Source organism: Ixodes scapularis, unplaced genomic scaffold (assembly GCF_016920785.2).
Source record: "Ixodes scapularis isolate PalLabHiFi unplaced genomic scaffold, ASM1692078v2 PGA_scaffold11__112_contigs__length_91849675, whole genome shotgun sequence".
Taxonomy (NCBI): domain Eukaryota; kingdom Metazoa; phylum Arthropoda; class Arachnida; order Ixodida; family Ixodidae; genus Ixodes; species Ixodes scapularis.
In genome coordinates, this window is record NW_024609837.1 from 49,743,330 (window position 1) to 49,887,508 (window position 144,179).

Genomic DNA, 144,179 nt, shown 5'->3' on the forward strand with positions numbered 1-144,179 from the left:
TTCTGTTGTCATCTCGTTGTTTTCCGAGGCAGCGGTGACTCTCGCCAGTGAAAAAGCAGTAAATCTCCGACAGACGCAAGAAAGGTAAAGCAGCCATCGCTTTGACTAGCAGACGTAGAGCAGCCGTTAACTGCGCCAACCCGCAAACGCCGTTAAAGAGTGAGGAGTCTCGCCGTACACGAAAGGAGGGAGAAAGTATTTGGGAGGGAACTTGCGGACACTAACCACCCTCACTCTCGGTTCTTAGCAAACAAACCTCGGCGCCTCGGGACACCTCGCCAGTGAGTCCTTTGACTTCTCTCCTTGATGCGCGTCTGCTAGTTGTTAGACAAAAACAACGTACCACTCGAGTTATTTCGTCTGCCCTCTCTGAAAGGCGAAGTCGAGCTCGCTCGTAAAAACCTGCACTTCCGAAAGTCGCAGGAAGGGCAAGACAGACGCAGACGACGTTGCGAGCAGACGACGTTGCAAAGGAGCAGACGACGCTGAGATAGGGGTTCGCGATCAACCAATCAGGGCTCGGCGTTCTGACGTCACCGCTACTTCCTTTCTCATGCGCAGAAGACGCAAATGAGCTCACTTGCGTATTGATCAGCTCGCTATCTTGCGAAATGCTTGGAAACATGACGTCTGTTGGGAGTTTACACGGACAATTTGTGAAACAGGTTGCTTCTCGAACTGCTTTTAAACATTGTCACATAAAACGGCAAGGATAGTATACTGAGGTCGTAGACGGAGAGACTGTCCACGTGAGCGGTCGCCTGGCTTCCCGGAGTCTTCCCCCATCTTCGAATTCTCCGACGCATGCGGGAAGTTTTTTCAGCACCTCGCTCGGCGGTTCCCTTCCCCTCACGTTCCCCTCCCGAGCTCAGTGGGGGAACGCGTGTAGCCCCCAGTTCTTGACTGCCTTGCCGGAGGCTCGGGTTACTCCCGAGGCAATGGGCCGCAGACAGCCGCGTCTGTGGTAGCCACAGGCATAAATATTACCAGGCACGCTTTCTCATAACTCTGCCCAAAAACAAACCAAAGACAGCTATATAACCTGAGGTCATTGAACCTAGCGAAGGTGTGTCACTTTAAACGGCAGGGAATGTTTGGCCTTAGAGGGAAGACTTTTCATGGCCAAAGGGCAGATCCCCAGGGCAATGACCGTCTGGGAGAGGGGAATTTCCACGCTTGGTGCGCAAACCTAGGTTTGAGTGCGAGAAACAAAGGGTAGTGCGAGAAGAAACTTGGAGGCGAACGGACGCATCGCGTCGTCGAGCGGAGCGACGAGACCACTGTTGACGGCCCCAGGCCAAGTACAGGACGGAGTGCGCTGTGTGTGAGCGTGCCAGCTGAAGAAGCGGGTGCGAGGCCGGGGGGCCCCAACCATAGTGAGCCAGCCGACCGCCGGAACTTCTCCATCATGGACGGACCACGCAGGGAGACGTCGTCAACCATCGACTCGTCAGATGAGACTTTCCGCACACGCTGTTACTTCTTGAATTAGCATCTTTTGGATTGGGTTAATCGTAGCATCTTCATTAGGGACTGTATAAGCCTCCGTAAACCCAGATTCGTAGACCCTGTTTTTGTAAGCGTTCTTCCCATTATTACAGGAGCTAGTCATGCAGAGTGTATGTATCGTAATTAGCTTTCGTCCTACCACTAAATAAAAGTTTCTCTGTGTTCTCGTCCTACGTCTCTGTCTCCCTTCATTGGTCAGACTCTCTACCAGAGCGTGGACGTATCGCTCGGTCAGTGGTCCACCCTTCACTAACGTCACACCCGGAGAACTCTCCCTCGATATTTTTTTTTTTGCTTGTGACTAACACGAACATCAATATAGAAAGGACTGATTGCTTTTGAATTGCGATAGTGATACCTTGGTTAACTCCGTGATCACACGGTTGAAGTTTGAAGCTCGTATGAACAACAAGACTACGTATTACGTCTTGCTTTCCGTTTATTCTTGAATGAATGGCTCTGCATTTGTGCCAGGTAGTGAACCGCGAAACAAACCTAATTGACATTTGCGTTCGTGAAACAACACAACTAAGGCTAAACATTGGTGTTCTTTATATATTTTTTGACCTACGCTGAGCGTTGCGTTGCACACTTTTGAAAAGTTGGGGATAATTCACTGGTTACACACTCCGTGAGAAGATCGATTCATGAATGCATAGGAACGGCAGGCACTTTCAATGGTTTCACGATGTCACCAAGGACCGAAGCTGCCAGTAGCGAAGACGTTTTAACGGTAAGAGCACTTTTATCAAGACAGGGGTGGCATGGTTGTCTCGTTAGTCAAGCTCACAGCGAAACAAGCGATTACGAAACCGCCAAACAGAAAACGAAAGGGTCATTGCAGGCTTTTCAGTCGAAGACGTCGACGGCGTAGAAGCAGCCTAAAAAACTCGCTTTTGCGAAAGCATTCACCCTGCAAAAATGGCTTGTAGCGGCTGCGTAATGGCTGTAGTAGCCACGTCCAACATTTTGTTTTCTTTGAATGGTCTAAATGTAGGTCCCAGCTGAGACCCAGCGCGCCATGCAGGTTGAGCCGCTTGCTCGAAACGAAATCAGAACGGTCTTGTCCAAGTCAGGACTTGAGTTCGGTAACTGCAACGGGGTGAGCAGTGCCTCAAGAGGAGATCTGATGAAAACGGAGAAAAACGAAGAATGCGGACGTGGAAGTGACACGTGTCGTCTGCTTCTGCTACGCTGCGGTCGCTTTGGGCAGCGACAAACGACGACAGTCTCATAACTGCGTCATGTATTTGGTTTACACCTGGGTATCTGTGAAAGAGTGACAGCAAGCCACGGTTCTAGGTGTGTCGTCTGTCACCTCCATCGTCGATGTTGAGCGAGTACGCCGAATAAAGGTTTCCACAGAAATGTATGTTCGTACCAAAAGGAATTTTTAGGAAAAGGAATAGCACTGTACGTCACTGGTCTATCACGAATCTCTTCCAACGTAAAGCAGAATGTAATTTCGTGCAAAGATGAAAAGTTTTAATTGGTGTACGAAATGGAGAAACGAAAACGTATAATTAGAGAGATATTTAAAAAGGTTACAAAAGTCGCTTAAACGAAAGCATGGCAGGAGATCGCATTTGTAAAGAACTCGCGGCATCCATCAACGCTACACATAGTGCCACAAATTAAAAAAAAAGAAAAAGGTGACAGAACACGAAACCTTGCAGCTGCAGAGATGACGCTTTCTACGAAAGCACACTCTACGACCGGTGAGATATATTGCATTTGTCACTACTGCACATAAAAATGAGGCTCACATTTTACGTGCTTGAGGAATTTTGCTCACTTTTCATTTTTCCGGCTAAATTATAGAAGTAGTCAAGAGTTCTGTATTCAAACCTTTGATTGCAATCAAATCAAAACAATGACTGCATTTGCTGCAATCAGACAAAATCCAATGTCCCAACAAAATACAAAAAGAAACGTCTTCCCCAGCCCCAGGGTGAAACGACCACCAACTCACACCGCTGGCTGAAGCTGTGTACAAGCCCCAAACTTTCGGGCATAGAAGGGGGGAAGGGGGAGGGAGGGGGGGGGGGGGGGTTATCGACACCGACCAGTGAGCTGTCTGTCATGTTACTGCTGTTTCTACGGTTATACTAGAATGCACTCTGTGCCATTTGATGCATTCAAGCCTAGTCTTTCGATGTTGACACGATTGGATGTTCTACTAGCAAAGCTAACATTGCGTTTATAATCATATCTTAAGTAGGCAAGTACTAAATACTGTTTTCACTCGAGGAAACACACTGGCGTGTTATATCCATAGCAAGAAGGTTCCGTGTCCATCCAAGAATTCACTGAATCTTTGAGCCATGTTACTTCAGTTTAAGTCAAGGTCGGCATTCCAATGAAAGAGCACTGCCCTAATCGATATCAGACTCAGTCTGGTACACAGCTGAAACGGTAGAAGGTACATTTTCGAAATGAATTAAATAGATAGCGACACCCTCAAAATGTTTTTTTTTTTTTTTTTTGCCAACAATTAATTACTGTGTCGGAAGACTGCCCATTACATATTTTGCTAGAGCGTCACGTCTAATTTTCATAAAGTAAAAAAACGCAAGTGTTCGAAACCGAAGCTGGACTGGGGAGGAAAAAAAATGTAGGGGAAGAGAGAGTTGGCGGAAGTCACGTGACTGTGCAACTTTTTGTCTCCCAATCAACGTATCTGCAGCTTCTTAGAAGCCACAACCATGGGTGTCGGCAGGGGGTGCAAAAGCAAAACTGCAAAAGCAAAAAAAAAAAAGCAATTATTGGTTAAGTGCGTGAAAGAAACTGCAGAAACTTTGCCACGCCGACGCGATGCAGGTTCCAGTGCTCCTCCGGGTCTGTGTCAATAAGCTTCTGTCAATACTCGTCCAAAACGCCGCGATAATTCTCAACGTCCAATCTGCCTATCATTGAGCAAGACCTTTCTTGTGGCTGTGGTGTGTTTGTGTTGTGCACGAGCGCGGAGTGCGTGAAGATATCTCCAATCGCTTCTCTGCGAGTCCAGAACTTCGTCGCTTCTACACCGAAGCCCTCTCCAGCAGGACCATGCCTGCGTCATTGTCATGCCTTGGGTTCGTAAAGCGAGTGGCGCTTCGCACGCAGCCTATCGGGGTGTTCTGTATCGATATGTGCGTAACAGCTGCGTGCAGTTCTTTATTGCGATAGCAAACATCGATCTCTCTTTTGGACAACGACCACGACGCGGTGTTGGAGTTTCGCGGCATTGTGGGGTGGCGAACAGGTACGGTCCATCATCACTGACGTCTGCTCATCTTCTTCCTCGTGTGGATGCGCATGGGAGACTGACAAACCGCGGACATGTTGTCACGTGATCAATCCATTCACCGATCCGTCCATCGTGTGTGAATCGGTTATAAAGGGTGACAAGCACCACAGGGCCGACGCAGACCGGCACCCCCTCCTCCACGACAAGTCTGGAGGCCCAGCACACCGCTTGCAGGATCGGCATCTGGCACACGGGCTGCAGACGGGCAGTATTATAAAGACCTGCTCTCGCAACCGGCAGAGACATGCAACTCAAGCGGCAATTCATCCTTGCTTGGTAAAATACAGCCCTTGAGGAGCTCAGAACAGCACAGGCAGTGACCAAAGCAACAACAAAAAAAAAAAACCGCAGAATTCTGCCTTTTTTATTAAAGAGCCGTGCAGATGTCTTTGCCCTGCTTGGGAATAAACATTTTTTTTTTTGTTAGTCCCTCTTCAATGTCTCCCCCTTTAGTTTGTAGCCCATGCACAGACCTTCAACTCTATTATTATGTTTGGCAGCATGCAAACCTAAACAAATTATGGCGTCATAAAAAGGATGCAACAACTATTAGACACTCGGCCAATTAAAAGGGAACGTCATTACCACAGAAACACCTGCCTTGGCCGCACTTGAAACAATGTTGGCCTTTGCATTACAACATTTGTACAAGTCTTTTGCGACATCATCGCCGGCGTGGCATGCATTCAGCGTCAGTGCTATTAGTGTTTGCGTCATTTTTACCGGCAGTCTCGGGGTTTATGTCATGTTCTATCTAAACCAGCTCGTTTGCGCCCTTACATTTGCTTCATCAATGCTTTTCTTCTCTTTGGACTCCTTACAATATTCCTCCTTCTTGCTGCCTTTTGTCGAAGTTGCTTGAACCCAGTTCGAGCCAAAACCCCCCCACATTTGTCTTCTTTTTTTATTGCAAAAAGAGAACAAAAGCATTCACCATTTGCTGCCGTCAAAGCTGGGTGAGAGGGAAAATGAAAAAAAGTACAAAATGCGAGTGCAATATAGCAGTGCAGCGGCATAAATGCCCATACACACAGTTACGTTTCAGTGCGTTTAACCGCATTCTATCAAGAAATAGCCACGAGTCGCCGAGCTGTCTGTGTTTCATTTAAAAAAAATGGTTTCCAGCAGCTGCAACCCAGTTTATTGCAATTGTCTGTATGGGCCTTTATATGAGACTGCCACTTAGGAATGTGCTTGCACAGAACAAGTGATACTGCAAGAAAGTCATGTTTTGGGATAGAGATTGCGATTCAGCTTGCACATGTACGGCTGTCCAGGTTAGTTGAAACACTTCTGATTTTTCCCGGTTCGAAATGGAGGTGTATCAGGCCAGTGAAATCGATTGGGGGTACAGTAAGTGTTAGATGCGCAAATGTAGTATATATAGTATATATATACGGGCATGGCGGCGGGAGGCCGAAGGCGTGGGTATATAACTGGGAAGAAAAAAACCCTTGGCGAAAACAGCAACAACGGAATAAATCGTCCGCTGTTGCTGTTTTCACCAAGGTTTTCTTTCTTCCCAGATATATACCATATATATATATATTTATATATAGATATATATATATGTGTATATATACCGGGTGTTTTTACGAAGACTTTCAAAGATCCTAAAAATTATGACGTTTGAAAAAAATAAAGAAACTGTTTTCGGGGACAAGCTACACTCCGCGACAACTTTTCTTGGCAATGCAGTGGAAGGTATGTCCCGCGTCCCCTCTCCCATTTTGAGTGTACGCAGGCTCTCCTCCTCTCCCCGGAAATGGGGGAGGAGGAGAGCCTGCGTACACTCAAAATGGGAGAGGGAACGCGGGCCTGTACCTTCCACTGCATTGCCAAGAAAAGTTGTCGCGGAGTATAGCAGCCACGGCGGACGTCAGGAAGTGCCAAAAACATACTAATTAGGCAGCTAATTAATTAAAATGTGTTAACTAACTTTTTAATGAGTCGAAATAGACATATTTTTCCAATTAGAAAGTTGCTGAGCGTTATTGAAAGCCACTAAATCAGTCATTTTCAGAAAGACCTTGAGCGCATGAGAAGAGTAGTAGAGCACTAAAGTTACCACTCGTGTCGCAGGCACAAGGCTAGCGGTTGCGTTAAGGCGCCCCGCACCACGTGCCGGTTTCCGAGCCTGCGGGTGGTGAGCAGGGCCTCCAGACTGGTCGTGGACGAGGTGGTCACTGCCGGCGCCGGTCCAGTGGTGCATGCCGGTCGCCATTCAGCAGCAGCTGCTACCTGAGGCGGTCCCTCTTCCGTCGGCGGAGGCCCCTCTGTCATTGGCCGAGGCCCCTCCCGACGCAGCAGATCAGCTGCTGTACCAGGCTTCAGGGGTGCCTCATCCTCGTCCAGCAGCCAATCCGGAGGCTTGTCGTCTTGCGTTTCATCTGACTCCGGCACCTCGAGAGAGGTGACCCCGGGGGCCACCTCAACCTCATAGGTGAGGGCCCGACCCTCTCGCGCCACCTCGTCGGTTGTTGGCTGGACGCTGACTGGTGCTGGCTGGCCCTGAGGAAAATACATAAGCATGTCTTTCATGTCACCCTTGTACATAGTTTTAGAATATTCTTATATGCACTTCATTCGTGCTTTTTGGGTGCATATGGATCAAGCTCGATTTCTCAGTTCTGGACCATTGCTGCTATTAGTTCTGAAGCTAGGTGGGCTCGAGGAGAACCAGTCTACAGTGTGCAAGTCAAGCCCGATCTTAGCTGTCGCGGCTATTAGCTGTGAAAGCAGCTGACTTCAAGTGGAGTCAGTTTGCAGTTTTGATGCCGGCCACACATATTTCAGGTTGCTTGTCCCTACAATTATTTTCAATGTCAAAAAGACTACCACGTTAGGTAGCGGATATGCTCAGGGTGATTCCAAGTGTAGTGGCAATGTCTACTGATCGGTGATTAATAAATTTTACTCACACGACACCATACTTGAACTAAGTGTTCAGGATAACTTCTTGTTTTTTGTTTTTGTTTTGTTTTTTAATACCGTTCATCCTTTCAGGGTGGTTGTATTCCAGTAAAGACATTCCTCATGATGAGAAATGTGCATGTTGGAAGTATTGCGGAAGCTTGCCTTGAGCGTGTGCTCAGCAGCAGCGAGCTCAGCTGCGCCAGTGAATACTACCGATAGAATGAGTGAGAATTGAGAGCACTATTCTCGCTCAAATCTATTTATGTTGTAGACTGTTTCAGCTTTCTGCCTTCATTAAACTGACTCGCCATCTTACTGAAAAGGACCCGAAGAGAGTGAGGTCCAAGCGTAGTTTTCCTGACATTTGAGTTCACGTAGCTGCAGAGTTTTCGACATAAAACAAAAATATGTTTTGTTGCTTGTCATAGTTCGGTTCGACTTTACAAACTTAGAGCATGTGTATGGTAGTCTTGCGATAATTCAAACCCGGATAGTATGCTTCTGGTTATTTCAGACAAGTTTCATAGGTTTGGTTGTCGCGCTATGTTTTAGTGCATTTATAAGGCACTTAAAGGGGCGGTGCAACAATTTGCGGACTTTGGCTAATTAATTGCGGGAATTGGTCCCGGTCACATATAAAACAAAGGACCGAAAACTATTCTTTCCTGCTTGCCCTAGTTTTCATTAAAAAAAATAAAAGAAATTGGTATCTCCGGCACCCCTCAACTCAACATTGAAGCGGCACCAGCTTCGCCTGTGACGTCATTCGGAGTTGCGTTGGTTTCCGGTTGGGTTCTTTTGGCTTCCGTTTCCCCAGCGCTCGCCGGCTCGCCAGGCTCGCCGCTCGCCCGCTCTCCCGTCGATTTCCGACCAACACGGCGGCGCGTCGGAAGTCGAAGTCAAAGTCGAGGTCGAGACACCAGGAACAATAACGATACCACGATACTACGGACCACGACCAACGCACTCCGTCGAGCGAGGGAAAGACAAAACATCCGGGTTGCTCGTGTAGCCGCCGTAGGCGACCCGGGAGTCGACGGATGACGGCGACGGCAGGTTTTGTTGACTTGCGGTAGATGGCGCCACAAATAATTCATACCTTTTAGCGGCAATATTAGGCTTTTGAAGCGTTTCTGCATGCCTAAACAACAAGATTTTTTAAACTTAACCTTAAATCAAGCTTACGATTGCCTTACACTATCACTTACAAAAACCACTCCGAATGACGTCAAACCACAGGTTCAATTTGCGGCCACCATGTGGCCACAGGTTGGGAAAAAAAAGGTTTTTTATTTCGCCATTACTCAGCGAAATATAGGTATTTTGGGGTATGGTGGCACTTTTTCTCTTACTTATGCCGAAGTAAACAATATAAAAAATACAAGCTGCAAATTCGTTCAGTGTCAAAATCATTGCACCGCCCCTTTAAACCGAACGGCGTTTTCCTGCAATTCATATTTTTTGTACCCACAGCTCTGTTGAGTGTGCTTCATTCCGAGCACCGGTGCGCTGCAGAAGCAACACCCCTGTAGCCGTTGTTTCTCCGCAATGCAACGGTGCTCGGCAATAAGCGCACTCAACGGAGCTCAAGTAGGACACTATGAGTTTTGAGAACAGGCGCCAAGCGGAAATTTCTATAGACCAACTCAACTCTCTGACGTCACGTCGCCGCGGTGGCGCTGCTGTCGGCACTGGGCCTGCGCAGGTGATTCACCTAGGCCGAATCTGGTATCTGCGCGCGCGCAGTGCCCTCGCCCGGTGGGCAAACGCGGGCCTGTTTGTAAACAATGTGTTGGTCGATAGCAACTTGCAGGTACGCTGTGACGTGGCATAGGCCAACGTCACAGCGTCCGCACAGGCTGCTATGAAAACTTTGGCACGGTTCCCGTTTTCATCGCTCATGTGTCCCCTGTTTAATAATTCACACTGGACAACTTCTTCGTCTTATGAACAAACTGGATTTTGTTTTGACTTGTCATGTGCTGTTTCAACAGCCCACAAGAAACAACATTTTTAGGGATAAATAAACTTATATTACACATTTCACAATTATTTCACGTGTACCATACCTGCTTGTGATCAGTAGGCCTACGTAAAGGAGAGCATCAAATATCCGCTTCGTATGTGTAGCCATTTAGATGGCAAATCATCATTTTATCTTACCTTATATTTATAGATAAGTTTCTGATAATTCAAACAAAATTCATGGCTTCCTGGAGTTTCAAATAATAAGAGTCTGATATATTTTTAGTGGTGGTGTAGTAGAAACACAATCACCATTGCCTTGTTAGCATTGCATGGCACCTTTTTGAAATATACTTTCAAACATTTCAGCAGTGTACCAGCCTAAGTCTGCTATCACTTCCCTTCCCCGAACCATCAAGCCTCGACCAACAGTGCTTGCGATGTTGAGAAGACTCCCTCGTCCTTCCCCTGTACATTTTGGCTCATAATCACCATCACTTTAATCTTGCATCTAACGAAAGTAGGTCGTCATCTTACATCATCACATAATCACCATAACTACATGTGACACCGCGGGTGTACATTGTACGGGCCGTTTCCTTTGTGCAGTGCCTTGGCTCTCCTGATTCAATCAAGATTATTATTATTAATAATGTTGTTATTATTATTATTATTAATATTATCATCATCATCATAATCATCATCATCATCATCGAGAAGTGCAGTGGCCTTTCATTGAAATGCGTACATTGACATTAGCCTCAAGAAACATATGGCTCAAAGTTTCAGAGTTTTTGGATGTACACGGTTCCTTCTTGCTCTGGAGAGAACACACTACACACTAGAATGTTTCTTTGAGTAGGACCAGTATTTAGTACTTGAGTACCCAAGATGTGAATATGAACATATTGCTACCTTTGCTTCTAAAACCCCCAGTCGTATATAGCTCAAAAGACAAGACTTGTCAGTATCAAATGACACATCATGCATTCTAGTATGATCGTAGAAACAGCAGTAACATGACAGCTCACTGGTCGGTGTCGATGCCTCCTTGCTTGCCCAGAAGATTGGGGCTCATGGTACCGGCGACCGCCAGCACAGCTTCAGACAGCGGTGTGAGTTGGTGGCTGTTGCGCCCTGCGCCTGTGCAAGACAATGCTCTTTTTATAATTTTTCGGCATTGGATTTTACCTGATTGCAGCAAATGCATTCATTCTTTTGATTCTATTGTATTAATAGGTTGAAATCCAGAACTCTTGATTACATCTTTCATTTAACAAAAAAAGAAAAGTCAGTCAAATTCCTTCAGCACGCAGAATGTGTGCTTCAATTTTATGTGCAGTAAAAACACATGTATAGTAAACTCATCGGTCGTAGAGTGGGCCTTTTTGGAAAGCGTCAATTCTGCGTGGCTGCGAGCTTTTAAGTTCTGCCACTTTTTCTTTATCCGTGGTACTATCCGTAGCGTCGATGGATGCCGCGAGTCCAGCACGGATTCGATATTTTGCCATCCTTTTTCTTTAGCAACTTTTGTAATCTTGGTACGAAATTTAATCTTAATTACGAGTTTGAGTTTCTCGATTTTGTTCACCAATTGAGACTTTTCATCATCGGACCAAATTGCATTCTTTGCCCTGGAAGGGATCCGCGATGGACCGGCGACATTCATGTCTGCGTGCAGCCAAAGTAGACTGTCGTCTGTGATCGAAAAATAATTATCAACATTTATCGCAAATGGTTCCGGGAGGAAAATACACCCATTGCAATTTTCAATCTTTACGAATTAGCCATCTAAGGACGCGCAGGCATTTCTGTAGAGACCTTTATTCGGCGTACGCGCTGGACGTCAACGACGGTGGTGACAGTGGATCGCGATAGGAAGCGTTATGGCAGCGTTGGTGCGCACTAAACGCCACCTAATACCGCGGATCGCTGTCTCTTCTTTCTTTTTTCTTTTTCTTCGTTCTCTTTTTTGCATGGAACCACGGTATGAATGAGACATGTGCCGCAGTTTTGAGACTGTCGTCGTTTCTTTTTGGCCAAACCAATCGCAGCGTAACAGAAGCAGACAATCTGTCGCTTGCCGCCTCGCGTCGCCGGCCGCTCGTTATTCTCTTTCTTATTGGACAGGAGGTCGCAAATCGTCTCTTCTACGTCCGCATTCATTGGCCGTGTTCCAAAATTTACTCAGTCTCACTCTGCGGTAAAGGTTTTGTACCTTGGCGTTCAAAACCCTACCCGTGTCCAGCATTACTCTATTTGTGCTGTCACGTGACATGATCCGCCAGGGAAACTCGGATCCATTCGAGTAGATTTTAAACGCTCCCTTTGTTTTTTCCGGTATTTGTTCAGTTTTCCCTAGATCCCCTTTCTAAGCCCTGCTCACTCCGTTCTTGTTAGTCTTGGTTCCGGACTCAAGTGTTTTCGCCCGACACGTCTTGGTCTCAGCCACGGTCTCAGCCGAGACTTCTCGGCGCCTGAGTCATGATTTGAGTCAAGACTGCGCAGCGTTCCTTCTAGCAAGCGGCCCGAGGTTCGCTCGAATGGAAGCATCTGCGCATGCGCAGATCTCTACTGCAGCGCCGCCGCAGCAAAGTGACGTCACAGCCTCGCGTTGGTGTATCCGTAGCCGAGGCTACAAGCTGACGAGACCAATCAGACAGCCTCAAAATCGCACCATCGTGATGCCTCGTCGAGTTCCATACCTATTCTATGAGGGTGGCCCGAGAAGTACTTAGCCTACAAAAGAAAAACAAAAATTTTGGAGAAGTGACGATTTATTTTCAATATAGTCTCCTTTTAGTTCGTCACACTTGACCCAGCGATGCTCGAACTTTTTTAACCCATCTGACAAATACGTTTTCTCGAGGTCTGCAAAGTAGGCTTCCGTGGCAGCGATGACCTTTTCATTCGACTCAAATTTCTGCCCGTCGACTGACTTTTTCAAGTTTGGAAACAATCAGAAGTCGCACGGGGCCAAATATGGAGAACGCGGTGGATAGGGCAGCAGTTCGTAGCCCAATTCGACCAGTTTGGCCGTGGCGAGGGCGGAGGTGTGAGCCGGTGCGTTGTCATGGTGAAAGAGCACTTTTTTCTTCGCAAAATGGGGCCGTTTTTTTGCAGTTCGGTGTGAATCGGCCCAATAATTCAGCATAGTACAGCCCTGTGACCATTTTGTCCTTCTCAAGGTAGTCGATGTAGATCACACCTTGTGAATCCCAGAAAACGGTGGCCATCACTTTTCCGGCCGATAGGACAGTCTTCGCCTTCTTCGCAGCACGTTCGCCGGGTGAAGTCCACTGTTTCCACTGTTCCTTGGTCTCTGGTGTGTACCAGTGTATCCATGTTTCGTCGGCGGGCACGAAACGCCGCAACAGCTTCTTCGGATTGCGCTTAAAGAGCGTCAAACACTGCTCTGAAGTGGTCTCACGGTTGCGCTTGTTGTCCGGAGTGAGCAAACGCGGCACCCATCGCGCCGACAGCTTTCTCATGCCCAAAATTTCATGCAGGATATGACCCACGCGGTTTTTTGAGATGCCTACTGTCTCAGCTATCTCGCGCACTATCAATCGGCGGTCTGCCATTGCGAGATCGTAGAATTTTATCACATTATCCTCCGTGGTAGCTGTTTTCGGGGCACCTGGGCGTGACTCATCAAAAACCGATGTGCGACCACGTTGAAACTCGTTAAACCAATTTTTGACGGTCGCCATTAAAGGAAAAAAGTCACCGTACACTGCATCCAAACGCTCTTTTATTTCACTGCTCGATTCAACTTCCAAAAACAGGAATCGAATCACCGACCGATATTGCTCTTTTTTCATTTTTCTAAAATTCGTGGACACGCCCGCTTCCACATGCGCTCAAAACAAAACTACGAGTCCAATTCGGTTGAAATTTCGATAGTAGCCGTCTACTAGAATGTACTACACGATAGTAAATTTTTCTTGCGATAGTGGCGCCGTCGGGCGGTGAGGCTAAGTACTTATCGGACCGTCCTCGTATCGTCGCCGAACCAATCGTAAACCAAAAAAAAGGCCTAGTGGTTCGCGCTTTTAGAGCTGCCTGGTTGGTCCCATCACCGCTAGCGTCGGCTGCGTCTAGACTTAAGCTGAAACCAAGTATAGAAACCCCCCAATCTAGATTATGAATCACCTGAGTCAGACCGTGGCCGACTCTACAATCGATAGGGAAACTCAAGCGTCGTCGAAAGTGCATCGTCAGGGCGCTGAGTTGTCTTTGAGCGTTTGTTTCAAGCCAGAAAACGCAGCCAGGGAGTGCAAGATCACTGCGCACTCACTGTGCGTAATTGGTTTAGTCGACTGTAGCAAACGCGCGAAGACGACGAACGCCGCTATGACGACGCACTTTTTGGGGCTGCCTGACTGACACCATTTGGATGGTAGCAACGACAGCGGCCTCAGTGAAACGCACTGCATAGTTCGAGGGAAAACTAAATGCGTAGACGCTTTTATTTCTCGTTATGATGGACCGCCATCTTTTAAAGGGGGTCCACAAACACACCCACTCGAAAATGACAAGTGAAACGGGCCACAGGGCATCTATAGAGCTTCACAGCTATCAGCTTTCTCGTTGGAGAACTTTAAACGAAGATAAAAGTGCTCAGTTTTTCTGAGTGTTCGGGTGAAATTAGTCACTCGCAACCGCCCCCCTACCCCTCCCCCCCCCCCCCCCCCCCTTATTGCTATCCACTGGCGGGGATGACAAACTCGAACAATATTAGCTCTCGGTCTTTGCACCGATTATCGGCTGGGTGAAAGACGCTGAGTCACTAAACTGCAGTGTCTGATATGCCGAACAACGGAGCTACAGCGCATGCTCTGAAGGCGTTACGCAGCCGAGCAGATGGTAGCGCGCAGGAGACCATTTTTCTCACCGTAACTTGGCAGATACGAGGCGCGACACTTCCCTTTCTGCCCGCTCCTCACACTCTCTCTATATATATTACTTGTTTTTTTACCCTGATTTATGAACGACTCACATTATGGAAGATTGTTCTGGGCAACAGAACTTGTGCAATTTAGTGAGGGATTATCTTAAACAGCAGGAGTGCGGAATTCGCATCGCAAACGTGGGCAGGTCTATAGTGATGGCTGCAGTAACAAGTGGACGACAGCACTGACAACAACGACAGCAGCGACACCAACGTCCTGATGATAACGAGGAACACTCCCGCTGATTCATTCACACCTTGGCGGCAGCGGCAGACGGTCGGACCCCACCCCGGCAGCATTTTCTGACGAATTTTTGAAGGTTGGTGAGTTTATTTTTCGTACTAATCTGTTTTCCCTGCAGAGCTGCCGCTCCTGTTACCTACAGTTGTTATGATAATTAAATTTATTTATGGACGATCTTCCTTATTCGTTGTTCGGTGATATTTATTGATTTATTGAATACCCGCAAGGTCCCCTCAAGAAAGGCAGTACATACGGGCGGCAACAAAGATTGTGAAGCTGAAAAATGACTAGAAGAGGTACGGAAATGAAATGACTTGAGCGTGAGCTTCCTACCACCAGTTTCAAAGACAGCCAGTGAGAAACGCAATGCGTATTGCGATCGTCACGTCAATAGTTCATGCACGATCAAGGGTACGGTAGTTGCGAGCCTTGCCTCTTGGTTGCGTCAACCCGTGATAATCTCTCCTAGTAGTAATGCCCAAGGGTTCTACGCCCTATGGCCTTTATATATTTTGTCCGTTACATCATTTACGGCCATGCAGGTATTTAATGTGCCACGAGCGTTCGCCCCGTGTTAGTTTCGCACCACAGAAGTAGTGAGTTGAGGGAATCATAAGCATAAATAACCGTCAGTACCCAGCAATGGCGTATGGTTGGCCCGACAGAGGTCCCCGCGTCCTCGGATCAGGTGGAGTAACTGTATATGCCCCGCTTGCGGAGCAGAGCACCTCAACAGTGCTCCCAGAGCGGCCATGCTGGATCCAAGGCCACACAGCGGGAAGCGACCGTCGCTTCTGCAAGAACCGCGTATATGGCGTGGCTGTGAGGCGCCGTGGGGAGCAGAGAAGATATAGTGCGGCGACACGCCGTGCGTGCGCCCTCGACCCGTCATTTGCCACGTGTTCCTCGGTATGCTTTCGGTAGAATGCAGTAGCCGACGAAAACGTCGTCCCTCCGCAAGCCATAGCTATGCGTCGTTGTCTGGCCCGAAGTGCCCGGATGTGCCACTGGCGTATATCGCTGCGCGAGCGCCCCAGACGCGAGCTAGGCGGTCCTGCTCCGTGTCGTTTTCGTCCCAGACTTGGAAGACATGTTTTAAAACAATGCTCGTGTTATGAAACAACGCGATTATACTGTATACAGTGGATACGCATTACAGGGACTTTTCGTAGATCGTTTTCGTCGTCCCGCAACGCCCTCCGCAACCCGCTGCGATACCCAGAACTCTAGAGCCAGGAATAAGCAGTATTTCAAAAACAAGTATTTGAAATACGTATTTCAAGTACTTCGTGTATTTTGCATTTCTATTTAACTAAAAATTGGGTAATGTATTTGACATGTGTATTTAAATACTAAAACGTGGGTATTTCAAATACGATTGTAATTAAATACATTTTTGTGGGCGAAAATACATCCATCAAATTTATTGTCACTGTTCAGAGCAGTAAGAAAACTACGCTCTGCACCGAATGCAGTGTCTCTCAATCAAGCACAAGCGTTTAGTGACTTTGTGATTACGGTGCTAGTCCAGGGCAAGAATAGTGACGAAATCGACGTTCACAGGCACACTGGCTAAATAAGTACCTGTGACAACTTGTGATGCTTTCTAGCCTGATTTCATCCATGTTTTTGACTGGAACATTCTAAATGCCCGGGTCGTCCAAATTTTAGTAACTGATGCGAGTTGCAACAATAAAAAATTCTCTAGCTAGTGCTGCGCGTCTTGGTCGTCTCGGTTCTTTGTTGGTCTATACCAAAATGTAATCGACAAAAAAAAAAAAAAGCTGCTTGAAGCTCTGTACTTTTTTCACCTATTACATCCAAGTTGATTAAATTTTTTTTGTGATTATATTTCTATTACATTACCAGAGTCTTGCACACTAACTCCAGAGTGTGCGATGCAAAATTAAAATGAGATGCCCAGAAACCCGTTGCAGGTGCCCTGAAGTCGCTGACGCAAATTTTGAGGAATGTATTTGGAAAAGTATTTGGAGGGAGACCAAATACATTTGGTTGTATTTGTATTTTGTATTTAAATGCTTTTTTTGGAAATGAAATGAGATTTGTCATTAAATACATTTTTGACGAAGTATTTTGTATTTGTATTTCGATACATATTTGCATGTATTTTGCCCATCCCTGTCTAGAGCCGAGGCGATTGGCACGCAGGCGCAGTAGCGACTTCGTTGCGGAGGGCTTAGCGGAGGGGGAAACGCGGTCTACGAAAACTCCCTTTTGTTGAATGGTCAAGGAAAGTTCCAGTTCGTTTTATATTAGCGTAGGATATACCCAGTTTTTTTGCGAAAACTTTCAAAAACCCTAATAATTAGGGCGTTTAAAAAACAAAAGGAACTGTCTTCGGGAGCAAACTACCAGCCACGGCGGACGTCAGGAATTTGGGAAAAATATACTAATTAGCCAGCTGATTAATTAAAATTTGTTAATTAACCTTTTAATTACTAGAAATAGGCATATGGTTCTAATTAGAAAGTTGCTAAGCGTTATTAAAGAACCACTAAATCTATCATTTTCAGAAAGATTTTGAGCGCGTGAGAAGAGTAGTAGCGCACTAAAGTTACCACTTGTGGAGCAGGTACAAGGCTAGTGGTTGCGGTAAGGCGCTCGAGCGATTTCTCCGCCTCTTATCTAGCCCCAGCCTCGTACCTGCTCCACGAGTGGTAACTTTAGCGCGCTACTACTCATCTCACGCTCAAAAAGTCTTTCCGAAAATTACAGATTTAGTTGTTTTCGATAACGGTCAGCAACTACCTAATTGAAACCATCTCTATTTCCACTAATTAAAAAGTTAATTAACAAATTTTAAATAATCAGCTGGCGAATTAGTATGTTTTTGAAAATTCCTGACGTCCGCGGTGGCTAATATTTTGTTCCCGAAAACAGTTTTTTTTTTTCAAACGCCCAAATTTTTTAGGATATTTGAAAGTGTTCGCAAAAACACCCGGTGTATTTCGCGAACGCAAAGCGAGAAACATTATCCGACTGAAATCCGGCGCCCGCAAGGTCGTTTTCTCGCACGAAGTTCGGATCCAGCTCGGTTCACGTGACCGCTTCTCTGCCCATACCGAGTTCGCGGCGAAAGGAAGCGCTATACTCTGGCTCTGCAAACGGAGCCTATGCAGTTACTCTAGGATCAAGCTTCTACCTAACGTCTGCAAAGAACAGCGATCTCGATGGTGGGGAATGCACGTTGCTGAAGCACTGTGGAGCTCATTCTGCATGCAGCTAAGTCCACAACCACGAGAGCTCGAGGTCGCTGCTTTGAAGCGTTATTCCGCAGAACCGCATCGAGCCCTCGCGTTAGAAAAGCATGTCTCAAAGCCTGGAGGGCTGGCTAGCTCTCGCTTGTAGCTTTCGTTCCGGTTTCGGCATCTAGCTCCAAATGTACTCGGGGTTTCGTGTATCTAGAGCTGTCGTATTAGGATATATTTGAAGCACTAGCTGCCTCCACCTCTCGTGGTGTGGTTTGATGCTGCACCTTGTTGATTCCTTTCGCTCGGATGTTTAGCGCGTCGAACCAATCCCTTCCCAAGGGGCTGCAGCCAGGGCCCGTTTGCTCGAAGCGCTAACCGCGGCTGAAGTTAGCCGCAGTACCTAGGAGAGGGATTTTGAGATCACGTGACTGACTCGGTAGGGATGCGGGGAAACATGGCGGTGCCCCAGTGAGTGAGCACCGCTCGCTTTGGAACTAATACGTCGTTGTAGCATGCAATATCGGGCGCGTTAGTCAGCAACGAATAATTCTGGAGGCTTTCGCTTTGCATTACCTCACTTAAACCGCAAAGCATGGGCAATGACATCGCCGCATTTTTAGATAGTGTTTGGATTCTGGGCATTCGTAAGCCTAAATGAACGCGATAATTGTCGGCATGGCAACGTCTTTGGAAAGCGGATTGTTGATAGCACACAAAAGCAGACTATGTTACCCCGCATCCCTACCGAGCCAGTCACGTGATCTGAAAATCCCTCTCCTAGGTACTGCGGCTAACTTTAGCCGCGGTTAGTGCTTCGAGCAAACGGGCCCAGATCCTTTCACCACTAGAAGCGGCAGGAGGTAATCTTTCGACATGAAACGTACCCGTGCTTAAGCAACCCAAGAGGTTTTAGGCCTTCACCGCTCCAAGTGCAGAGCTCCAAGTCGTCTTCCGTGAGCTTGGGTGGATTGTTGGGCCAGGTTGAGCGAAATGTTTCTTCGCTGATCAACGAACATGCAGCGCCAGAGTACATTTTGAACAGAAGTGGCTTACCCTGCATCCAAAGGGAATCGTGGAACTTCGGAACGTCCCCTGGCGTGTGTAGCTTGTTCAGTTCGTAGCAGGAACATCTAGAAAAGCACATTGGCTGGCTCACCACTTCAGTCACTGCTACATTATGGTTAGCTTTCCTGTAACCTGGTTTGTCTTGTTGCTTTTTCTTCGCAACGCGTGCTTTTTCGATTTGTACAAGCTTTTTGCAGTAGCGACACTTTGTATTTTTCAATCGGCATCCCTGTGGGTCATGCTGACCTGCGAATCGATAGCACTGTCGATTGTTGCGCGGAGCAGCATCTTTGTTTGCTGCCCCAGTCTTGTTGATCTGGAGGTCTTTTTTCTTCATGCTTTGTTGTTGTTTCGAGGCACTCTCTGCTCGAATGGCAATATCTAAGGCGCTTGAGAACGTTAAATTTTTTTCTGCGAACAGGCGTTGCTGCAGAAGCTCGTCACGGATGCCGCAGACAAACATGTCACGCAACATCACGTCCAACGGCAGTTTGGTGTTCCGTTGTGGCGTTGCTGGTTGTCCATCCGTAGCCGCTACACCGGATGCCTGTTGTGACGTTGCTTGCTGCGATGCCGATTGTTGCGCCATCGTCGATTTCGAAATAAATAGCGCGAAGGTCAAGAACAAACTGACGGTACAAGCGCTATTTATTTCGAAATATGCATATCCAACTAGCCCACCTTAATATTTTAGCCATCGTCGATGTCACACGCGTAGTTGCGAAAGCCAGGATGCCAAAATTAGTCACCAGCCTTGAGTGCCGCAACGCAGCTGTTGATGAACTCATCCGGTAGTTGGTCTCGCTGCTAAAACTTGTACTGGCTATAAAGTTCTGATAGTTGAGGAACGGAGTGGGCACCGAGGATTTTCATAAGGTCTTCGAACTCACGTCCCCGGGTCCTCTGGGTGCCACCAAAGTTTCGGGACCGCACAGCGTGAGTAGGAGTGGTCGCTTCTTGTCCATGGCGCTGATGCCATTCGCTATGAAGTAGAAACGCAGACGTTCAATCCACGATGCCCATGACTTGCCCGAAAATGATTCCATTTTGGCTTGAGTAGACATGGCTCGTGGTCGAAGGTTCCAGGCGCCGTAGGCTCTTGAATTCTCGTCGCCAGCGTCGTATCCGCGTAGTAAGAAGACACTACAGCCCGAATACTCTTAAGTCGCTATGAGTTGGCGCGCTCAAAGATCACGCGCCCCTCCGTAGGCAAAACGATCTTCTTCTGTATTACGCGAGTCACGCCACGCTAGACATCGCATGTACAAAAGACACTTCAGCATGGACACAAAGGGGCAGTCCACCCTTTAAGGATGCCCAATTTTAGGTGTTTTTTTTTTTTGAAGATGCGTGGGCGTCAAGCTAGATCCTATTTGGTCCGGAGCCACCTCGGTGGCTCCGAGACGAGAGCGCCGGCCTACGAATCCCCAGGTGGTGAGTTCGAATCCCGACCGAGGTGCCCGCAATATGACGGAGGCTTATTGCGGAGAAGGCGCCGTGTAACCGAGCTTTCGGTTGCACGTCACAAGATCCCCAGGTTGTCCAAGTTAATCCTCAGTCCTCGGCTGGGGCGTGCCAGATGCCCGTCGTAGGTTTGGCACTTAAAACCCCCATATTTGACTTTGACCTATTTGGTCCGGAGAGCTACCGTGACCTAGATTCAGCTCTGGAGACGCCGCTTTTGTATTCATTCTGGCTTATCTTGTGCTCCCAAGTTATTTCTCCTTCCTACATGCGTCACTTATTTCCATCGACCTGCCCACATTTTCATAGAGGAGACACCTCTCCCGAAGAAAAGACACTAAAGTCAACTCAAGGTATCAAGCACAATTTGATGTCATCCGATAACGCGTGCTACACCGGATCTGACAAAGAAGTTTTTTTTTTTTTTTCCAGAAACATGGAAGTTTTTTAAAGCACAATGAGCCATAACAAAATATAGCATATTTAGAAAGAATGAATGATCCTCACAAGTTCGAAGCGCAGGAGCAGCCATGTTTCCGTTGCTATCCTAGTTTGACATCGCGCTCCTGACACTGCCCATGTCGAATGACGCCATGGAGAAAGTATTCAGTCTCGTGTTCCTCACAAAGTTAGACCTAAGAAACAGATTGTCCCTTCCAACTCTTTAAAACATCCTCTATATAATGTTTGCTTTCCTTGAGAGGAACGAGTGCTTTAAAGACGTCAACCCTAGTGAAGAATGCTTTGCCTGTTTTAACATGGATACCATGTATGAGGCGGGTCAGCTGAGCACGAACGAGTGTTGCATGACTATATGAGCGTAAAAACACGTGTAAAATTTCTTTTGTCATTTTCTTATTTGAAATAAAATGTTTTCGATACTTTTTAAAATGTCATAGATCTTGAAGCTGCTGCTAAACCCTATAGATGCAGGCTCAGGGCCTTCGCCCTGAGTTCGTACGTTTTGGGATTCTGGAGATATCTTAAGTATGACCAGTCTTGTACACGTTACTAAAAAAAAGTAATCGATTACAATTACTATTACTCTTGGCTAAAAAGTATTCGATTAGATTACTTGATTACTCGACGGCAAAAGTAATTGGACATTACTTAAAGAAGTAATCGTTACTTTTCCGATTACTTTATTGTGTGAAGACACATCTTTAGAGCTCATAACAATTAACTACTTCCAGCCTATATTTCACATCTGCACAAGTATTGAAGAAGAAAAACTGGCTCCCTCTTCGTGGTCGTTGCACTTTCACAATGCGGACACACGCATAGAATTCGTTTGAAGACGTTTAATGATTTGGGCGTTCGCCAGTGTGTGTCTGTGTGTGTGGGGGGGGGGGGGGGGGGGGGCGGGGGGAGCGGAGGGGGTTTTACATCTTGTTAAGCTTGAGGGTTGTCGCCCAAAGTTTGCGTCGCTCATTTTATTATTCACATGTGGATGAGCTCGCATGTTATACAAAAGGGCAGCAGCTCCAGGATTTGAAACGGATCATGTGTAGTATCCATTAGCGGAAGAGATCGCCCCGACCCCTTCTCAACTCGAAACATTGCTTGTCACAAATACCACGTGGGGGAAATGGGGAAATATTTCAACTGCCTTTGTTAAATCATCCGCTTTAGGCATTCTTCGGTTCTGGTTCTCCTACGGGCTGCGAGTAGGTACCCTAAGCACGATTTTTTTACTTTTTTTATTTCTGTGTGTGTCTGTGTGGGGGGGCTAGTTTGAACGAAGGACTCACACAGCTACATTCTGCTTCCTCAAACTTCACCCTGAATGTCCTTTGTCACGCACTGTGGCTTCCCTGGGGCTTCCCACTCCCAGTCCCAGCTCGAAAAAAAACAAAACGGACATCCCACAGAAACTGTACATAGAAAGAGATTGACCTCGTTTCCTACAGCTCCGCAACAATCTTTCTTTTTTCTGTTCGAAAAAAAAAATTATTTTTGTCATTTCATAAAAAAAAGGCCGGGGGGGGGGGGGGGGACAAATTGTAACAGTTACAAGTAATTTTATTACTTGAAAAAGTAATCAGAGTACTCTTGCGATTACTGCCTAATAAAACTAATCGACTGATTACAAAATTACTCCAAAAAGTAATCGATTACAAGTAATTTGATTACTTGTAATGCGTACGGTACAAGTCTGAGTATGACTACTTTTGGGCTATATAAATATCTTGCATTTGGCTTCGTTTCGGCTACGCCGTGTGGTATTTAGCGGTTTGAGCTAGAAGCTACGTGGCAAATATTTTTTAGGGTTGGTGTCGTTTTTACCTCCAACCTCGGAGTTTGTCATGTTTTTTAAACCAGCTCGTTTGTGCATCGTTACATTCACTTCATTCTTGAGCGCAGCTCTTAGGCTCCCGTTTTCCGGTTGAGCGGCGTCGCCCTCGCCATCGACGTCAACCCGACCGCGCGTTGTATTATGGGACGCTTTCCATAATGACGTCACACGTGACGTCAACGTGTGACATCACACGTTGACATCAACGTGTGGCGTCGCGTGGATGAATGTGACGTCACCCGAAATTTAGCAGAAAAATGTTTTCCGCTACATTTAACGGAAAAATGTCCCTGCTAAATATAGTGCGAAAATCGAGGTCATGTGACCTCAACACAAATTCCGTTTTCCCCGCTAAATTTAGCAGAAAAATTCTCGCTAACTTTCCCGCTAAATTTAGCACAAAAATTCTCGCTAACTTTCCTGCTAATTTTAGCGGGAAAATATTGGTAAATAGAAAGTTTTCGTAGACCGCGTTCCCCCCTTCACTAAGCCCTCCGCAACGAAGAAGCCACTACTGCGGCTGCGCGCCGATGGCCTTGGCTGTAGAGTTCCGGGTATGTAGCGGGTTGTGGAGCGTTGCGGCTACGACGAAAGCGATCTACGAAAACTCCTTAATTTCTCGCTAAATGTGAGGGAGCATGAGAAGAGGAGGGGATGGTACGGAGAGGGAGGAGGGGCATACACGCCCCCCCCCCCCCTCCGTACCCTCCCCTCGTCCTCCTCAAGAGCTGCGCTCCGATTCGGCGTTACAGAGAATTGTGAACGTCTCCATTTTTTTAATCCATTTATTTGTTTCCAGGGCCTACAGATTATTCTGTACTGCTTGCTTCCCCGAGACAAGTGAAGTACAGCTCCTCCTCCTCCACAATGCTTGAGACTGTGGCTCGAGAAATGTTGGTGAGTTGGTTCAACTTCATCATAAGCGGAACAACAACATATCTGTTAAAGACGTCAACTATTTTGCGCTACACTGTTAAGACTAGCTTAGCCTCCCACTCGGATTCCTCGCCCCTTTCAGACTGACATAGAACGCTCTCCTGCACAGCGTCGTGTATATATTCTGAAAATAAAGGCGGACGTTTGCTTCCAGGTTCGGTTGGCTCTGCAGGCTCATATACTTACTCGTGGAGTACATCACCTTGGAGCGCAGCCTAGCCATGTTCGTAGGGCACTGACTGACTGTCAGAAATTATATCCTGGTTTGTGAGTGGACACGTCGGCTTTTGTGCACAAACCTTCTGGTTCATACCGCTCGGCCGGTTCACCAATCTCTCGGAGAGTCGGACCACATTTGCCTTTCGCTTTCTGCTATTCGGCGTAGTCGCCCAGTGCCTCACAAACCAGACCCAGAATTTTGAGCCTGACGTTCAACCAATTTTAAAGGGAAATAATTGTCACTATTGTTATGTCAAATATTTCTCTAGAAAGTGCGTCTTACCCATGAAGATCCAATGGTTTTGGGGCCGATAAGTTTGGCGTAGTAGGAATGGGTTGACTCGCACTGCCTCGGGGTTTTCGCTTTTGAATTAGGGGGGTGTCTGCTGCCATCTATCGCCGTGGAAACCCATCGAGACAGCGGAGACGGCCGTCTCTGCTGTTCTGGCGAATCCGGTATCTCGGTGCGTCAGCGGAAGCCCTCTTCGTCGGCGCATACCGAAAGCGCCGCCGAGTGGTAAAAGTGATGTGCAGGCGTTCTTTTCGACGCGGTGTGTCCTCGCCGCTACAGGGAGTATTCACTAGACGCCATATTTGTGGGTGCTGTTTAGAGCGCATGCTCAGAACGAGCTTACATCAATAGGCTGCTAAGACCGGCACTTTTAATGGTGCGGAATGCAAGTCGCAAAAGAGCTGTGAAAGCTCGCCATCAGCACGCGCTCAGCATTCGCGCACACAGCTATGGCCGCCAGAGAATACTCCCTACTGGAGGATTTGGAGCTATAGGCGCACTGCGTAAAACTGTCGAGAATGGTTCTACCGAAGTCAACAGGAATTGGAAATCACTTCGCTATATCCGCTATTTCGTTATAACCGACTTCGTTTATAACGAAGTGCACAGTGGAATGGAAAATCGTGGTCGCTTCGCTGTAGCCGCTGTTTCGTTATAAGCGACTTCGGTAATAACAAAGTGCAAAAGGGAATTTTATATAGTGATCATTTCGCTATATCCGCTATTTCGTTATAAGCGACTTCGGTTATAACGAAGTGCGAAAGGGAATGGGAAATCGTGGTCGCTTCGCTGTAGCCGCTATTTCGTTATAACCGACTTCGGTTATAACGGGGTGCAAAAGGGAATGGGAAATAGTGATCACTTTGCTATAACCGCTGTTTCGTTGTAACCAACTTCGGTTATAACGAGGTGCAAAAGAGAATGGGAAACCGTGATTGCTTCCCTGTAGCCGCTATTTGTTATAATCAACTTCGTTATAAATCGTTTCGACAGTGCATATGAATTTTGTAGAATGCATTCTTCCAGTAAAGTATTTGGGTATACGTGGCGTTCTCATCTTTCTGCGCGCATACGCGAACCGCGGAAAGGGGCATTCACGGAATGTGCCGCAGTCTTGAGGCCCGTTCACACACTTGCGATCTTTTAGAACCGGGTGCCTTGGAACCTCGTAAAATCTCTTGCAACGAGAGGACACACTGGCGCCATCTATTGGGTAGCAGTGTAAACTTGGCAGCCCGGCATTATTTCCATTTCTCTCGCGCATTAGCCTCTCTTTCTTGGCGCTAAAAACTTTTGTCAATGTTATAAACGAGCCTTCGTATAGGTATTCCGCACATTTGACCTCGGAAATTCCGCAAACCCTTCGCACTTGTGAAATGCAGTTCCAGGGTCCCCGCATAGATGGCGCCAGAGCACCAGCGTGTTCTCTCGTCCTAAGATATTTTAAGAGGTTTCAACGAGTTTCGTCTTTTTCGGTCCTACTCGGTTGTAAGAGTGTTCACGGGACTTTAGTAATGCCTCGCAGGAGGAAGGAGTGAACTAAAACTGAACAGAAGTGGCGATGTGTCGAGTATGTTCGTCTTTATTAAACGAAAATTTACTGGAATTTTGTGTATAGTGACTCGCTATAGAATTCGTCGCACTTTAATAACCAAAATATGGTCTTCGTAAAACACAAATTCCTTTCGCATTTCGACGAATAGTCAGCAGCCAAGCACCGCAGTGACGCAGATTGATATTTTTACGCAACAGTATATTATCGGCCAAAATAAAAGCTGTAAGCATCGCTTTGCCTAGAAGATAAAATAGTAAACGGGTTATTTTTCGCGGGCTGAATATTTCGCGATATGGGTCAAAGCTGAAGTTTTGGAATAATTCGCTGCTATCTGATTTTTGCGAGGCGGTGACATCTGAATATAGATTACAATATGCTTACATTATACGGGAATTGTTCGCGGAACCTATTTTTCGCGAATTGTAGGTGATCCGCTAAATTCGCGAAAATTAGGTACTCGCGAAGAGTGAATAAGTTTACAGTAAAGTACATAGGCGCCTTATTATTGCGTATAATTGTTCATATGAAATGCAAAAAAAAAAATAAAAACCAGGTACGTGCGCAATGACGTTTTGAGAAAGATTGTTTGATTTTTAAACATCAAACCGAGTCGTGTAATTGGCAGGAAAAAATGGTTGGTTTGATACATTTGCACAACAATTCATCCGAAATGACAAGAGACGGAGTAATAAGATAGTATCCATCACCGTAACAATCAGGTAGGCATCGCTAATGCATGTAATGACTAAAATAATTTTTTTTAGATACTTGTGACGGCTTGAAGTTTAACTAGTTGGTTCATGCTTGTTAAAATGCCTGCTGAACATTTTAGGGACACGCAGAGAGAGACGAACAGAAAGCAGAAAGCTGGTATTTTAACAAGCATGCATCAAATGGATCAGCTTCAACCCGTTGCAATTTTTCATTGTAGTTCTCTAATTGGACCTTGTATATGTTTTCTCTAATTGGACCCGCAGGCCCTAAGCCTTCTAATTGCAAGCAACATCTGTAGAGCACGGCCAGCGGTGTGCCTGCCTTTCTGTTTGTCTGTGTGTGTGTGTCTTCAAAACGTTTAGCTGGCAATTTAACAAGCATTTAAGTATTTTTATTATTTATTGCTTCATGAAACTCCTGCAGCGCCGATGCGAAATAATTACAGATGGCGAGCAATAATAAAAAAAAAAAATAATCCTGGCGTTTGCAGCATAAATCGGCGTTCCATCTAACGTATTCGTGTCCTTGACTGCCCCGATAAAAAAAAAAAAAATTTTGGTACAGCTCTGCCCTATTGCCATCTTCTCGCATTCTGTGAACGTAATTTATTAATGTTAAAAATAAGGCAAGGTTAAATTGTAAAATAATATATTATTACGAATCAAGTTACCGAAGAAAATTACAAAAAGATTTTAAATTCGTATTTTCTTGCCGAATTTCCAACGGACACCTGGTTTGTATTTCTTTTTGTTGATAATATTAATGACACTTAAATATCTGTCGTATTGGCCCGGGGCCAAGCGTGGGCCAGCATTATGTCCTTTTTCGAAAGCATCAGTTTGACAATAAAAAAAAGTCTTCGACACAGTAGAAGCATATTCTGCAATAGGCCATAATTAGGCAAGGTAATCGAGTTATTTTCTTTCCCATGTGAGTCTTTGTTGAACAAAGCCAAGTACTCGAACCCTCTTTCTAAGCACCTCGCGTGCAGTCGGATGATAAAGTAGTGCAAGATATCTTATTTTAGTCTTATTCAACACTACTTCCACGTGGAAATAAAACTGTTCGAACCTACTTTCATGAAGAAAAAAAAGTTCTGAGAAAGACTTGTTTTAACGAAGAGACTTTTCCTAACAACTACCTAGCACTCGAACATTAGCTTTACAATCAGAATTTTTTTTTCGTTAAAGATTATGTGAATTATGTGATGTATAAAGAACCCGAGGAGTCTTCGGCAGTATTACCTACAAAAAAGGTAATTTAATTTTGAGTAATGTATTTCGGTTAATATGACAGTTTACATTATATGTCGGATAAAAACCAACAACTACTTAAAGATGAAAGCGAAAAAATACACACAAAAAGACTCCACCGAGATGGAGAATTAATTCTATAATAAAAAAGCGGTGCTTCGAGACGGAGTGTGCACTACTCCATTTTGTTTCTTTTTAAATCTGTTCCCAGTCTCGTTTTTTTTTTTCTTTTTCTTAATGATAGAGCAACTCAATCACGAGAAACAACCACCTTTACATCGTGCTTTCCCTAATTGTAATAAACAATCTTCCCGTTTATCTTTCAGTCAACGCTTTTGAACGAAATTCGAATTATGTACCGGGACAAATGTCATTTTTGACATTCGAACTGAAGTCAGATGTTTCCTACGTGCCCATCATGACAATACTTCCAAGTTGGTGTTTAGAACAACGGCTAGAAATCTCTAAATCATCGCAACAGCGGGAGCGAGGGTTTTTAATGGGCAAAATTGCGTCGTAATTTCTCGTACGCGTTGGCAGTGACATCTTCCCTTCTTCGGCGTCTTGACACCCTTTTCAAGTTTCAGAAACACTCAGAAGACTGCAGACAAACAAAAATCGCCTGGCTTAGTCAACCCGTCAAATGGCTTCCGCGCATGACAAAGACAATTGATGAGGCGGCAAATAACTGAAGGAACTAAACGTTTCATGGAGCGAATTTGTGCCAAAAACAAAATAAAAAGGTTAGCATTCGAGGCTTCGATGTCGGTGAAACAGCAGGATCGAGCGCTGGAGCGAGACTGACTCCGGCTTTCCACGCGGCGCTCCTTACGTACTATCACGACCAATACGAGTGCGAACACCGCTCCGCGTGGCCCGCGTAGGATAACTGTCGCAAGCCGGAGTCAGTCTCGCTCCTGCGCTCGATCCTGCTGTTTCGCCGACATCGAAGCCTCGAATGCTAACTTTTTTTTATTTATTTTTTTTTTTTTGGCACGATTTTGGCTTATTAAACATTTAGTTCGTTTTGTAAATTTGCCGCCTCATCATTTGTCGTCGTCATGCGCGAAAACCATTTGACGGGATGACTAAGCTCTGCTTGCAGGGCCAGAGTATAAGCGTTCCTTTTCCTTGCGGCCGCCAACTTCGTATTGGCGGAGAAGCGGTCACCTGGGCCGAACTGGATGTAAATTTCATGAGGGAAAACAACCTTGCAGGCGCCGAGTTTCAGGCGGAGCATGTTTCTCGCTTTGCGTTTGCGAAAAACACATCCTACACTAAAATAGAACGAACTGGAAGGTTCCTTGACCATCGAACATTATGTGTATCCAGTCGGCACAGTATAATCGCGTTGTTTTATAACGCGAGAGATGTTTTAAAACATGTTACGAAAGTCTGGGATGCAGATGACATGGAGGACGATAGCGTGGCTGTGTCGGCATAATCCCCCCCCCCCCCCCCCCCCCCCCCCCCCCCCCCCAATATTTGAATGCAGCGCAGCGCATAGTTGGAACCCGAGCATTACGTGAGCCAGCACTCGACTTCAACTCGTGATGATCAATCGCTAGAGACAAGCCTTCGGGTAGTGGATCGTGTCTAATCCCTGCAATGACGACCATAGTCGAATCCTAACAATGTCTGGAACTCAACACGAGTTCTGTGCTAAGCCAACTCGAGCGCGTGGCTATCACGTTTCTGCTTGTTCTGGCTGCGAGATAAGGGGGCCTAGGGTGCTTGTTTTTTGGTGCTTTTTTTCCCGCGACTACGATCCCAAGTGGGGAGAAAAAGAAACGCACTTCTCACATGTAATGAGTATCATTAATTTATTCTAAGCGGTATTCACGCAAAGTACAAAAATTGTTGTAACGCCCCTTTAAGCATGCATAAGGCCCACACCGATAAACAAATAACGACCATAGTGTGTACGCCATACTGTGTACACGCACCTTGATCGTGCCTCAAAGACGAGTGCGGTTTCGGCGTTAGGCGCGTACTCGGGTAGTAATCCATTCGACAGACGCACTACGGAAGTCTTTTGGAGTGATCTTAGATTCAGTCATACATGGTTCGCGCAGGAAGTTAAGTCCAGAATATGGCGGCCTCCAGTGTTCCCCGATGAACTTTTAAAAAAAAAAAAAAAAAAAGTTCAGCCTTTTCACTTTGGTGAGGAAGGAAGAGCAGCGGAGCTGTAGCTTCTCTTCTCGGCGGCGACTTTCGAGGCGAGCGATCTGCTCTTCTTTCGCAAGGGAATCCGAAGCGCTCGACGCAGTGGAACTTAAGCCGATAGCGGCTTCATGGCGGTTGCGGAACCATTCGCGCTGCTCCACACATCGCCGCTCGTTCCGCTCCCGCTCTTTTTCCTCCGAAGAGACGTTGCCGCCATCTATGAGCGACGGCGGCAACCAGTTGTCTGGTAGCCGCCGTCGCTCATAGATGGCGGTAGCTGCCCAAAGTTTCGTGTCATCATTTCTAGTCCGGCGGACACGATTTCGGGGAAACTAGCCCTCAACAGCTCTCCTGTGAAAAGTGTTTATGGTTCTTACTCTGCAGGGTGCAGCTACCAGGCATCTGACAGGATACCTGGTCACGCTTTTCTTGACGTCGTGCCTGCTGCTCTGCATTCGCACGTGTTGGCGATGGGGCAACAAGAAAGGGGGCGCGACCCTGCCCCCGGGACCTAGGGGGATTCCGTTGCTGGGGAACCTGGCTATACTGAGGAAGGATTTCCATCGCAAGCAGGGCATCGAATGGGCCAAGAAGTACGGGCCCGTATTCCGGTGAGTGGCAAAGAAAGCGCAGAGTCGATGGTCCCCATCCTGGCGACGGGATATCTGACGAACACCTGTGTCAGTGAGGGCCGGCTCACAGAGGCACGATTTGCTGTTAAACTGCAGGAAATAAACCTTCCGTTGCGAGACCGCGTTTGTCTTGTATCGCTTATTTCGTTCCCTTCGTCCGTGTTCTTGTCGCTGTTAAAACCAAATCATCGGTATTGAACAAATCAAGAAACTAGCGTAGATATAAAACCAATGGTAAACAAGCGAATCAATAATTAAAAACAATATAAATGAATCGGTGAATAAATTCGCGAATCAGTAAGATTAATAAGATGAGAGAATACATACATGAATAGGTCAGACAATAGACCATTTCCGAAATTCAGTGCCATCTGGTGGTTTGTATAGTAGTTTAAATTTTGCCATAGCAATGGCGGAATTGAACTTGTATTTTATCGGGCGATGTCACCATCGCAAGTCAACGGCGCGCGAGAAAACGTTCAATGTGTATTCTTTCTCGGTCACTTTCAGTTCGATGGTGACCAAGAACATGCAGTGAGAACAAAGCTCCAACCCGCATAGACGCCTCGATAAATTTCTATACACCAAAAGGCTTTAAAGCAGATTGTGTGTCACCCACAGATTGACCGAACCTGAGCTAGAAATGAACGCTTACGTAGCTCCTCTGTTCCATTCCTACGTGACGTCGTACTAATCCTCCGAACGTACAGGCGTCGCATCAACCGCTAAGGAGCATCTTCAACGTATTCCTTTATCAGTCACTAGAAGGCCACCATTGTTACGGCACATATGCCGTTCCACAGATGATAATAGTGATCAAAGTGACCAGGCGGAGTTTTAGAAAGGGCCTAATATTAAAGGAAATATTGAATGAAACTTGTTGGTTTTTGGAGACCAGTTGCGTTGCCGGCTTACGTCATTTGCCACGGGAATTTTCCCGAATTGTGGGCTGTTGTGTTCACGCGTCCACGGTGATCATACACTCCGGTCATATTCTTCCAGGATCAGAATTGGCGTGCGAAACATCGTCCTGGTGAGCGACTTTGAATTGATTAAAGAGATCCTGTGCAAGAAAGAGTGCCTCTTCCGTCCGCAGAGATGGGTGTTCAAGCACATTGGAGGTTCGTCGTCCTTTTGTTTCTTCATTGACGTACCGAGCGAGTCAGATCGATCGTTGGATGGTCGAAAAAACCGTGCAAATCGGTGTCGGAGCATATATCAGTACGGTTCGCCTAAAAGTTGTCTCAAGCTTGGAAACCTTGTGTATGGGAATTTCAGAGAAAAATACTTACCCAAGTGAAAAGCTGCAACTAAAAACTTTGAAATTTCTACCCACGGCGTCCGTCTGCTAATGGTAGTTTCCCGATTGCCGAAACAGCCGATAGATGGCGTAAATACTTCAAGAGTCAACACATGTATTTCTTTTCTCACATTATTTTAGTTTTTCATGTCTTTTGTTAAACATGCCAAGAACCATTCACAAAACTAAAGAGCGGATCACTACTGGTTTTGCGAATGGTCTGCTATTGCAGCAATCGAGCGAAGCGCCCGTTTTAGCCGCCTCCAATCTTACGTGTCGCCATCTGTTAGCTGTTAAGCCAGTCAGACGCCATTCGCTAGCAAAGGGACACGGTAAGTAGGGATTTCAAATTCTTGATTTGTATACATTTATTGAAGTAACATTTTTATGTGAATTTGTGATGCACAAAGTTCAGCCTCTTTCGGCACCCTTGTAGTAAATCCTAGCGCGATACGTTCAAAAATGTCTACCGTCTCTTTAAACAGCCAACAATCCCTTTCCACTGGTATACAGTAGATATCGGTTGATCTAAGCTCAGGTCATTGCATCTTATTTCCCCAGAAGGCTGAGCAGCTAAAAAATGGGGCGTGCTTTTAGGTTTTCCTCTACAACTCTACCTTTTCAGTGGTAGGTTGCCAACGAAATGCCATAAATGGCGCATACCGCATTTCCCGCACCATGTGTATCGTCCGCTGGGCGAATTCGGTTTCATGAGTAAATGGTTTTGCTTAGATGCGGAGGGAAAATTCGTCTGCTCCTTTCGCAGGGATTGTGGTTATGTCAGAACTCCGAGCCCTGATTGGCTCTGGTCGAAAGCATAGTTGGTAGACCTCAAAGCAAGCTGCCTTGAGGTCTACCCACTATTCTTTCAATTGGAGCCATTCAGAGCCCGGCGTTCTGACGTCATAACAACCCCTGCAAAAGAAGCAGACAAACTTTCGCTCCGCTTAATGCGCACGCAATGACTAGATCGCACATAGTGCCTAATCCAGATGTAAGAAAGGATCACCCACAGCCTATATTGACAAACGCCTGCTGCATTAGCTCACAAAGAAGCTGTGTCGTAGGCAACTAAACAATAATATACTTTGTTATTCGTAAACTTTTTCACCTCTTATCACGGTGAACGACCACAGGAGCCGGCTTGTTATGCTGTGGTATGTCACGATCCTGGCGTTTGGTCTTAAAAGTACCGGTGAAAGGAACGAGCGAACGCGATTATCGCGGTCGTCGCGGCGTCCCAATTCGTGCCTGACGAAGCTTCCGTGGTCTGTCAAGCTGATGAGCGACCTGCACCAGAACAGGCGTCCACCACATCCGCCACCGCTGTTGAGACACCGCCAGGATCGCGGCCGGCGACAGCGTGACACTATGACGTCATAAGGTCCAAAAGGGCTGTGTTCCAAATCTTACCCAAATGAATCCGAGTTACTCCGGCGGGTCGTGTCACGTGACAAGGCCGATTGAAAAAAGGTGTACGCGGGTATTTCATAGAACGCCAAGGTACAAAACCCTTACCCTGGAGTAAGATCGAGTAAATTTTGGAACACGGTCGTAGAGGGACCAGTTCGTAGGACGCGGTAAAGACGCCAGTCGGAGACGCTTTTCTGCCACCATACTAAGTAGGCCTGAAATCGCAGTTATTAATTTTGTTACGGGAGAGTCTTTAACATAAAAATGGGCGGAATTTTTTTTTTCGCCACGCTCCTAGTTAAAGGTATGATCAAAGTAGTGTAAAAATCACTTCAAAAATATTTTTTTTTTTTATTTTCCTTTACCCCGAGAAGGCAGGCAGAGAAAGAAGTCACCTGGGCGTGGCTTGACAAGGGGCCTCTGCCTCCTCCGCCGCAGAAGGGAAATAACGTGAATATGCACCGTATGAAATATAATAAATAACGAGAATGAGCACCGAAATATGAAGTAATGGGCAGCTGAAAGCAGTCCAGGATTTTGGCATTTACAACGAAGGACACCAGTCAGCGAACCCATGCGCATCATGAAAATACAGCTGCACTACAATAAATGCCAAGCTGAGAAGAGAAGGATTGTGTCTGTATAGGTGGGTTGTACGGCAAGGACGTACAGAATGCAGCGACTAATTGTCTAAGAGTAATTGTCGCAGAAGACGGATAATCAACTAAAATCTGTTAACTTCTGAGTTGGTAAAATTAACACACGGCTTTAAATAAGCAACTTACTGAACGTCATCAAAGGCAACTAAATCGGTCAACTTTAGAGGCACTGGCACCGTGTGGGAAGCGTCGGGGTGCTCCAAAGCTATCACTCCTGCAACAGGCGCAAAGCTGTCGCTGCGAAAACGTGGATATTAAGAAACGAAAAAAAAAAACCGCCTGAGCGCGTCGTATTTTGAAGCATTTCCAATCACCCACCTCCCCCCCCCCCCCCCCCCCCCCCCCAAAAAAAAAAAAAAAATACAAGAAACAGCAACCACAAGAAACAAGAGGAACAATATAGCGTTTCAAATTAAACAATTGACTCATTGGTGATTTTCAGTACCGCCCGGATAGTTTTTAAAGTAAACCAGCAACCAGTAAAATGTATCATCTCTTAGTTTTGTCAATAATTTGGGCGGATTAGCCGCGTATTCGCGACTTGAATTATAGGTGGCGCCACTCGTTTTCCAAAATGGCGGTTTTAGTGAGGGTCAGGAATATGTGCCGGTATACCAGTTGCTAAGCCTGTCTACTCCGCTGAGCGACATAGCTTATACCTGCTTATACGAGGAAGCCAGGGTGTTACGGCCGCAGGTCGCCTGTTTATCCTGAGAACAAAAACTGTGTTTAGCGTAATATTTATTATTAGGCGTGGGGGCGTGTCTATTGTAGACTTTAATTTCAAAGAGAGTGCGCCACAAAATACATACATACACATACGTACATACAAATATCCAAGGAAGGGGTGGTCGAACGAGCTCGTAGATTGAGTTATGACCATCAAACGAGGATTTAAAACTCACTTCAGTTCCTTTTAAAGGTACCCTTCTCGCCTTTGATTTTTACCTCTCCAGCGTCAAGCGGGGCACCTTGTATAATGATTTTGCTCACTTCCTAGGCAAGGCGCGTTTTTTTCTAGTTTTTTTTTGTTAACTTCCACATGTTTTTTTTATATAACATTTACGCCGGCGTTAACATTTTTGTTTTTAGGGGTCGGCTCCCTCAACGGTAAAGCCTGGCAGGAAAACCGCCGCTACTGCGTGAAGTCACTACGAGAACTGAGCTCTGGGAAGAAATCTATGTTGGAACATGTTAGGGTAAGTGCTCTTCCAGCTTAGTTCCCTAAAGCGCGAGGCACATGGACGGCAGAATCGTCCGATCCGACGTCCGATCCAACAGTCCGAACGCCGCTCGAATCGCCGTACGCGACAGTTTGAGACACACACTTCCGACCTTGCATGCGACACGACGATCCGTTCGGCTCCTCCCAGGAGATCCAAGCACTTTAGCGGAAGTCCGCGTTCATAGATCTCTGGTCCCAGATTGACGGTTTAGCTCGCACGATTGAAGTTAGGAGCTTGTTCTCGCTAGCGCGTGCATTCTTTGCTCGGGCCATCTTTCTCGAATGGGTCAGCGGGATTCACGCGTCCGGCTTCCCCTCGCCCGTCCCGTTATCGCGTTCGCTTCGTCCCGCCAGACCCAGTACGTCACCATGACGTTTGCGCCAGCTGTGCTGTCATTGGCTGGACGCATCCGACAATCCGTCCGCCGTGCGAAACTATCTGGAGCGTTGGACGCACGTCGGATCGCCGATCCGGCGTCTGAAGCGACCAAATTTTTCGGATCAGGCAGTCGCACTGTCGGATCGGACGTCGGATCGGATGGATTTTTCGCGCATGTGTCTCGCGCTTAAAACCTTTCCGGAAAATCCCAGTAGGTTCCTTGTCGACCCAACACTGCATCGCGTGGCGCGGGGAACTGTGGGGCCAATTCGATGCTTCGTACATCCTCAAAGTGGCGCAATTTATTCTTCCTTACCACTCAGATTTAAAAACAAAATGAAGACAGCACTTTCAGAAGAAAAAAAGGTGTATTCTTACACCCCTTGTCCCTTATAAGACACCCCACAATTTCAGTTAGACTTACAGCGAAGTGACGTCAAACCGACGGTACCAACTTTCATGAGAAGCTTTATAGCCTTTTGGTACAACTTAATAAAGCAGCTAATGTACGTGTTACTGACTACAAAAAAAACGGGGTTTTCTTGGCTCTACTGCAAAACCTCGTTGTTTTCTTTCTGTGCGGTTTGATACGTACTTTAGCGGTTTAATAAGTTATATCCCACCGTTATCAATTTGCCTCGTAAAATGGGGGCCGTCTTTTCGACTACAATATGCTGTACGTCGAACTGAAGTTTTGGGGTGCAATATGTAGGACAAAAGGGTGTAAAACGACACCCTTTATTTTTATAGTGAGAGAAAACATATCACAAGGCCGATAGGTACTCTGTTTTGTTATCACCTCTCCTTCTTTACATTTTGAAATGGCAAAATGATAAGATAGCATGAGCCACTCCTTCTATTCAGGGGTACTCTTTCGCACGTTATACATCAGATTGCCGTTGTGTGTCTCAAAAGGAGGTGCTGCGCATATTCGAATTGATGTATAGTCTATCTGTGGTAGCGGAGGGATTCGCCCATATTAAAGCGACGCATTGCGGAAAGGAAATCGCCTTCCGGCCGTCATTGCCATAATCAAAGCCGCAATTTGTGGCAGATGTTGTTGGCGCTTATCTGCGCCGTGGTGGGCTAAAAAGAAGCAGATTAGTAATGTACCTAGCTCGCTTAAATAAAGTTATTTCGTATCTAACGTTAAACGGGGACAGCGAAAAACAAATGTTGGTCGCCGGTCGACATCGACGAACTCAGATGCATTCGATTTTCCCGAGCGACCAGCTCCTGACAGATGACCGCGCATCCTTTTGGTAGCTAGCCTTTACGTCAATACCTCACAAGTTTGCCATCGAAGGGAAGGACGACGTCTAGATATCGCAATATGCGCACGTTCAAAATCGAGGCGCACTTTAAAAAGCCCGGTCATAACATAATGGTTTTCTTTTATTTTCATTGATCCAAAACAGACGTTCTACTCTTGTGCATTGAAGGAAATGGTCAGGAACATGTCAAATGTTTGTTTGCCTTGGCTGTGCTGTTCTTCTGTTAACGAACTCTTAAATTCGGAGAACGATCGCTCCACTTCCACGGAGACAAGCGGCAAAAACCTGCGAGCGACCTGCGAAGTTTGTCTTTCGCAGAGCGAGCCAACAGCCACGCGCCAGCGGAGCGCGCACGGAAACGGCGGCGCGTGGCCGGAAGCCATGGCAGACCAACAGAACGATTTCACTAAGCGTACGACGCATTTGCGACGCCGCTATATCTTTAGTTGGCAAGAGGCTGACGGCCATGCATGTGAGGGCTCGTGCAGTCTCGTGCTAAAAACGCGCAGAGCTCCCGCGGGGCTGTCATACGTACAGAAAGACTGAAGGTCCTTCGATGCATTGCGACAGCGGTCGAGTCAAACTGGATGGTAGGATCAGCCACGGCCTCGTCTGTACTGACAAAGACTGGAAGATCATCCCCTGACGCGACCGCCGAAAGTGAAAAGGTAGAGCGGCGGACAAGAGGCATGTAAAGGGCGCCCCGCTGCGGCGAGACGCCGAAACACACTTGTCCCGAGGGATGGACTGTCCGCTCGTGCTTCTCGCGTTCCTCGGTCTACCGCTTCTTTTCTCGTCGGGGCTGGAAAACCATGTTTCGGGTCCTCCCGCTGCAAAAAATGTGCGCTGAATACTAGACCCCCCGAGAAATGCTCTGCGCTGCCAAATCCTGGCACTCCAAATCTGCGACCAGGCACTCTATGTCTCAGTCACCGAACTGCCAGACTTTGTGAGTATAGAGGGGCTATGGATCAGCCTATTAGAGAGCGCGCGTCTCCTTTTAGGGCAGACTCGTTGACAGCAAGCGTGTGCTGCACTATCGGTTGGTGGCGTCTCATATCCAGCAGTATCCAACATAGTTATTACAATAAACGCTAGAGGCTCAGCTGGCGCTAGTGTGCTGTTGCATTTTGAAGCAGACAGCAAGCACTTAGAAATTGACTTTCGGTAATGCATTTCTATGTGAAAAAGTGAGTGCCTTTTCTTTCTGCGCTCGGTTATAAGAGCTAATATCACGAATAATTTGTACGTAGTAGGCACGTTGGAACATTTCTCAGTCACGCAGACAAAATAATTGGTCAGTTACAGCATTTTTATTTGAAATTCGTGACATGCAAAACGGTGTTAAAACCGCTTTGTACGTGTATTTATGTGCACTGTCGGACACTGTTAGCACGAACACGGCGTCGACGCTTTCCAGCATGGGAGATATACGTGCCAAACGAACGAAGGACATGTGGAAAACCTAGATAGACGGCAAGAACTACGCAGTAACACTGGATAACTAACTCCCTGTGCACGCAGACGATCAAAATAAAATGAAAGCCACGTAATATAGTTAGATTTGGAATAAATAAGTACAGTACTGCTTTATTATTTCTGCTCATGAATATGTGCGACGCTGCTTGTTCTAGGTTCAAATCATCACCCGCACGCTCCAAATCTTTGAATCTTTCAGAGAGCAGGTGCCCGATAAAAACTGCCCGACATAGGAAATAATAAAAAGACACACCTTTCGTAGCTCACGTGCTTTATTTTTTTGCGCTCGAATGTTTCTTTAAGGCTGCGGTCCCACGGCAGCCATCTTGAACAAGGCGTTAGTTCAACCAATAGATGGCGACACGCACCCGTGGGGTGGCCGAAACATTGGTTCACAGTGGGATGGCTCGAGCACCATCACGTTCCCCTCGTGACCTTGCTCGCGCCGCTGCCAGCTGTGCTCAGCTAGCTCAAGTAGCTTGGCCCATCAAACGGATGTATGCGAGAATGTCAGGCTGGGTATAAATTGTTCTCTGATATAGGGACATACGGTTCGGCGGTTGTAACGGGCTTTCGCAATAAATCTTACCAAGAAGGAATCAAATGTCGATTGACGTATCAATATTCTATCAATGAAAATTTCCTCTGCAGGAATGCACGCTTAGCAGACTCAACCACTGGAAGCGGACGTCAAGTAAACTGCTTCGCGATTTACGGTACTTACCTCACCATTTTAATGACGACTAAAATAACGTCACGAAATATTGTGTTTTACGGGGTGCGGAAAGTGTTGTAAAGGTTGTTACATTATAGTTCCCGGAAAACAAACGCCGTTGCAATATTTTCGGAAGTACCGACACACATAATGTTGTAAGTACAGCTTAGGAAAACCATCAGAAGAAATAGGAAGACGTTTATTTGCAATGAAGACGCTATGAATGAACGGCGTCTAGCGACGGCAAGTTATGAGCGTTCGGGAATTTATAAGTTGAAGTGATTGCTAACTATGGACATGCGAACAATGAAGACCAGTTTTGTCGGGAGGTGGTATTGCGGTGATGACCTGATATCGGACGACTCATGGCAGACGAACAAGCAAGTTTCTTCTCAGCGAATGGTAAGTGTCCGGTGTCAAGCACAACACGTGGCTGCCGTCGTTGTCGACGTTTCGAACACTTACCGCTTTCGACAAAAGTCCTGGCACGTGGGCTAACTTTCTGGAAAGACTTGAGAGAGAGAAAAAACTTTATTTGTCAGTAAGATGGTGATGTGGAAAGACTCGAAGTCTTCCTTGAGTCCAACGCCATCATGAACAGTAACTGAAAACGATCCACTATTCAGTCGGTGGGTGGCGAAACGTATCCGCATCTACGGAGTCATGGGCGATGCGTGCTCTAAGTGGCTGGAAGTTTACACGATGCCTGCCACGACGTCCAAACACGTCATTGAGGTTCTACGGTCTTTTTTACCTACTTTTGCCCTACCGAAAATACTTTTCTCTAATAACGCGCAAAATTTTGCTTCAAATAAAATAAACAAGTTTTTGAAGAAAAAAAAAACCGGCATGGAGGCATCACATATAGTGCACCATACCATCCTGCAACTAAAGGGCAAGCAGAACAGATGATGTGCGAAACGAAAAAAAAAAAGCCCTTTTGAAGCTTACGGAAGAAGCAGTTCAGTGAAGAATCGCCAGGTTCTTGTTCCGGCAGCACGCGACGGTCTGCATCTTACACAAAAAAAAAACCCGCCGAAGCAATATTCGGCGGACGAAATGCCACACCCCTCGATTTCATAATACTGTGGCCTACGAACAAAAATCGAGAGATTCCCAGATAGAGAGTAATGGCAGTTTAATCGGTCAAACAACTCGTCTACGTGAGGAATTTCAGCGGAAGTGGGGCCTTCCATGTAAAACTTGAGTAGAAAAGGCTCTATGTTGGTTGACCAGGAGGTGTCATCTCTCTGAATACGTTGGATATCAATGCCATTCAGTGTAAATATAACTAAATCACAAAACTCTTTTTGTGTATTGTGTAACTGCCCTTGTATTTGACAGTAGAAGCTATGGTGGGTGATTTGGACCTTTCACACCAGGCTCCTTTTTCTTATTTTTCGCCTCATACTCCTTTGCGGTTTAAGTATGCTTCAAGAATCTTTTGGAACGGGGACACTTTACGTCAACGAGGCCATTTGTTCCAAGTAGTCAATCAGGGAATGCTGCTAGAAATCCGTCCCTCATATTAACGAATAAGCCCACACTTCTGCACAGTGCAGTTTTCCTGTTCAACGTACAGTTGTAAAGCAGCATCCTCATTGATTCTACCTTATACTGTTGCGGGTGAAGAAAGTCTTTGGGTACACGATACTTGAAACAAGTCTGGTACTGTACGTTGTGGTTCGACACCCACTAATGTCGTCGTCCTTATGGAGCCTTATCAATTAATAATTACTTCGTCACCTCATATTGCTCTTCATCAACAGTAAGTACAATAGGCTACCGCCATATTACAATCCAAGAATCGAAAAATTTAGTCGTTCAGACTTTCAACAAGTTTATTATTTATTTATACATTGTTATTACGTTACATTACCTCGAGACGATTGACGTCCATCGTCGATCTTCAAATACTTATACCTGTATATAAATTAGACGCACAAGGGGGGGGGGGGGGGGGGGGGGGGGGCGGTCGGTGGCCGAGTGCATGGCCTAGCGCACACCAGCTCGGAGCACTTGGAGCGAAAGCTCGAGCTGCAGAAGCCACCCCGCCCCTGCCCGTTTCAATCTGGAAGAGCATCGTACCGGTGTGCGGTCGTGTATCACTACTGCGTGGTGCACGTTAAAGGCCCCAGGTTTGCGGGTGTACCGCACTGGCTAAATTGTTCATTTAGAGCTGAGACACCAGACGCCCACTAAGGCAGACTAACTTCCGGCTGTATAAACATACAACAATTTGCAATTAGACGCATAATAACAAAGAACACAGCGTGCCGCATCTTTTCTTTTGATGCCTTTTTTTTTTTTTTTTAAACCAGCGCAAGCTCGTGCGTTTTTTCTTTTGAGACGATTATAACGGTCGCACATAAAACCCGCGTTTCTCCTACCCGCCCGCTTCCTTCTCTCATTATGTGTATTTTGTTATAACTAAATAAGGTATACTAATGGTGTATTATTCATATTTACTTTCAGTTTCAGTCAGGGAAAATGAGTTTCGCGGGAACTAGAGCCAATCAATGAGCTGCGCTTAGAGTATCGGCACTCTCTTCCCCGACGGTGTTGTGAACGCCGCCATTTTGTTGCTTGTGCAGAGCAGGCGCAACTGCCGATTGTCATGATTCAAAAGTGCGACATCCTCAGAATTAGATTCGGTGTTAGGAAGCTCATGTAATGTTGCTTTGCTTTGTCGAAAACTGTCTGAAGTGGAGGACGGAAAAGCGTTTCTTGTGATTTCAGATAAAGCTTCAAATAACTGGCAACCATGATTTTAAGCCACATTAAGGCCAAGTGTCTCTACTCTGAAGCGTAGCTTATTTAGTAGAGAGTTTTAGTAGATCGTTCCCATGACTCCGATAACGATATCCCGATACTTCGCCGCCGCCTCCCTTGTGCATGCATAGTATCGTTATCGGGGCTATCGGAGGTATCGGAACAATCTACTAAAACTCCCTAATGACACTATTCATGCTCTTGTTCAAGAGGCTTGTAATACCTGGAGGGGCCATGACGTAAGCCCCGTGGATTCCACAAGCCACTACCTTTTGATATCTGCCTCTTCTTCATTGTTCCCGCTCGTGCCAGTAAATTAGCTGCAGTTCCGAGTAACGACACTTGGCTTAAAATGTGGCTTAAAATCATGGTTGCCAGTTATATGGAGCTTTATCTAAAATCACAGGAAACGCTTTTCCGTCCCTCACAAATGTTTAAACAACCCGCGACAGAGCATTTCAATATTGCATCAGCTTCCTAGCACCGCATCTAATGCTGAGGAAGTCGTACTTTTGGATCATGATGATCGGCAGTTGCGTTTGCTCTGAACAAGACCCAAAATGGCGGCGCCCAAACCAATTTTGGGGAACTGAGTGCCGATACTTTAAAGCTCATGTAGTGACTCTAGGCACAAAGAGAACTCGGGTGTATTATTTTCCCCTTCGTCATTATTGTTTATTGATTTCAATCATATCGAATAATGAACGCATTATATCACGCTACGCTTGTGTAATTATTTGTCTTGGATTTATTAGCCTGACCCAGTACTTAAACCGTTCATTTATCGATAGTAAATCTTCCAATATATTTTTTAAATGTTATGGTAAAAAGACACGGAGATTGATGATGATACAGACGCCAACGCCGCCCTCGGAAATTTTTTGAACACTAAAAATCAGCAGTTTGTCTGCCATCCGCCAGGTAACGCAACAAAACACCCAAACAGTTTTTAATTGTTTTAAAATTAGCTAAGCTCTACACCTATTAAGAAAGCAAAGCAAGATCATTGTGAAAATTTAATACATCGCAATGTATATCTATTCCAAACAATAAATGTTATTAAATGCCAATAAATCTGTTTGATGTCCAAAACAGATATGCGTCAAAAACAGGTAAGTTTGAAGGGCTCCTGGAGCGTTATGACTTTGAAAATGAAAAAAAGCCATCGTCCACCTCTTGGGCAACCATTGTAGCTCTAAATGTTATAAAAGATTTTATCATAGTTTAATTATTTCTTCAGCGGCATTTGAACTACCATGACTCGAAGCACAAAAAAGTGCTATGTTTGATATAAAATATCTAAACAAAAAATTTTTACACAACATTAAATTTTTTTCTGCGTATTACCAATTATAAGCACTACATCTGTAGCTAATTTTATTGCCCTAGCGCTTGTCATTAAAAACATATTTGTGCTGAAAAATGTCAATTTTAGGGCAATATTTGGAGGGATGAAAAAAACAAAGTAGTGCAAATACCAAAAAAGTGTATCGTTAGATTCTGCTCCGACGTCATCTTAACAAAACTGCTATATTGGAACCGTGCTATCTTTAATGGATCGTTCTTAAAACATGAACTAGCGGAGCAAGTGAGGGTCCACGCCATCATATTCGCAACGCTACAAATGCGCATCAACAGTAAAAACCAACACATACATAATATCAAATGAAAGAGGATTGCATTGCCTTTCGAATGACATCAATCCCACAAAACAGTATTTAAAAGGAGATGAGTAATGACCTGCCAAAAAGTACCTAAACTGCCACATTCAGTGGGACCGTTTAAAGGGGCCATGAAACGAATTTCGGGTTGGGATGAATGATTTTAAATTGGGACTTTACTAATCGCATATCGTTTAGTTGGCCAAAAGAAAGAGGCTAGAAAGTCAAAAGCCAGCTTTTCGGTACGAACATTTGAAAATATAGCGGACTCTTTTGTACCTTCTTGCCTTTGAAAGCTCTCCGCCTTTTCACTATGATACATCCGCGGTTCCAAGAGCGCGTCACCGGCGCCAAACTGACGTCAGCAGAGCCCAGCTCACGCATTGGACACGAGAACTGCGTCACTCGGACGTATGCGCTCGTCAACAATCAATCCGTCGACGAATATTTGGATTCGCATTCGTGGTCAATGAGTGCCCTGACGGAACTTATTGTCACTGGGGAATGACAAGTTCTATGGTGTGCATAAAAAGCAGGGTGGAAGCTAGGAGTCATCGCAACGGTGCCGAAGGAATGTCACGACCACGTGATTTCAATATTCACATTTGAGTTGAGGATTAAAGCTAAAGAGGAAGAAGTAGGAAAATCGTCTCGTGACCCCTTTAACCGATCGTAAAGATGCACGACGGAGTCATTTTCATCAACTGACAGGACGGGCATATTAGCAATATATAAGCACCACCGAAATGCTAGCGAAACTTGAACACATTCTACATTCCTTTCGATCGCTAGTTTGCTTAGAATCGTCGCTCGTTTTCACATACCTTCCTTGAAACAGAGGTTTGGGCCTGAGATAGAGCGAAGATTAACATCGTTCAGTGGTAAAGAAAAATGCTGTAACTAAAGCAGTTACACTTTCACAATACCAATAAAGGTACATACTATCCGGTACAACCGAAACGACAAAAGTTATTCATGTTATTTTCCGGCGAAAAGACAAAATTGACGCGCGTTTTCCCATAGGAATACACAGGGAGGCTGGAAATGTAGACTGCTTGCTGTCTGCTTCAATTTGCAACCGGAAGTTCCGTAGACACTAGCGCCAGCTGAGCCTCTAGCGTTTATTGTAATAACTCTATGGTATCCAATGCTCCAGAAGGCAGGGAAGGCAACCCGCTCATAAAGGCAACGAATTCGGTTTGATCGCCGCTCGAGCCGTTGGCGAAAGGAAGTCACGCTGTCTTCTTGCCAATGCAAAACTGCTGTTAATCGGTGGAAGGAACATTGTATGCAGGCGTTTCAGTTAAGTAACTGGCCACTTAATAGAAACTCGGGACAATCGGGTTATCGTTGAAACTTTCGAGAAACTCAACGTAAAATCTAAACAATTTGGGACAACAAAGTTTATGAACACCGAATGGAAATTGATTGCTAGATATGTACTGGTAGCTGACACTGTAATCGGGACATTTTCAGAATCGGAACGTGTCTTGGAAATGCCAGCTTTAGTAATGCTCTAAACTGGCATTTATTAGTGAAATACCTAAATGAAATGCACTTAAAAAGCATCGTGAAGTACCTTCACGAAGAACGGTCATTGAGAGCCGTTATGGGGAGCCGTTATGAAGAACCGCCATCGAGTACCCTCATGGAGAACCCTCATGGAGAACCCTCATGGAGAACCCTCATGGAGAACCCTCATGGAGAACCCTCATGGAGAACACTCATGGAGAACCCTCATGGAGAACCCTCATGAAGTACCCTCATGAAGTACCCTCATGAAGTACCCTCATGAAGTACCCTCATGAAGTACCCTCATGAAGTACCCTCATGAAGTACCCTCATGAAGAACCCTCATGAAGAACCCTCATGAAGTACCCTCATGAAGTACCCTCATGGAGTACCCTCATGGAGTACCCTCATGGAGAACCCTCATGGAGAACCGTCATGGAGAACCGTCATGGAGAACCGTCATGGAGAACCGTCATGGAGAACCGTCATGGAGAACCGTCATGAAGAACCGTCATGGAGAACCCTCATGAAGAACCCTCATGAAGAACCCTCATGAAGAACCCTCATGAAGAACCCTCATGAAGAACCCTCATGAAGGACCCTCATGAAGGACCCTCATGAAGGACCCTCATGGAGGACCCTCATGGAGGACCCTCATGGAGGACCCTCATGGAGAACCCTCATGGAGAACCCTCATGGAGAACCCTCATGGAGAACCCTCATGGAGGACCCTCATGGAGAACCCTCATGGAGGACCGTCATGGAGAACCGTCATGGAGAACCGTCATGGAGAACCGTCATGGAGAACCGTCATGGAGAACCGTCATGGAGAACCGTCATGGAGAACCGTCATAAAGAACCGTCATAAAGAACCGTCATAAAGCACCGTCATAAAGAACCGTCATAAAGAACCGTCATAAAGAACCGTCATAAAGAACCGTCATAAAGAACCGTCATAAAGAACCGTCATAAAGAACCGTCATAAAGAACCGTCATGGAGAACCGTCATGGAGAACCGTCATGGAGAACCGTCATGGAGAACCGTCATGGAGAACCGTCATGGAGAACCGTCATGGAGAACCGTCATGGAGAACCGTCATGGAGAACCGTCATGGAGAACCGTCATAAAGAACCGTCATGTAGGAAAAGCATCAAGTGCCACCACGAAGAACTGTCAAGGAGGACCGTCATGCCGAACCGCCATAAGTAACCGTCACACAAACCCGTCATGAAACGCGGTCATGAAAAACCGTAATGAAGAACCGTCATAAAGGACCACCATGAAGTACTATCATTGAGTACTGTCATGGACAACCATCATAAAGTACCGTCATTAAGAACAGTCTTCAAGTGCTGTCTTGAAGCACCGCAAAGTACCGTGATGAATATTCGTCACAAGGAACGTTAACGTCGTGTGACACCATGACGTTACAGCGAGGTCACCGTAACGTCATGATGATGTCACGCGAAGTCATGACATTATTATGACACCATGGCAAGATGTGACGCAATGACGTCGCACGACTATTACGTCACCAGACTCAACGACATTAAGTGAAGTCAATCACGTGAGCCCATGGCGCAACATACGTCATAACACTTGCCCAGTTCATTCACAAAACATTCTGTGCTCCCGGCCATTGTCAACATAAGCAAGCTAATGTAATCTTTTTTTTCTGCCCGACAGGAGGAGTTCCAGTGTCTTCGAGACAAGGTGGCTGACGCGAGAGGTCAGCCACTTAGAATGAGGCCCCTGCTCCTTCCCGCCGTGGCCAACACCATCGCCGCTCTCGTTCTGGGCAGCCGTTACGCGTCCAGCGACCCGAGGCTAGACCAGCTGGAGCAACATTTGGAGACCTTTGTTAGGATCTTCTTCAGCGTCCCCCCTGTGAACCCACTGCCGAGCTGGCTCGATTGGATGTCACCATATATCCCCATCCTCGGAGAATACAAAGGCTCGAAATTTGCACGAGATATCCTCAAGTTCGTTGGGTAAATACAAATAGATGTTCCGCAATTTTTCGAACCGCAAGTACGCGATGAACAAGTTTAAGCGCAATTTCAACAGGCTAAGATATTTTTTGACGCAGAGTGACTATGTTACAGGGGCTCGAGACTCCCCAAGCACAGAGCCGTATATCGGGAGAGTTTGGCCATTCATTGGTTTGAAAAGGCGAGCATCGCGGGGCCAGCTATGGGCCGCGAAGCAGCCCCTAGCGGTGATCGTGACCTCTAAAAATGTGACTCGGCTAATTTGAATCGTTTTAGCCTCGCTTGAGTAAAAAGGTACAAGTTTTGCTGACTGAAAACTTGGCGCATGTGAGGTTTTTGTCACGTCCATATTCTACGGTAGAAAAAACGAATGCGCGCTCCAAACCAGGGCCGACTTGCTAGTAACAGCGTCTCAGCTGAGACTGGAAAATAAAGCAATGCCAAAGCCAGCGCACGAGCTGAGTGGGACACAAGCCGCGTCTCGAGGCGCTCGCGCGCTCCAGCTTTCGCAGTGCTCTCTTTCCCCAGTCCCAGCTGAGATGCTGTTCTAGCAAGACGGCACAGAGCAAACTGTTACCGAGACGCCGAGATCTAACGCTTCGATTTCACGCTTTAAACATCGTTTCCAATGTTGCGACTTCTCTGACTGCTGATTGGTCGACGCTGTGTCGCACTTTCAGTTTACGCTCTAACCGCGGGGGGATTATTCGGCGCTGGTGGCGGCCTTTGCTCCGCCCATTGGCCAAACTCTCCCAATATACGGCTCTGCCCAAGCACAAAGTCGAAGCCAAAGCGGCGACAGAAGCTCGGAGCCATCGTTGCGGGAGTCCAGTTGGCACGCTCCGTTAATTTGGGCCCGACTTTGTGTTTGAGGAGCCTAGCGCCTTATTTCGGGCTTCCGCGAGGTGGGCAAAACATCACAATAAGTACTACAAAAAAAAAGTGAGATGTTTCTTAATTTTAGCGAACTTGCCATATGCTAAAATTGTCAGCCATCATTGTGAGCCTTCAGCTCAGAAGAGCTATAATAAATGAAAACGCTTAGCGCTGCTCAAACCACATTGCACAGTATTTGTATCCGGTTTTTATCTGCACGATGAAGATACATTTAGAGTTTATTTTATCAGCCATGAAATCAATCCCCGTTTGGACACGCTGGATCCAGACGTGAATCGACACTTCATTGACGGCTACCTTACTATGGTAACGCAGCACCGTGGAAAACCTGATCCCGACGTCAACCGTAAGTACCGCAATCTGTGCCTTGTAAAGACGCGCATGAAATAACACTAGGCCGTGATAGGCAAATACCGATTTATAAGTTTTAGAAATTTCAGCCCTACAAAACGATGGGTCTTTCTGCTCTTGGGGCGCTTGGGAAAACTAAATATGAAGAGAATTGCATCCTTTGGTGCCTTACAACGTCTACATTTATCACAGTGCGCTTTTTAGAACACGAGTGTTTTTTGATTCCGGATTTATATGGCTGCAGTTAACAATCAGCAGGACAACATTTAGTAGTTTTATAAAGTAAAAAAAAAACGAAAGGAATTAGCGGAAACGAAGATCCTCAAATATGAGCAAACACATTTTTAGTCTTCACAAACTTTATTCTGATAAAAAAAAAAATCCGTAAATGCAACGATTATGCGATCTGTGCAGGTGAGCTATACGGCTAAGGGGACATAATATCAAGACATAACGGCCGCCATAAAGCAGATAATTAAGTAAAATCCGTTAGCTACCCTTTGATTAGTAAATATAAACACAATCTTTCTTAGCCTGGTCTATATGTAAATTTGAGAAATATTTAGGGCACGTCGAAAACGGGGCGGTTGCGCTGAAGTTACCGCTCGTGCAAATGGGTGAAAGGCTTGCGGCACAAAAACGAAGATGGTAAGGGACGGCGAATCCGAGCGGGAATGTTTCCACTCTACCAACCTTACGCCTATTGGAGCGGAGCTCTTAAACCTCGTTCACACTCTTGCAACCAAGTACGATCGAGAGAGGCGAGACGTGTTGAAACCTCTTACAATTCCTTAGGACGAGGGAACGCACTGGCAGTCTGGCGCCATCTATGCGGTGACCTTGGAACTGCTTTTCACAAGAGCGAAGGTTTTGCGGAATTTCCGAGGTCAAGTGTGCGTAATACATATAAGAAAAGCTCGTTTATAACGTTGAAAAGATTTTCGAGCCAAGAACGAAAGGATAATGCGCGAGAGATATGAAACATGCCGGGCCACCAAGTTTACACTGCTAACCAATAGATGGCGCCTGTGTCTTCTCGTCGTAAGCGATATCAAGAGGTACAAGGGTATACGGTTCTAAGAGGTCGCAAGTGTGCGAACGGGCATTTAGGCGCCCGTTTTCGGCTTTTGCGGCGTCGCCGTCCCCGTCGGCGTAACCGCCCGTTGCATTATGGAACGTTTCCCATAATGACGTCACGAGCGTAACCCCGTCACGAGGGTTACCCCCAGAGGGTTGCCCTTGTGACGTCACGTGTAACGTCATTATAGGAAACGCGTGACGTATTACGTCACGTTTGACGTCACACGCATCAAACATTGCCAATATTCCCGCTAAATTTAGCGGGAAATTTTTCCGCTAAATTTGGCGGAAAAGAGTTACCGCTAAATTCTCCCTCGTGACGTCACGTGGTACGACACGTGTGATGTCGCACGTTATGTCACGTGTGACGTCACGAGGGTAAACCCTTCCCGCTAAGTTCAGTGGAAATATTTCCTGGCTACTGTTAGCATAGAAGGAAGGGGGACATACGCTCCCCTAATCCTCCTCAAAACCTGCGCTCTAATTCGACGTTACAGAAAATCGTAAACGTGTCTAATTTTACACAAGTAATAGCATTGACTCACCGCCACTTTTCCCAAGCGCTTCGTATTTCTAAGATATACTGATTTAGTGGTTCTGGACGACGATCTGGAAGCTTCTTAATTGCGATCATATGGTTATATTCGCGAATAAAAAAGTCCATCAACAAATGTTAGTTAATGATGTCTAATTGGGACGATTATTTTCTTATATTATGTCCCTCTGGCGTTAAAACTCAACTACACAGACAGCATTTCTGTAGACTTCACGGCCTTTTAAAAATGTTTTCAAAGCGTAAAAAAAACTTACACCTCCGCAGATACTTTGAAACAAATTATCTTCAAAGGCCAAAATATGGTTAACTTCTCGACCATAAGTCAACAATCTGATTGGCATAATATAAGTAACTTTTCAACAGGGCGTAAACAAGATATTGATCTACTCTGCCACTTTCCTCAAATAAAGCACTGACGAGCGCCAAATTTTACCCGCCACGGGTTGGCGTCCCGGCTGCATATTAAGGCGAAAGCATTAACTGTCCCACGAAGTGAGCCGACGTCATCAGTTTGAATCGCGCCAAACGGCACCTTAAGTCCTTTCTCCAGGTGAAGCCAGCTCCCAGCTATGAAACCACACAAAAAGCCTAGACAACGGCACCTAGTTTCCTCAATTCCAAAGGAGCTGAGTAATGTAGATATATTTCGCCTTTGGTCAACATTGGCCGGCGCGCGTCGATGAGGCTCCCATTGGCCACTGCGCGCGTCAGTTTAAACGGCGGCCGCCCCATGGCGCTGCCTGTCCGTGCCGCGACCGTGCCTGTAACACGAAGCATCCAAGGTCAGAGCTGCGAGGAGAGCTGGGAGAGCACGCGCATTCTTTCGCATTCACAACTCGTAAGAAATGCTTCGGTGTACCTCCAGCCTTTTTTTTTTTTTTTTTTTTTTTAAACACGCCGTGAATGTGGGTCGCCTTCGCATTTTAAGAGCAGAACAAAATAAAGGTCGATTGACTATTCGTTCTAACTGCGTCAAGCTCCGTGCCTTGGCGAAACATTACTAATCACCTTGAAAGAAGGCTGCAGAAATTATTCTTTTATTGTTATAAAGCCGAAATCTCGTTTAGTATTTTTTTTAATTCCTGGTATATGATTTATATGCGGACATATAAATAGATTTCAAGACGCTGGACCTTTCATGTATTCACCATTTGCTTGAGCATACAGTGCTGTTGTATCTATTAGTTATCGTTCGGCATAAGAGGTGGCGCCACAGGTATGGCTGCCTGCCCCCCTGTTTATAAATCATGTGACTCAGATATAAAAAGGGAATTCTGTTCAATGTGAGTGAACTTCCTGCACCTCCCGTGGCCTGGGAACATAGGTCATGTACCAAATACAAGTGCCCCATACGAAACGGACTATTCCAGAAAACAACTTGCAACATTTCAATCTTCAGTTGGTATGTTCTATTCGTTGGTTTACTTTACCATGTAATTTTACGCCTAAGTTAATTTTATTGTCTGCTGCATGAAAACCCGACTCAGTTAACCTCACATGTAGCACCAAAGCCTCAAAAACAGATTCGTTTATTTTTTTAACTTGAGAAAGTAGGCGAACAGATGTTTCGTAGCAGATGGTGCTCTGGATACTCCTTTTGCTTTGAGTGCCATTTAAAAACGAAACTTGTTGGCAGAGACCACAGTGAGTTTAAGAGAACTGAAAACGTACTTTATAGTTTTTGCAATATGACAAACGTGATTATAATATCGCAATTATCTGCACACATTCGTATCGTTCATTCTTAGAAGACACAAGGGCGTTTGGGAATAGCGTAGGAAATTTTATCGCACGTTAGCGCTAAATTTAGCGCTCGCGTTAGCGCACGGTGCGCAAGAGAGTTTTAGCATGGCGTTTTTTCGCCGCAACGCAGAATCCAAGCATTTCGCGCTTACAACGCCACCAATATAAAATCTAAGAAAACTAAGTTCGCACACAAAATTTTGTTATTGAAAGAAGAAAAGAAGTCCTTGATTTAGAGAAATATTTTGAAGTTGTCTCAATACGAAAATTTGACACCACTGGTAACTTTCGTAACCGCTCGCATCCCCTCGGTGAGAGAGGTCGGGTGTCTGCTCTTTGCAGGGAAGACATTGCACGTAGGAAGCTGAAAGTTGCTGGCGATCGTTGCCCACCTGGTTGGATTGTCCAAAACCTTTGTGGCGTGTACCTCCCGTAGGAGTGCAATGTTGCCCTATATTGAAAACCGAAGTCGTGAGGACGCTGCTAACGTCGCGCTCACGACGGCCGCCAAGGCGGCCGGGGCCCTTCTAGCCGCCATTTTGTTACTCTGTTTGTCTAGGATAAAAGAAAAGAGACATGCAGAACGAAGACAGGACAAGAGAGCTTGTCATATCTTCGCTCTTTATGTCACTTTCCTTTTATCTCTGTAACCTACGAGCGCGCTCCAATTGGTCCTTCTTGTACGTCTTGAATTTTCCTTAGAGCATCGCAAAAACTTCTTGCGTACGTGCGTAAAGCGCAAGACGCGGTTAGTGTTCTGCGCATGCATGGTGGCGACGAGCCTACATTGTGCGTACGCTATTCTGTGCGCACTGGAGGAGAGGAGCTCGAGAGAATGGAAGGCTCTGGAAGGTCGCCCGGTTTCTCAGCTTGATTAGCGGTTGTGTCGCTTCATTTTAGGAGCAACTACCGACTGTACACATAGTACGCGTTGAACCCTCTGGTGAAGAGCGCCGTGAACGTAGGCGTCTGAAAACTCAGAGTATCGCTAAACGTTGGTGATGTAGAACGTTTTGCGTATACAACACAATTGCCTAGCAATTACTCATAAACATTTTTTTTGTTTTGTTTAATTTGTTGCATTCTTTCGACGAGACACCGCCCTTGCGCCCTAATAGGATAGTGTTGTTTGAATTCTTAGGCTATTCTGTGTGTTCATGAGCTGTCACAGTTAATATCATTTTAAGCGGGACATGGCTTGTGTTTTTCAATTGAATGTTTTTTTTTTTCAATTTCAATCATCAATTGCTCACTTTTTTAAATAGGCGTAATGTTTTTACCATTCTTGTATATAAAATTATACTTTTAATCATATGTTCGTAGGCAGTCAAAAGCATGAACAGACACTAAAAGCACAAATCACTGGGCTATCCCTAAACATGAAAGTTTTTACGATAACACATAGAGGTGGGAACATGATGTTGCGTTTTAGACGCCGATTGATTGGTAATCGGCCCGTAGCATCGATTAACACTTGGGAGGTTTTACGTACCAAATACACGAATGACATTTGGGTCGTTTTAGTGCGGGTCTGAAAATTAATTTGGACCGAGTGGCGATCTTTTGTCTTGATACCAAGATCTCGGTCAGGATGAGAACATGTCACCTGAGGATCCGCAGGCCGGACTTAAGGAGAAACATAGCACGGGGCTCCGTGTCTTTATAAACACTAATTTGTTTTCTAGCATGCAAACTTGCTCCCGTATATATGAAATTAAGAAATAGAATACTCCTTAATAACAGCCCCGAGTTTAAAGAAAATAAATCCCCAAAAGCAGGAAAGCCTAGCCATAACAAGAATTCTCGTTGCCACGGACAGCTGACACCCTACACGGCAGTGTGGTTGATTTATTGATCGCCGGATCGAGCACCGTGGCCGCCACCATCCTGTACATCCTCCTGCACTGCGCCGCCCACCCGGACGCGGTTCAAGCCAGGATCCACGAAGAGATCGACGCGGTGGTCGAGGCCTGCCGCAGCCCGAAGTGGGAAGACCATAACGGCATGCCCTACACCATGGCCGTCATATGGGAAATGTATCGCTGGAAGACCGTCAGCACGCTAAACCTGCCCAGAGAGTAAGATGACTTTGTTTCCCAGTTAGTGTAGGAGTTTGTACCAAAAGTTTGATTTTTTTCTGACAATTTAAGGGTTGGAAAGCCAAGAAAAGCCAAGGTATTACCTACCTCGACTTTATTTGACCGGAATCTGTAGCAATTTTGGCCTAAATTTCAAGACAAGTGCAGGGTTTGTTTTACCTCTGTGTTCGGTTGTCAGCTGGCATCTTTGAGTCTCCATGTCCAAATCCTTTGGGCCAAATTTTAAATTTTAAATGGCAATTTAGGGCTTCAAAGGCCCTCAAAAAGCCAAAGTTTAACCTTACTTGACATCCTTTAGCCAGCGTTTGTGGCTAGTTTGGTCCTGAATTGAAAAACAAGTGCAGATTTGGGGCTTAACTGCCTGGTGTTTCGGTTGTTATGACTTCTTTGAGCCTCAGTTTCAGAGGAAACGGCCCAATTAGGCTCCCCAAGAAGCACAGTCCTTTGAGCCAAAATATAGATTTTCTTTGATACTTTAGGGCCTAGACGGCTCCGAAATGCCAATGTATAACCTGACCTGACATTGTTTTTCCAGAGTCTGTGGTTAATTTTGCCCTAAATTGCGAAACATTTGCTTGGTTGGGCTTAATTGCCTTGTCTTGCAAATGTTTCGGCTATTCTCTGGTTTTGCTTGAGGCCCAGTTTGAGAGGAAATGCTCGAATTAGACTTCCCCAGTAGCACAGGTCTCTGGGCCCACATTTAAACGTTGTCCGGTAATTTAGGGCCTCAGGGGCAAAAAAAAAAAAAAAAAACACGGCAAATTATAGCCTAACCTTACATACTTTGACCAGAGTTGGTGGCTGTTAACGCGATAGCGTTTAGGAGCTCGTGTCGAAGAAAATCCTGCGTCGGCTCCAGCTTCGGTAAAACCTTAAAGGGCCCATTAATATTATTTTTTTAACAGCCTGGTTGGGACACGCGTGACAAAATTAATTTTCCGCGAACAAAATTTCATTTTTAGAGCAATATTGACGGCGCGGGGCTTATTTGAAATTCTGCACGCAAAGTCTCTGACGTCATGGAATGGTCATACACCCTCTTCACCTCAACGTGATGGCCAAGTCGATCCACCTCCCCTCCACGGAGCAGAAATGGCAACAGAGAAAACAAGTAGAAAGGAGGCGACTCCCGACAAAATCGCGTCTCACGCCGTCCATATTTCTCTAAAAGAACCTTTTTTTTTGCGTAAAATTAATTTCTTGGCATTAGTGTCTCAAATTGACAGCATTTTTTTTTTTTCAGTGGCCTTTTAAGGTGCGTTCATACTCCTACGTAACGTCGACGGGCGCTACTGAACGCGGCGTAGCGCAGCGTACAAAGATACTAATTGGTCGCAGATATCAAGTTCCTGCTCGCCGGCCAATGAAAGGCGCGCGTTCTGCGCCACGCTGCGTAGCTGACCTCAACGTCGGAGTATTTTTTAAGAAACCATCCCATATCGCTTTTCAATCTATCTTGAATAACTGCCTGGTTGAGCGAGTTTCAGTGGTGCGCCACCTAGGCGTACTTTTATATGGTGAATTAAAGTTTTCTAAACATGTGGAAGTATTGATCAATGCATTCTACGGCACCCTGGGAGCAATCACGAGAATGACGCTCCACTTTAAGACCTATACTCGCTCTTTACATATTTATCAGTCGCTTATCTTGTCAAACTTAGACTTCGCGAGAGTTATGTGGAATAGTTTAAACAAGACAGATACAACGGAACTCGAAAATATACAGAAAAAGCTTGTTGGATTCTATATGATCGCTACTTTAACAGACGGATTTATTTCAACCCTGAGCGTTTGTTAAATATTTTAAACCTTCATTACCTCTCCTATAGGATGCTGACACGATATGTTTTGTTTTTACACAAATGTCTTAACGGTTTTTGATTTCTCCGAACTTATCTTTCTTGTCCTTAATGCCGTGCCAAACAGGGCGCTTCGCTCTCATCTCGGTTTTGGCTGCTATGAGCCAAGGCGCCTGCGGCCGCTAGAGCGTATCCAGTGCGCTTTTGATACGTCAAATAAGGTGAACACGCCAGAGGTATATAGATATAGATAATGCTGCTTTTTAAATCGTCGTCGCAGGAAAGATTTGGCGCTTCATTTTTTTTTTTTTTTTCGTAAGAACTCTTTGGACATATTAGTTTCACAAACTCGTGTGTCGTTGTTTCAATAACGTCAATATTTTAGTCACTTTCAAATATTAAAAATAACGAAATTATGCATCGATTTCAGTGCTTTTCACTCTTAAATTTACCATAGGTTTTTTTATTTTTGAACTCAAAAATTTGCAATCTTGATTATGCTTGAATGTGAATGTTGTGGTACCATGCATGTTTGAACCAGATAATGGGAACTTTGGTACCCTGTCATTCTTTCTTCTTATTTATAGAGCTATTTTTATAGTGTGCTTTTTCCTCCATTGTAAAATCTTCGCTCATGTATTGCATCCGTAAGGATGACTTTGAGCTAAATAAATTATATAAAATGAAATAGGTCGCGCTTGAAGAAGCTAACAGCTGCTACTGTTTTAGAACGGGAGGCGTTGCAAAACCGGGTTTCTCAACATCCAAAGCAGTGTGCGCCTTAAGAAAGAAACATCAGTGCACGCTGAAACAAAACTCAACAATCCTTTGCAAGGCCTGCGAATATGAGAGGAAAATTGCGGCCAGAGCGGAATGCTTCAGCATACTGTTTCGTATTTAAAAAATATATATACCGTTACGAGGAGTGTACTTATTTGAGCTCAAGCAAGAGGACAAGCGAGCTGCTTTAAACAATTAAGATAGACGTAGTAATCTAGGAGCAGGGAGTAAAAAGGACCGGCCACAGAAAACTCGAAACACACCGGTGTTTGTAGTTGTGCAGTATGTTTGTGGTCTGTTGCCTTTTTCCTCCTGCCCCTGAGCTACTATGTTCAATTCTATCCCTTTATCACCATTACCAAATTAGTTTGTGGACATCAACGTTTCCCTTAAAGTTAATAATGGAAGAAATGTTATTTGTTCTAGGGTAGCGGAAGACGTCGTCCTGAACGGATACCTAATCCCCAAGGGAACCATCGTCGTAGCCAACAACTGGGCAACGCACAACGATCCCAGGTACTGGAAGAATCCCGAGCGGTTCGACCCATCCCGGTTCCTGACACCCGACGAATCCCAACTCCTTCCGAGACCGGAATACCTGATGCCCTTCTCAATCGGTGCGTGCTGGGGGATCTTTACCTCACAACAAGTATGCCGAGGACAAGTTCGTCTGCTTTTTGCGCAGGGGTTACGGTCACGTCAAAACGCCGAATTCTGATCGACTCTGATTGGAGGGGTAGTGGGTAGACCTAAAGACAGCTAGCATTGAGGTCTACCCACTGCTCTTCCAATCAGAGCCAATCGGAGTTTGGCGTTCTGAAGTCGCTGCAACCCCTGTGCAAGCAGCAGAAGGATTTGCTCTCCGCATAGTCTGGGATAGCGGAAGAAATGCATGGCGTGCCTTTTTATGTTTCGCTTCGTTCATTGGCATTCTTTTCACCTAATGCCACAATTTTAATGGCTTCAGAATGATAATAACGCAACACATCAACCGAGTTCTTTCTGCGGCGCCCCGTCGCAGACTATCGCATTTCGACGTTTCTTCTGTGCACCCTATTCCGCTGATTTAATTGAGACGAAACTCGTTCTCTCGCTTAACCCTTGGTCGTAGCCCAACCAGCCCACCTTGCTTCTTCGTCCCTACACTCTTAATCTCGTTCCACGTAATTTCCCCGGTAATTAGCGGAACTTTTTTTTTTTTTTTTGCAAAGAAACGTTTAATTTAACAGGGAGGAACAATGTTTCAAATTATTCTTAGCTTATACATAACAGTCACATATTTCTAAATATTTCGCAGTTTATACAAAGAAGTAATTTAAGAAATTTATTCTTTTAAAGATTAAATACACAAAAATCTCTGGAAGTTTTATCTCGAAGATAATGGCGCTTAAGTCGAACTGGAGAAGAGGAACGGTGTGTAAGTGGAACGACACTCAACATAGTGTTCTAGATAAAGAACGCACAAATGAAGTCGAGAGGACTGGCGTTCCGCATATACACCCCGACCCATATACAAATTTGACTCGTTCCAAAAAGAATGCGTGGAACGTTAATTTAACTGCAACCTATCGGGGAACAAGATCAAAAGTGTGGTTAAACGCCGTTCTCTCGGGACGTGTTGCGTAGACGACTTTACTTCTTGCGAAGCGCCGTGAAGACGTCAGAACACTCACAGCAAGCGTCCCTATTCTATCAAAGGAAAGACGAATGGATACATGGTATTGACCGTACCCTTTGTATAGGACGGTAGCTTGCGCCATCTATCCAACGAACATTGAATACTGCCGCATTTATCGTAAATAAAACTGCGTGAAAAACACAAGCAGAAGTACACTCCATTTTACTGTAGTCCGCCCCCAGCCGACGTTACGACGCGATAATGCCAATCCACGGTTCCAAAAGCGCATCGTCATAGCGTTCATCGCCCTCGTGCGTTTCGTATCGCCGACAAAACCAATCACGCACAGTGACCTTCAGCTTTTTTTAGCAAGTGATTAGGTTAACCGGTGATAGCGACGCACAAATGCGATTAGCTGCATGACAAAGCACTTTTGAGGCTGTTTAATTAGTTTAGCAGGATCGTAGCGTCGGCAGCGGTCGAACTTAAAGGGGCACTGACACATCAAAATCATATTTTTTTTTTATTATCCGAAACGATTGAAAACGATGCCGGGACATTACCCTCAAAATTTGAGATTTGGGAATTCAGTATTCCTGAAGTAAAAAAACAATTTCCAAATGCCGAATTCGAAGTTCCCGCGCGATCGGCGCCGGTGCCTTGACGTCAAAAATTGCAAAGACCTGAGAGTCCGCTTCCTTTCACCACTCCCTGCTGTTGCCATGGCGACCCAAAGCGAGGAGGAAAGGAGCGAGCGCCCGGCGTTGCGGCGGACCGGTTTTGAGCGGTGTCGCCTGTTTTCCGTTGGAGGATACAAATCCAGGAGACGGCACCAGAACGAACTCCCGATTTTTGGTATTTCAAAAAGAAGGGCTGTAGTGCGTTCGCAATTGCGTTAAAAAACATGTTTTAGGATTGCCGTAATTAAATGTTATAGAGATATCGCCTACAAAGCTTCTAAATTTCCTGATTTTTGACGTCACCGATCAAAAGAAGCGAGGAGGCGAGAGGCGGGAAAATCAAACGCCAAAAATAAAAAGGCGCGCGCGCGCGCGGGAAAATTTTTTTTCGCGATGCGGTTTTTTTTTTTTTGCGTGTCTATGACTGCAACTTGCATCGTTTTAGACAATAAAAATAAATACGACCTTTGGGGTGTCAGTGCCCCTTTAAAGTGACACGGACTCGAACTCAACCCTCTGACGTCACGCCGTTTTGGTGGCGCTTGTGTCGGCACTGCGCATGCGCAGATGCTTCGCCTCGGGTGAATCTGGTTTCTGCCGCGAGCACAGTGCCCACATCCGGTGTGGACAAGCGCGGGCTTGTTTGGAAACAGTGTCGATAGAAGTACGATGCTTGGAACACGACTGCCGAAGGTGCGTGTACCGCGTTTTAAAAAATAGTCCCTCAATTTCGGCCTCATGACGTCGTAGAAGAGCCACGTTGTCGTGGCCGTGATCATGGCGTTGTCGGAGTAGCGGTGGTGCATCCGGCAGGCGCCTGTTGCGCTGCAGGTGCGCTCTTCAGCTCGGCAGTTGGCGGAAGCTTCGGGGGTAGGGAGTGGAGACGGCACGACGACGACGGCGACACTCGTGTTCCCTCCGTGCTTTTTCCCCGAACTTCTACACCCGACCGCCGGAATCGCGATATCCGACACCATGACACTCCGGCTTTCGTGGCGCCGTTCATTGCCAATTAAGGAACCCGTTTCGATGTATCGGTTGTTTCCGTTTCGACTGGCTGTTTAGCAATAGGATTGCTAAACAGCCAGTCGGAAACTCGTTTCTGGCACCGTGGTAGAGACAGACACAAGCGCAGCGCTGTCAACTTTTGTTTGGGGTCGTATGGAATTTCTTTGTCCTCGTAGGCCTTTTTCCGTTGTCTTGTTTAGTTTGCAAAAGCGCCGACTCGCCTGGCAACGCATCTTAACAATCGGGAGTTTTATAATAGGAAACCCTGCCGTTACAAGGGGCTACTAAAAAAAAGCTCGAGGTTCACCTATGCACTTATGAGCTGTGAATGCGAAAGCATGCAAGCTGCTCGCCCGCTCCCTTTTCTGTCTTCCGCGTACTTTCCATCGCCGGTCAGCGCTCGTGCTCCCTTGGGCACGCTGACCTTGGACCAGTGTTGCCACTTTAGCGGTTTTCTCGCTAAACTTAGTGGTTTTTGGTTCTGTTTGGCGGGATAAATTATTGTTTTGCGGGCGGTGGGATTTTTAGCCCGTTTTATATAATCTTGGTGGTTTTTTTTTTTAGAGATATATAAGTTTTATATCGATGTGCTGTCAACTATGCACCTGTCATATCCATAGTCAGCCGCAGTCGTCTTTGCTTACTCTCAGTAATGTTTTAGTCAGTGAGAGTAACGCCAGTGACGTTATGGAAACATTAAGGCGTCGAATATCGGAACATGCCTCCCTGTTTTGTGCGCGCACGTTTGAACAGCATGAATGTTCCAATGGTCCCTTGACGTTTTTGTCACTGCTCCGTCAAATGGGCCAGGTGAAGTTCGCTCAAAAGTTGAGAAAAGACTGGCTACAAGACCCCAAACTTAAAGGCTGGCTACTGGAGGTTACTGGTGATAGCAGACGAGCTAGGTGCCGCTAGTGCAGGACGAAACTATCTGCGAGGCACGTGGATTTCGTCGCGCACGCTGCAGCAAAGAAGCATGTTTCGACCGCTCCCCCTTTCTCCTCTGGCAAGCAGATGACTCTACGAGTTGAACGGAAGTCTGCCCAGTCACGCACTGCTGAAGGGTCCCTTGCCATATTGTATGCGCTCACTCGCAAATTTTGGCTCCGGATCACCTGAATGAACTGTCGCGTGGCGCGATAGATTTTCAGTCAAAACAAAAGGAAAACTTTCTTTCAGATGACATTGATATGATCTACACTGTTATTATACCTTTGGGTAAGAACTAAAGCAAAACAAAATGTTAAGAAGTAATTTTTGCGTTGTTTTGGATTTAGCGCTTTTTAGCGGTTTTCGGGATTCCGACTGCGGGTTTTCAATCTTGGGGTTGGCAACACTGCCTTGGACGCTCCGCGTTAACGGCGCGCTGGTGGACACGCAGCGCTATGGGGTGAGCGGTCGTGGAAGCTGACGAGCGCAGCGGGCAACGGGAACCTCGTCGACGCGCGGCAGTCAATGGAACCGAAGGCAAAATCCATCAGTTTTACTTCGCTCCTTTGGGATCGCGGAAACTAGAAGCCGTTTTCGCGCTTCAAACTGATGACGTCAGCTCGCTCCATGCGACAGTTCATGCTTTCGCATTAATAATAGAGGCTCAACCACCACGCGTGCGCCGAATCAAAGCCAGGTTTTGGGTTAGTGTTAACCCCCTGACGCGAAATACGCGAGGCCCTTAAGGCAAACAAACATGGCGGTGCCCTGCATAGCTCGCTACAGAACAAAACCGTAGTGGTCGCTGAACTATTAGCAACGTTTATCGGCAATTAAAACCGCTGCAGGCTTTCGCTCTGCCTTACCTCGCATAAAGAAAAGAGCTTAAACAATGGTCTAGCGCATTTTTGCGGATCGTCTTGCGGTTCTGGCCGCTTTTAAGCCCTAAAGGAAGCGGTAACAGATGACACGACAGCGCCTCGCAAAGGAGAAAGACGAAAGCGCATTGATATGTGTGAAGCGATAGTAATCTTGACTTAAGGCTCGTTCACGCACTTGTAACCGAGAACGACCGAGAGAGACAAGACCGGTTTTTAGCCTCTTGCGACGTCTTAGGACCGGGTGCGCTGCTACGGAGCTGGTCCTAAGACGTCGCAAGAGGCTTAAAAACCGGTCTTGTCTCTCTCGGTCGTACTCGGCTGCACATGCGGAAATGGGCCTTTAAAGGCCCGTTCACAGACTTGCGACCTTCTAGAACCGAGTGCCTAGGAATCTTTTAATATCTCTTACGACGAGAGGGCACACGGCGCCGTCTATCGGGTAGCAGCGGAAACTTGGCGGTCCGGCATTCCTTCTATTTCTCTCGTGCATTATTCTTTCTTTCTTGGCTTGAAAAAATTTTATCAACGTTATAAACGCGCTTTTCTCATAGGTGTTACGCTCATTTGACCTCAGAAATCCCACAAATTCTTCGCTCTTGTAAAATGCAGTTCTAGGGTCACCGCACAGATGGCGCCAGCGTGCCAGTGTGTTCTCTCGTCCTAAGAAATTTTAAGAGCTTTCAACACGTCTTGTCCCTCTCGGTCGTATTTAGGGATGCCGCGAACTTTTTTTCGAATCGAAGTTTCGATGATCGAATCAAGCGGTTCGAAAGGTTCGAAAGATTTCGATTTTTCGAATTGTCTATATCGTAAAATTCGACGGAGGTCGAATTTTCGAAACTTGTTAAGCTAAGAAGTTCGACGCTTTTCGAACCGTCGAACTTATTACGCTAAAAAATTCGATCTTTTTCGAACTTTCGAACTTATTGCGCTGCAAGGTTCGATGCTTGTCGAACTTTCGAACTTGACTGACCAAAATATTCGATGAATTCGAACTTTCGAACTTATTTATCAAGAGAATTCGAAAAGTTTCGAACTTTCGAATTCTGAAAAGTCAAAAGTTCGACGAACTTCGAGCTTTTAGTGTAAAAGTTCGACGTTCGTCGAACTTCGAAAGACCGGCGGACGGTTTCATTTGATTTCGAGTAGTGGGGTACATTCGTAATTTTTTTTTCTCGAACTTTTACACGCGGTACTGCGTCCCTTACGAAAGACAATGTCATTTATTTCAGTGTTCTGGCATGCTTAGGTTTAAAAAATAAATCCCCGAAGGGGCCAGGAAGGACGACGGGTTTTTGACGATTATCGTTTGTGCCAGATTTGAAGCACGCTGCAGCCGGAGCTATTTATGGTAGATATGTTATACTTTTTTAAAGAATGATCTATGTATAGCCTAGGTAAGTGCCGCCTTAAGATGTGATTATTGTTATTCAACGTGAGTTTCGAAGAAATGTCCAAACATGTATCTGCATGCAATTATGACCTAAACTTGATATTTATTTTCGTCTAAGTTTGAGGTATCGCATTTAAATTAACACCACTGACAGTACATATCGTTGCGATCTGCAGAATACAAAATAATATATTTATTGTTTTTTCACTTTAATGAATAAATTAACTCATGGCAGAAGATTTCTAATAGTGTTCAAGTTCAGCACGTCATTAAAAGAAAACTTTTTTATTTTTTTTTTCCGCTTCACGTTTTTGGGACGTGTTTCTTTTAGCCTGTACACATTTTGGTAAAAGAAACTTGTTTCGAAGTTCTGAACCTCTGAATATGCAAGAATAGAACACTTCCGACGAATTCTTGATAGTTTTTTTTTCTCCTGCTTTTTATTCCCGCATTTATTTATTTATTATTATTATTTTTTTTTTTTTTTTTTTTACTATCGGCACAGGTGTTTAGGTCGAAAAGACAGCTTTGAACTTCCGAACCACTAAGCATGTGACGAGCAGTGCCTTCTGACAACGAGTTTCTAACAATAACCATCTACGCAACCTTTTATGCAGTGAAGAGCGACAGTAGCTACACATATGCATAAATAATTTCAGATTAAAATAAGCTCGACCACGCCCTCTTTCCCCGTATTGTTTTCTTTAACAGTCCGAAATACCTGCAAGGGGGAGAAGGAGGCTGAAGCCTCCCCCCCCCCCCCCCCCCCCCGGCTACCCTCTTTCCCCCCGTTTTTCCTCTTCCGACGCCACTTGTATGGTAGAACGCTCCTCGACCTCGAGTTGTGTCGGCTTTTGTGCTTTTTGCGAGGCGATTCCTCCGTCCCAGAAAATAAACCTCCAGGACAATTATAAACATCACCGGATCGGATTACTACCAGCGTGCAAGGGGTGGCGAGCTAGTTTGCCAGGTCGCTTCAAGGTTTTTCTGAGCCTCAACCTCCTGCTCGCCCCTGGCCGTTTCGAACTGGATGAGTCTCGTAAAACAGTGTGTTCGTGCAATCACTACCGCGTGATGCAAATTAAAGACCCTCCCGGGGCTGGCGGTCACAATCCTGCACTGGCAAATATTCCAGCACATCCGGGACACTCGTCGTCTCATTTAATTGCCTGACCAACTTCGCAGAATCTAGATATCACACCCTAACTTTTCTAAACTTGATTTTGTGAAAACCAGTGAGTCGTGAAAACGTTATTTGAAACTAAAACTGTGGAAAAACTTGAAAATCGGACTTCGAACTTTGAAAACTTGGATTAAAAAAAATTCAAAATCTCCGAAGTTTTTTTTTTTTTTTTTTTTTTTTTAAATTTAGCGTTAAAAGAGAATCGAAACCTTCGAACTTTTCGAACTTTATGCAAAAAGAAATTCGAAATCTTCGAATTGTTCGACCTTCATGTCTATAAAAATTCGAAGCGTTCGAAGTTTTCAAATTTTTTTTTACAAAGAATTTCGAAATCTTCGAATTTATCGAACCTGAAGTAAAAAAATATTCGAAATATTCGAATTCGAAATTTTAGAAACCGTGAAAGCTTCGAAATTTTCGAATTCGAAACTCCGCTGTGGTCAAAAGTTGCGAATTTTTCGAAATCGAACCTTGGTCGGTACGAAAATATCGAAATTTTTCGAAATCGAACCTCAGTTCGCTTCGCAAATATCGAAACCTTTCGAAATCGAACCTAGGGTGGTTCGCGACATCCCTAGTCGTATTCGGTTGCAAGCGTGTGAGCGGGCCTCAACTCCGAACATCTAAACATTTACTGACTTGCAAAAAAAAAAAAAAGTACGTGTAGATTTGGTTTTACTTTCCCCAGTATTTGGGACACAAGGGATAATGATTTGCTCGGAGATCGCCACCTGCAACTCTTAAAGGGTAACTGCAAAGAAAAAAAAGTTTTTTTTTAAACAGCCTAATTGGGACAAGCATGTCACAAAACAAATGTTCCGCGAAAAAAATGATTTTTTTTATCAATATTTACGCCACAGGACGTAATTTTGTAGAGTCAGAACCTCTCCACATTTGAAACTCCCGCTCTTTCGACTCCCGCGGAAGAGGAGTACGCCCCGCCCCTCACCCTCCTTCCGTTGCGGAGTTGAACGACGCAGCCTCTCGACTTCCGGCAAGATCTGGCAACTACGCCAAGCCGCGGTATTATTGGTATTATTTTGGTTTGACGCGGTTTGCGAGCACATGTAGCGAAGACGTGACCGGAGAAGTGCCCCTGTGATGTTCCCGGAAGACGGAAAGTATCGTTCGTAATCGTCGTGCGCGCTTTGAAAGCGAAGAGAGTCACAGAATCCACGAGTGCGCAACCACAAGCCAAGGTTCACGACAGCGCTGCGTTGGTTTCGGCGATCTCGTTGTTTGGTGCAACACGGCGACGCGACAGAGCTGAAACGTTCGTGGTGTGTGTAATGCGCGGAGCGCAAATTGGTTGTTGTGGGGTTGACGTTCAACCAGTTAAGTCCCGTCGTCGTCAGCTGATCCAGTCGAACTGGTCCGGGAGGACGCAGCGAGCGTTTTTAAAAGTAAATCTGCCTAGTTCTGTTTCAAAATGTGGAAGTTTCCCGACGCATACCGTGAGTAAAAAGCTGCGGGCGTTTTCAACAAAATTACGTCGTTTTAATTGAACAATGGACTCCGAATTGTCCTAAATCTGCCGTTTTAATGCTTCGTGTTGGACTGCGTTTGCACGGCGACGTGTTGCATCGTGCGGTGTGAATAAATTTGGGCACGATTTCGTACCTGCCTACAGATGCATGAACTGAGACCATTTTTACTTAGTGGACATAGTGCTTTTTTTATTTTCTGTCTAGTCGCGGACGTTAGGTGCACACGGGGCGAATCTCGACGGCCTCCAGAGCGATATGACGAGAACGTAGCTAGACACGTTGGTCGCTACGCGAACGCCCGATTGCCTCCAGCCAAATAGCATCCCTTTCGGGGCGACATGGCTGCTGGAAGGCTCTCTGTCGGGATCACGCATCTGACATCTCCAAAAAGTCAGCATTCGCACGCGCAAACAAGAACAACAAACAAAAAAAAAAAAAAAAAGCACGCTAAGCATGCAAAGAGCAAAACGAAAAAGAACCGCGCTATGAAAGCCAAAACCCCGCGTCGCATCATATCACTTACACCTGCGACAGCTGCTAAACACACACTACTTCACATCAAGAAGTCTCACTCAAGCACCTGGGTCAGCACGAAACGACGAAACACTGATCACTTCGGCGAAACGATTAGTCGAGGTAGGCGAGACAGGCGGGAGCGGAGACTTCGGCGGCCATGAAAGAATGGCGAAGCTTTGGTTTGTATGAATCCAAACGGAAGTGCCCGTCTTGTAAACTTTTTGTAAAGAATAATAACTCTCATCACATGGGTTATTCTTTAAACGTAAAAATATGCCGCTCAAAAGGAAATTGCAACATATGACAAAGGTTTAACAACCAGGATCTAAGCTGTCAATCAAACTCTTAGCCAATGAGAACCTTTTGGGATTGACGTCACATAATCACAACTTCGTGGCGCGCGATTTAAAACGGACGAAATAGCCGCAAACTAAAATGAGTCTCACGCAATAAATATTGCTGTAAAAAATCTTTTTTCTGACGGAAAATTTGTTTTTTGACATGCTTGTCCCAATTAGGCTATATAAAAAAAAACTTTTTTTTCTTTGCAGTTACCCTTTAAGCGAAAAGGCGACTATTAGCGGCGACATGTTCCGGTGGCGCCCTCTCACGGTTTCCGTTCGTGACGTCACGACCAGGCGTTTTTGCACCGTGATGTCACAAGTTATGTTTGACTCCGTATCATCAGTTGCCAACAAGTTCGATGATATGTGTCAAACTAACAATGGAATCTCGGAGCTATCGTATCCTTAATGTCATCGCATGAAACGATTTTAGGGGAAACTCTACTGACTGTATATTGTTTATGGGGTCAAAAGAAAACTAGCACGCGAGATTACGAAATTTAAATCCTAAATTTTAGCACGAAAGTTTGAGGCAAAAAAGCGGACTATATCTTACACTCTCGTTCTCGAATTTTGGCAACGAAGCTGAGTATTTTAATGAGTCCAATAATAAATGGGTTATGACAAAACGTTCGGTAATGGGGCAGTAGCTTGCGCCACCTACCAAGGTAATCGCAACATTCACAGTGCCAAAGTATTTTTTTCTTTTTTTTTTTCAATCACTTCAGTCGAATTTAGCTTCCGTATTAGATATAAGTAGTGTGTCACGTCCGACTGTGCTGGCGAACGATGAAATTGTCGGAGAATATCCTCGACAGAGATGACCGAGTTCAATATCGGGTTGCATAAGCCGCAGCATCAACGACAGCGCGAGAAGTTTCTCCACGAGGCCCGCTCATGTTTAGACCTGTGCGTCGTTGCCGTAAGTTACACCGGAAACGTGCATCGCCGCTGCTACGGAACAAGGCCCATACTTCCACTATACTAAAACATCTTAAGCTGCACATCACTCAACTGCGACGTATCCATAGCCACGGCGTTCATCGCAATAGCGTCGAGTCCTGCGAAGCAATCGGCGTTCACGGAAACCTCAGTAAACGTCGTCGTTTCGACGTCTTTGCGTCGAAATGTCGACATACATGGCTCCCTCGCTCGGCTGGGAGAACTTCCATTTTCGGAACAAAGGCATACTTCACGTCGCGGCCAAGTGATTTCACGTGTCAGTGAATTCACGTGATTTCAGTGATTTCACGTGTCAGTCCGGCCGAGTCGAGGAGAAAAGTAGACGTGAGTTTTCACCTTTTTTGTGTGTGTGTGTCTGCTAAAGTGGAGTCAATAAACCGAAAACGGATTCTTGCTCTGGGTTCTATGAACATTGAAGATTAATTGAAATCTTCATTTTGAAAAAAACAAAATAATAATAATAAAAAAAGCTGTAAAATTATCTCATGGTCCCTTTAAACCGACATCGACGCAGCTGGAACGCCGACATTGCGCTGATTTCCGTCGATAGAAGAAAAATAATTTAAATAAAGATGTTGCAGTGACCGTTCGGCTAACCGCGAATTGCGCCCACAGCGGCGACGCTTACGGTCACAAGCGTCGCGAATTACGATTTTAGGAGCCAGCTCGTTCGGCCCTTTACCCTCATTATTATCACGCGTGAATTGACTGATCGGTCGCAAAACTGGCGCTTAAGGCGATAGTTACATCTAAGAAAACGTTTTTTTTTTAAAGAGCCTGACCAGGTCACACATGTCACAAAGTCAGACTTGCGGGGTACTCATTACAAGTAATCAAATCACTGGTTATCGTTTACTTTTTGGGGTAATTTTGTAATCATTTGATTACTTTTACTTGGTAGTAATCACAAGGGTCATCTGATTACTTTTGGAAATACGAAAATTCCTTGCGTGCGTTAGTACCCCCCCCCCCCCCCTTTTCCTAATGGCGCCCTGCGTTTGCTCAAGCCTTTTGCCAAGAATTTCTAAAACAAAGCCTCCGACAGGGAAATGGCTTAACAAAATTGATGAATCAAGAAGATAAGGATTTCGTAGTTTGCTGATTCTAATGCAACAATGGGCAGTACAAAAGGCCCGTTATCAACCCGCCAAAAAGATCCGTCGTTTGAGAATCCGAAGTAATCGGAGAAGTAACCGTTAAGTTTTCAAGTACGGATGAACTACTTTTCTTCCCGGGACACCAAGCAATCTAATTGAGTACTTTTTAACCAAGATTCATTATAACTGTACAACTGTATAACTGTATAAGACCGCACACACTAAAATTTTTCAGGAAAGTCAAACGAACAAACTGGCAGCCTCTGATATTTCCGTAGACATTCAAATGTGAAGCCTTTTTCGTTTAGGTATGGTTGCTGGTACGCGTCTCCGACTGGTAATTACCGCGGCAAAAAAAGGGGTCCCTCGATTTCCGCCTGATGACGTCATATAAGTGTGATGCTGTTGCCAGTCGCGACCCTGCGGCGTTTCCGTCAGTTGTGGTACGAATGGCAGACGCCTGTTCTGCTGCAGGTCGCTCTCCACTGTGACAGTTCACGGAAGCTAAAGCAGCCAGAAGTTGGGGCGCCTGGGACGCCGTGACGACAGCGACAGTCGCGTTCGCTCGTGCTTTTCGCCAGTATTTCTATGACCAACCGCCAGGATCGCGACAGTCAACAGCATGACACTCCGCCTTCTGTGACGTCATTTGTTGCCACTTGGGACCACTTTTGATGTATGGGCGGGATAGGACGCTAAACACACCACTCGAAGACTCGATCCAGGCACCATAGTTTAGCCTCGTCCACCAGCCACGTTACTATCGATTATGCGGGATGAAACGAAAAGCCAGGTATTACAGTCTGGATAAGATAAAATATTATAGAATAGCCGAAACAAGAATGACAGATACTCACAATCAAAGCGTGAGCTCCTCCCAGTAGTGTCACTAGTTAGGCAGGAACAAAACGATGTTTTCCCACATAGTGGAAGTTCCGTTATTCAGTATCTTGGCTCCCGCTTCGAAAGGGTCTGTAGCGTTTAGAACGCACGTCCGCCCGCAACCACCCTATATATATAGTCATGCACACAAAGTCCGATATTAGGCAGAATGAGTAGGTAAAAGGTTGTTCTTTCGGCACAGCGTATGATGTTTTTGCCTAAATTTAGCGAAGCGTATTTACGTTTACACCAATCCCGCGATCGCGCCATGTAAACGTCACTCACATCGCGGTGTTATGATACGCTCTAATGTCAAGATGTAAAGTGACACCATGGCATATAGTTCCATATTCCCGTGACACTGTGACGTAAAGTTATGTGGTCATGTGACATTTACTTCGATTTACGTGCTCACGCAACACTGACTTCGAGTTACGTGGTCACATATAACCGTAACATCACGGCTCATGACACCGTAACACGTGCCGCAAACCGCGTGACCACACGTCCCATAGTGGCACCAAACACGAGATCGTCATACTCCCGTGTTATCATGTTTTCGTTACAAACACGGTGCCTGGGACGTGTCTGAGACTAGTGTGTTTAGCGCCATCTACCGCTTATATGTCAAAGGTGGTCGCCAAGTGGCAACAAATGGCGTCAAAGAAACCACCGTGTCACTATAGAGCCTGGAACACGTCTCCAACTAGTGTTTAGCGCGCCCCAAAAAGTGGTTCCTCTATTTCCGCCTGCCTGCTGGCGTCATGAAAGTGTCACGCTGTCGCCGGTTGCGATCCTGGCGGCGTCCCAACAGCTGTGGTGTATGTGGCAGACGCCTGTTCTGCTGTAGGTCGCTCTTCATTGTGGCAGTCCACGGAAGCTACGGCAGCCAGAAGTTGGGACGCCGGCACGACAGTGACACTCGCGTTCCATCGGGCTTCCTTCCAGCGCTTCTACACCCAACCACCAGTGGCGCGGCATCCGACAGCGTGACACTCCGGCATCTGTGACGTCATTTTTTGTTACTTCGGGACCACTTGTGATGTATGGGCAGCATAGGGCGCTAAACACACCAGTCGAAGACGCACTCCAGGCACCATAGTGTCACGCTGAGCAAACGCGAGTGTCGCTCTTATCTCGGAGTCCCAAGTCCTGGCTGCCGAAGCCTCCTTGGGCTGTCAAGCTGGAGGGAGGCCTACAGCAGAACAGGCGTCTGCCGCATGCAACGCTGCTGTGACGCCGCTCGGATTGCGGCCGGCGACAACACGACACTTCGATGACGTCATAAGGGGGAAATCGAGGGACCACGACGCGGTACACACACCAGTAGCGGACACGTTCCAGGCAACATAGTTACACCTCTCCGTGACGCTCTGAACCGGGGTCACACTGTTAATACATGACACAAAAGACACCGTGCAGGCGCTGTCCGAGTGGCGTCGTAAAACTGATCTGCAAATATGTTCGAAGTGTACTAATGTATGAAGCAAACAGGCTACAAACATGCTTAAGGACTGACCGCCGATATTCCTTCATCGTACCTGCGGCGAACACTGCGTTTTTTTTACGATGTATATGAGCCGTTCGACTCCTGCTTTAGACTTTGAAGCCCGCCCATTAAAACATTCTGCTTCAAGAAATGTTGTTTTTCGTTTCTCCTCTCAGGGAGGCGGATGTGTCCCGGAAAGGCTCTCGCAACCGTCGAAATCTTCCTCGGCGTGACGACTCTTCTGCAGAAATTCCTCGTTGTGGCCGAAGGAGGTCCGAGCTACTGCGTAGCCACGGATCCGTTTGCAAAACTCCTGGCACAGGGATTGTGCTTTTTACCTCGTGTTCCGGAGTGACGATTTTAAGACGATTTTAAGTTTTCTTATTAAAGGGCCACTGACAACCCCAATGACGATATTTTGTATTGTCTAAAACGCCTCAGGAGGGACCTAGTACAAGGTGAGCATAAAAAATTTTCATCGTTATAAGAACTTACCTCACACACAATGGAAGATGAAAACGTTCAAGTTGTGGCGTTAGATAGGCCGACTCATCGAATTTCAAATGGATGACATTTGAAATTTGACGTGAACACTAAGGGCTAGCTGTTAAAGGGATGGTGAACCGAGCATTTCAGTGTCTATATTAAGTGGTGCACTATCTTTCCATGAGTCAGCAGCCGCCGGTGCCCGCGCACACGCACCGAAATTGACGTCATCATTTCCCCCATTCAGGCTTAATAAGCTTGAATGGGGGATATCATGAGGTCAATTTCGGTGCCTGTGCTCGCTTACACCAGCGGCTGCTGACTCGTGGAAAGATAGTGCACCACTTATTATAGGCACTGAAATGTTCGGTTCACCATCCCTTTAAGCCCCAGTCACACTGCTTATAAGTTTTACTTACGTCATAGAAAAGAAAATAATGTTCGCTGCAGGCATGAGGAGAGAATTATCTGCAGGATACTAATTGCTATAAATGTCATCCTTAAAACGACTCGTCCATAGAAGGGCGTTAACCCAGAAGTCGCCACCATAAGAGGGTTTTGTTAGATCAAAGGAAGCATTTACCGCAGTTTCCGGATCCTATTCCGCGAACTGAACGCGTTAAAAATGGTAGATCATGCGTGCTGATAACTATTTACTCGTGCAGGTCATACAAGCATTTGTGTTTTTCGGATGGTTCGTTATTGCGAGACGTGACGGATTCTACGAGTAACATTATGTTCATGATAATTTTTGCATGATCCAAGCTTTCTGAGCTGATCAAGCAGGCATTTGTCAAGGCGTGCTACGTATGGTCTCTTTATGTGCGGATTATGTACAAGGTTCGGATTAATTATTTTTTTTTTTTATCAAGTGACATTTGCTCTTGCTGACTACATACCAGGTGCGGACAAGAGCCCAGAAATTATGGTACAAGTTTTTATTTAGTTTTTGAGCAGTAATCAACCCTCTATTATTACCTGTGCTATCTGACATCTGGACATCAATATACAATACACCACAGTTGCCTGATACTCTTTTTTCACATTTTTAAGTGTAAGGCCTACATACGCCAAGAAGACTCGTGCGCGAGACGCGGAAGTTAAGGTACGAGTGGGAAAAGGGGACTTTTATTAAAAAAAATATTTGAATCCTCAGCACAATATCAGATTCTAAAACAAAAGAGCAATCTTTAGTCTTTTTTTTTTTTTACATAGTTTCCAGTATTCGCTGACACCGAAATATCAATACGGGTGCACATATACCCGCGTATTCTAAAGCTTTGGTAGAAATAAATAGCCGCAGTCGAACTGCTCGTACATAATTTCAAAGACAGGGTGTTTACTACAGACACGATGTCCAAATTACCTGTGTACACTCCTCAAGCCTGCAGGAAGCATGTTTGGTTCGTGCATAAGTATGCTTCGTACGGGTCTGCAGGCAGCTTTTTGTGCGACCAATAAAGAGTTTTAGGGGACCGTTTCTGCACATCCGATACTGTACGATGCGCCCTCCGGTACGAACTACGCATGCGCAGTTCATACCAGAGGGCCCATCGTACCGTTTCGGATGAGCGAAAACGATTCCCTAAAACTTTCTAATCTTACAGGACCTTCATCCAAGGAAGGAACACGACTCACGCAGAGTCTGTGGACTGTCGCGTGTATGATGCGTTATCGGCGTAACTTCGGCTTATTGATTTGTATCAACATTGATTTGATCGGCTCTGATATCGTACCGTGAGATACAAATGCGGGTTTCGATTTCCCGCACCTCCTCCCCTTGTAAGATAGACAGGGTCGTTGGTTTTCGGAAGCATTGATTAGTGCGTCTGCTCGGGACACAGATCAGATTCACGTAGTCTGGCCTAAAGTCCCTAGTTAAGAGACTCCTACAAGTAGCAACATTCTTTGAAGCGCCGTTTGCGTGACGGTGCAGGTTTTAGGAAGCGAATGGCTGCGCAAAACAGATGTTTGAACTGAATGCGCGCCATTTTGTTCCAGCGGAATGTGCTTCGTCGCTTGTATAGGTTGTCGTTACTTATAAAAGAAGTATCTGGGGGTTTAGTCCGGCCCATGTCTCGAGTCACCCGATGATGATGATAATAACGACGAAGATAAGCTACTTTGAACCAGTCCGCTATAATGACCGTGGCGTTCTCCTGAACGCGAAATAAAAAAGAAAAGTTGATTTACCTCGATACCATGAATAGGATAGGTATACTTTATCCGTGGGCCTCTCTAATCTTCGACTTGTTGAAGAAGTACCCCCTTATCTTAGACGTCCTACACTATTCTATTTCAGGGCTACGATTTCAAAATGTAATGGAAAAAAACATCTTCCAGAAGGCTCATGCGATGCATGGCACAAATTGAGAAGATGACTCTCGCTATCTTAATACTGTAAAATAAAACTCGTCCCTATTTGGCCCTTTAAATTACGTCTTTTGATATGTGCGTGCATTTCTGGCTTATGTTGTTTAATATAAAAAAGCTAAACTATTTTTGTGTTCTGTTGAATTTTTCCACTTCAATTGCAATACTTTAACTCGGCCTCTTTTTCGGTGACTTCTGTCTTTCCCTTACTTTTTCTCTGTAACAGAATAGTTTTTTTGGGTTATGTAAAAATGTAAAAATGTTATGTAAAAGTTAAAAAATGGCGGCTCCCAGACCCATGGCTGAGGCCGCTTTGGCGGCGTCGTGGGCGCGACGTCGGCGGGATCTTCGCGACTGCAATATTCAATACGGAACGACGTTGCACTCGGTTTGGAAAACCCAGTAAAGAGGGTAACGATAACCGGCAACTTGATGCGTGCGACGCGCGAAGATTTCTCGGCGAAGGAACGATGTGCGAAGGTCAGTACACGAGACCTCTCTTGCCGAGGCGACGCAGGCGGACACGACCGGTTGACTGCTAGCGTCGTATTCTCATGTTTAAACAAATCTGGCTCCTTGGACCAGAAAAACTTTTTTTTTTCTCAAGTCACAGCATTTCTTGTGTTAAATGAAACTTGTGACTATCGTAGTGGCGTTGCAAGCGCGAGATGCTTGGGCCTTTCCATCGCGATGAAGCGCTGTTCTAAAACTGTCTTGCGTAGCGTGCGCTAACGCCAGCGCTAAATCTAGCGCTAGCGTGCGCTAAAACTGCGTACGTTATTCAAAAACTTCCTATTATTTGTTCTCATGAGCTGTTTGGACGCGAACTCCATACACCGACCGCGAACACCGAACCAAATACTTTTGGCCGAACAACGAACGCCGTAACGCCGTAACGCCGGACGCCGGCGTCAGGCGTTCGATTTCGAACAGTTCGTAAAGGGTTCATAACAGTTTATCGAACGCCTTTTTATTGAAGCAAGTCTTAAAGAACTGGCGCGTTTTATTGAGGCTCGATTTAGAGAATTTAGAGAACCCTCAGTCTAGAGTAACGCCGTTTATCCAAAGGGGGAAGCTGTCTAAAAAAAAGTAGCGCGTCATTCACTAAGGGGTGTCTACCCAAGTATTTAGCCCTCCCCCCCCCCCCCCCCCCTACCCTTCCTGTTTCTCCCCTCGTAACCCAGGGTAGACATAAAAAGTTTTGCGTCTCCCACTTCCGAATTGTGACTCTATAAAAAAAATAGAAAAATCGCTAAAAAGAGGCTCGTCGCCATGTTCTTTACACTGGGTTTCCCTATCTAAATTTTGATAAACGGGGGTCTCTAAACTGGCGTTTGCTAAAATGAGCTTCATAAGATGAACGCCTCCGTTTGTCAAAGGCTTCCAGTGTGAAGTTTGCAGACAATGACAATTCCTGTCTGCGTCAGGCGTCGGTTCACTATGGCGCTAGGTTCGTAGCAGACGAACTTTTTATCCGGTCTGTTAGCAGACTACTTACCTTGTTTTGTGTGTGTGTTTTTTTTTTTTTCTTGCCTTTTTTTTTCGTCTGCAAATGATTTTTCGCAGTACACGAGCCGCATTCTTCACTCGCGTAACCAGACAAACTATCTACGAACGCTATCTTAGCTCGCTACGCGAGAGGAAGATTAGATATCATTCTCGCTTTCGGGGTAACTAAAACCAAACCCCTGGGACGTATCCCCATCTTGCATTTTTACCGTGTCCCCAAACGTAGTCGCTCAACCATAACGCAATTACAAAAAAAAAAAAAAAAAAGAAAGACAAGAAACTTGAGTGAGCTCAAAGCATTGTTTCCACGCTTAGGGAGACATACGGCTTGAATTCATCAACGTGGCGTCCAGCGAGATTTCTAGCCGGAAGTACATCATGTAAAACCGGCCTTTAATCTCTTTACGACCGACAATAGTTTCTAAAAAATGTGACCACTGGATGACATATTTCAATAAATGTCCAGTCGAGACCATATATAAGATAATTATATATATATAGTCTGATTACTTCAGTGCAAACAGAGTTGTCTAGAAATGCGGATAATATTTCTGAAGGTAATAAAAAAAATTTGTTTGCAGGGAAGGAAAGGCATTTTGTTTTACGAATTTTGCAATAGTTTTTGTCTTCCACTTTTTGTGTCTGCGTTGCTTGCCGTTGTTGAGTTTGGCACGTGCTGAAAATGACCGAAGCTATGTTTCCAGGTGTCCATCTTTGGCAATCCAATTGGACTTGTTTCCGCGCCTGTGGCATTCTGAATAGTCACTCAAACAGGAAACTGTGTGCACGCTTGAGTATGGCTCACATCGATAGGTCCACAATTTTTCGTATGAATGCAAGAAGTGGTGGTTTCATGCTTTGGGGTCAGTATACCTGAACGTGAGGAAGGCTCATTACGCCCTTGAGCAGGTGTATTCCTACTGGCTTCACAATTTTGATGATGATCATTTTCGGAGAGCAATAATTGCACTTTGTACAAAGTACAAGTTTGTCTGTGTATGAAACTCTTCCAAGCGTCCCCTGGAAATTAGTTGACAATAAGTTGAAGAGGAGACAAAATATCTTGACGAAATTATTCTAGAGCATCTTCATTCCCTGCCATGTTTATTTGTTTTTTTTTTTCAGCTTAGAGGAAACTATATGATCTCCCACACAACAACGTAAAACCAAAAAAAAAATGAACTTTAATTTTATTTCCAAGCACAACTTTTTTTTTTCTTCAGGCTAAATAATAATTCCGTGTTCCTTCTCACGGTAAAAGCCAGCTTGAGCTTTTTCGAGTCGAATATGATGTTGAGAACAACTTGAGAAAGTCGAAGTTCGGCTTAAGATAAAGTCACATCAATGGATTCGGGGATAAGAGTGAAACGGAGTATAATTATCATGAAGATCTTGTGTTTTTGGCACTTTTTTTTAATTTAGAGTATTTATTTGGGGTTTGTTTGTCTAACACATTCCGTGCTTTTGGTGTCATTTTTTGACGTCGGACATAAACATCGAAGTTTACGATGATTATGGGGGTTTAAGTTTAAAAAAAAACAAGAGAGCGGCATGGAATTTCCAAACATCAATATAACTTGCGCGGGATCCTAGTACTTGGAATGCGTTCCGGTACCGATAATAACGGGAAAATGGCCGAAGGTTAGGAAAACTTAAAAATAGTTGTGGATTAGGGAAGCGGGGAGAATGGTACCTGAAGCACGAAACCTTGTATTCATAATCCAGACGAAGACAAGCTCGTGTTGTATAATCAAGCTTGACCAGTTAAATTTTGAAAAAAACAAGGAAGCACTTAGATGTGCTGGCTAGAAGCTTGCTGCACTTGTTTCGCCATCGTCTTTGTTGGGGTGTTTTGTTCCTATAGTACACCATCCAATAGAACTCGTGGACCTCAGTCTTTTTTCATCTGAACAGGCTGGATAAGTGCATCGGCCAATTAAAAGGCCTCGTGAATCATGGAAATATGCTCGACCCGTGAAGTCAACGACAAGCTGTTCTCCTTCACGGTCATCTTGCAGTCGTTATACGTCGGCGAGGTTCCAAATGACGCTATGTACTGATTAAAAGAAATAACACCACTTGTTTTCTCCGCAATAAAGTCGGTAAAGCAAAACTTTCTACGTTTTGTAGCAGTGTTTGGTTTAGCAGGTGCTTTGCTTTCCCCAAGTTTTGCATAAGCAAAAATCAGATCTACAGTTGCGGAGTACATTTATCGTCATGCGATCTTAAGACATGTGGAAGTACTCTTCATCTGATCGCTTCTTAGAGCTACCTTTGATAATTCAAACCGAGGTGCCGAGGAATCTCATCTGATGTGTCCCTAATATTATAAATGTTTAGTGCGTAGTAATTAGTTTGGGTCCTAATCAGAACTTTTCAGCGTTTATACATAAATTTACACCTTTTTTGGGACGTCCCAGCCCCTGTCGTTGAGTATGGTACAAGACATTAAACATTTCTTTTTTACATTCTAAGTTATTGGGTGAACAAAAGGTAAGGGCGCAAACGAGCTGGTGTACATTGCACATGGTTGAAAAAACCCCGAGACTGCGGGTAAACGAGACAACACTAAAAAGTCTGCAGGTGCATGGTTCGAAATTAGAATGCATAACTCCTAGCATGTTCAACATGCTTTCCTCGCTGTTGACAGCCTCAAGAACTTTCCAAACACGATAAGTAACTGCGGTCTCGGCAAGCAAAAACAAAACACTTCTTCAACAAAAAAAGTGAAAGTTGTGACGCGTGCTTCCGTTTTAAGTTTGGACGCCAACCACGCAAAGAGCACGACGTTCCTCCTCGCCTTTCTTGTTGTCGGAAGATTGTTGACCGGCAACAACCGCGGAGGCCTTGACGATATTTTGCAGAGCGTGTGGGTGGCTTTCCGAACCTCTGTGGCGGGCGTGCTCTAAATGAGAATTCCACTGGTAAACCTGGAATGGTATTTAAAATCTGCTGGGGAATCGAAAATACGCTTCATGCGACATGCGCATTTTTGAAGCGAGCCGCCGTAGACTGTTTGATGTTCAAAATGGCCGCTACTCAAGCTCGGCTGAGCTCGAACTTGATTAACCGACTGAACTCTCCGAAGACCAATTACTACTTTCCTTGTCCAGCTACGGAAGCAACACTTGACACAGGTCGGGTGCTTTATCTGGAGTCCATGTAGCAATTAGAGGGGAAGAGGTCGGCCTTTTCCACTGTCCCATGTGTTTCGGCACCCTCGGAACGTTGGTGAAGCACAGTGATCGCAATCGAATGCTGAGAAGGCTTTGATAAACCGAAAGCGGTAGCAAACCATAACTTGCACGGTAGTTGACCTGTCTAAATAATTTTAATTCTGTTGTGTGAATGTTTAGACAGCCGGACAACCTCAATTGACGTCTCTCAGCTCTGGATGAAAATTTTAGCCAGTGCAGTCTACAACCGCTAGCATATTGTATTTAACGTGCGCCACACAGTAGTGACGCTCGGCCATACCCCAGTGCGCGTATTGCAACTTACGGAGTAGAATCATAGAGCCAACCCAGGGCCCGGACTGGCCTATTTGAACGCCCCATTCCGTCGTGCGCCGAAGGTGACGATTTCGCGCTTGCTGTTTGTCGTTATAGATTAAAAAAAAATGGCTCTCACGGAGGACGGCAGCGCGGTCGCTTTTTTCGGAGGTGCACTCGTGGACGGCAGTGTTGCGGAATGGACGCCCCCATTCGATTCTAATTCCATTCCGGAGAATTAGAGTTTTCGACCATTGCATTCCTTTCAACTTCTCTAAATGCAGCCATTGAACCTATTCCCACTCCTGGAATGGCTAAATTCCACCATTTCATTCACCTAAATCCTAAACGTGAAAAAAGGGCCATTGACATCCGCGTTTTCTTACTAAAAAAAAAAAGCAGCGTAAAGCTGCTGACACGAAACGCGTAGACGAAAGCAGAAGTGTTCAAAGGCTTCATGAAAGCGCTCATTCTACTAAGCCGAAAAGTGGTCGCACAAAGCGCTCCGTGCCACTTCGTGTCATTGTAAACTTCGATAGCGCGATCAAGTATAAAAAACCTTGCGAGTCGAAACAAAAGCTGAAAATTAAAACCAGAGTTTTCTTCGAACACAGACCGCATGCCATCTGCAAATAGAGGGTTAGCGTGTTGTTTGTTTGATAGGGCCTTAACATGTCTAGCTCACGCGTGGCGCAAGAAACTAGCAATTACTCTCGGCTTCGAGTAATTGCGCAGCAGCAACTGTAGTGCGCTGTTAGAATCTCCACGCACTACGGCAAGCACAGAAAACCGCTGACAAAGTGCAATCGGTACACGGCACCAGCACAAGCGACTGTAGGACCATATTATGGAACCTGCCTTAGAACGTAAACTTTTACGTTTGTTGAACTATTCTGGTGAATTTTTAACATATTCATTTTAATTCTTGATTTCTTTTCCACGCAAACACTAGAAGATCGGCTGGTTTAAAAGCAGGGAGTCGAACCAGTCGCTCTTCCGGCCCAAGTAGGGTTCTGGTTCAGTATCTTTTCATTTCGTTCCGGTCCGCTTCTGGTTTATAAGCTGGTTTATAAGTTTATAAGTTTTATGCTTTTGAAATAACGGTTTGGTTACCAGTTCCAGCAAGCACGAACTAGTTCAAAACGGTTTTTAATGAAAGAATCCCAAGCTCTCAGGCATTAACAAGAAAAGGAGAGTTCAACGCGGCGTCGTGTTCATTAAAAAAAATCGTTCTTCAGAAGTCGTGCTGCTGAAACAAGGACAGCAAAACAAATCTGTGCTTAATTTCGTTTTCAAATTTTGAATTGTTTACGCGAACACCGTTTTATCAATTTTACGTGGTTATACAGGATATTGGTAACTATTAAAGTACTGTACTCACATGTGAAGTCAATCAGCCAGCACGCATAGTGACACCGTGACAGTAGTAGGCACCTTTCTCGCGAACTACTCAGAAAAGACAAATTAGTAGTTAGCTGTTTAGACAGCACGAGTTTAGTCTGCAGAGTATGGCGACATTAATACCCACTATAGCTGAGAAATTTAGTCAGTGCAGTACGACTGCTAGTCTGGGGTCTTGATGGGCTCACGCAGTATTGACACACGACCGCACACCGGTACGATGATCATCCAGATCAAAAGGGCAAAACTACCCACGCCGCACGCCCAAATGACTTGCGCGAACGACTGAGTTGAAAAGGTTGAAGAGGAGACGACAGCGAACGCCGATTGAAAAACGATTAATACAAAACAAACAAAAAAGGACAAAACTACAACGGGCGGCTTGATGTTTCTGGAAAACGAACACACACAAAACTGAAAAATCTTCAAGCAGCGTCCAAGGCACTGGGTAACTGGCGACCGGTGCCGCAGTGTCGCACAAGTCGCGGTATCGTCAGAGGTTTCACCTATTGGCGCCTCCAGATTTTGTCACATCGGAGCAAACGCGCCGACAACGTTCGCCTTTGTTGTTTTTGTTTTGATGTTTATGTTTGCTTTCAGGTCCCTTGAGGAATATTCAGTCGCAGCAACAAAAGCAAACATACACGCGCACGAGCGCACACACACACACACATACCTACAAAAATATATCTTAAAGGCGGGCGCTCAAAATTTTCTTCAGCGTGGCAGAAGATTCCCCCTCTTTTCTTTTTTTTCCTCCTCCCTTTTCCTCCTCCCTTTTCCTCCTCCATTTTCCTCCTCGTTTTTTCCGGCCTTCTCGCACGAGTGCTAATGGGCTTACCGGCCCCCCGACAAAATCTCTGTAACCCTTCAAGGTTCTCTGCTTCAATCCCGAAGATCAGGGATTAGTTAGGCAGGCTGGATATGAGCTCGGAAGGGTTCGGGCTGGCTCGCTTTTCTCCTTTTTTTTACTATTTTTCTGCAGCTGCAGATAGTCAACACCAACTAGCCCAACAACGAGTTCATTTACATTCAGATACTTCCGCATGCGGCCACATACGCTACAACACCGCATATTTATCTCGAGTGAACGGAACTTGAACATCACAGCAGAAGGAAAAAGGGTGGGTATTTGTATCTGAACTTTGAGCTCTAGCCAGAGAGTAGAAAATTGGTCGTTCTAACAACGGCACACTGAAGAGTGATTGTATCACTATTTTTTTTTTTTCAAAGTAATATTTATGAGTAAATACAAGTCAAAGATATTGCAGTCAAAGGGACACAATCTGACCATTTCTGGGGCATAATATATAGGTTCGTACTACAGGTGTTTTCTAGAGTGACGGCCACCTCGTTGAAGCTACTAAGAAGAGTAAAAAAAAAAACTTCCATAAAAAGAGAAACGGTTTATAGTATATTTCATCTATCTTCAGCCTTTGAAAAAAATTTCTTCGTGGCCAAACGTGCATTTTGTTTCTGTCAACAAATGTAACTGAAAACTCGACAACCGCCAAATATCTTGCGTATCAGCAAAGAGAACGGGAAACACAGAGATTGAACCGCAAAATCACAATTTTCTTCGCGTAAAATAGTGCAACTAGCAATAGTAGCATATTATGCCATTTATTAAAACACAGCAAGTATTACAAAGTTTTCATTCTCTTAGGTTCCCATTTGTTCGCTTATTAAGAAATGGAATGCGCAGATAGCCTCTGCAGCCCTTGCACCATAATTGTTCGGGGCTCTGTCAGGGTGGGCGAAGGCCAGCGACCATCTCCAAAAAAACCCAGGAGTTGGGAAGGTGTACTACCGCAAGTTTTGGGGCTGCTTGGCTAATTTAGGCGTCTGTCGTTGCCCGGCCTGGTTAGAAAAGAAGCGGAACAGCGGCCAGCTCAACGTCGTCACCAAGCGGGAAATCCTGCCGAAATGTGTCCTTGAACACGTGCGAGATCTTTACCCGAACCCAGCCGGGATTCGCCATAATTCCTTATTAATCTATGCAAAAAAAAAAAAAACTATAAAAACGGGTAGGCTTAAACGATTTGTAATTTTTTTAATATAGTCATACGGACTAAATGTCCACAAGTACAAAAAGAAATGCAGTAGAAATGCAGAGCTCTATTGTGTTCTTTATGTCCATACTTGTCTTTCGCGCTGTACGCCGATTAAAATAAATTCTGCAATATCTGTAGGTTATGCCTGATTATGTTGTCTCTAAAGGAAAAGTAATCAAGCACGTTCGGTGTTCGGTATCGTGCCACCCATTTTGTGCAAATACAATTTTATGTGGAATTCAACGTCAAAACAGTACTTCCGCGAGAAATAATGCATCCGTCGTTCTTTGCCTTCCTGAAGCTATGAACTACCGATGTCGGCTACAGGACTTTTGGGTCCACAAATATCACGCTCAGTAGATAATTCGCCTTTTCTACCAAAAGTACTGGAAATTATTTATTTTTCAAACAGGTCGGGTGGTGATGTGTGTTTGAGTGTAAAACTGTTGACTGGACACTGGTTTGCGCCAAGAGTGCAGTGCTTCCTTTCATGCCGCCTGCGACGAGTGTTGAAATTTGAATATAGTAGAAATAAAATCAACTGACACTCTTAGAATTTTTTTTTTGAACTTGCGCTTTCTTCAGGCATTAAGATTTTGATCGTACCTTTTATTCATTGTCGTCTTCGATGAGGGAACAACTTGCCGAGGAGGCCGCGCTGTCCGCTTACGCGGCTTGACGGATAAGGTGGCGAATGCTTTTCACGAATATTTAAAGACCAAGCATAAAAATGAAAGACGCTTACAAATCTCTGTAACGCGAAATTAGAGCGCAGCCACTTTACGCCAATGAAACCAACTTTATATTTTGGGCAGACGTCTTGCGAGAGTTGCAGTATTTTAATTATGCCTAATAAATTAAATGTTTAGGACTAATTAGCAAACTTTTTTTAAATGTATTAAGAACCGAAATGTCAATTGGAAAACTTTAGAGCTCCTTGAGAAACACCCGAATTAGCTGTTTGCAACGTGATACGGCTCGCGTGGCTTCCTTCTGACTAGTAATAAAGCTTATGAAACATCACAAAATACCCCGTGATAAAGCGCCCGCCCCATCATAAACTAAATTTCGAATGTCCCGAAATTTGTTTTATAGGCCGCAAAAAAAAAAAAAAAAAAAGAGATGCATGCAAGACGCGTGCCCCAGGCTTTATTTATATCAGAAAGAACTGCCCTCTGTTTTATATACAACTTTGTTTTTTTGTGTTTTTTTTTTTTCACCTACTAGCTATCAGAAAAAAACGTGAAAATTAACGTTTTGTGGATGTGAGCTATACGTCCAGGTGAAGATTGGGTTCAAGAATGAACGCAACGAAAACCGACTGATTACGTAACATTTGTTAATGAACTCTTTGATTACAAAAGAAAACGGGATTGTTGATTTATAAAGGTGCTTGGCAAAATCGACAGCCACCAAATTGTCCAGTGAAAATTAGCGCCATTGCGGTTTGTGTAGGTGAGCTATACGGCCAGGCGAGGATTAGGTTCAAGAAAGAACGCAACTAAAACCGACCGATTGCCTAAAATTCGCTAATTAACATTTTAATTAGAAAAGAAAACGGCATCGCGTATTTAGAAAGTTGTTGGTTATAATCCAAAGCCACCTAACCGTCCATTCTTAAAAAAGATGTAACGCGCGTACACTATTATACGGCGTCCTGATACGGCGTCCTTTTAATTTGGGCGCGAAAATATAATTCTGATTTTATGCGGCCTCCATCTCCGCGTGGCACAGCCTAACGCCATGAAGCCAAAGCGACAAATCATGCGCATCGCTGTGATAACGCCACTGTAGAAGGGGGCGAGGAGCGCGGCGACCGAAAAGATTGCGGTACCACGATTCGCATCCAAATTCGGCTTTTTAGGACGCCGTGAACTACTTCACGTCCACTGAATCTCTTTAAAAATGAATGATTTGGTGTTTTTGATGACTACAGATAAGGCACAAACCGCAATTGCGTAACTCTGACGTCTTTTTTATAACAATGTCTAGTCGTTAAAAAAAAATCGCCCTGTATAAGCACGACTGTAAGGCAGTTCTTTACGTCCGGCGACATCATTACGGCATGGAAGGAGACGTTGACCACAGATCATACGCTGTGTATTATCTGTGGTCACTGCTTTTTTTTTTTTTTTTTACGAGAATGAGCAAACATTTGACACCAAATAAAATAGATTTAGCATTCACCAAATTCGGCTTGTTTACTTGATTCAAATCGATATTTGATTTGATTACACTTTTTTTGTACCCGCACACGTCTACTTTATTCCCTAACGAGTTACAAGTAATAATTACATTGTTGTTTTGTCGTGCGACGTCATAACAATTTATTATTAACAATCGGAGCTATGTGATTACGCGGAGGAGGCGCATTTGAAGATATTCAAAATTGTTCTGAATACACAAACAACTTCAAACGTCTTGCTGTTTGGGTCCTTTCCTACACGCAGGACCAATAATAAAGCCAAAACCTTATAGAGGAGACTATCTCTATCAGCTCAACGCGCCAACACGATGTGAAGCGTGTCTGCGTACGTTGGAAAAGAGATGCCGGCGAGCAAACCATAGCGTCGAATGTCCATGCATCAAAATGTCCGTGCACCGAAATATCCGGGCACCGAAAAGGTCCTTGCAGCAAAAAGTCCGTACACTGAAATGTCTGTGCACCAAAAAGTCCGCACCGAAATGCCCTACAGCAAAACGCTCTACACCAAAAGTGCTAGACCCAGGTGACGGATGGAATCCTCCATCACCTCTGCCGGTTTACGAACCATAATGATTCAGAACCACTGGTCTATGGAGCGCCATCCCTGATATACAGAAAACGCCGCTCGTACTTCCCGTTGTCGCCATGAATCCGCCTAAAGAACGAAAGATGCCAAATCAGATATTTATATTAAAATTGACACTTCAATGACTACTTCTTTGAGCAGAACGAGGTATTTGTGCTCTCACAACGGCAAGATTCGTCCTCCAAACCAATGCTAAAAAAGAGCCAATGCAACTCGTTGGGAAGAGCAAGTGCCAAGCTTGCTCAAAACAGTTACTCGGTTGGTTCAGCTCCTTGTCGCAGGTGTGCCGGCTGGCTTCTGGATAATCTTTTCAAATCCTTGAAGCTTTCACTTCCTCCACCCCAAACTTGTCAAAAAAACAAAAACAAAAACAAAAAAAAACAGCCGGCAAAAAAAACAAAAAAACAATCGGGAAAATCGCGAGGAGGAAACGAGAGGCGATTTCCTCCTTTCACAGTGGCGAGAAGGAAAGTGAGGGTCGGGTTCCTTCTCTCTGCTTGCGGGCCGGCCTTTAAGACTTTCGGCATAGTCAGATATATTCCGTTTGACTGCGACGGACGCTGCGAACAACACGAGCCAAATCATGGTTCACAGCTTGTCTCGTGATTTCGCGTTGCCTGCGTCTCTTCACCCAACCGGAAGGACACGGGACACCCTCCGAGCGATGGATTGGCTCCGGCGGGAGGGGTCAAAATGCATGTGTATATTATAGGGCCGGCTGGATTTTGGGAACAGTGGTGGGGGGCTGGAGCCCTATTAGCCTCCACCCTGCCTACGCCACTGCCACTTTGCCGAGTCTCGCGGAGCCAGGAACAACACCTTGGTTGTCTACAACTATTCAGTTTTGGTTGCTTCACTGAGAGGCAGAGCGCGCCATTTTCATCCTTGAAGGAGGATAAGTGAGTGAGAAATCAAGCCGCCAGGCCACCTCCAGTGCAATAATGCTGTTTCAAGAGCCACTTACCATTCGCTAGCGGATTGCGCCATCGGCCTGCAGGCCCGGGATGATAATCGACGCAGCTCGCATAAGAACCAAGCCCATTCCATTTACACTTCATTCCGAGCAAAATACACCTAATTCCATTCCCATCCCATCCCGGAGACGCGAAAATGTGAAATAATTTCGGAATCATTCCGATTCCGGAGTGGCAGCTCTGCAACAGTGGTGGACTGCGATGTGCATCACTAGGGCCCGTGTTGACCGCGACCCAGTGATACATCCCACCGAGCGATAGAATAACCTAAAGTGATTCTGTCAACCTCCGGCAAGCTCCGTTGATTTCTGTGAAGCCACTTCGGCGGGGTTCGAAGCGCTCCAGGGGGCTGCCCCCTGCACAAATCTACGAGCGGATGACCAAATTGAGCCGTATCTGCGAGCGAAAGATGTGCGCTCCAAAAGGGGCACTTTTGGCACGCTCCAAATCTGCAAGCACAATTCACCATAAGCGTCTGATCAAGGCAGGGATGGGCAGTATTTCAAATACAATTATTTGAAATACGTATTTCAAATACTTTGTGTATTTTGCAGTTGTATCTAATTACACATTGGGTAATGTATTTCGCGTGTGTATTTAAATACTAAAACGTGGGTATTTCAAATACAATTGTAATTAAATACAATTTTGTGGGCGAAAATACATCTTGTTTTTATGCATGTGGTTGTAAGATATAGTCTCCATCCTTTATTCGGCCATGGGGCTTTTTTCTTTTTCTCCTCCGGCCTTATTTTAAAGGCACTGTCCAGAGCAGGAAGAAAACTACGTTCTGTACCAAATGCAGTGTCTCTTAATCAAGCAGAAGCGTTTAGTGACTTTGAGATTACGGTGCTAGTCCAGGTCAAGAATAGTGACGAAATCGACGTTCACAGGCAGACTGGCTAAACAAATGCCCGTGACAACTTGTGATGCTTTCCGGCCCGATTTCCATCCATATTTTCGCCGAGAACATTTTAAATGCGCGGGTCGTCCAGACCTTCGTTACTGGTGCGAGTTGCAACAATAAAAAATTCTCTAGCTAGTGCTGCGCGTCTTGGTCGTCTCAGTTCTTTGTTGGTGTATACCAAAATGTAATCGACAAAAAAAACTGCTTGAACCTCTGTACTTTTTTCACCTATTACGTCCAAGCTGATTACATTTTTTTGTGATTATATTTCTATTACGCTACTAGAGCCTCGCACACTAACTCCCGAGTGTGCTATGCAAAATTAAAATGAGATACCCAGAAACCCGTTGCAAGTGCCTTGAAGTCGCTAACGCAAATTTTGAGGAATGTATTTCGAAAAGTATTTGGAGGAGACCAAATGCATTTGGTTGTATTTGTATCTTGTAATTAAATGCTTTTTTGGAAATGTAATTAGATTTGTAATTAGATACATTTTTGACAAAGTATTTTGTATTTGTATTTCGATACATATTTGGATGTATTTTGCCCATCCCTGGATCAAGGTTGCAGATGGAAAAAACTTTCCCTCAGGCAAAATGAAAAATGGCAGGCACAAATTGGTCGCAACAGGAAGAAGACCTTCACTTCCGGTACAAGAGATGTTGTGGCCGCAGATAACGCATCCTATTTGGAACGGCCTTTCATTGACAGATAGTTTTGTCGATATTGTGAAGTTTCATCCACAGTTTGTTGCGTCGAAAGGCTTGCTACGTTCGTTACATCCACACATCTGGCAACATTTAGCCGAACACAAACTTGCTGTTTTCGTTATAATTTTCTTCTGTCTTCCTTGTTTACGGGTGGAGAGAGGGGAAGGAGAGGGGGGGGGGCGATATTTATGTAAACAAGCTTCATTAAGCTACAGTTTCTAAAATTAGATATGTTGTTGATGAAATGTCGCAGGGGTGTATGTCCATGAAACGCCACAGTATCGACGAAATATGCGTCGATAAAAAGGTGTCAACAAAAGGTGTTTTCACGAAACCTGTTTTGACGAAACAATAAGGACTCATACCAAAACGTTTCCAAGCTGTTGACTAGCATTTCCTTGTCTGGGGGAACCTTCAGGGCATATCGGAAAACAAAGTTTTAAAAATAAAGGTCAAACACAAAACGATGCGGAGGTCATACGAGTACGAAGGAGAGTGCACAGACGCAGCAGTTAAAAGATGGAAAAAGGTTTATTTGATAATACGAGCAGGAAGAAAGTAAAGCACGAAGTAGGTGAACAAGTAAAACGATGAAAGTGGCACTGCCGAAACGTCGACTCCTGCCCGCTAAGCCCCCTTTTTCACTTCTCTACTAATAATTTGCTCTAATTTCCTGCGTGTAAATTTGTTTTATTATTTTATATATTCCTTTACGGGGGATGGAAGTTCTTAGTTTATGTAGAATTTTAGCGTATATTTGTTTAAATATAATTACGGTGTTTTACTGGATCAACCACAACGTGATTTACATTCTTCCTACTCATATCATTAAATAAGCTTTTTTTACTCTTGCATTCTTTAACTGCTGCGTCAGTGCCACTGATCTGTATGTCCTTTTGCTGGATCGCGTTTGACCAGCTCCGCCTATGAACGGGAATACGGCCGCGGTCGGCCATCTTTTTGGTAGAGTTATATTATCTCTTGCCTTCATAATAATATGGCGGACAGCGCGGTGGCGGTAGGCTGCCATAAAAATAGCCGTGGATCTAGTACACTGTACCGTGGGTGATGTTTCCTGCTTGATTGAAGTTGTTCGACGAAGCAGGTTCTTGAAACCCGGTATGAACGGTAGCCCCACCTTTGAAGACGCGGCGAAAGTTTTACGAAAGGGCAGCATTGGGGGAAAGCAGCGCAAATCGCTTCGAAAGCAGACGCCGCACCGGGGATGGGCCCCTCCGAGGTTTGACATTGTTGACAGGTGGTGGTGTGATTTCGTTGGTGGTGAAGTCTTGTGCTCCCGAACCGTGGATGTGAACTGAATAAGGGTGGCGATGTGGGTTAGTTGGTTCATACTGACGAAAAGGCAAACAGCGCGCAGAAAACGGGGACTAGAGGAAGTGCAGACAGGACAAGCGCTGTCCTGTTTGCGCTTCCTCTAGTCCCCGTTTTCTGCGCGCTGTTTGCCTTTTCGTGGATGTGCTCGCGATCATTTGGAGAAATCTCGCGAGTGTATCTATTTTCCGGGGTCTCTCCACAAACTAGTGTGCCGATGTGCCCGTGAGTGGTTTATATATATGTTGTCCCTTATATTCGCCTGCGACGTTTTAAAGAAAATGCATTTAAACGAAGTGAATTGATGTCTTTTCCCGATCATACTGGTCAAAGCCAGAGGCGCAAAGCGCCTTCAGCTCGACCGCTCGACCGATCGCGACTGACGGAGCGCATCTCGGCCCCGGCGGCACCGCGCCCCGTGGAGAAATAGTGCGACCAGCCTCTGCTGCGTCCCGCGATGACGGAGCAGCAGAGGTTGGTTGCACTATACCTCCACGGGGCGCGGTGCCGTTGCGGCCGAGATGCGCTCCGATAGCAAACCGAAACTTAAAAACCCGTCGAATTTGTGCGGTTTTTCAGAAAGCCGTAAAATGCTTCGCGTGCCTTCTATTCTTCTGCAATTTGTTGATATAGTGTATTTTGATGATGCTCAGCAATTTTCTAATTGAAACCATGCCCTTAAACACAATATAAAAAAGTTAGTTACGCAAAAATAATTAACAATCTAATTATCCCGAACTTTAATAATTTTCTTAAACAGGCCCCTGGCCTAGGACCAAAACGACATAAGCTTTTGTTTGTTGCGACGCGTAGTTTTCGCAATATCGAAGTTGTCCACCTTTCGTGAAACAACCTGTATATGCAAGTAAAGTGCCCTTTAATTTCTAAATTTACACAACAACTATATTTTCACTGTCGTGGTGCCTGACATTATCTGAGCCACTTGTGCAGCATCCATCATTCTTTGCCGATTTTTTTTATATAGGCAGATGTACACTGCTCGCCTCGTTTCGTCACAAGCTGATTTGAAAGCAAACCTTTTAGCACGCTGCGGCGAGTCTCCACAACCGCTGTTTAGACAGCAGCCGCAAGGTGCAAGAAAGATGGCGCTTCGATTGACTGCTGATGAAAATTGTGGTGAGGTGAACCTCTATACGCAAGCGTCTGTTATAACTTTCTAACTTATAGTGCCCACCACTGTCGGCATAGTCGAATTTCATTACCACCCACTGTGTAACCCTGTGACAAACAAACAGCCATGCAACAAACAAACAGCCACGCAAGGCAAGAATAAACTGTATGACGTTTATTGACTTCAAAAACAATAAGCAGCGGTATCTCAATTCGTTGATCAATCAGCAATAGGCAGTATTTTATTGGGAACAATAGCCGACGTTCAAGTTCAGGGTCCATCTTTATAGCAGGGGCCACCGCATCTTTTTGAAACGCCGCCACGATGCCCTTTCTATCTTGCTGTTGCGACGATATAAAGAATCCACTGACTTAGACGAGGGAACGTCAACATGTGACGTTTATAAGCACGGGCAGGTGGTTCGCGGCGGAAGAATTCGTCAACCAGCCAATTTAGTCAACTCTACTAGCTTCTAGGAAAATAAAAAAAAAATGCACTAATGACAAGGACAGAGGCAGAAACAGCTACGACACACGGAGCGCAATCTCCAACTATTTATTTGGCGCAAAGCACAGCAGTATAAGTAGCAGTAATCAGCTGGCGAAAATAAAAGGAGAGATGAAACACATCCATCCAAACACGTTTTCTTTCTCTGATAGTCAAACTGATTCCATGCTTGTCCAATCGTGACCTTTTTGTTTGTTTTTTTCGTTTTAGGCCGTAATTTTTTTTTTTTTTTTTTGTTAAGACGAGTGTTTTTTTAAAAATCAGGGTAGCAACCTCACTTATTGCAATGCAGTGGCAGATGCCGTCTGAGTTGTTCTTTATCGACAAAAAGTGTTCCCGGGCCTTCAGGTGCAAACATCAAATAGTCTCGCCAATATAGTCTCCCGCAAAAAGCGGTATTTCATAAATAACACCTGAAGCGCATTCCGTGTAATGATTGCTGTGCTCATTTTTGCATTCTTGTGTGCTCGTTTTTGTCTTCATCAAAGGGCACATTTTACTTAGCTTACAGGGCGCTGAAAAGACGAGCGAAACACCGTATCTCGTCGCCAATTTTTTTAAAGTTAAGGAACAGGCCCCGATGGTACGGAATTACGCACCCATGCATTTTTTTATTTTGCTCGTCTCTTTGGAACCTCTTTTTAGCCTCTGTAGAAGGCGCTCACATTCAGCAGAGAACTAGTGTCTCTGCTGCTGAGACCTACAGCAAAGACCTACTCTGCAGCAGTAACGCTGTCACACTGGCCTCTGAAACTGGTCGCCATTTTATGGGAACGGGAACTTTTTTACGCTGAGGTAGAGCTAGGCATAATGATGGAGATCTTAACAAGCTTTGAGGGGGCACTGGTTGGAAGTCCCTTGTTGGAAGTTCCAGTAAGGTGGTTCGAAGTTCCAGTGAGGTGGTTCGCGAGTTAGAGTGTGGTTTCCTGCCTGCAAGGACTGCTTTCTCGGTGGACATTGAGGATCATTTTTTTTTTATTTCATGCCAAACGAGGGCTTGTTCACTGGCTTCAAAAAGAGCATCGAGGAGTTCGGTGAAATTAGTTTCCTGAATGCAACTGGTGCCGGCACCGAAAGTTTTCTTGAATTGCTGCGATTTTACTTGAATTCTACCGTGATTTCGCACGTGGAGAGTTTCCATGTTCAAAAGACCGGCATTTGTATTGGGAACGCGGTTGGCCCCGTGCTTCGTGATATAGATCTGTCTTTTTTCGACAGGCGCTTACAACGCCTTTGCGATCAGCATGCACTTCGCGTTTTTAGATATCGGGGATGATATGGGAAATGTCTCGGGTTCCTATTTTATTGCCAATACTGTTTTGAGCATTCTATCCATCTTCATTTCAGCATCCGATGGCCTTAATTGTACCCATTAAGTGGCCGTAAAAAGTACCCTCCAGTTTTTAAACCTAAAACTAACGTTGACTGACCACCACATCTGCTGGTCATACCATCCCAGGACTAAAAATGGTCTGTTGCCCTAGGACAGTGCCTACTCAAAGCTTGTTAAGAGAGCCATCATTATGATTAGCTGTACCCCAGCCTTAGAAAAACCTGTGTACATAAAATGGCGGCCCGTTTCCGCGGTCAGTGCGAGCGCCTTGCTGCTGCAGGGTACTCCCAACACTTAGTTTCTGCTGTGTGTGAGCTCCTTCTACAGGGGCTAGAAACCGGTTCCAAAGAGCAGAGGCGCAAAGAAAAATTGCTTGTACAAGCAATTTTGTGTCATCATGGCCTGCCCCAAACCTAAAAAAAAAAGTGGCGGCCAGATACAGTGTCTAGCTCGCCTTTTCGGGCGCCTTGTACACTCAATAAAGTGTGCCCTGTGATGAAGCCAAAAGCGAGCAGACCAGAATGCAAAAAGGGGCACAGCAATCGATACACGGAGTGCGCTTCAGGTGATATTTATCAAGTACCGCTTTCTTGCGGGAGAATGTATTTTTTGCGAGACTGGGCGATGTTTCAACCTGAGGGAACGGAAACACTTTTTGTCCATAAAAAAAAAAAAAAAAAAATTAGGCGGCCATCTGCCACTGCATTGTAATAAGTGCAGTAGCTACCCTGATTTGCCAAAGACACGCGTTCTTGCAAAAGCACAGAAAGTTAGCGAAAGAAAACCCGTTAATGCTTACTTCGTTAAAAAGAAAGGTCACGATTGCATAAGCCTGCAATCAGTTTCATTATTGGAGAAAGAAATAACTTTTTGGATCGTCATGCTTAATCTCTCCATTTATCATCGCGAGCTGATTACTGCTGCTTATGTATTTTTCGATACATGAACCAACTAGGCCCGCCAAAAATATGTTACTTCTAGCTCCCACTGGTGCTAGGCCAAGGGGCACAACGTTCGCTCGCCAAATCTCACTTGAATAAAAATGTATTTTTGCATTAAAGTTATCACGTCGCTACGGCAAGGGGATGGTCGGTGGCCAGCAATAAAGAAACAAAAATAGTTCACCGGGTAGGATAGCGCACAGCAGCTTGGAACACCTGGAGCGAAAGCTCGTGATGCCGAAAAGAACCAAGGTATCTTGGGTTCAATCACCGCCCCTGTCCCTTTTTATCTAGATGAGCATCGTACCGGCGTGTGATAGTGTATCGCTACTGCTCACGTTAAAAACCTAAAGGCCAGCACTCGTTCTGCGGTGGATAGGTTTCTCATCTACAACTGAAACACCAGACGCCCAACGGATCTGACTAACCTATGACTGTCTATACACACATAAAAATGATTACAATTTTCGCTGATCATACAAAATATAATGTGGCGCAACGTACCAGCCTAGCATTGAAAAGTACTCGCTAAATGTTTAAGTAATTAGAGACTGCAACGCTGCTCTGTCAGGGCCTCCTATAGGGTAAAAGCCCGCGCCTTGGAGACCAGAACCGCCGCCATAACTGGCAGAAACAGAACTAGAAAACATAGTAGAAAAAGGATATAAGACTGCTGGCGCCCTCAGAGACACGTGGGCACTTTCCAGAACTTTCCCATCTGTTTTTCATTGTTTTAGACCGCAACTCTTAGGCGCCCCTTTCCGGCTTGAGCGGCGTCGCCGTCGGCGCAACGGTAAGGTCACGTGACCCCCCAGGTCACGTGACCCCTCAGTACCCTTCCCTCTTCCTGCTCAAGAGCTGCGCTCCAATTCGGCGTTACAGGGAGTTGTAAACGGCTTTTATTTTATTTATTTTTTCTGAACGTACGCTTTTTTTCCCCAGTTTATCTAAACTCACGACTAATCCTATTTTCCCATTCACTCAGCGCATCATCTTACCCTCAGTAAAAAAAAAAAAAAGGGTAAGCAGCCGGTTGCAGTCTCTATTTTTTTTCCTTCACCGCAAAATACAAAACAACGAGTGGAGTAGCTTGCCCTACGACACCAGTGTGATGCTGCAATCCAGATGCTTGCGTTCATGGATTACCGCTACTCATCTCTTTTTTACCGTAACCCGACTGTTTATTGTTCTGGCTCCGAAAGCGCAGGGCCCCCACTTTCGATACAAGAGGCTCTATGGCTCTACGAACCACAATACGGGGAGTCCGAATCAATTTCCAAATAGTGCACTCCGCGTAGATCACTGCTTGCGTGATGGCCCATTCTTCCGCAGGAAGGTACCCAACGATCACACTTCATCTTGAGCCAGGAAATGTAGGCGCCACTAGGACAGCATCGAGATGGGTAGGGGCAATAATCGATGGAGTTGAGGTAGTAGATCTTGGCCCTCTTGTGAGAGCAACCTAAAAAAAGAAAAAGTAAAAAAACAACTGGAGCTTTTTTTTTATTATTGCAACACTCATATCGTGTATTCTTCAAAACAAAAACCTTTTTTTTTCTCGTTTTTTTGTTGTTCTTTTTTTTTTGGCCGGCGTGAACGAGCGACTTATCGCACGAAGCTGTAAATCTGAGAATGAGAGAATAGAAATAGAGAATGCGAAAGTTTGAAACCATTAGGTTAATGAGATCAAAGGGGCCCAAAATATTTTTATGAGCCAGTTTTCACCTAAGCCTAATATCGTTAAAACAAAAACTTTATGCACGCACGTGGCATTTATGAAGTGTGAAGAAATTACGGCGAAATGCCAGGCTATTGTGTTGTATACGTGAAACGTTCTTCCACCACAAACGTGTAGCGATACTTTGTGTTTTCAGACGCCAGACGCTGACGCCGCTCTTCTCTTCTTGTTTTAACGCTATTAGGCCTAGGTGGAACGTCGGCCCACATAAAAATGGCACATATGTTTCATCCAGGTAACAAGAGTTCTTAAACTTTCGCATCCAATTCCTAGAGCTAGCGTCACATCCTCAGGGAGTTTCAGCTTCCCGCTATGCGTAGTTTATTCACGCTTGCCGATGAACACGCTTCTCTTGGCTAAAAAACACCCGGTATTTAAAAAGTGCGAAAGCCTTTGATTGCACATTAATGAACATAAGATGTACCCTATCTGCTGGATTGTAACTCGCGGACAATACATGTAGAAATTTTTGAATTTTACGGGGTTGCGGATGACCTACTGCTGCTGACTATACAAGGATTTGTTCTTTAGAGCGCAGCTCTTCGGCGCCCGTTTCCGCATACCTTGGCCTCGGCGCCGCCGTCAGTGTAACCGCTATATACGGGAACGGACGCTTACGTTTTCTATAATGCAACACAGCGTGCGTTGCGTGATGGGCGACACAGATATTTACATCAATTCACCATCGTCGCTAAATTTAGCGGAGAAACTGAATTGGTGCGTACGTCTGTGATGTCCCCTAAAGCAATAGTGTGCGTGCTGCATTATGGGTACCCAATGTACTTTGCTAGCCCTGTCTGGCCTACCTCCAAAGAAAAAGGAAACACGACCAAAATTATATACAGCATATTTCTCTCTCAGATTCTTTATCACGGTGCATAGCAAAATCAAAATACCTCAAAAGCTACGCTCTAATTTCGCATTACAGAGAAGCATAAACGTCTGTAAGTTTTACATGTCAATCATTCTGATCAGACATAAAAAATAATTGTGAATTACAGAGTGCGTTAATAAAAATATTTGTATATTCCAAGCTTTTTTCAGGCCGCACTGGTTATACCACGTGGAAAACAGCATGTTTGGCGACTTGCTCATTGCGCGAAGTAGTCCTTACAGAATTTGGTTGTCGAAGGAAGAAAATGCTTTTGGCGTTTGAATTGTGTGCGCTTTCATGAAATAACATGAAGTTAATTTAAGATGTACCTATATATACCTTAATTAAACGTATGAAGGTGGAAAATAGTTACCCTCTGTGAAGAGCCGGTTTTGACTACGGTTCCTGAAGTGTACACAAGTATTCGCGTTTGCAAGTACAAACTCTGGGCGCCGCCATCTTGCTGCTGGGGCACCGACCTTAGTAAGGCGTCGTAATCGAATTATGGCGGCGCCCAAGCGCACCCCACGCGAGCAAGATGGCGGCGCCCGGAGCTCGTACTTGGAACCCTGTATAGAGAAGCGGGCAGTTGTCGAAGTGTGCTAATTATAGACTATCACCTCGCAGAAACTACGTCGCTGAAATCGATGTCACGAGACTTGATGTAACACGACGTTGTCACGTCGTCAATTTGCCTTCTAAATTTAGTGGGCCTATTGACATCACCTGACACGAGGTCGCATGACGTAGTGACTCGGAGTTAATTTCACGAATACATTCAGCGAGGAAATGGACGCAACAGCTACTCGTGACGGCTATTCTAGCCAAATTCGGCTGATAAAACACTTTCTGTGATGAAACCTTGCGGAATAAACGGCTTTTATCTGACACTGTTCGTTGCGCTTCACGTGTGCATTTTGCTTTCAGCATTACATCAAAGACTAGAGTTGGGTGAAAACGTTTTCCGTGTTTCTCGGCTAGGGATGCTGCAAGCTTTCTGCGCGAATTGCACTGGTCATTTATAAAGTGTGAGACGAAGCCTCGGATGTTTGGAGGAGGTTAGTGTTACTGTTGATATTACCTTTCGTTTCAAATTAAGTTCGACCGGATTCAACGCTATGATCAGATAGAGCCAATATATCAGCGCCAAAAGTTCGTTGTCACAACACTCGCCTTTTTTGTCCGGCTGCTTTCGATGTTAAGCCAATTACTTACAAAAAGAACAAAGCGCCGGATCAAGCCGCATTGACTGTGCTTGATTGTAGTAGCCGCTCATAGCCAACCTATATAGACAACGAGCTCCATGACAATGGACTTTTTGGGCTGCCTGGTTGACTCTGTCCGATCGTGGCTTTCACTGCGATCGACGTTAACGTGAAACGAAGTGGAAAGATGTTGAGAATCCGCCGAAATTACGGTATAACCTGGTTAGACTTTTTTTCTTGTTGTTTTTTTAGCTTCTATGCGACGTTGAACAAGCTTTGACTCAGGCCTAATTGTTATCCGCGCGCGCGAAAATTTCTAACAAACTGACTCCACATGGCGAACTCAGATATATATTTCACTGGTTCACGTCAATAAACGAACTAAAGCATTATGAGTGTATTTGTTGATCTTTATAATGCGTAGACATCGGCAGTAATTTTATGAAATATAAAATAAACTGCATCACAGTTTGCGCCAAAAATTTTGATTTTTTTCTGTGAAATGTCGGACAGCACTCTTCGTAAGTTAAACCTCGGCTAGTTTTGGCTAGGTGGCGCAAGTGACCGCCGCTATAAAGGTTAGAGTCGTTAACATCCATCCATTCCTTCGTATACAGTCTCAGTTTGATAAATGCGCGAATTTTCGCCGAACTAAATTGAACCCAGGGTTCGAAAAAAAGTTCTTGACATTCGACAATTTCCACGCACCAGGGATATAGCATCCCGATTGGCGACCTCCTCCATCGGGATAGAAGTCGACATGGCCGATAGGCTCGCGCATTCCAAGTTGAAGAATGCCGTTGCTGGTGTGAATGATGTCCACGAAGTCGGCATCGTCCGTGTCCAGATGCTCGCCTTCAAAATCTTTGCTGGCTGGATCTAAACCTGGACGGAATTGTGACAGAGATTACAAATGTATGCGTCGCACTAAATCCAGTGTGTCTAAATCACAAAGTGCTTCCAACTGCTCGATCAGAATCACGTGGTATGCGAGCCGCGTTTGCCATACGAACTGCAAGGAAGTGGGGAAAGCGTTGATTGGCTGCAAACGTCTTCACCCTTCTGCTTGCTTACCTTCTCGCTACGCCAAAGCGAAGCGAAAGCACACTTCCGACTAATTTCCATGGGAGAGGTCCGTCATTAAATTGCAAAAGCCCGCAATAGACTGAGATGATTCTTCTCTACAATCCAGACTCTCACTAAATCAAGTGAAACTAGCTCCATCTAGTGCACTGGCGTGCGGCTAGAAAGACTCCGACTGTTATGGTATTTGATTCCGGCACATCTCCAGAACCAGAGGAGACCATCATCAACAGCACTGGTCAGTGCTGTCGGTTTATAGGCAGCAGAGAAGTTAAACGAATTGCTTCCAAACCTAAAATAAAGAGATCAGAAGGATCCGAGGCGGACATTATTGAATGGAGACAATAATTTAGGAATTATCTTCGAGATACAATATGTTTACTAAATTCAGAATCTCTTTATTTATCTAATTCGTTAGGTATCCATAAGCAGCCCATATTCAAACGGAGGAGTGTACCTATTTCAAAATTATGTACATGAAATGCAGCTTTGCGAGAATATATGCGGAGACAAAAATATATTACTCCACAAGCAAAAATAAAATTATGACACCTCACATTAAAAGCTCACTAGCTTGTCAAAGTACCAATGCTGTCCAGGACAATTGAAGCGCTACCTTAAAAAATACCTGAAACTGAAAACCCGTCAAGTGTTGCCTCATAATAAACAGCTTTCGAGAGAACATCAACTTGAGTCATATCAACAACGTTTGACGTGTTAAAATTATACTGTGTATGAGTTATGGGTTTCAAAATGAATAAAATAATACTCGGCAAAACTAAAGCAATGCATGTCAGTAAAAAGACTCGATGGAAGCCTGCTATCTCTCTGCCACTTAACAGTCATGGAGGCAAACGTAGCACTGACGATACAATAAAAAAAAAAGAGGCCGCATCTCCACGTGGTGAATGATGTTGATTGGGGCAAGCTCTGATGGTGTCGATGATACTGATTTTCTTGTTCATAGGTAGTGGTGATGGTGCAAATTTTTTTTTATTGCTCATAGGTAGTGCTGAGTTCCGGGTTGCGTTTCGACTTTATTATTACTGCTTTATGGTCGGTGAAATGCAGAGCCAGTGGTTCTTCTAGCGGATCAGCTCGAATCCGCTAGAAGCCATGGGAAAGCATCTCCACCGCTTAAGTCAACGGTCCATGTCAGAGAGAGAATGTGTGGTATGGATCGCGGTTATATACTCTGTTGAGCATTTGACCGCAGCGCCCTCTCGTCTATAAACGTTGAGCCAATGCATGCAAAGTTTAACGTGATTATATACGCGTTTAACCGCAGCGCTTTCTCCTGTATAGACGTTGAGCGTCTACATGCAACGTTAGAGTGTAACGTAGTGGTTAAGATGTCTGCCTCGTATGGAAGAGGTCCTCAGTTCAAACCCCCGTGCCGGCGTACGTTGTTTTTTTAAAGAGTGGGCCGATTTCGGGGGCAGTGCAATCGATGCAAGCAAGGACGCCGGACGAATCGACAAGGCTAGACCCTAAGGAGCTTCGCCCCTAAAAGCAGTTTTCCAATATTCATAACTACACGAAAATAGCAGGTTACTTTAAACGGACACTGACACCCCCCAATTTTTATTTATATTTTTGACAGGCGATTATTATGGCATCAAAAGACTACCCGGTCAATATTTTGCTACAGAGTCACGTGCATTTTAAATAAAGTCAAAACACGCAAACTGCTCGAAACGGAAACAGGACTGGGGAGGAAAAAGAAATATAGTGGAGGAGAGAGTTGGCGGAAGTCACGTGGTGGCGAAAAATATTTGTTTTCCAATCAACGGATTTTTACTTTCTAGAAGCCACAAAAAATTAGTATCGTGTTTATTTTCTACCTTTAATATTGTCTTTGTGCCTTCGTTCCGACTTCGATTATATTCGGTTGTGGTGTCTAAACCACAGAAAACTGCATGTGACCACGGAGAAGAAAGTGAGCGAGCAGCTCTAGTTTCGCGGTTTTCGGGCGGGAAGAAAATGAATTTTAAACTGCGAAATGTTTTCTGGGTAGTTGGGCTCTTGTATGTCATGCACAAATAAAAAGTTCGGTGAGCATAAATATCCTGTCAGCGCCCCTTTAACAGTTACTTTATAAAGGGCGCAAAAAAAAAAAAACAAAAAACAATAGATTGAAACGGATTTAAGCTGAGCTAGTTGGTTCATTGCTTACGATGGTCCAGCTGAACAAGAATTACATCACACACAAAAAAACACACCCTTCACACTGCTGATCTGAATGGTACGTTTACCAGCAGTGTGAATGATGTGTTTGAGTTTGTGTGTGGTGTAATCTGTACAGTAGGCCCATCGTAATGAATAGACTGAAAGAAAGATGTTCCCATGTGTAGTTGCGAAATCTTGACAAACTTCCCACTAACATGTGAAAACGACCAAGTAGGCATAGTCAACTCAATATTTTTTTTAAATTATTACAAGAATTTGTATTCATTGTGTACCTTAAAAAATCCAAAGATTATATTACCACTGAGAGAACTCCTATAAATTTAGAAGTTTCAGTAATTAGGCCCTTATGTAAGGGTGGAAGTAAAATGAACTTTGGAAGTTCTCTAACAATATATTACAAGTAATTTAGTATATCATAAACATATCGGTCCAAATAAATACGAATAGTCTCCATGATATTGTTTCGCCAATTACCGCTGTACACCATGCTCGTCACAAAAGTATGACAAGTACAGCAACAACCAGTACGGTTTTCACAGATAAAAGTAAAAAAGCTTCCCCGGGTTGCATTAACCGAAGCCTTGTTACCAAATTGCTCTGGCATTATTTTTACACCTGTCGAAAACATTCTACATATTGGTGATTTATTACTTCTAATTGAACTTAACACAGGGGTTCAAGGAGCCATTTAGGACAACTTTTATTAATGCTTTAGAGATCAAATAGGGTTGGCGAAAATTTAAAATGGCTCACGTTACTAGGATAATTCATGTGCAGTATGAAAGCACTTTGTGCTTAATGTTGTTTAACAATTACATAACCTATGTTTCCCTTAAATAAGGTGCCGTGTTCTTTCGGGGTTTATTATTTGTGCGAATCGGTGTTTTTCGGTCTTTATTTTCAATACCAGGCCATGTATTGGGGTTTATCGGGGCCAATGTTATAATACATCTGTATATACATAAATTTCTGACGCCAAATACCCCCCCCCCCCCCCCCTTTTTCGTACCCTCTTCTCATCCAGGGTCCATGAAACTTACGCCCCTGACCAAAATACTCAAGAAACTTCATCTCGGCACCGAGAACGGAGAGGGGGCAAGGGAGGCGATTCTTCAAGCAAAAAGACAAAACTCAAGGACAGTGCGGGTTGAGTTTCGGTTCACAAGAAAGGAATGCTGTAGATAAAATGTATTTTCCTAAACCCGGGGATTTTCCTATTAAAAAAAAAGCACCATATCGAAGTTTTTTGTTTTGTTTTGTCTTCCTTAATTTTGAGAGGACCACTTCGGGGATTCTTTATCACGGTCGATCGCACCTTGCCGTAAATACGGAACCCTACCTATAAGGTATAGAAACTTCTTATGTGCATACAATACAGCGGAATTATCACCATATGAGAGTCGTGGAAAGGCAACTCCGATACTTGAAAAATACATGAACATGCTATCAGATAGGTTCTCGGAGAATATCATTAGAGTAACAAGAAACACCGCATAACTAATGTGCTACCGCAATCCCCACAAACGTGTTTAACGACAAGCATTCATTTCATTTTCGTCAAGGGAGTGCATGCAACTGTACATTGTTACCAAATGAACATGCCGCCTCGGTGGCTCCGAGGCGAGAGCGCTGGCCTAGGTATGCCCATGTGGCGGGTTCGAATCCCGGCCGAGGTGACCGCAATCTGACGGAGGCTGATTGCGGAGGAGGCGCCGTGTAACTGAGCTTGCGCTTGCACGTCCAAAAGATCCCCAGGTGGTCCAAATTTCTCCTGAGTCCTCCGCTGGGGGCCTGCCAGATGCCCAACGTTGGTTTGGCACGTAAAACCCCCAATTTGATTTGACCAAATGAGCAATTGGTAAAGCCCAGCTAGGTATATTTTTTTCCAAAAAGATTTTATCAAACCAGCCAATCGAGTTCTTTTTACAAAATGGGTGTTACCTTTTTCGTTTAAACAGTGCGTGTGAGCTGAATGATCCCTAGACGGTTTATGTGGCCCTAGACTTCGTTTCAACGTAACTCCCGATACAGCCGACGCTACGGGGTAATGCGAACAATCATGCAGCGTGGAAAGCGCAAAATCATTAGAGATTTTTTTTTTTTTTTTACATGTTTGCTTCAGGGACAATACAACATGGAAAGAAACATGACAAACACCACGATGGCGCGTTTCGGGCGTTTTCTGACTTGTCTTATCAGCTCGTAGCGTCGGCTGCGTCTGCATTTGAAATGAAACGGGGTATAGTAAGTCGTGTTTGTAATACGGTGTTATCGTGTATAGTCAATCCCTAGAAAATAAGAAACTAGGCCTACACAGCATCCTCAAGAAACTTGCTAATGACATTGCGTATGGGGGCAGTATTAGAATGTAGAGGGCACTGATAAAAATATTGGATTGGGTATACTCTGATGTCCTAAACTGCATGAGTACTTAATATTAATTGGGCATTACAACGATAAAAGCTTAAGAATTGAGGTAGAAAAAGAGAAACCTCAAATGTACAAAAAACATGCACTAAACAAGGTGTATATTAATTAAGGTATATAACTGATATATATATAATATATATATTTTGCGTTTTTTTTAATTACTGAGTAATTTATGAGTATAGCCTCCTTGCGAACAGCGAAGAAAACATTAAGATTTCGTCAAAAGCACGAAACGTGATTTCCGTTTTCTTGTTTGTGTGATTGTTTCAAAATCATAGCAGTGTCACAAAATATGGTTTTAGATGTATATTCCCTTACGTGTTTTATATTAATGGCGTAATAAGGTGTTTGCTACTTATTAAATTAAATTAAATTAAATTAAATGTTCAATATTTCGAAATGTTTTGCGTAATTACTTTGCATGAGTATTTGTTTTTACGTCGTAGTAAGGCTGAGGTTCAATCTACTGGTTAAAACTATTTATATCGGCTTTTAATTTTTTGAGGGAGGTTGTTTTAAGTTCTGCCTAGCCTGGGTATGCACAAAAACGGCGAAAGTAAATTTTATGTTATAGACACACTGCAATACCCATACCATTAATAATTTGCTGTACAATGTCTTGCCATGCAAGGTTAGCCTACTGGATGTTCAATATAATATTTATATTGATTGGAGTACTTTATCACCTGATCACATTTCGAAACTGCAAATATCCTTTATCCACCATTCAACCCAATTAACCCCGGCTTGCCGCATATCTCTCATTCTGTCTTTTTGTTTTTTGTACTTTTGGTTTATATTCACGAGTTGCCAATCCAAAAGTAGCGTTCTGTAAGCCAATGAATGCTTTACGCGGTTCTTTTTTTTTTTAATAGTCCAATATAATTTACAGGCTAGTTGCTCTTGACGTGATGCAAGAAAGAGAAAGCTTATGCAAAATAGTGCGTTTCCCTTGGGAATGTAAGTCATCTGAACTTTCGCCTATGAACACGCTTTTGAAAATGCCTCCTCGTACAAATAATTTAAAGAGTGTATATACAACTTTCCTATAAAAGAAAACTCACACTGAATGTTTTGTTAGCAGAAAAAATCGTATGCTTGGATACTTTTCTTAAGCCCCTTCATTATTGAAGTAGAAGCGTTTTGTTGCACTCATACTGAAATACACAGGTTCATTCTAAAATCCTGGCCTGTAAATTTCTATTCAGTCTACGACTAACATAGTACTTAAAATGTCACGTACATGAACTCCAATCTCTCACTCTACTGTAGTATTGCCCTGCACATAACCTCTAGTTATATATATATATATATATATATATATATATATACAGGGTGCTTTTCTTATTCTTACAGATTTCTTTACAGAAAGCCTTGAAAGCTACACTCACGCGTTTGTGCAGGTGGGTTATACGGCCAGGCGGAACATTATGTGGGTGGCTAATCTTTGGGACAAGGCGGCTAATTAATTAAAATTCGTCAATTCACTTTTAAAAATAGACATATGGTATCAATTAGAAACTTGCTGAGCGTCATCCAAAACCCCTAAATCAGTAAATCAGTCATTTTCAGAAAAAACATTCAGCGCGTGAGAAGCGTAGTAGCGCACTAAATTTACCACTCGTGGAGCAGGTATAAGGCTAGCGGTTGCGGTATGGCGCCCGCGAAATTTTTTCGTCCCTTATCTTGCCCCAGCCTTGCATCCGATCCACGGGTGGAAACTTCAGCGCACTACTGCGCTTCTCACGCGCTCAAAGTCTTTCTAAAAATTACTGACTTAGGGGTTTTGGATGACGCTCAGCAAGTTTCCAATTGGAACCATATGTCTATTTCCACGAATTAAAAAGTTAATTGACAAATTTTAATTAATTAGCCGTCTTGTCACAAAGATTAGCCACTCACATAATGTCCGCCTGGCCGCATAACCCACCAGCACAAACCGCATGAGTGTAGCTTTCACGTTTTTTTTAAACAAATGTGTAAGAATAAAAAAAAACACTTTATATATATATATATATATATATATATACGAAAGAAAACGCACCTGAGACGGTTGTTGGAGTTTTTAAAACAGATTATTGGTAAAGTTGGTCGACGTTTCGGCCTGAGCCAGACCTTTTTCGAGACTGGCACATAAGATGTCAGATTGACGCTCCTTGACCACGTCACGTGGCATTCCAAACATCTGGTTTCTCTCAAGAGTTGATGGTACCCCCGACGCAGGCGGCCCCCCCCCCCCCCCCCCCCCCCCCCCCCCTCCCCGCGTAAACCTGACCCTGATGAAAGAACTCGCACCATGTCGGAAAATCTAACTGAAGCAAAGCGGTGGAGGAGGAAGGAGGAGGGACAGCCACAAGAACAGCAGGCGGCAAACTCTCGCCGAAAAAAAAAAAGAAAAAAAAAAAGCTTTTGAGAAAAATGCTTCGAGCGGTGTCCGAGCGGTGTACCAGCCGCCCCCTCTGTCCGTGAAAAAAACACACATATACATATCCCCCTTTCACGTAATGAACTTCAAGACAGGGAAGACGAGGGGTGGTTCTGGACCTCCTCGCCGAAAAAGGGAAAACAAAAAAAAGAGAAAACGGTTGCAGCTTCCGAGAAAACTTGCCCCAAGCGGTGTGCGAGCGGTGTGCGAGCCGCCTCCTCCAGTGCGTAAAAAAACAACACACACACGCATACATATCCCTTTTTATACATAATAAACTTCAAGACGGGGAAGACGAGGGGAGGTTGTGGATTTTTAAACCGATATGACTGCTCAAGATGTGTTAACTGCGTGCATGGACGTCATTATTCTGGGGTGTTCATTAAGGTAGATTGAATGCATAGATGACATTATGCCGGGATCTTCATTAATACCTGCCCGGATTGAATTAAATTTGTAAATAAGATACGATTCTCTCTGCTCGCAACACGTTATCAGCTGCCCTTTCAGTCAACAATATTATTAGAACGAACTCTATAAAAAATAAATCGTGGATGGCCTAAAGCCTGTGGAATATGTACGCTCACGCTGATACAGGAGGATCGTGAATGTTAACCGCGTGAATGGAAGACTTAATGCCGGGATGTTTATTGATCGCGGCTTTGAACTTGTGAATAAGGTAAGATTCTTTCTGTTCGCAATCTCGGTTGCTTTTGAAACCAGACTGTAAAAATGTGACTTGGAGCTTATCAAGTGAGTGTTTTGGATCGCTAACATGCTTTGAAACGGGAAGCGTGGGGTTTGATTTTGCATGCGATCTGTGATTATTAAACCGCAATCGGAAAGGTGTCTCTGTCTGGCCCACGTACTGCGCGCCGCAAGTGCTACACTGTAAAAGGTCTACTACATTACTGGTGTCGCATTTTAAGTGGCCATAAATTTTGTAGGTGAAGTTGGAGTTTGTACTCTCTATGGCGTTTCTCGGTGTTACGTGTGGGCAGACCCCACATCCCGACTTTCCGCATGGCCGACACCCAGTGCTCTCAGTGGCAGTTATCTTGGGCCTGACTAAGGAATCGTTAATGTTGCGCGAGCGTCTGTACACCACACGGGGGACGGTAGTAATAACTTTTGCGATGCGTTCACTTTGTTGCAAAATATTAAAATGTTTCCTTAATATGGCGGTGACATTCGGAGACTTATTGCTGAAGGTCAGCACGAGGCTGGCCTGTCGGCTTGTCTCCGCCTGGGGACCGCTGTCACCTAACAAGAGGTCGCGATCGAGGGCGCGCACCTTATTAATTGCGTCATTTATGATTTTTTCTGGGTACTTCTGTTCTTTTAGAACCTCGCGTAGTTGATTGGCGTTGGAGTCAAAATCATCGTTATTAGAACATACATGTTTAAACCTGTGAGCCTGGCTGTACGGAATACTGGTTCGGCAAGGTTGAGGATGGCAACTGCCGAAGTGCAAATATCTCTGGCTGTCCGTGGGCTTTCGATACAGTTGAGTGACCAGAGTTGTGTCCTTAATTATTACTCTAACGTCTAAGAAATTAATGTCAGTTTTCGAGTTACTGTGTGTGAAGCGAATGGAAGGGTGCGCGGAGTTAAAATCTGCGATGAACTTGAGAAGCTCATTTTCTGAGTGTGACCAGATAACAAATACGTCATCAATATACCTTCTGTAGAACATCGGTTGGAGCGGACAGGATGCGAGAAACGTTGATTCTAAGTCGCCCATAAATATATTCGCGAAATTCGGGGCCATTTTTGTGCCCATTGCGGTCCCTCTAGTGTGAAGAAAAAATTTGCCGTCGAATTCAAAACTGTTTAACTCAAGAACCAGGCTCGAAAGGACAGCCAGAACTTGGCTCTTCGGGAAGTTACCCCTCCTGTGGGCCTCATATGCCCTCACAAGCGCCTCTATGACATCTTTATGTGGAATATTGGTGTACAGAGCAGTTACATCCATTGTCACCAGAAAAGCGTCCTTGGGTATTTGAATTTTAGGAATTTCTTTGAGAAAGTGTGTCGTGTCCCGAATGCACAACGGGAAGGTAGGCGGGATGTGTCTGATGAGGTTATCAACGAAATTAGAAATTGGCTTGGTGAGCGTTTCTGAGCCCGATATAATGGGGCGGCAGGGATTCCTTCTTTGTGGATTTTAGGTAACATATAGAAGGGCCCAGGTGCAGCGTGTTTGGCAGTTAGCCCCCGTAAAGTTTTGTCGGTAATTTTACCTTGTTTCTCTAGCTCGATAAGTCGCTGGTGTATAAGTTTGGCATGCTGGCTAGTTGGGTCGTTGTTTAGATGACGGTAGAATTTGGCATCGCCTGTCTATAGCCTTCTTTTATGTAATCCGAGCTGTTGAGTATAACCATGGCACCCCCTTGTCAGCTGGTTTGATTATAATATATTTTCTGTTACCTAGATCCTTGAACGCCCTGCGTTCGGGAAGCGAGAGGTTATAGTGATGCGGTTACTGATTTCTATAAGCTGACACAATGTCCTTTTGGACCGGCTGGATATAAAGGTCTAGATGCTTATCTCTGTTGGGACCGGGAGTCCAGCCGGACGATGTCGAAGGCAGAGGAGATGCGCCCTGTTGGGGCCTATCAAAGAAGAATTCCTGAAGCCGAAGGCTTTGTGCGAAATTGTCGAGATCCTGGAGGAGAGTGAATTCGTCGTACTGGCCCGTGGTCGGGCAGAAGTTAAGACCCCTTGAGAGGAGCGACTCTTCGTCGTGGGTTAGCTTTCCTTTGGATAAATTAACTATGATGTTACGATCAAGAGAGTTATTCTGCATGTCCCGTCCACTCACCGTCGTCCGGGGGTATTTAATATTATCCCTAGCTAGCTTACTATTTTTTACCTCCCTGATGATCCCACGTTTCTTTTCTTCAAATTTTTGTAGTGATGCGGTTTCCTGCGGTGACAGTTTATTGGCGCGAAGCAAATTACTTTCAACCCTTCGAACATTCATCGAAGTTGTCTGACAGTGATTTTTAACTATTTTTGCTAAATCGAGAGAAGCATTCGTAAGCACCTCATTTCATTTTTTTAAATCGCTTTCGGAGAGATTTGTCATACTAGGTGGAAAAACAATTTGTAAACCCCTGGGAGCAATGCGCGCGTCGAGGCAAGTCTCAATGTATGCGGCGTGTGACTCGTGGCGTATCCTTTTGTCCGCTAACTTCCTAATTCCTAAAAAATCTGGTGAAAATTTAACAGGTATCTCACTCAAAATAGGAGGAGCTTTTGATGTACCAGGCGGAGACCGTCAGTCCTGCTGCGAGCAGAGAGCCGCGCTGTAAGTCTTGCGCTGATTGTAGCGCGCTTGAGGGGCAGGCTCGGCGATCTGGCTCCTCTGTCCAGCAGGGCGTCCGCCGGCGTCGTCCTCTAAGCAAGTAGGTACCCCCGCCGAGGGCTGGGGCGTTACGGTGGCCGGGTGGCTGTCAGGAAACACGGGTTCCGGCTGTTGCGTAGGCCCAGCGTCATTTTCTAGGGAAGCAGGCACCCCCGCCGAGGGCGGGAGCGTCACGGAGGCCGAGTGGCCGCCGAGAAATCCAGGGTCCGACTGGTGCGTTGACTCAGGAAATTGCGTCTCCCGATCCTCAAAACAAGGGACTCGCTGTTGAAGATCCAACAAGGTGATCGCGCCGGGGTCCCCCACGTGCTCTCGAGAAGCAGCATGGTCACGCCAAACGTCGGCAACTCGGCGGTGGCACCGGGTGAGCAGCCGATGCACGTTCCAAGCCAGGTAAGACACGCCGACGAAGCTGGCGTGCACTCCATCGGCTGCCATGACCAGACGTGCACGAAATTGGCCGAAACAGTGATCAAAGAAGAACGTGCTTCTCGCCTGACGGCGCAGTCCGCGGAGGGCGCCGTTAAAATCCCGTACCCTGGCATTAAATCCGCCGATGAACCTCCAGTTCGAAGAGCCGCGGCGTCGATTGGGCGTGCGCGGCAGAACGAGGGTGGCATACACACTTGTTATGTCGGGACGATGTTCTCGGATGTGCTCGAGAAGGCCACGGTAGTCGGAAAGCGCCGTCCGGACACTTGCGGTGGCGAGGTCGTTTGTGCCCAGATGAAGGATCAGGCGGGTTACGCCTCGGAGAACGAAGTCCAAAAGATGCTTGCCGTCCAGGATGCGGGCACCACGTTGCGAGATGAAAGCAGGTGAGAGGTGGTGGGCTGGATCAAAATGGTGGTGCAGGTATTTTTTCTGTGAATCCCCGATGATTGCAGTTGTGGGGTGGAGAGCAGGGAACTTCCACACAATCGACCTCGAAGTAGCGTTGTCGGCATCCATCGTAGAAGTAGAGACAAAACGAAGCGCAGGATGACGAAAAGTATATATATATATATATATACATGACATCTTGGAGCTAAGTAGGCTGTAGGCGTATTTGTATAAAAGTAGAAGCCACCGAGGGTCAAACAAACTTGGAAGGTTTAATTTAACATGTATAAGTCATACAAAAACCGCGACGTTTCGAAGGGGGACCCTTCTTCCTCAAGCGGGACTTGAAAAGTGAGACCTCAAATACCGAGCGAAATACCGCAGAAGCAAGAAAACCAACAAGCAAAAAATACATAAAATACAAAGATCAAAAAAGATAAAAATAAAAATTCAAACAGCAAACGCAAAACATGGACGAGACCAGTGACATCCACGACCTTGTGTGGCACGCAGGGCACAAAGGCGGGCGATCCGAACCGGGCACACTCGTAATTGCCCGCCGCGGGACAACTCCGGACAGCGATCGCCCCGTCGCGGCCCCCTCCAGTTAAGTTTCGTCAAGGGCGCCCACGATCACCCTGTGCATTGCACACGGCAGTCACGGAACATGATGATTGACGGGCATGAAATTTTGAGAGAGAATGTAAAAACGCGACCAACTCGTCGCAGAAAACTACTGTCCGGTATGGGTAAGCGCCAAGCCGCGCCGCACTGCCCCGAGGAGGCGCCGCGTCGTCGGCTGACAGAACCGGCGCTCCCAGAGATAAAGCGCGAGTCCCGCCGCGGACGGCCCAGACGCCATCCGCGACAATGGGGCACCACTATTAAACTCGGAAGTTGACCAAAAATCGCAGTGTCAAATAAATTTTCGTACAACGCATTCACAACAGCTGAACACAACTGGGTATCCCAGAACTTTCGTTAATTCCACATTTTACAGCATCAAACTTATAGATCAGGTGGGCTTCTTTCAGTTCGCGTTCTAGGTTTGATTTAAAGCCAGATTGAAGCAGCGTAACCGAAAGTTTATCGAATCAGTGGTTCGGTAGCGTTAGATGTTTGGAAAGTGGAAGGCTGGGCACTCTGGTGGAGTGGGATCTGTGATTATTAAACCTTTCATTGAATGCTCTCACGGTTTGTCCTACGTACTGCATCTTACACACCTGACACTAGAGAAGGTAGACGACATTCGGACTGCAGCACCGGAGATCTCCGTGAATTTTCATGCTAAAGTTTGATTTCGTACTCCTGGCAGTATCAGTCGTCACTATGTGGGGGCACAGCTTGCACTTAGGTTTCCCACATGGGCTGCACCCCGAAGACTGGGCGCGCGTTGTGCGCGAATGTACGAGGGTGTCTCTCAAATTTTTTTGAACGTCAGTATACTACGCGGGGAGGGGATGGCATTATTTGTTTCATTCGTTGACTCTTCATTTATGTTGAAATGTTTGCTAAGGATCTTATTGACGTTGGGAGCGTAATTGTTATATGTCATGAACAGGTTGGTCTGCCGATGGTCACTAGTTATTTTACCGTGATCGGTCAAAATATCTTCGCAGTCAAGTGCTCTGAATTTATCAATGGCGTCTTCAATCACACCAGCTGGATACCTTTGCTGCAAGAGCACACCTCAGAGATCGGCGGCATTTCGTTCAAATTCTTGTTTTTCTGAACAGATGCGTTGAAACCTGTGGGCCTGACTGTACGGAATGCTGTTTCTACAATGACGCGGATGAGAGCACTAATAATGCGAGTATTTTTGAGAATCGATAGGTTTTCGATAAAGCCTTGTTTGTAGCTTGTTCCCCTCCACGCTCAAGGTTACATCCAAGAAGTTTATTGACGTGCGAGAGTATTCATGCGTGAATTTGATGTTCGGATGTGCACGGTTAAAGCGCTCAATAAAAATGAGCAGTTGATCTTTGGTACGAGTCCAAATCAGAAAAATGTCATCGATAAACCTTTTGTAAAATATGGGTTGGAGGGGAGACGCTTCAAGAAACTGCGATTCAAGGGCGCCCATAAAAATGTTTGCGTAGTTTGGGGCCATTTTTGTACCCATAGCTGTTCCGCTGATTTGGATGTAATGGCTGTTGTTAAATTCAAAACTGTTCAACTCCAGAACCAACCTGGCCAGTGTTGCGACAACGTCTAGTACATCAAAATAGAGGAAGGCGGTAACCGTTACGGATCAAAGGTAAGGCACGCTCTTTTGAGCTACTTTATTTATTAAATAAAACGTTTACTGCTTTGACGATACAGGTATGCATAAGCGCCATATCTCTGTTGCATTGCAAAAGCAGCGAAGAGTGCGCCTTCAGAATTTTGTTGGCCCGCAACAAAAAGTAATATGACTTGAAACCTAGAAACACAAAAAATGTATATATAAAGTGGATATTTTTAAGGCTCTGGGAAGACGATGCAACGAGAAACGTAACTACGTTACCCGTTACCCGAAATAAGTAGCCTGAGTACGTTATCTGTTACTGTCTCGAAAACGTAACGAGTGCTCAACTACGTTACCGAAAAAAACTAACCTGATGGGCAACGCCGTTACTTCTGATGCCTTACCACCAACACTGGCTTTCAGCCGCTCGATGGTGATGATTGCAAGAATGAAGATAATGAATAATATACCGATGATGACACGGGTGACTATATAAGGAGCGTCTAAAACCCTGAGTAAGAACTGCTTACACAACTGAAAAGTTCTGCTGTAATTATATCGCACATATCCCCAACAAACACATTTTCAATTATCAACTGGTTCATAAAATTTTTTTTTCTGTTTTTTAAGAAAATGTTAAGGGCTTATTATTTCTTTATCTGTTTCAAATTTGTAGGCCTGCTGCCTGTGTGCTCTACCGGTGGTTGGGACACGGTCAGGTGATTTTGATTACCTTTTTGTCCCACCCTCCTTGACAATTGTGTCAAAATAAGATCAATCAATCATTCAATATATCAAGTAGTTCTTCGCAAAGATGTGACTTGATTTGGTGTGACAAAGTTAATAATGACAGAAGAGTTGGCTCACCTGTAATCCTGCCTATCTTTTGACCGTCCAAGATTGACTTGAGGCTCTGTGCGAAGTATGCTGCCGCCTGGGCCCCGAGGCTGTGACCGATGTAATGCACATTGGACACTTTGAGAGCACCGGCTTCGACCAGCGTCTTCACGAGCCATGCCAGTCCATAGGCCATATACCTCGCAGACCGCTTCGCATCGGAATAGAACTCCTTGGCTTTTTCGAACCAGTCCACCACGATAACAGTGGCGTTTTCCTGCGCGCAAAATAAAAGATAAAATGTGGGCGTATACTTTGTCTCACCTTCGCTTCGATTATTGTTAGCCGTGCATGCCAAAAGTGCGAGATAGTTGCTTTGGAATAAGTCTTGGCGCCTGCACGAGAGATCGTGCAGCAAGCGCTCCAGTCAAGGCAGTCAAAGCTAGCCGTTCGCGCTTGCACAACCTTCGCAGTTAGTACATACTAAGGTGAGGCAAAAGTATACTGTATCGACTTCGAAGCTACGCCGACGCGAGCGAAGGAGTAAGTGAGGCCCAAGACCAGGGCCCCGCTTCCACGTGCCATACAAGGGCATTCGAACACCGAGCGCCTCCAGCGAAAGCTGTCTTCCTCACTAATAACTTTATAGTAAAAGATTATCACGCGACAGCGTTTAAAGACGGACCAACAAGCAGAAAGGACAAAGCCCTTCCTCAATTCTTCCTTTCCATTCGAGAAAGAGGGAGACTTTCCTCCTTTCTGTGGGGAGTAGCTGAGAGGCTCGCTCCTATGGGGATAGGAGGAGAGAAGTGTGCGAGAGGGAATGTAAAGAAGGAAGCTGGGATCCGGTTTTCTGCACGGCAGAAAGCGATTCTGTAAAGCGGCCGTTAAGCCAACGATCTGTTCCGCTTACTCGGTACATAACAGCGGTAACAAATATAGGGTGTTTTGAATCGATTTTGGGGAATAAGAATGCATGTAATTAAGCTAATATACTAAATGCAATGTAGTTTTTCTACAAAGGTGTCTTTAGGTGGTGCATTTCTCATGCTCAAAATTCGTGAGTGTATAATTTCTAGTAGGAAAAGCAAAAGAAAAAACTTTTTTTTTTTCATACTTGGGAGGAACTCTGAAACTAACCGTGGGGTGGGCACTAACACTCAAGTATGGCACCAGATTTTACACAAACTTGAGAGCTTAACTGAGAACCTACAAGAAATCCAGCAGACCCGAACCTGTGTTGTGACATAGACGATTAGAGCACTTTCAGCACTTTATGTCTTCTGGCATAGATTTATGAATGTATGGTTGGTATGTTGCATTCTCCCCTTTGAATGAAGCGGTAGCTTGCGCCACCTAGCCCGGAGACATTTCCAAACCCCAATCCTCCCCTTTAAATTTGGCTACAAATTCCGTTTCTCGCTGAATTATCTGCCACCAGATTTTGTGTATAATCGTGCCCCTCTAGACTACAGGCAACAATCTTCTAACCTCTGTTTTGGGATTATAATCTCCTGCTTCTTAGTTTTTTTCGCCTATCGCCAGCAAAAGCCAGCGCTCCCGCCACCCCTGCTACCAATTCAGGGAGGCCAGAACAAAGTTCCGTGCACTTCAAAACCATATGTTCATTTATACCTCAGACCACGGTCTTATGGAACCACATTTCCAGGGTCTGTGGCATCCATATACGATTCCATCGCTTTTAAACAATGCCTTAACAATGTTAACTTTTAGCATTTCATTATTATGTTTTTTGTTTTCATTCTTTGGATTGTTGTTTGTTTGCTTTTTAGTGTCTCCTTGTAACCCACTCCCCTCTGCAATGCCCTGGGGCCCTGGGGGTATTTGAAATAAATAAATAAATAAATATCCTCTTGCGTTTCGCTACCATTATGGAATGTGGCACATACGTGTCTATTTTTTTTTTTTAATTCAAAAAGCCAGATCTTGCTTCATACACTAAAGATCTTCGCTGTAAATTATCAAACGCCCGTTTCTGTCTTATGTCCTGTTCTTGTTAACTATACATCGCTAAACCGAAATTATGTTGCCTCCCCCGCCCCCCCCCCCTTCCCCCCCTTCACACTCAGAGACACACAAAATTTTCCTCCTGCTTCTTTTACTTTAGTGTCCACTGAGCTAGACCGCTTGGCCCCATGATAGAAATTTAAAGGTCAGCTGGGGGTTGAGTTCGTTGGTTTTGTATTTTCTGTTGTCGTATATATATGCGCTTAACACCCAGCGCAGTACCCCATTTCAAAAAGAAAGTCCAGGCCAAACACAACTCTCCGAAAACTTTAGATAGTAGAGGCCAGGACGACGTTATTTTTTTTTTTTGGATTTTAAAAAGGCGTTCGATAAGGTGAACCACAGAAAGTTAATGTGCAAGGCAAGACCTATGCTAAAGAACCAAACCTTGTCAGGATGGATAGTGTCATTCCTTTCCGATCGAAAGCAGTTTGTTAGCATTGAAGACAACTACTCGGATCTTTGTGCTGTTACTTCTGGTGTGCCACAAGGCTCAGTTCTGGGGCCGTTGCTTTTTCTTATCTTTATAGACGATCAGGTTAAGGACATGTCGGTGCACGCGAGACTTTTTGCAGATGACTGTATTTTGTACACTAAGGTAACAACGTAACGTAACGTCTAAATACTAGTTTTCTAGGAAACACTGCGAAGGGCGTTTCGAGTTGCTCAGTTCCACGCTTCATATTTCGGTGGAAATATATTTTTTTGCAGGTCATTCGTGGAACTCCCGTCGTAGATCACAGTGACTGGCTGTTCGAGTACCCTGGGGTATGCCAGGCGTTTGGGCATTCTTAGGGTGTATATTCATAATAACTCAAAGAAGTGGCTGTTCGAAGTATCGCGAATGGGTCTTGATGATTCACACTGTGTCGGCGAACTCACTATATCATTTAGCCTATGATCATGCCTACAATTGTTGAAAACGAAAGGTTAGACCTTTACGGCAAGCTTCTTTTCAGATCCAATGAAACCCTCCGCTTGGCACACGTGATTAAATAACATAAAACATACCCTTAGCTACGTGAAGAAATACAATATTATATCACACCTGGAATCTACTTATAAGAAAATATTTGAAATGTGAAGTTTTTCCGGGAATGGTCACGAAGAATCGCTAATTTCTCGCTTTGATTTATTTTAATTTTCCCCGAACATCAAGTGCGTGTGTGTGTGTGTGTGTGTGTTTTTATTGTCATCTTTATATCTGAACAATATGACATCGTTACTACTTACACTTCAGTCCGAGAAAGTGAAGACAGCCACCATTTGTTAATGATTATCGGATTCTACGCCAGGCCAAGTTTTGATGCGAGCAAGAGACGTCCTTCTGATACGACAAGGTGTTATCGTACGCAAAGACAAAATCTCAGCAAGACACTTTAAAAAACACCGCAAATTGTTTTCTCAAAACAAATCTTACAGCTGCACTCACCACGGGGTATCAGTAGAAAGAAATCATAATCGCCCTTAAAAAAAGGAAGTTTTGAAGTTTGAGTTTAGCTAACAGTTCAACAATAAACCTTAGCGAGGAACATGCTTGTCGAAACTCGTCCCCTTCTAAGCGTCCCGTAGTTTGAGAAGCCTGCCGATACTTAAAAATAAATATAGAGCGGTTCAACGGAACGCTTTTTCACTTTTGGTATGGTGCCTGGAGTGCGTCTCTGAATGGTGTGTTTAGCGTCCCATGTCGCCCATACAACAAAAAGTGGTTCAGAAATGGCAAACAAATGACGTCGCGGACGCCTGAGTGTCGAGCTGGCGGAGGTCGCGATCCTGGCGGTTGGCCGTAGAAATGCTAGCGAAAAGCACGAGCGACCGCAAGTGTCGCTGTCGTCGCGGCGTCCCAATTTCGGACTGTCCAAGCTTCCGCGGACTGCTACACTGGAGAGCGACCTGCAGCGGAACAGGCGTCTGCCTCCTACACCACAGCTATTGGGACGCCGCCAGGATCGCGACCAGCGACATCAAGACGCTTCCATGACGTGATCAGTCGAAAGTCGGTGGACCACTCCTTGGGCGCTGTAGACACACCAGTGGGAGACGCGTTTCAGGTACCGTACTTTTGGTAAGCCGTGTTCCGCCATGTTGATCAAGCGCGCCCACCGCTCTCTTTATTATTTTTTTTTATTCAGGCGCTTAGTTATTGGCGTTGTTTTTGGTATTGGCTTAACGCGCAAGGATGACGAGTGTCTCTGCCGATTACGAAACTCAGTATGTACGACGGGAGACGTAATTCGAACCACGGAAAGCAATGTCTACCCCGTTTTAGTTATACATTCGGAGTCGACTCGGCGGAATCGGTAGCGACCATTTTGGCAATCGAGGAGTAAACTTCTCGAACGGTTGCTCGTCCGATGTTTAAATAAAAATTGGCATGTAGACAGGTCGAGTGCCAGCGAGTGCTTGTTTTACGTTCCCGACAACTCTAACAAACGCAAACAATCATAACGCATAAAGAAGCGAAATTTAGTAAACACTGCCTCGGCGCATAGACAGACGACAGTTCATCGGCCGGCGTAATTTGGAGCCGGAAGTAAGTCACGTGAAACCGCCTTATACATTTTCGAAATTTTACGTGCACTGCTGGTTCTAACTTACCACCCGAAGGAGCTCGTTCTTAATGCCTGCCAGTTCCTCATCCTTGACCTTGCCAGATGAAGACGAAGAGCTTGAGATACTTGAGAAGGACGCAATCGAACCAAGCCATCCGTGGACGAGCAGGTAAAGCTTCTGGTCGGGATCCAAAAGAGCCGCAATAGAGGGAAAATCGTTCACGTGTGTTGCGAATTTAGCGGCATAATAGTAGTCAGAAGTTCCGTTACGTTTCCGATTCGTGTAGACTTCATATATAGCGCTAATATCTCCCGGGCTTCTCCTTGTCCGGTTCATCCTGTCCCTGAAACGTATTGCTTCAGAATTTAGGTCCAGGTTCTGACTATTGCATTTGGAAGTTAGATGACCCCCTCTTGAACGAGATGCGCTCGTGTCATCTTCGGTGTTCACCGGAGTTGTCACTGCGATTCCAGAGCTTTTAGAGCTATCCTGATGAGACGAATGCCCTTGGTCGAGAAGGAAGACACCTGGAACATGGGGAAAGTAAATCACGGACACCGGGTGCGAGCTGAGCTAGATGCTTACCAGAGAGTGCCAAAATTAGTGCAACAAAGTTGCGCATGGTTCTTCGATTGCCGAGCGGTTTCACTCGCGCTGTAAGTAGAGATTAATATGATGTATGTAATGAAGATCAACTAATTTAAATTAAAATGTGTAAAACTGCCGAAAATTACAAGAACTACCAACCAAAACAAAAATACAACAGTAATAATAATAATAATAAATATAATAATTATTTATTGTCTCTGTGCCCCAAAATAACCTTACGGTTTTGAAGTGGTGCACATACGTACACTAAAACTAAAAAAGTGCATTGTAAGAATGCCGCCTTAAACAGTAGGCAACATGTGTCCCAATTTATGCCTGAAGGGGCCAATTCACCAAAAATATCTAAATTTGGCGACGCTAAATTGCTAAGTAATAATTACATGCGTATTATTGGAGACATTTTTTTTCCTTGAAGAGAAGAGTTCTGCACAGCCGAGCAAGCACTTTAAACTTAAAACAGCACAAGTCAACGTAAAACTTTCCGTGTATAATTTTGTGTAGAAACAACACGTTACAAGAGAGTCTGCGAGTTGATAGACATTAAGGAGGCAGACTTTTCAGTGAGTATTCGTAATCATAACATCTATTAAAATACCTATCATAAATAAATTCAGTGAGTATTCGTAATCATAACTTCTATTAAAATACCTATCATGAATAAATTCAGTGAGTATTCGTAATCATAACATCTATTAAGATATCTATCATAAATAAATAGGATAAAACAAATTTGCACGGATTCATTACGTCGCGCATCAGTAGTTGAGAAATATTTCCAAATTACACTGCCAAACTCAAGCTTTCTACGTACCAGACAGGAAAGAAACAAACAATGCATAAGCGATTAGTGAAGTCATAAGATAAGCATGATAACACGCCCAGCATTCAAATTGAAGAGGCGATTATCTACGTGACATGATAGGAAAAAGATAGTCCGGTGTCAAAATCAATCCCAAGGTCGTGAGCGATAGTGACTCGTGTAATAGTTTTTGAATGAAGTACATACGTACAGTAAAAAATTTCGCGTTTTCGTCACATTGACAGTAGTTTTGTTTTGTCTGTATTATTTACAAAATATTTGCTGAACACAGCCCAGAAACACGTACAATATCATCCTGCAAAAGAACGCACTCATCGGATGATCCCATATTGGTAAATATCTTGATATCATCAGCGAACATTAACAGCTGTTAATATTCTATGCACAAATGAAGGTCTTTATAAAAATGGCGAAAAAGAAGGGCCCGAAGTTCGATCCTTGGGATAGCCGAGATGTTGGCATGGAAATTTATTCATTTATTTATTTTCATTCTCTCAAGGCCCGGAGGCTCCACAGAGAAGAGTGGGTGATACAGATGAAATCGTTGGCAAACTTCTTGAAGTATGTGGTGCCCAGGATAGACACGATGGAGGCAAGGAGGTGGTACCAATCGTTAGATGTTCTTGGTATAAAATAGTCAAAATAGATGTTGGTAAGACATGTCGGCGTGCCAACCTTACACGGATGATCGTTAAGAGGTGACACATATTACGCGGGAAGAAGTAGTTGATATTTTAGAATTGGGTTAGTATAATATATTTTATGAAAAAGACAAAGACGAAAGTATTTAAGGCGCAAAGCGAGGTCATGTAAGTTCGAAGTTGTCTTCATTGTTGAAACACTAGCATGACGAGAATAATTAGAAAGGGTAAAACGGGCTGCTCGGTTCTGGACTGATTCGAGAATGTGTGATAATGTTACATGTCCCGGATCCCAAACAGATCAGGCGTATTCGAGTTTTGGCCTGACTAAGGTTTTATATAATTGCAGTTTGACCGGAAGATTAGAGGAACGGAAGTGGCGGCGCAAAAACCCAAGCGCACGATTAGCATTATTAAAGACATAGTCAACATGCATGTTCCAGGAAAGGTTATGAGTTATGTGAATACCAAGATACTTGTATGAAGAAACAGCATCTAATGGTATATTATTAAGGATGTATATGGCAATGGTCAATGTTTTTAGAAAGTTGGGAAACAGGCATGCTTTTACATATAGTAACGTTAAGCTTCATTAGGGATTCAGCGCACCAGGAAGAAACTACGTCGAGGTCTGACTGTAGTATAGCACCCTCTTGGCATTAGTAATTACGCGGTAGAGTACACAATCATCCGCGAACAATTTAATAGAGGACAACATTTTCGATGGGAGGTCGTTAATGTAGACTAGAAACAAGAAAGGCCCCAGGACACATCCCTGCGGTACGCCGGACCTTACAGGAGTAGTAGAAGAATTATGCCCGTTGACAGAAGCATATTGTGAGCGGTTAGAAAAAAAACATTTAATACAGCCCAAGATGTCAGAATCAATATTAAGTAACTCAGTTTCAAGAGACGTAGGTTGTGCGAGACAGAGTCGAAAGCCTTAGCAAAATCTAACATAATGCAGTCAACTATTAGCCCGGCAACAATAGCAACTAACAGGTCATTAGTAAACAATACGAGCTGTGTTTCACAAGAAAACAATCTTCGGAACCCGTGTTGACAATTAGTAAAAAAAGAGTTGGACTCGAAAAAGGCAACAAGGTGAGAGTAAATGACATGTTCAAGTTATTTACACTGCACACTAGTCAATGATATGGGCCTGTGAAAAAATTTCGGAATGAATCAAAATTAAAGAGGGGGGGGGTGCTCTTCAGGAACATTGAATTTATTCTATCAGTCCCAGCACACGGGGAAATTTTAAGGTTCTGGATTTAACAGTCGACACCAAATGAATCAATACAAACAGGAAACATAGGACTAAAATTAGCGCTGAAAACAATTGTGCTGTGTATTGTGTGCGTGTTCGCCACGCATAACGAACAAAACTTTTGGCACAGGCAACGGTCGGCTGATGTAACCGGAGAGGGCCACGGAGAAGAACGTAACGCCTGGGAAACAACAGACTGGGCGCGGTCGCAGACCGAAGAAGACGCTTCTCAACCGAATGTTACCTAACAGTTAAATAAATATATCCTGCATCATCCCAAATTACCGGTACATCACAAATTGGATAACAGGTAGGAGTCGCGTGGGAAAAATAAGAAGCAAACACATCGTTCAGGACATTGCAAGAATCGTTTAGATCTACAGGAACAATATTCGCATCACAAAGCTCAACCGCACTCGATCTCCTACCGCTGACCACGCTCCAAAACGTTCGTGGGTTATCTTTCAATATAGAAAAAAGTGTACACTAATAAAACTCCTGCTTTGATTGTGCGACAGCTTGTTTATACTCCGTATCAGCAGCTTTGTAAGCGTGCCAGTGCTCAGCACATTTTGTTAATTTTGCGCGCCGAAATAACCGTTCCTTTTTATTTCCAAGGTGCCTGAGACTTAGAGCGGATGCGTTTCAGAGGAGTGTACTGGTTAGTTAGGTCACTCACTTTTTGTTTAAAGAGAGACCAAGTTTCTACAACCGTTCGCGTATGAAAGCGTGAGGTGTAAATGGTTAGAAACGTGTCTAATTCATTATTAATTGAAACAAAATCGGCATTTTTGTAGTTGCGAATAATCTTAAATGCTTTACATGAGGAAGCAGATTCCTGCAGGTCAAAGTGAATAGCACAATGCTCACTTAAACCTGGTAAATAAGTTAAGGGAGAGACAAGCTCAGGGGTTGTAGTGAGAATGAGGTCTAATACATTGGAAGAATGAGATGAACATCGTGTGGGCTCTTGTACAAGTTGCTTTAAATTAAAATCAAGACTAGGGCTTAGAAACGAAAAAGCCTGTGATGAGTGATAATTTATTATTGGAGTGTTGCTTTTCCAGTTAATTGTGGGAAAATTAAAATCACCCAATAAAAGCAAACATGAAGAAGGAAACCGTACTACCATTCTATTTAAAACATCGTGAAGCTCAGAGCACAGTGTACTAGACGAAGCGGAGGGTCGATAGCAGGCGCAAAAAATAAAATCCTTGTTCCTGACATGTACACGGACACACACAAACTCTAAAGATATGTTAAGTGGTACAACGCTCAATATTATAAAATCACGAACAGCGATAAGAACACTGCCACCTGAGCGCGAGTCACGATTGAAATAATAAAATATCGGAGTAGCTATTTGGATATTTTGACGCAACTCTGACAACCAGTTAAATAGGTGTTAAACCAGATAAGAAGTGGAAGTGATAAGTCACACAGGGATAACTTATAGAGTAGAAGATCATGATTCACTTTATCGAACGCCTTACTCATGTCAAAGCAAGCATTATTTACTTGGCCTCGGAAAAGAAATATGGGAACTGAGTAATCGAGAAACGAACAAGGATAGGGTCCCACTGAATGACCTTTAAAAACCCACGTTGAACATTACAACATTTCTTGTTGAAAGTAATAAGAATGACGTGAGTAAATATTCATCTGAAAGACCTTCGAAAGAGCTCATAACAAAAATCTTTGAGAGGAATATTTACTATCGTGTTTTCTATTGCCTTCAAAAGAAAACAATGACAACAAACGTCAATGAACAAGGCGAAGTAAGATAACACAAGGCGCTTATGTAACTTAGCGTTCTCAATCATGAAGGTGGGAAGCTTCTGGAGGCGACAAGAACCCACCAGAGGTAAAACCGGGAGAAACTTTCGGTTTAGAGGGACACACCCGAACGATGACCAAAAACGGATAAAGCTAAAAGACGCTTTTGGACGGAATGTAAAGGTGATTTGGCGCCAACGGCTGTTTTGGTCACCCACCGACCTCGACCTCCACATCCGGTTTCACTTAAGAGTTTGTCGTATGGTTGACTTCAACCTGCATGTCACTTCCTCTTCTTGCTACCTCCATGTCTTCGATGCACTCGAAGACGAATAGTAAAGTTGCTGGGATATACGACGCGGAAGTTAGTCCGCTCCTTGAGCATCTCGTGCGCTTGTCTCCACCGGATCTCAGCCAATGACGACGTGAGCAGGGATGCCTCGTCATCGCTCGTTTTGTACGCGTTCTGTTTTCTGGTCTTTGATTGGCTTTCCCCCTTTGCATTCCACTGCGCGAAAGACGCATTTTAGAACACTTGCTCACCGTATAGCCGCTCAGGGCGTTGCTAAATATATTAGCGTTTTCTGCTTCATGATTCGTTGCTCGGCGTCCTTGTCTGCCAATCCGGCAAGCTCTTTGACTGAAGAGCGACTATGGGATACTCGGGACTCTAGAGTCAACCTTTCTGAAACTGTCAGCGACTATAATTCGTGCATGTCGGGAAAACTGACGCAGATGAAAGAATGGCAAGCAAGTGAGACAGGAAAGGCGCTAGTTTTCAACCAGTTCTCAACTATATGTGCCCTTTCTCGAATAAAGGTATAATCTCTGACAGCTTAGGAAGGAAGGAAATTACTCTCGGCGGTTCGTGATTCGATGGTCGATTTTCTAGCGCCGAAGTCGCATTGGATGCGAAATTGACCGTAAAGTGTCCGGGTCTTGCCACGTCATGTGGTGCTTAAGCCGTCAGTGACCTTAGTTAAATGTTAAGAACATCTCCTTTCTTACTTCCATGATCTTGTCCCATTTCCGCCATCGTATTTGTACGTATTTGTATCACACTCCCCAAAGCGGTGAAATTCACAAAATCTCCTATATTAAAGGACGATACTCCATACGTATACATATCTTTATGTCCGACGAGTGGATACATACATATTGTGCGGCGGTCAAATTCATAAAGAGCCAGTTTTAGTGACGCGAAATCCATGACGTCTGACAACACTGTGCGCGCGGCTTCCATCCACCATCTTGGTTATGTAAAGGATATCTGGTGTTCTGGGGCGGGTGGAAGATTGGGGGGGGGGGGGGGGGGGGGTCAGTTGTTAATGGGACGATTGGGCGTCGTCACTTTCCAAGTTTCTGCCACTCAACGGGAACGAAAGAGTGGGCTGTTGGGGCGTCTTATTTCTGGGGCCACTGAACTGAGCGCAACGCAGTAATATGTCGGCCAAAGCAATACGCCTTTACCTGGAAACGTGGTCGCTTATATACGTGTGTTCACGACTCAGCGCTTGTCTGCTCCTCCTCCCCCTCCTCTTTCCCCTGCATCGACGCACACATAAACTCCCACAAATTGCTTTGTTAACTAATGAGAAAAAATATTGGATGGCAACTAACCACCCAATTATGTCCGCAATCACGAAATATTAACGTAGGCTAGTTGGCAAAGCATTGTGAACTCGAATAGCTCGGAGGACACACAAGGAAATAACCACACGGACGGGACTACACTTCGTTTCATCGGATGTCCGAACGGAGCAAAAAACCCGAACACACATATTAAAATCGAAATGTACGGGCCTTCTTTGTGTGCGAATGGCTTAGCTATAATAGAACACGCACAGAAACGTGACGAAAACCATGACGTTGCGTTTTTAACGCTGTTTGATTGTTCGCATCGGATCATTACGTCGGCTCCGTATTTGATCTCCAGTTAAACGAAGTCAAGAGCTACAGTTACCATCACTCTTCAAAAACATTATTAAAGACATAGAGGATAAGTTCGAGGGAATGAGAGCATAAAAGTTGCAAGAAGCAAAAGTAGGCATTCGAGCTGGATTAAAAACATCCTGTTCTAAACCCTAAACGACCGAGAAATACAATAACGGACAAGACGTACGACTTCTGCCCTTCATTTGATCTGCCGGTACCTCAGAGACTAGATTGTGACATAAAAGCTGTTTTGCGCTTATCGACTGAAAAAGTTCAGCCTATGTGAAAAGTGCAACTCACATTCTGGCGTTTCATAAAGCTGTTCGTGGAGACTAGTCCCTCGAATTCAGTGCGTTGTGCATTTATGGCCCCCAACAAGGAACCTAAAAGCGTTGTTTGTCATCGTTATCCTGTTTCCAAAGTTACTTATCACGCTCACATTTGTGAACCCTGTAGCCTACGCAGCTCGAGTTTCGGGAATGTGACACGTATCACCATAGCCCTCGTTTCTGAATTATAAATTTTGTTTAAAGAGATCTGAAATAGAGTACTTCAAGGATTTATCGCATCAAGGAGTGCGATAGCCACACTCTAGTTCGCCGCACGATGAACCGCAGAGGATGGTAGGAATCATCCTAGCCAATCCAGTGCTTTGAGCGCACCACGTGACTAAGTGGCCAGCGCGTAGCTGCGTCCCTCCAGAAGGTCACGTGACACGAACATTGCACGGCATTGGCTCCGATGGCTCATGGCGTACTCTCGGGTCCATCGTAAGGTGAAAACACAGAATGTACGAGATTAAGCTCGACTTCTGGGTTGCCTCCCGCGGCCTCAAAATTGCGGATGGTTACGCAATCGGAGGGCAAGAAGACGTATTGTCGAGGAGGTCCGTCGAGTTGGGCGCTGTAGTTCCTGGAATCGGATAGCTTTTTAATTACAGGCTGCTGCTTGGAATATGCGTATCTATTGCAGTTACACTTTTCTGCCGTTTTACATCGTTCTGCAGTGCATGTAACCCGTCATGATAGATAGCTGCAGTATTACGCAGCCATGTTTCGATGTTACGGACCGCGTTAATATGAAGGCACTGCTTTTAGCCAAGTTTTTCCTGGGCGCATTGAATAAATGCATGCCTCCTTTTCTCGTCATCATAATAGACTACTCCCACCATAGACAAGTTCAGGGAGAAGGAGGAGGGGAAATATAATCGTATTAACGGGACATCACCGTAATTAGTTCAGTTGCACTTCTCGGCAACTTTGCTTTGTTTTGTCGAGCCGCAGTTATATTCCGCAGGTCAGCTATCAGCTATCAGGTAGACCCAAGGCTTAAAGTCTGGGGGTCTCAGGGGTCTCGGAACCCCCCCCCCCCCCCCCTGATTTTGAAGCGTGATCTGATACCCTCCTCCACAGCCCCAGCATTGGTGAAATATAGATATATCTTTGAGTAAATAGCTTTGTTTTTAGGGATGTAACATTTAATTCGGGATTATCAATTTGAGGGTTGCAGGTACAGAGTGGGTAGAGTCAGCAGTGGGGTTTATTTGATGTGGATCTAGTACATCTCGTCAGACCCCCCCCCCCCCCCCCCCCCCCAACCTTCTTGTAGGGACCCCCCTCAGCTAGCGGGAGACTTTAAGCACTGGGTAGACCTGATCACCAAAAGGTTTGACACATTTTTTTAATGAAAACCATTTATTCTCTACCTTTGATTGATGCCTTTGCCAGACTGTTTTTTTTTCTCTTTTAAAAAAAAAACTGCCGTTTTCCGCGTATAATAGATTTCATATTTACAAAAGAATAGACGTACAAGACCGCGGTGATATTGAAGTGTTGAAAAGAGTACATTTATTCAGCGCCCCTGTCTTGACATTTTGCATATCACAATAATGATCTCAACCTCAAAATTATACGAGACTCCATAATACAGTAGTAATTTCATTATAGTTTGTACAGTTTACGAGCTAATGACCATATAAACCAAGAAGGCTTGCGCATGGGACGCGGCGGTACAGGGCACAGAAACCAAAACAAATCAACAAAATCTAACGGGAAAATATATTTGGAGGCTCAACAAAATCGTTCACAATCTGCAAAGAGAATTTTTTTTTTAATATTTATATTGTTGCCAGCATTCGCAGTGACCAATGCTTTGAAACCGATGAGACCTATACATGCGCATATATAATATCCTATGAAACCTAATCGGTTTGCATTAATGCTGATTTAACCTCCTGCAGAGTGTGAAAGATTTTGTTTAGCCTCTACAAATGTGTTCTCGTTTGATTTTTGCTCGCTTCTGTGCCGCAACAGCCACGACCCATGGCAGTTGCTGCGAAAAGAGGGCTTCTCTGTGGGTGGCGTTCCTTGAAACTACGCCGCGCGCAAGCCAATGGGGTGGCTGCTACAGACTACAGGCTTCACTCCATGGGACAGGGGAATTTAGGTGCCGTTTGGAGCGGCTTCAGAGCTGACAACGCCGGTTCACCCCACAGGACAGTTAATGCATTGGCATTAATAACGCACTTAGGTTCCTTGTCGTGGGCCATAAATGAGCAACGCACCGAATTGGAGCTTCCAGTCATCAGGATCAGCCCTCTGATTAGTTAGAATGTGACTTTTATTTGTTCACCTTGGCAGAACCTTTTCAGTTGAAACATTCGAAACAGTTTTTTTGTCATAATCTAAACCCCCAGGCACCGATACATAAAATAACGACCAAGAGGTGTAGGCCTTGTCCGTTATTTTATTTGTCCTAGTCTCTGGGTTTGGCTTGTCCTGTGTCCTAACCAGATCGCTTGCATACTTTTGCTTCTTGCAGCTTTTATGCTTTTATCCTCAATTTTTTTTTTTTAATGTGATGTAACTGTAGCGTTTTACTTCGTTTAACTCCGAACACGTAGCCGGCGCTACGAAATGCTCTGGCCAATCGAACAAAGTCAAGACCACAACGTCAGAGTGTTCGTCGTGTTTCTGTGCGTGTTCTACTATCGCTAAACCATTCATGCACAGAAAAATCCCAATAACTTGCGCTTCTCATAGGTGCATTCGTGCCTCTGACTGCGTTCAGGCATCTGATAGAACAAAGTGTAGTCGCGCCCGCGTGACTATGCCTTTGACATAACCTTCGAGCTATTGATGTTCAGCATGTTTCACCAACTACTCTTCCTATATATTTGATCCATTACGGAATGTTGCTACTTTCTATCGAGATTTTTCTAACTAGTTAACAATGCGATGTCTGTGTGCATGTGCGTCTGGAAGAAGGGGGGGGGGGGAGAGAAGGAGAGCTCTGAGAAATGAGAACTTTTAAACAAACGACCACGCTCCGTGGTAAAGGTGCGTTGCTTTTGCTGACACATTACGTTGTTCTGCGCTGTAAGGAGCAAGTGAACACAGATCCGCGCGGGAATAGAGTATATTCGAGCTTTCCAAGCGTTTTGATCATTTCTATGTCTTGGTGAACATGCAGCTTTTAACGATAACAATGGCTCCTTTTCAAAACCCGTTCGAGCAACGTTTACATCACCAATCATTGGCACGAAGCGTGTAATTTTACCCGAGTGCTGCCCGAACTCTGATGTAGTCCTCGCGTCCGATGCATGCTCAGAGAACGTGCCCGAGAACTGAGTAACTCGGACATTTGGCACAAGCAGCTACACTAGACGGTGCGCAGTCTCGAAAATGGTCTCTTATACAGACCTGATTATCTCGACAAAGACCGAAGAGCGCAGGGTATGTTCAAGGCAGCCTATCACTTCGCAGAAATTGAGGTCGCGTGATTTGGGGTAACATGGCGTGGTCGCTTCAATTTGATTTCCCCGTTAAATGTGCGAGGGGAATTTACGTGGTTGTTTTCTGTGATGGTCCTTTTGTGACGGTTTTTTAGGCGGTGGTTATCTTATAGAATTCGGCTGATAGAAGACATATCGCCTCAAAAATAGGCAAAAAGGCGGAAAACAAAACATCTAGACGTGTGCACATAGTGAGATCCCATTAATAGTTTTGTTCATTCCAATTTTTTTTCACAAGACTGAGATGTGCTGGCTTCATATGAGGTCATATTCGAGGATAGATTTATTCTCTTTCTTAGGGCGCAAATCGGTAGATGAGTCTTTTCGAGTCCATGCCGCATGCTCGTGTCCAGTAACGTTCACCAGGGATTTTATTTTGAGTCGATAAATGGGTAGCAGCAACTTAGCTGAATAACGAATCTAAACAAGGAAAGGCAATGCGGTGCGTTGATTAGCGTAGCTATTAAAGTGATGTTTGGCCGGGTGTAAATAAATGCGCACACGTGACCGGAGGAATATAGTCCAGATTAAATGGGCAGTAGATCTCAGTGGAGGCGATTCACAAACGAGGTGGACAACGCCGCGCTTGTAAGCTCGAAGCAAACATAGTGTTTTCAGTACAGCTTTATTCGTATATCACCAACCACATCTTAAGATATGTGGATAACAAAGCGACAACACAGGGCGGATATAAAACGTTTCTGTCTCAGTGCGTAACACTGAGACCACGAAACAACAGGGCACAGAACCTTCCGGACTCTCGGAGACACAGTTCTCTATCGATTTTCTTAAGCGCTATCTCCTTATAGGTTACGCTGCCTAAAACGCGTTTTCGAATGGCGTGTTTAGCGTCCTGTTCCGCCCATCCGTCAAAAAAGGTCCCGAGGTGGCAAGAAATGACGCCACAGTAGTTGGTGTATCACGCTGTCGGAGGTCGCGATCCTGGCGGTGGGCATTGAAGTTCTAGCAAAAAAAGTACGAGCAAAAGCAGGTGTCGCTGTCGTCGCGGAATCCCAACTCCTGGCTGCTGAAGTTTCCGTGGACTGTCCAGCTGAAGAGCGACAGGCGTCTGCTACATAAACCATCGCTGCAGTTGCGAAACCGCCAGGATGGCGGACAGCGACAATACGACACTTCCCTGACGTCATCAGAAAACAACCGAGGGACAACTTTTTAGGACGTGGTAAACAAACCGATCGGATATACGTTTTAGGAACCACAGTTACATCTCTTGCCAAATCATAGCGTTGGAACTAAAATCTTTGATTGCGGTATACTGCTATAAAGCAACAGTGGGCACCGGTCGCAGAGTGGATCAACACCGGGGACGTAAACTTTGTTTACCGGTCTATCAGTCGTTTTCCCTTAGTGGAGAAGAAAAATATTTTTTTATTGCCAAAGCAGTAGCAACTAGTGTCATTAACGTCGTGTTTTACGAGACCATCAGCAAGATTATGTCTGTGCCAGTGCTGGATAAAGCAGTCATTTATTATTGCAACGCGCCAGCTTCTACTCCAACCAATCTTCGCACTTCGTAACACCGGAAAGGAAATACTGAGGCACAGTCTGCAACACGTAACCTCGGGCATTTTCACTATTTATAGTCTTCGCAAATCAAACCACCAAAACGTTCTCATCCTGAGCTATGCATGCTAAAGTGCAAGATTTCTTTGACGCGCCGAGGGCGCCAAGCAATTTGATGTCGTCAGAAATTAGAGGTGACACAACCAAATGTTTCGTTCCCGTTGAGTGGCGGAAACTTGAAAAGTAACGTCGCTCCAGCGTCATATAAACAACCGGCACTCCCCCAACCCCAATTTCACCCGCCACAACGCCAGGGATGCTTGAGACAATCAACAAGGTGAAGGCAAGGCGCGACCACAATAGTGGCAGACGTCGCTGTAATTTCGCATAACCCCAATCGGCTCCTTTATAAACTTCACCATCTCATAAATAAGCATGCATTACACCTTGGACATTAAGATATGTGCCGCTTGTACACTGACGCTTTGATGCCGATTTGGACTGACCGTCCAAAATCGGTTTTTCAGTGTATCGCGCTGGGATTTTCAACAGAGGTGCCCGAAGGTGGTACATTCATTAATTCAGTATATGAATGCATGAAACATTCGGAGTCAAAAGAAAGAAAACAGGAACCGGTTTTGTTTGTGGAAAAATTGTCGCTGAGACCTTATTCTCAATATCTTCAAAAAAACCGTCTTGAGCTATTTTGGCGCGTATTACGACAAAGATATAGGTGGGATGAAAAGAAACTACAATTGGCTTGCCTATTCTTTACTTCATTTTGCCCTAATATGAGGCACAGTAACAAAATAATGTTTAAATGTACAGGAAAATAATATGTGAAACATAGTTCTTAATTTTGCGTGATTTACAGATCGGGTGAGCCAATATTTCCACAATTTTAGTGAAATCTTTCACCACCTTCGGGCACCTCTGTACTAAATCTTGGCGCGGCACGTCAAGAACCCGATTTATGCTGACCGTCCTATTTGGGATCAAAGCGTTAGTGTACGCGCTGTATGCATGCCTATTGAACTGCCTAGCTTTCTTGAAAATAGCATTGGTAATTTTCCAGCTTTGGTGAGTGATATCATCGAGTGTAAATATACTTATATTTTTTTAACTATTAGCCCCATCGACTTTTATTCCGTATGCATGAACAGGAGATATCGACTGGCACATTTACATTCCTTCTTGGTACAAATAAGGTGGCGGATATTGGACACGATCACGCAAGTAAGAAATGTAAAGCCCTAACTTTCAACCACGGTCACTAACGGCTCAAAAGAAGTCTGACGTGGAAAGCCCCGGACATTTTGCAATCAATTACGCAGCCGATAGGATTGCGGCGTTAGAAAGTCGACGATCAAATTACAAAGCGACAAGCGGCAACATAATAAGGCACGTTCTGCGTTTCTTAAGATGTCAGAGATTTTACCTTTATACGAGAAAGGGCAGGCATAGTTGAAGGCTGATTGAAAGCCAGCGCCTGTTATGTCTCACTAGCGTGTCATTGCCCCACCTGCGTTACTTCGCCACTCAATATGCACTTTTTATTGCAAACGCCACCAGGCGGTGCTCCAGTGCTTGACGTCCTAAGGCTCCTGTATACTGAAAGGTAGCGCAAACCATTGTCCGAATTGGGGGAGAGAAATTTCTCTTCACCGATGCCCTTTCCCTCTCAAAAGTTCTCTTTCCCCTCACTTCAATTGGATCTAGCGCGACACGTCTTCCCATGATCCCGCGCGATTCCGTCGTCTGCTCGAAACCAACGCCATCACTGGGCGAGGCGTAGCGGTAATTCCGTTGTTCGCGGCCCGGCCATAGGCCGGGCCGCGAACAACGGAACGCGATACCATCATGCTGCGCTGTAGATTGCACAAACAGCATTGCGAAAGAATACCGTTTTTGCCGTCCCGATGGGAAAGGAAAATCCTTAACGGCGAAGACAATGGCCCCACTGGATCGATCGGAAAAGTTTCGAGTGCCTCCAAGGGAGACTTTGCGAGGTAAATCATTGTCAAACCCTGAATTGTATTACCTGTCTCTTTCGGTCTCGCCGATGAAGATCACCTAGTGCGATCATGAGACGAGACAAACACGGAACTACCTTATTGGAAAAACTAGCATGAAGATCAAACTGGCCAAGCTAGTAACTAAGCTGGTCAATGTGGTAATCAAACTGGTTTAACTGGAAATCAAGCTGGTTTAAGCTGGGCAAGATAGAATTTAAGGTGGTCAGTCTGGTTTAAGTAAAAACCAGCATGGACTAACTAGAATCTGGTTTTAGATTCAATCTGGTGTAGATGGGAGCCAGTCTGGTCCTAACTGGTCAAACTGGTTTTCCATGGAGCCAATGTGGTCAAGCTGGGAGACAAGGTGGTCATGCTGGGAGACAAGCTGGTGAATCTGGTCGAACTAATAATCGTGGTGGTCAAGCTGGTCATGCTGGGAGCGCGGACGCCAAGGTCGGCTAGAGATAGCCGAACTGGCATTGTTGGGAGCGCGCGCGCCAAGGTTGGCATAGGATAGAGCGAGGCCACGTGCTGTTCTTTGTCCTCTCGTTTTTGGTAGACGACAGGGCGCGTCAGGCGCACTGCAAGCTACCTTTGTGTGTGAGAAAAGAGAGAGAGAGAGTGGTAGGAACGGAGAATTTTAGGACGCGTTTGGCTATCTTAGGCAGACTTTCGAAGGGACGGCTGTGTGCGCGTTGTTTGGAGACTAGTTGAACGACGATGCAAGCGAAGTGGGTTTTGAGGAGACAGCGAGCAGCACTCCGTTCGGTGCGGGAATATGTCGGAAGCCCCGACTGAGGCGTCACTTCGTGTCTTCGAACGTGTTTGTGCTCGTGAATGACGGTGGTGCCGAGGAGTATCGCCAATGCCATCCAAGCCACACGGATTTCCTCGCCTCTGCCGACCACGCAAGTTGCCGCTTCGCCCACATCACTGGCGGTACCCAAGTTCACTTCTCTCATCCGAATAGTTTTTTCTTCGGCTATTGCCTGTTTTTGGCGTGTGTCTAGTATTTTTCGTGTTGAGAGATAAACAATATGGTTTTATTAACATTGTTGGCTTTGCACCGTGAACCACTGTCTTTGCGCCGGTTAGTACTGTGTCAGCGCCGAGGATATGTAGCATCTGAGTTCATGTGAGGCGGTTGCAAGTACGAAAATAATAAATTTGATGCCGAGTTGACTTTTCTGAAGAGCTTGGCTTGTTTATCCTGCGTATTAATTTAAACAGGCTAAACTGGTTGGGAAGTCCACCAGCATGACCAGTATAACTAGCATGACCAGCATGCCAAACTGGGCATGCTGGGCCAATAACCCAGCTTGAAGCTGGGACCAGATCAACCAGCATGACCAGCATGCCAAGCTGGGCATGCTGGGGCAATAACCCAGCTTGAAGCTGGGACCAGCTTAAGCTGTTTTTTTCAATAGGGCATATTATCTGACCGAAGGACTTTGAGACGTCTTTTACCGCATATTTGATATTGAAAACCGACTCGCTCGCTCTTAGCTCGCTTGCATTGAGTCGGCCGAGTTGAGAATGGTGCGTGAAAGACTAGGGCGCCACTAAAATAAAGAGGGTTGTAGTGTTAGCGGGTGCATCTTGCGTCAGTGAAAAAAGAGTCACCAACGATCGAGCACCTCGCGATTTTGTTTGTGCAACATATTTCCGCGATCGGTGCTTCACCAATGGTAACTAAAAATATGCGATGCTGCATTTGTTTTTCAGGATCACTTCACGAACGATGAGTTTGTGCCAGTGATCTTGGCAAAGACTGGCCTCAAGAAACTCAAGCCATATGCAGATTCTTAAATTGTTTCACACCGACCTCTTTCGAATGTGCAATATCTTGCCTTGTAGCAATAAATAGTTTCTTGTCTTCATCTTTGTAGGTGATTTGTTATTTTGTGATTAATAATACATCAATTATTGACAATAAAAAAATGGCTCTTGTATTTAGAAAGCTTTGCTGAAGGATCTCTCTGTCCTCGTTTTGTAACTCACGCAGTAAGGTACGCCCGCGGGTGTGCGGCAAAGCTTATACGCTTTGAGAGTGAACTCAAGGGTGTACCATGCGCTTGCGGACGTCAAAACACTAATATATGTGATAAATGAGAAACGTGCTGGCAAGGCAACCGCGAGCACGCGCTATTTTTTTATTTTAACGGAGGGGCTACAAGTGAGTGTATTTGATGGGTAGTTATATGCCCGAGGCGCGTAAATAGGCAGACGTCGCATATTCCTCCGCGCGCATGTTGACAGTTGCAGGTGGTATTCGAAGCTTATAACATGAGTATGAAGTAAACAAAGCTGCTGGATTGACAAAACTATTGGTGATGCTAAACATTACCGAAAAGTCCTGTTTTACACGCGTTGTGGTGTCAATTATTTGCCTAACTCGAGCGATGCCGATTCTCCAAATGCACTTCGTTCGAGATACTGAAAAGGTTTAGTAGAGCGTACGTTAAGGACTGCGAGCATTTCGGGCGCGGCCCCAATTCATGCTCAAAGCGACGGCACTAGCTCCCGCAAGCAACGCAGTCCTTGCGCACGAAACTCTATTTACACGCAGGGAGAGGTGCATTCTATCGTGTGCCTGCTCTCAGCTTTTGCTGCTATAAACGGGTAAACGAAATATATTTTCGGAGTGCGTTTCCATGTTCTGAAATACTCGACTAAATTTTTTTTTATTCGTTTGCGTTTAGCGGAATTGGAGAAATTCTTCTTCGTCTTTACGCCCGAGCAATTCCAACTCTGCTCGCGCTATTATATTTGCCGATTTGCCGATAAAGACGTCTTCCCGTGCTTTATAACTCCAATAAAGGTGCACAAACGCGAGATTCTTCACGTTAAAAAACAACACTGTCTTCATATCTGAAAAAAAAAAAAAAATCTCTATTCCGCCGCGCCCGCCTGTGTGCCAAGCACACAGGCGGGCGCAGTCGCGCGCCTTGTGGGCCCCGCTCAGACATGGCGGCGGGGGCGTGCGCGGACATTGGGCGAGGAGGATTGCCCTCGATGGAAAGGAGGAAAACGGGGGGAGAGGAGGAATTGCGCTACCTTTCCGTATATAGGGGCCTTATGACGTTCCATTGAACTTCCGGTTTTGTAAAAGGATAAACGAAATTCACCTTAACACCGCTGCTTGAAGTGTATATGAAACGTTTAACCACCGATTCTCCAAGTGAACGCCAAAAAAACGAAGGAGTGCGAGATCTGTAAAAATGTTTCGAGTATTCTTGTAAACTAACTTGCCTACCCCAAGATGTAATAATGCGCAGCAGAAGGCCTTCGTTAAATCTCCTACTGTGTTGCACGTGTATCATTTATGCTTTCTAGCACTGGTGACATAAGAGAGCTCAACAGGTTTGCAAAGACGGTGCAATTGGAAGCCGCTTGGGACGCAAGCGGCAGTCTATGTCAAAGGATTGACGGAAGAAAAGGGTATGCACCGTGGCAAAACTTTTTAATATATGAAAGATTTCGTAGCTGCCATTTCCGCAGCAGCTTATGCAACCGCAATCTGAAAGAACTTCCCAACAAATGGGTGTGGCCATAAATTCCTTAACTGTTTTAGACGAGCCCAGGTCGTCAACGTGGAGCCGCCCCCAGACCGTTCAGGGCGAGTATAGCTCGTCTGTTTTCCCCGGTTCACGCACTCAACCGTATTGGACGAAACAGGCTCGCTCATGGCTTAGTATCAAGCTCTGCCAACAAATGGCAGCACTGAATTTTATTTTACTTTTTCTATTTTGTTTGTGTATAGAAATTTGATTTTGATGACAACAAATGTAATTTTGCAGACAACGATTGAGCAGTTGTGGGTCAGAAATTTCCCAAAACTAAAAGCGATAAAGTGTCAATCAACCAGAATTTTTTTTAAAGGAGAGTCTTCGGCAGCTGATCTACGAGTTCTTGTAGTTCATGAATCCGAAGAGGAACGTTGGGTAGGAAGCAGAGCAAAACGAGGGTGATCAGGTGGTCAAAGAGGGTGTGAACTTCTACTGCCTCAGGCGGCGTTTGCAGGGGAGCTTGTGTGCACATATGCCCGCTCTGTGCTATCTCTGCAACACCACCGGGAGAATTAGGGCAAAGGTGGTCCTTCCTAAACACCTGATGCCGACGACGTAAGTCTTGCGAGTGTTTGTCATTCAAATGAGTCTCCTGTAAAAGGACGAAGCTCATTGAGAAACGAACCGACATCATCAATATTCAAAAGGCCGCGAGAGTTGCACTGGATAAGTGTTTACCCGCAGCAGTGTTAACTGGAACACTATAATATTAAAAACTTTACAATCTAGTAAAGAGTAGTTACCATATTTTAAAAACAGTGTTTACGCGCGTTATATTTGTTAGCAATTCTTTCTACCTCTCAGTAGAGACGGTTGGGGCAGAAAAACAGGATTCTAATCCCGAGTGGAGACCCTCCTCGTCGAATCTGAGTCAACTTCATGGGCTCTTCGGGTGATGCCGTTAGCTGGCCGTTGGGGGTCATCTGCCTCGACGGCTCACCTGGGTGCGGGGTGGCTGGTCCCAGCCTGGAGGGGCGTAAAGGTAGCCATCCCATGCTCTAAGGTGAATGCTGGCGTGCCAGCATCTTTCTTGTGGTTCAGACGCGGTACCACCGGCGCCGATCCCGTGCATTTAAGAATAGACTTCGACGAGACGCGCAGATTGTCCGAAGACGTCTGGGTTCCCGTCTATGTCATCAGTGACCGTGCAGGTTCCCTCCGCACGAACTGGGAATTCCCGCCCTTCAATTAAAGGAAAGACGTTGCTTAGCCTCAACGTAGGGGATGTTTTCATTCGCGTTCAATGTAAGGACTTACGTTCCTCGTTTACATTGTGAACAGACTCGAAGGTAGGCAGGGTGACAACCATCGCAATTCGGTTCATTCTTGGAAACATATGCCACTTAGCACAAGTGGCGCCCCCCCCCCCCCCTCCCCCCCCGACGATTCCGTGACCCATGGCCGAACTGGTGGCACTCCAAGCACCGCTTAGGTTTCGGCACACAGGGTCGAACGTGGCATTGAATGTAGCCTGCCTGCCTTTACGGTCGCAGGGAGAGCAGTGCAGTCATAAGTGAGAATAACATGCTTAGTCACTTTTCGTGTTATGGCAATTGGTGATGCGCCGTGCCACAGCCAGTGCCTAGCTGGGAAGAAATCTAGCAAATCATCCTCGGAAATAACTTCTTGAATGGGGCTTAGCTTGCGGTGAAGACTGACAATACATTTATAGTCCTCCACTTCATTAAGTGCCAAAAAGACAAAACTCTGCTGCTTGGTATTGATATCTACAAGAAGGTCTTCAGACGTCATTTCCCCTGCACTAAATGTTTCTCCAACATCGTCTTCAAGTACCTTATCAAGTAAAAAAGATGACAGTCTATACTAAGGGGTTTACTGCTTTCAGAGTGTATAGAACTATGAACATGGGGAATTTGTCGATAGAAAAGGACATTTCACTGCGGCAGATGCACTGGTTGGAGGCATGCCGGCAGCGGTGGCGCGAGCAAACTGGCTGGTGAGATCGGTTTAACGTTGAGTTGGCTCCACCTACCTGTGATGACGTCCCATGAAGGAATAAGTCGTTCCCACGCCTTACTTATTCTAGGTGGTGTTGGCTATGGGCTCTTTTTCGTGGTGTGACATCAGTCTAATGGGGTTCCTGCTGCTGTGTTTTGTTTGCTTACACTCTCTGAACTCTCGCATTGACGCCTGGCTACGTCGCACTAAACTCCGCCTCACTCTGCGATGAACCTCCGGAACAGCTATGGGCACCCGGGGCCAATCACGAGCTATAGTCAGTTACAGGTTAAGAAGGTAGCGGCAAATGCCCCTCAAAGGGAATCAGATATCCCTCCGCCACCTCCGCATCCAATAGCGTCCCACCGTTTCCGTGACGTCGCGGCCAACGCGCGAGGAAGGACTTGCCTTTCTGTACATATTTGCTTTATCTTTTGACTTTGACTTAGCATTGTGGAAGGCACGAGAGGGAGATTAGAGTTCTCCCCCACCGGTGGAAACAAATACGACTTTCGGGGATTAGCTTCCCCCCCGATGGATACAAAGGCTGCTTTCAGGGGCTCGGTTCCCTCTCCGATGAATACAAAGGTCGCTTTCTTAAAAAGTGGGATCGGAGACAAGTGGGAATCCATTGAAGCGGACCAAGGAGCGTTTCCAGTGAACTCTTCTTTCGACTGCGGAGAGATTTGAAACGGGCGCATCACACTTGTGGGAGGAGCTTCTCCTACCTTCTTGACTTGTAACCGACTCAGTCTTGTACACGTTACTGAAAAAAGGTAATCGATTACAATTACTATTACTCTTGGCTAAAAAGTATTCGATTAGATTACTTGATTACTCGACGGAAAAAGTAATTGGACGTTACTTAAAGAAGTAATCGTTACTTTTCCGATTACTTTATTGTGTCAAGGCACATCTTTAGCGTTCATAAAAATGAACTACTTCCAACCTATATTTCACATTTGCACAAGTATTGAAGAAGAAAAACTGGCTCCCTCTTCGTGGTCGTTGCACCTTCACAATGCGGACACAAGCATAGAATTCGTTTAAAGACGTTTAATGATGTGGGCGTTCGCCAGTGCGTGTGTGTGTGTGTGGGGGGGGGGGGGGGGGGGGAGCGGAGGGGGTTCTAGATCTTGTTAAATTCGAGCAAGGGTTGTCGCTCAAAGTTTGCGTCGCTCATTCTATTATTCACATGTGGATGAGCTCGCATGTTATACAAAAAAGTAGCATCTCCAGGATTTGAAACGGATCATCTGTAGTATCCATTAGCGGAAGAGATCGCTCCGACCACTTTTCAACTCGAAACATTGCTTGTCACAAAAACAACGTAGGGGAAATGGGGAAATATTTCAACTGCCTTTGTTATATTTGGCCTCCGCTTTCTGCATTCTTCTGTTCTGGTTCTCCTACGGGCTGCGAGTAGGTACCCTAAGCAGGATTTGTTTTTATTTTTTTATTTCTGTCCGTGTGTGCGTGAGGGGGCTAGTTTGAACCAGAGCCTCTGGTTTGAACGAAGGACTCACAAAGCTACATTCTGCTTCCTCAAACTTCGCCCTGAATGGCCTTTGTCACGAACTGTGGCTTCCCTAGGGCTTCCCACTCCCAGTCCAAGCTCGAAAAACAAAAACAAAAAAAAACGGACATTCCACAGAAACTGTACATAGAAAGAGATTGACCTCGTTTCCTACAGCTCCGCAAAAATCTATCTCAAATTCTATTTTTGTCATTTCATAAAAAAAAGCGTGTGCTCGGGAGGGGGGGGGGGGGGGGGGGGGCCGTGGACAAATTGTAACGGTTACAAGTAATTTTATTACTTCAAAAAGTAATCAGATTACTCTTGTGATTACTGCTTAATAAAAGTAATCAACTGATTACAAAATTACTCCAAAAAGTAATCGATTACAAGTAATTTGATTACTTGTAATGCCTACGGTACAAGTCTGAACCGACTATAGTTAGAAACCACATCGGTTATTGCTCGGATGTGCACCATAAGGGGCGCGCTGATACGCGCATCGTGACAATGTATGGCGTGTTTTTTTAATTGGCTGTAGTTGTACATTATGGCCCGAAGCTTTGGCTGTAGTCTGTCGTCAAATGAGGCGGAAAAAATTTAGCTCGCGTACAGATCAATTAGAAGCTGTTACCAACATGCTTCAGGTTTGGGTGTCACCACTTAAGGTCTGAATGTTTCCAACTTTGAAGACGAGTTGTACTTTGATGAAGTCCTCGGATTGCAGAAATGTTCATTTGGTTCCGACGACGGAAGCATAAATATTACGCTTGTGGCACCACTAAAATTATGCCAGAGAAAATAGTGGAAAACTGTATTTGGGTTCAACACACGGATCCTCACTGATTAATTTTTTATTTTTTTATTATTATACATATGAGTCATGAACCGCTTAATAAATATGTTAAGCTCTCCAAAATGGTTTAAAAGTGTGTCCCCTGCTTAATGTCGGTCTAAGAAATTCCGACGATCCTTGGACGAGTACGCGCCTGATTCATCGCCCTCCACAAGTCTTGAGTGGAAACACCCTCCTCGCTTAGGTTGATGAACAATCTGAGGTACTTCACAACATATAGATTCTGCGGCACCTCGAAGCAACGCGAGTCGAAGTGGCTCACTGCTTCTTTAAAGCACGCGTGCTTGGTAAGCCCTCTCTTGGCGTTGAGGAACCGATCGCCGCCCTGGGAGACACAGCCCGTCGCATGAGCGATGATCTGAGTCAGCTTGTCCTTCGAAAAGGCACTCATTTTCTTCATCGTGTGCATTTTGTTTTTTGTGATCACTCTTTTGCCCAGTTCTGTCGTGTTCCGCAAGCTTTCCCACAGGATGTTCATCGGAGTCATGGATTTGGTGGCGCAGTACCTCGGCGATCTTTGAAAGCGTTCCGGAGGCGGCGGTATAATGTGAGCGCCTTGAAACTCGCTAACCCCTGTGTTCCTCATGCGCATATGCCCATAGACAGACGCGGTACTGAAGGACGTATTGAAACGGGTGTCTTAAAACTCCTCCTGCAGCGTCCTCCTGCGGTAGAACTCCGCTTCTGTGTTCCTCATTCAGGACATGCTGTAGTAGTCGCTGACGAAAACACCGCGGACGTAGTCCTATTCACTCGGACAGGCTTCCTCGTAAGGATCGGCAGTTGTCGTTGAAAACACGCTGATGTTATAGAGCAGACGTCCGTCGAACATGGAGCCCAAGAAAGACGCGTAGAGGTAGAAGACCATCTTGGCGTATTTATTCTCCTCGAGCATTTTCTTGATGGCCTCAGTGAGATCCTTGGCGTGCAAAGCGTCGTCGGGGAAACTCACAAGTCGTCGGGCCTCAAGACCGTTCAAGTAAACAAAATGTGGTTTTTCGGCCCGCTCCCACATACCTTGCAGGTGCCACCCTCGATGAGTTCCCGTCGTCCTTGTGGCACATCGAGGAATTAATTGGCTGTGACGCTCGCTCCAAGGTAGTCCTTGATTGCGCCCGCGTAGTGGTGTCGACCGTTAAGATAGTTCGCGACGATCCCGGGGGTCGGGTTCCGAGGGTTGTAAGCGACGTCGTCGTACACCATAACTACGACGTTGTCACCTGGGACGCCATGGTGGTGCAGGATGTGATAGGCGTGGCACATGTCTGCTTGAAGATGGTAGTCGTGGTAGTCTTGACCAGCAGACGCGATGACACCCCACTTTGTGACGTCATCGTTTGCCGCTTGGTGCCTAACAGATGCCGAATCCCGATGTTCTTGAGTTGTCCCAAATGACGTAGCTGAGGTTTTGTTGATAAGGATTGCACAGCCTAAAATATGTCGAATAAACATATCTTCTTTTAAAGGTCGCCGCCAAAACTCCTGCTTTACCTGTAGTCGAGTCTTAAATGGCGTGCTGCAAGACAAAACAAAACAAAATAAAAGAAGCCCCGATAACCTGGAAAGAACGCCCTTTATTGTTCTAGACAAATGCAATTCGGAATTGATAAAACCTGCGATATTAGCTGGGACCTTTGTTTAACTAAAGAGCTAGCATTCGTTGCTTGCATTCACCAGTTGCTGAGTTACGCAGTGGTAGAGGAGATAAATATAATAAACAAAAAGCGAAAGAGGATCATAGTCACATTTTCGCCTATTCGTTTTCATTGTTTGATACCCCTGTTTTATGGGAACTTAAACGGCCTTTAGAGGGAAATCATTAAAAAACTAAAGAAAGAGTGAAGGCGACCATATCTTAGGCTTACATAGCAACGTTGGAGCAAAGAAGTGAATGAACAAACAAAAAAAACTTCAAATACAACGATATGTTTTGTGTTCGTCCCTCCCTTTTTCTTTTTACTCCAATGTTATTCGTCAGTCCTTCGAAAGGAACTTCCTGTAGATTTTCGAGCTACCTGGACAAACTGCATTCTCGAAATACCCGTGACTTACTCTTGACGGCATGCTATTTGTTATCTTAGTTCAGAATATTAGCTATTGAGAAAATGGCAACTGGAGGTGATGACAAAACCGGCATTCAAAATTCCCTTTGCTTCCAGGATCCGCGACGTGCACTGTTTTAAAACTTTCAGGTCAAGAAGGCTTAAAAAATTATTCTACGATCAATGGGATTCATCTGATGGATATGTGTTAGCATTGGTTCCCTCTCACCCCCGTTTCACCTATTTCCATTCCTTTAGGACTTTTTGCCATTCGTTTATCACCGCTTTCCTGTCGTTTCTTACTACTTTGCATTCGTTTATGACCCATTTCGAGTCGTCTTTTATTATGTCCCGTTTTCAATATTTTCTCGCCCCTTTTATCACTGGTGGAAAGAACCACATATATCGTCGGTGCGGCAACAGAGCTGGGCCGCATTCCCAACAGCGTGGCGCCAGCTCGTCGTTGGCTCCGCGCCAGCTGTGCGATGCTCGTATTGGTCCGAAGCGATGACGTCAGCACGCGCCATCCTCTCCCTCTCTCCCCGCCGCCGTGGTGAGACATTGAATCTGTAAATACGATACCTCCTCACCACAGCTCTCCTCGCGACGTCAGGCATGGCGCTGACAAACGGACGCAAGGAATGACAAAGGCGGGTTCTCGTGAAAACGAGCGTTCTAATGCTAACGCCTTAAAATACATAAAGCATCTTTGAAATCTTGCTGAAAGTCATCCCTAGATTATCTGTATTAGCCCCGAGAACGAACACAAGGATCGCTGCGGTCGCCGAGCCCTGATTGGGTGATATGTACCGTGAGGTCAGGGGAAGGACTCCGCTCTGCGATCTCCGCATCCGGCTCGCTTACCTGCCCCCGTTTCCTGGTTTGCGATCATGCTGATCAGTGGCGCAATGCAAATCCCCAAAAGATGCCGGTATCAGCTTTCACCACCCGAAGCTATCGAGGTTAAATATAGCATGGACAGTCAAACTAAGGATGGGAAAGGCAGCGTTAACGTCGGCCAATCTGTGCAGCAAGCACTTCGAGGAGCAGGACATCGTTTACACGCGGTACAAGACGCAGGGTAAGACCGATACCGACGTTCTTCCGTACCTTTTCTAAGCGTGTTTGTCACTTTTACTCTTATAATAAAATTAAAAGTATCGAAAGCTATCGGCTGGGGCAATTCCGCCGATGAACCTCTCCGTCCGTTTACACGACTGGAGCCGATCGTGCAAAGGTTCGGTGAACCTGGGGCGTAAGTGTTTCAGACGCCTAAATTACGTTGCTTGCATGTTTATGAATTCAGAAAATATTATGACCCGCTTCGTGGATATTTCAAATGGCATTTATATTAAGAACTCCGGGGGTAGGCGGCAAATTAGCTCGCCACGCCGACTCTGAGCGTGCCACTCTGTGTGCGCTGGTTCGCAGATGCTTCAAAGGCCCTGGCTCTGAACGCCTTTGAAGTGCTCGTGGAACAGAATTGTTCTACATTCGTTGAAGTGAAGTTTTTGGGTTCATTATATGGGACAAGGGATGTAAGAATGCACCCCTTTTTTGTTGGAGTTCAGACTCTACCATCATTCCCTCATTGTTAATGGCTGTGTTCAATATTTCAGCATGCCCATTGCGGTGTTTGGAGTGTTTGAAGGAGCGCGAAAAACGTCAAATAAGCAAATCCACCTTTTTCACGCAATCTGCCGGAAAGCCCTGCAGTTCGCTAGGCCTTATTTGTATACGCTCGCCTTTCGCTTATCGGCCGCCATGTTGCTTTACGGCGTAGTAACCCTTTGCTACCATTTGCTTGAATGCGTATGAGGTCGTTATTTTGGAACGAGGCGTGGTTCCATATATGGAAGAACATTTGGCCACCCCAAAGGTACTAAGCACCATATGACAAACTTCTTTCTTAATATCTGCGCTATTTCTTAATTTTGAACACAATACCAGCCGTGAGGTCGAGAAAGTGAGCGGGTATTTTAAAGATGAGAGTACCCTCGAGTATTCAAATGTTATGTAGAAAAGCATGTATATACATTTGTATTAATTAGAATACTCGTCGACGAGGATAATAAAGATGGTGTGACTTTTCCCTTAGCAGCCGTCGAGCTTGAGAAAATTCCGTGCCCAAGGCAACATAAAATATGAAAAGCCAAAAATAAAACTACTCTCTTGCACAGCTTTTCATCTCCTGCAAGCAGTTTTCCAGCCTCGCCTCCGTCCACTCAACACACTGTACTCGCCAGTTGCAACCCTCTGCCACACCGCTGTGCTTCCAGAAAGTCCCCAACACGACCAACTCTCTGCGTCGGTCGTTTTGGAACCGGCTGGCTCCGCGTGTTTCTTTCGTGTTGACGCTGTCTACACAGGCACTCGCAGGTGAGCGTCAAGTGCTCCAATAGGGAATTGTAGTAGACCGTTCCGGATACCGTAGCGGAGGAGAAAAGCGATCTACTACAACTCCCTATTGTCTCCATCCCCGTATCCCATGTCTCCTCACGCCTGACACTCAGTGGACCCAGTGGACTCTACGGTGGGGTCAATCGCCATTTCAGGGTCAAATTATGATTTTCAGTGGAGGAGCGCCAGCTGTAGGCAGGACAGGATATCGAACGACCGCCATGTTTGCCAGCTTTATTGAGAGATGGCGCCACGAGTGCCGAAAAGCCCTAGTGTGCCTATAGGTGTGAGTGTGGTTCCTAGTTCAAACTGCTTCATCTAAGTCACGTGGTCTAGGGGCCGTGTTTTGGCGGTGCGGAAAAAAAAAAACTAATACTTTGCTATGAGAATACCATTCCGCTCCGCACATTTGCATTATACAGCGCCAAATCCTCCTCTAGGGGTGGGGACACACCGCGTTCAGGATAACGTATGCTCATCGCGCTTTCGCGCTGTCGACGGATTCGCCAAGACAGCGCCACGTTACTCAAATAGCTTAACTAAATCACGTTACTCGTTACTCGCTCAAAAAATTAACCTCATACGTTTCTTTTTACTGTGATTCCAAAGAGACGCGTTACATTTGCTTGAACGTCGCGTTAGTTTCTCGTCGCTCAGGATGTGCTGTTTTTATGAAACAGTAGCCCTTACCTGCATTTGTCGGGGTCAATAATTCCTCGTCTTTTATCGCGTTCATTCAGGCAAAACCGGCTATACAGACTAGCTTTGTACACATATTTTCCATGTTCAATGTAGCGTTTTCTAGTCATACAATTTGCTGGCGCAGGTTGGGCCGAGAACTGGGTTGGTTACTTGTGTTGTGCAAGCTCCCTCTAGAAGTAACACCGCTAAT

General features: G+C 45.1%; 3 protein-coding genes across 3 annotated transcripts; 1 reads left to right on the forward strand and 2 right to left on the reverse strand.

Annotated features, from left to right (window-relative positions):
* Positions 1-30,415: 30,415 nt before the first annotated feature.
* LOC120844137 (cytochrome P450 2F5) lies at positions 30,416-71,193 on the forward strand. Its single transcript, XM_040215756.1, has 8 exons — positions 30,416-30,660; positions 31,684-31,802; positions 35,146-35,252; positions 46,758-47,062; positions 48,190-48,305; positions 53,509-53,767; positions 56,794-56,984; positions 71,015-71,193. Exons 1-8 carry the CDS (start codon positions 30,416-30,418, stop codon positions 71,191-71,193), a joined length of 1,521 nt encoding a protein of 506 aa, XP_040071690.1.
* A 22,828-nt stretch (positions 71,194-94,021) lies between these two features.
* On the reverse strand, positions 94,022-117,184 carry LOC120844145 (endothelial lipase-like). The gene is made up of 5 exons (XM_040215758.1): positions 117,148-117,184; positions 116,608-117,089; positions 112,012-112,258; positions 97,306-97,482; positions 94,022-94,242 (listed from the first exon to the last, which is right to left on the reverse strand). The coding sequence occupies exons 1-5, from the start codon at positions 117,182-117,184 to the stop codon at positions 94,022-94,024; spliced, it is 1,164 nt and encodes a 387-aa protein (XP_040071692.1).
* Positions 117,185-138,942: 21,758 nt separating this feature from the next.
* On the reverse strand, positions 138,943-139,431 carry LOC121835060 (legumain-like). Its single transcript, XM_042288991.1, has one exon. The coding sequence runs from the start codon at positions 139,429-139,431 to the stop codon at positions 138,943-138,945; it is 489 nt and encodes a 162-aa protein (XP_042144925.1).
* Positions 139,432-144,179: the final 4,748 nt, after the last annotated feature.

Bases quoted from the DNA above. Each gene is read 5' to 3' on its own strand.
- LOC120844137 (XM_040215756.1), top strand. From the start codon at position 30,416: ATGGTTCTTACTCTGCAGGGTGCAGCTACCAGGCATCTGACAGGATAC. The intron at 53,768-56,793 runs GTAAGATGACTT...TATTTGTTCTAG, and splicing joins ACGCTAAACCTGCCCAGAGA to GGTAGCGGAAGACGTCGTCC. The intron at 56,985-71,014 runs GTGCGTGCTGGG...TTCTCCTCTCAG, and splicing joins CCTGATGCCCTTCTCAATCG to GGAGGCGGATGTGTCCCGGA.
- LOC120844145 (XM_040215758.1), bottom strand. From the start codon at position 117,184: ATGCGCAACTTTGTTGCACTAATTTTGGCACTCTCTG. The intron at 112,259-116,607 runs GTAAGTTAGAAC...TTTTGCGCGCAG, and splicing joins AGAACGAGCTCCTTCGGGTG to GAAAACGCCACTGTTATCGT. The intron at 94,243-97,305 runs GTGCGTGGAAAT...TTCTTTTTTTAG, and splicing joins ATCGGGATGCTATATCCCTG to GTTGCTCTCACAAGAGGGCC.
- LOC121835060 (XM_042288991.1), bottom strand. From the start codon at position 139,431: ATGAGGAACACAGGGGTTAGCGAGTTTCAAGGCGCTCACATTATACCG.